The sequence below is a fragment of the Astatotilapia calliptera genome, chromosome 15, assembly GCF_964374335.1.
Source record: "Astatotilapia calliptera chromosome 15, fAstCal68.1, whole genome shotgun sequence".
Classification (NCBI taxonomy): Eukaryota; Metazoa; Chordata; class Actinopteri; order Cichliformes; family Cichlidae; genus Astatotilapia; species Astatotilapia calliptera.
The window spans coordinates 10,119,893-10,258,944 of NC_137436.1; the positions used below are offsets into that span (position 1 = coordinate 10,119,893).

The 139,052-nt window shown below is 42.7% G+C and overlaps 3 protein-coding genes and 1 long non-coding RNA gene across 10 annotated transcripts; 3 read left to right on the forward strand and 1 right to left on the reverse strand.

The window, feature by feature from the left end:
- The first annotated feature begins 6,051 nt into the window (after positions 1-6,051).
- On the forward strand, positions 6,052-59,857 carry LOC113037383 (prospero homeobox protein 1). Of its 6 annotated transcripts, none has more exons than XM_026194387.2 (7): positions 6,052-7,646; positions 8,787-9,288; positions 12,318-14,372; positions 18,265-18,372; positions 23,341-23,535; positions 35,088-35,269; positions 59,263-59,857. In XM_026194387.2, the coding sequence occupies exons 3-7, from the start codon at positions 12,384-12,386 to the stop codon at positions 59,384-59,386; spliced, it is 2,598 nt and encodes an 865-aa protein (XP_026050172.2). In that variant the 5' UTR covers positions 6,052-7,646; positions 8,787-9,288; positions 12,318-12,383; the 3' UTR covers positions 59,387-59,857. The 6 variants fall into 6 exon arrangements, with proteins under 6 accessions (XP_026050172.2, XP_080145834.1, XP_026050177.2 ...); XM_080289708.1 differs by having other exon boundaries at positions 8,787-8,856; XM_026194392.2 differs by lacking the exon at positions 8,787-9,288.
- Positions 59,858-61,546: 1,689 nt separating this feature from the next.
- On the forward strand, positions 61,547-73,839 carry LOC113006810 (N-lysine methyltransferase SMYD2-like). 2 transcript variants are annotated; one of them, XM_026142998.2, is made up of 12 exons: positions 61,547-61,962; positions 63,554-63,617; positions 64,989-65,099; positions 65,200-65,260; positions 66,045-66,169; positions 67,753-67,820; positions 69,435-69,537; positions 70,221-70,331; positions 71,351-71,471; positions 72,000-72,174; positions 72,732-72,840; positions 73,509-73,839. In XM_026142998.2, exons 1-12 carry the CDS (start codon positions 61,793-61,795, stop codon positions 73,587-73,589), a joined length of 1,299 nt encoding a protein of 432 aa, XP_025998783.2. In that variant the 5' UTR covers positions 61,547-61,792; the 3' UTR covers positions 73,590-73,839. The 2 variants fall into 2 exon arrangements, with proteins under 2 accessions (XP_025998783.2, XP_080145838.1); XM_080289712.1 differs by having other exon boundaries at positions 72,806-72,840.
- A 216-nt stretch (positions 73,840-74,055) lies between these two features.
- LOC113037556 (protein tyrosine phosphatase non-receptor type 14) lies at positions 74,056-120,273 on the reverse strand. The gene is made up of 20 exons (XM_026194791.2): positions 119,850-120,273; positions 105,501-105,913; positions 103,612-103,787; positions 90,109-90,206; positions 88,645-88,712; positions 88,179-88,249; positions 87,986-88,073; positions 87,810-87,898; positions 87,612-87,699; positions 87,332-87,414; positions 87,032-87,092; positions 85,424-85,502; positions 83,999-84,468; positions 82,630-83,907; positions 81,194-81,334; positions 79,991-80,209; positions 76,818-76,946; positions 76,364-76,598; positions 76,088-76,251; positions 74,056-75,812 (listed from the first exon to the last, which is right to left on the reverse strand). The coding sequence occupies exons 2-20, from the start codon at positions 105,672-105,674 to the stop codon at positions 75,684-75,686; spliced, it is 3,840 nt and encodes a 1,279-aa protein (XP_026050576.2). The 5' UTR covers positions 105,675-105,913; positions 119,850-120,273; the 3' UTR covers positions 74,056-75,683.
- Positions 120,274-122,373: 2,100 nt separating this feature from the next.
- On the forward strand, positions 122,374-125,269 carry LOC145420449 (uncharacterized). The gene is made up of 2 exons (XR_013901760.1): positions 122,374-122,518; positions 124,943-125,269. It is a non-coding gene; the product is annotated as an uncharacterized LOC145420449 (long non-coding RNA).
- The last annotated feature ends 13,783 nt before the right edge of the window (positions 125,270-139,052 follow it).

A 139,052-nucleotide genomic window follows, 5' to 3' on the forward strand; every position in this document is an offset into this window, starting at 1 on the left:
TCTGCCAGGAAGAGTGGTCCTGCCAAAATTACGCCAGAGTCTTGTTGATGGCCACCAAAAGCAACTGGTTGTATGGAAATTGCTATGAGATATTTTACCAAATATTAGTGTGTAAACTTCAAACTGTGGGTTTCTTACTTCTGTTTAACACGGTACAAGCATTTGCGAGCATTTCTTTCTTCCGTTCAGAGGTTTAGAAACTTTTTGTCATATATTTTTATTCATTATGTAACCATGCAAGATGCAGAATTTGGTTTGGCATTACCATGCTGACATAACCAAGAACCCCTCTGCCAGCAGTGTCTCCCCGCAGAAAATGTTTCTGGGTTTGAATCCACCAACCAGCTGGGATATTTGTGTGTGAAGCTTTTATGTTCCCCCTATGCATGCATGGGTTCTTTCCATGTACTCCAGCTTCCTCCACAGTTCAAAGACATGCATGAGTTATCATGTATTCTAAATTGATTATACCCTCTGACTGTGATACCTTCAGGCTACTGTAATCCTAAATTGGATAAGCATTAAAGGGATGGTTGGTTGGTTGGTTGGTTGGTTGGTTGGATGGATGGATGGATGGATGGATGGATGGATGGATGGATGGATGGATGGATGGATGGATGGATGGATGGATGGATGGATGGATGGATTGGAAGTATTGTCTAGACAGTAACATATATTTCTCCAAATCCTGTATACATATGCATTATTTACCATTTACATGGCCTCTATACATGTTCTAGCTTCCCCAATTGTCATTTATATTAATTGTAAAGTAATTAATAAGGCCTCCACAGAGGGAGTCAGCATTTCAAACCTCCTCCCCAACATTCCCTCAAAAAGACCCCTTTGATACCCAGTCATGTTGTTGAGCTGTTACTGGGTTAAAAAGTAGTTGTGTGACGTTTGCCCATGTGTGAATTTAACACTATACAAGATTTCCAGTCGTTTCTTATCCATGTAGCAGCTTTTTCTGAAACACTGACAATCAAATTCAAAATGATAACATGTTCACTGAAAGCAACATTTTATTACATTGTCATGTGATGATTTAGTGCTTAAATCATTTGAAAGTTGTTGCACTTTAATTTATTTTCATTTTATTTCATTACACCACGCAACTTAAAAAAAATAAATACAGTGCTACATTTATTTAGTTTCCCCAAACATATTGTAACTGTGCTTCAACAAAGTATTAAAAAAACCCAAAAACATCTCAACCACCTTTCTCTCAGAAAATAGCATTTTAAATTAAAACACACTCTTGCATATCATTGGATTTATTGGCAACTGTGAGATATTTTAGAAATTGAATTTTAGAGGAAGTAATCAGCGCGGTGGTTTCATGCCAAGCAACACACAGCCGAGATTTTCTTTTCCAATGTGGGTTTTGTCTACTGTAAGACCTTCAACTGGAATGCCAAGAACCAACCACTGCGTGGATTGTTTGCTTAGCTTCTCCCGCTGCAGCCATAAAAATCAAGGGAACCATAGTCAGTAGATAACTCAACACTTCATAAGGTCTTTGTTCACTTTTATGTGTCTGTTTGCTATCTGCTCTATTATAAGCCTGTACACTTGGCTCTCCTGACCGGTCTGCAAAATCCTCTCCTTCTTTCCAGAAACATTATACTTCCTCCAGAGAGGGTCATGAAAGGAAGGTGCACCTTCTCAGCCAAATTCGGCACACCCTGAGGTAAATGGAACAGAGGGAGCTGATTGGCCGAGAACACCTGTGCCAAGTAGGCACACGACAGGATGAGGGTGTCAGCATCCCATCCCCCCCCCCCCCCCCCGCCCACCACCATAAATGCTTGCTTCCTGCTGTTTTGCTGTTCAGTGTTCGCCTTCTCTCTGCTCCCCCCCTCACTAATCCCACTCTTTTAGCAGGAAGTCATTGGAATGAAAAAAGGTCCTAAATTAAGATGAGGAGGGGGTTGTGTATTGTTCCAAGTAAACAGAGCCCTGCCCAAAAGTCCACAGCAACAGCTAAAATTCCTAAAGATAGACAAGTTAGACTGGAAAGGAGGGGGGAACAATGACGGGGATGGAGTGAGGAGGAGGAGGGCAGATGAGGGCATCGGGGCGGGGGGGGGGGTCTCCTCTAGGGTCATGCTCAGAGGGCGTCGGGCAGCACGAGAGGCAGGATGTTATGGTTTATTCAGCCCAGGAGTGGGGGCGATGTGGACAAGGTGCGCCTTGCCCTCAGCACCAGCCTCAATGTGATTTATAGCAGCGCTGGCAGACGCTTCTGTCCACAGGGAAGTCTTTGAAAACGCCGTGTGCGTGTGTACGCGTTTGCATTAACATGAGCCCGTGTATATGCACAGCAGATTCTCGAGTGTGCGTGCCCTCTGTGTGTGTGTGTGTGCATTAACTTAAATGAGCAGTTTGAGGCTGCTGGTTTTTAACCTGTGGTTGGGGCATGTTCATGCATGGCCCAACAGAGGATAGATGGTGCGTAATTACAAGCTACATGCATACATTAACACTCGATCCTATAGGTAATGTAAAACACAGTAACTAATAGAAAAACTATGGGAGACAGTAAAGCAATGTCATGGTGAAATTCACACTAGTGGAACAAGTAGTGACATCCTTTACTTAAGTAAAAGTCACAAAAATGACCCCTACATTGTGCATTATAACTCAATGGTATAACATCTCCTTGCATTTTAATGTGATCTAAGTATAGTAAATTTATGTACTGGGTAATATACATAAGAATGGACCGTCACAGTCCATAAACTAGGTAAATTTAATTTGATGTCAAATCTTAATTTGCAAAGTAACTACAGTGAGCAGACACACAGAGGAGCACAAGAATAACAATATTTCCCTATTTGAGTTGTGTTTATTTTGATAAGCTGGTAACGAGTAACCAGAAATCAGCACTCTCCTCAAAGGTGAGTGTTAGTCTGTGTATGTGTTTATGTGTGTCTCTGTTTCCATGTATGTGTTTACAGGCCAATTATAACTCTTACCCTCCCGCTGACCTCTGCTAAGGCAGACTGAGCTCCTCTGGTGTGAGAGGTCAGTGAGAGGTCACCAGCGAAAGGCCACTCTGCTGGGGAGGTCCTGCTGGGTAAAGCAGGCCAGACATCCACGCTGCAGGTCAGAGGTTACACAGATACATAAAGCAGGCAAGAGGGTGCCAACAGGTAGGAGGAGAAGTGTGAATGTCCACTACTGTAACAGGAGAGCAGACTGTTTCAAAGAGCTAAACTTATAACCGGAGACTAATATGTGGTGAGAGAGGCACTTTAAAGCTACTTAAGCCTGTCACTATAGACCATATAGACGCCTCTCTTTATAGTATTTGGGTAAGTGCGGATAGGCTGAAGCACAGGTAAGCTTAAATGATCACTAATTACTCTTAAACGTCTCAGTGAGGTGGAGAAGGCTTTGTGTGTGTGTGTGTGTGTGTGTGTGTGTGTGTGTGTGTGTGTGTGTGTGTGTGTGTGTGTGTGTCAGGGTAGGTGTATGTGTGCCTGTTAACCAACCATATAGTCGTAGAAGCTATTAAAAACTCATTAACCTGCGTTTTATTTGAGGCCCCCTGCCCTTGTCCTTCATAGCACTAATGTATTTTCCGTGACTTTCCCCCCCCCCCCCCCCTCTTCAGATTTAATTTAGCTCCTCTTTGATTTCATGACTCGCCTCTGTTATTGTAGGATATCTTCTCCTTTCCTTGTAATTTTGTTTTATGACATGGAGTGAGTCGAGTACAATACGCCCCCCGGGGAGGACCACTTGCCTCCACGCCAACAAATATAATTACCGCTGATCAGAGGAGTGAAAACAGACCGCCGCTTATCTGCTACAGCTCTTGCCTTTCCTTTTTTTTTCAAACAGCATATTCAGACGGGGGCTCTGTGGCTGTGGAAGTTTGTTTTTTTTTTTTTTTTTAAATGGGGGGAAAAGAAAAGAACTGCAGGCAGAGGTGGTGCAGATGCAGAGCTTGATGCCACACTACACCGAAAAACATAGAAGGTGATGCTGCTTTATTTGTGGACACGGGGCCACCATGTTTGGGGGAAAAAAAACATATGATCAGAGTTCATTGGTAAAGAGTTGTTTTTAAATTCGAAAAATGACGAGATTTTTAGTGTAATCATAACTTATATGGGGCGATGGCATCTTAAGCCACACCAAACGTTTACCTGGATGTGTCACTTTAATCCAGTCAAATCAGCTTGGACTAGCACAGACAGGTGACCAGTGGAAATAACTGAAGTCGCTGAAAATGCAGCTACGCATTCAAATCGTCCCATTATTGAACGGGGATCGGTGTGGATTTAACCTCGCCTTGAAAAGCACTCGCATAACTAGCTGTGACCGTGGCTTTGCAGTGGGATAAATCAGGCTAAGTCACCGCCAGAAGTAAACAGCTAAAGTCCTTTCATGTTTACCAAGTAAAGTCCTCTGCTCCATGTTGACAGGTGAGAGTTCATAGGAGCAAAGTTGGTCCCCTCCCGATGGAGCTGCGAGCCTGAGTGTGTAACCCCCCAAGAAATGGTGAGTGCGTGCGCGCGCGAGAGAGAGAGCTTGTGTGTGTGTCAGACAGAGGGAGAGATAAACAGAGAGAGTTGCTAAAGGGGCTCTTTGACTTTGAGCGCATAAGCCCTTATTTCATGGTGCCATTGTTTGTTTTAAGGACGTCAGGCTTAATACAGTTCCAGGCGATTTCCCAGCATGTCTGTTCGCCCAAGCACCTCCAAGGCGCTGTGTGTGTGCCCCTCTGTATGTGTGTGTGTGGGTGTGTGTGCTGATATGTGTGAGTGCGCCCTTCGTTCCTGTTGACTTTAGCCCAGCTCCCGTCATAGCCAATGATTTAAAAGAAAAAGAAAAAGATTCTTCCAAGAAATAATTTACTCAGACTTAACAGAAACCAGAGCGACACGTTAACGTAAAGCTATAGTCAGATTTTACGCGTCCAAAGCAGATGTACGATGTTCGGAATATGCGGCATCTGTGATTTTAATGAGTTCGACTGCAGCCATATTCCCGTCAGCCTCACTGAGCAGCATTCTTTTAATTGGCTATTATTTTCAGGCAGGCCTGACAAGATCCATGAGATGTTTGAGCGAACAGGTTCATATCTAACTGTTGGAAACTGGGTTAATCTGTAGAAAGGTGTGTTTTATCCCCCAGACCTTATCCCGAATGTCAGAATAAACATATATATATACATGGAAATATTTTTACATGTGCAGTCTTCGTGTGCATGGCTGTGTGTGTGTGTGTGTGTGTGTGTGTGTGTGTGTGTGTGTGTGTGTGTGTGTGTGTGTCACTGTTTATCATTGCTCCGTGTTTGGTTTGCACATGCATCTCATATTTCCCTGTTAGCTTCTCTTTATGTTGTGTCATACATTTGCTTCTGCAGCTATGGCCAATACCCATTCATGCAAATAAAGCATATTTGAATTTAAGATAGTGTGTGTTTTGTGTGCGTGCGTGTGAACTGCCATAAAACAGGCGATAGAGGATGACCCCAACCCCCGCCACCTCTTGCACGCACGCGCACAAGCACACGCCTCCATAATCGCCACTACTTGTAGCCTAGAAAGAGAGATGTGGGTCACGGAGGGTGGTAGTGGTTGCGGAGTGGGGGGGTAAACACACTGTGCCAGTTATCACAACCCGGTAGCCAAGGAGTAATATCATTAATAAACATGTGTAAATTGCTGTTATTTTACTACAGCGCTGGGGCCTTATGGAGCTTTCTTATATTTCAGATTCCATTTTACCTTGACCACAAAAACAAGTGCACATTTTCCTCCTGCATCCTCATCTCCGCCGTGAAAGCTGAATACATTAAGTCCTGGACATGAGGCCCAACAAGGACTTCAGACTCCTACTCACTTATTACACTCGAATCCCGAAATCCTCCTCTCCTCTCCTCTGTCCTGTCTCCTAAACCTTTTTATTCAGGGACCCGGAGACCTCTCCGGAACAAAACAGCTTTTAGCGCTACCATCTCGCCCTGCTTATGATTTCGCAAATCTCTCTCTCTCTCCCCCCCCCCCCCCCCTCTCTCTCTCTCTCTCTCTCTGTGTCGCTCTCTCATTTCTCCAAAAACTGTCTCTCTGAAAAGAAATGAGCTGTTGTAGGAGCTCATCAAGTCATTATCTGATTAAGGTCATTTTATAACTGCTGCTCAAGAGATTTCTTCTTCTGCCAAATAATATTCATTCTTTCATTAATTCAGGAAACTTAAATTCATGAAATCTCCACCGGCTTAATAATAATAATAATAATAATAATAATAATAATAATAATAATAATAATAATAATAATAATAATAACAGTGATAATAATAATAATAATGGCGACATTGATCAAAATTCATACTAAGGAAAAATCCACTGGCTCCTCTCCACTTCGACATACCATGCGCCGAGTGCGTGCACTTATTACCACTCAGCACGAGATAAAAATGTGGCTTTATAACACCTCTGGGAGAAATATTGTTTTTGTAGCCTCCCTCCTTCTGCATTTGGGCACAGCTCTAATAAACATGTCAGTAAATTCGGCCATCAGTGCGCAATGTCAGAGCGTATTATCAGTCTTGGGCATCGAGGTGTGTCGCACTCGATCCAAAAGAGGTGGTGGTGGTGGTGGGGAGGAGAGAGGGAGTTTGAAACAAATCCACGGGTTGATCCACCTGGAATGGGCCGCGATAAGAGCAGCCAGTGTTAAACCACACGTTTCCTCTACACCTCATCCGAGTCTTCCTTTTCCAAACACGCTTTCTTTAATGTCCCGGCCTGTTTTTCCAGCCTGTGTGCGCACCGACGGCACCCAGGGGAGCCGAGGCCAAATCAGCCACAGGCCAGTTAGGGAGCAGGAGGGGGGCCGGGACACCTGCTTTGGAAAAGCCACTCCAGACACCAAACTTTGCTGACTTCGTTGCAATTCGTTCGTCCTAAAAAACACTTGCTTGCGACATGGAAAAGAGACTCGCCTTTTCCTTTTTGGCGCCTGACAGAGGGGCATATGGAAAATAAGATTTCTCGTTAAGTACTTTAGGATCCTGTTTGTTCAGTAGGATAAAAAAAAAAAAGAAAAAAGAAAGAAGAAAGAAGGAAAAAGAAAAAGAAAAAAGAAAAACGTGCAACAAAATGGATCCGAAGCGAGAAGCATGGAATAAAAATAGCTGATTTCATGAGCAATTGTGCAAGAACTTTTTAAACCGTTTTAAAAACATTTGTTAAATATAATTTGAGAAAGAAAAGAAAATGAAAAATCAAGTTTTTACGTTACTATAATAATAATAATTTTAATTATAATAATAATTTTCTTCTGAAAACTATTATTTGCCAACCTGGAACGTAAGATCAGCAGTATAGATGAATGTGCCATGTACCCTCAAAAACAATCAAATAAAATAATTCTCTCCATCCTAAACATTAAATCCAGCCCCAGTAAAATGTTCGTAATATTAAGAAAAAATTGTGAATATCACCTGTTGTAAATGTCGAAGGTTAAAACATTTGTTTAGCCGCGCGCAAAAGCGGCTGTGTTATGATGAAGCATCCAGTTTGTAAGAAAGCAGGAGGACTGAGAGCGAGCAGCCGTCATCATTTCATAAATCAGAAGCCTCGTGGAAAGGATCAGGTGTCACTGTGCGCAAGGTTGTGTTACAGGTGGGTGGAAAAACTAATAATATGTTGAAAATCATTTGGTTTGCAAACATACAGGTAAATTCTTTTTCTTTATTCTTCTTCGTTTTACCACCAGGTTAGAATTCATCTTTAGGGGGGATATTTTAGTGACAGCAAGCTGACAGAAGCTTCGTGACGATATTCGGCTCTTAATTGAGCTTTTTACAAAAGTGATGTTTAGTTTTCTTCAGACAGTGGCTTCTCTGGATAATCTGAATTCAAAAGCAGAGCTGTAAGCGTGATGTGCTGCTTTGCTTTACTCGTCCATTAATCAGACTTGGGTGCAACCAATGAGAAACCCGCGTGCGTAAAATATCTCTACATGCCATTTTTATCCCCCAATACTCAAGTGACCCCCAACTTGTTTGTCCCCCACGAGAATGCACGGTCTAAACGTGTGGCAGTGTTTTTGCCGGAAAAATAAAAATAAAACAAAAAAGTATATGCAGTATATACCCATGACTGATCTAAAAAAAAAAACGCCGTGCATAGTTTCCTCTGACATACAAGGATCAAATTACACAGTTAATATTATTATATTCCAATCATTAAAGATGGCTGGGTTTGAAAGAATGCCTAATCGAGTATGATCGAAACTTGAAATAACAGAAGGGTTAAAAAAAACTGGATTCCAAAAGAGACCTTTAATTTGAAATTTATTGCAAACAAATAAAACGAAGGCTGAAAGATGTCTGGAGACATTTGCGTAAAAACGGTACAACGTTTACTGTTAACAATAACTTTAATATGATTTTTAATCCGTTTCGAAATGAATCAATTTATTTGATTCATATTCCCAACAATTATTATTTCAAAAACATTCAAAATTCTTGGCTGAAGCTACTGACACTTTATTCCACATTTCCTGGGACTACGCAGCACTTAAACCGTTTATTACAGAAACTTTCTTTTTTTTTTTTTAAAGAATAACCATGAAAATAAATAACATAGCCATGTGTATGTGTGTGTCTGTGTGTTGTGATTTTCCCCGCTGCTTAAGAAGTGTCATGTCAAAGTGTGTAACGATTCTTACTCGCGTCGTCGGTGATTTGTGAAGAAACATTAGTAAGACTGCTATTTCCTTTTTTTCTCTCTCTCCTCCTCTCTCTCTCTCTTTGGTAGCATGCTCAAGTCCCATTCTCTGGTCAAGTTCAGCGAGTTGTTCTCCGGACCCGACGGACGCTTCTTATTGGTAGGTTGCGACCGTTACATCACGCCGCTCATGACGCGCACGTCTTCCTGTTTCCTTCAGCCGTGTCTTAAAGTGGATCTTAGTGGCGGAGGAGCGCTCCAGCATCCAGTCCTCTGCATCCAGTGCGCCTCGGAGACACACATACACGCGGTCTCGCGCTCTCTCTCCCTCTCTCTCTCTAGCATACTCTCTATGTCTCTCACTCTTTCACACAGCACAGGATAGAGGGAGAGACCGACGCGCAAGAGCTCTTTTCATCTTCTATATTTTTCCCCTATTTTGTTCTTTTCGCTCGCGTCGCCGACTTTATTCCAGCTCTTCATTCTCTGAGACACTGTTATATTCCAGCATACAACAATCCTCGGTGCCCTGCGCGTATTCTCATTTTTCCCCCCCGCAGGAGTTCAGGTTGTCCCCCTCTTCATCAAAAGGGTAAGTAACCTTGTCCTCGGATACCTCCCTCTCTTGTTCTCGTTCTGCCTCGCCTGCGCACGGTGGGCGGAAAAAATAAACAAATCAAACATCGTTAACGGGGAAATTTATTATGGTAATCAACTGCTAATCATTTCGATACGACATTATTTGCTCTGTTTCGTACCCTCATCTTGATCTGTGGTGAGAGTTGCGCGAGCAGCCCGTGTTTGTCTCGAGGATGATTTGCGAGCGGTAGCCCAGCCTTCCTCATCAAAGCACAGAGATCAAGTTGATTTCCCAACTTTAAAAAAGTAAGTTTGGGAAGCGAGTTTTTGTGCGAAAGGAATCGTGATTTCTAACAAGGGCTGTTTTTGGTTGGTTTTTTGGTTTTGTTTTGGGTTTTGTTTTTTGTTTTTTTAGGCTTCATGTGTTTGGCTCTCCTCCGCGCTTATTGTAAACTGTGAATTTGCTATGACCTCATATTGTCTTTGTCCCATTGGCTAAGTCTTATTTCGACTCATTACGGGTTTTTTTTTTTAATTGATAAGTCAAACAAAGAGTCTTGCACAGTAAACTACCGAGGTACTCAGCCCTCCCGGTTGGTAAATGGGGTTTCTATCTTGTGCGGTAGCTCTCTAGGACAGATGTGATAAAGCGCAGTGTTTCGATTGTGTGCGCAACTCTTTTGATATCCAAGTCTGTTCGCTGGCAACTAAACAGATATCCAAACCAACAGATTTCAGTCTCACTTGAAGAAATGTTGCCGGACTTTTAGTTCAAACCTTAAAGAATTATTTTTAATTGAGTTTAAAACTTGAACTTTGCTCCTTTAAAAAAAACTTTTTGCATTTTCCTTTTTTTCCGTGAGAGGTTTAAATGGTCCTTTTATGCGTGTATTGTTTATGAGTTTTTAATTAAGGTGTATCCTTTAAGTTTGAGTGAATTTCTGTATGTGAGTATGACAGATGCTTAAAATTGTTGCAAGTTTTTTTTTTTCTTTAAGAGAGGGAACGGGAGAGTGTGAGAGTGCGCATGAGCAATAGGGGACAGGTGCGTGTTCGGCAAAGACAGGTGCTGGTGACTATTTCAAGCAAGTTTCCCGAGACAGTGAAGTGCGTTTTTTCTTCTTTCATTCTTTCTTTTTTTTTTTTTACTCGTGTGGATGTATCAGGTCTTGTCTGTATGCCTGGATATGGCTATCACGACCTGAGCCAAAGGCATTTATCAAATGTTTTATTTTAGAATACTGGTGTCACAGTTTAACCCAGTGTGCATCCAGTAAGTCTGTACTTTCACAGTTTTATCTGCTACAAAATGTAATTTTTCCTCCCTGAATTACATCAAATACCATGTGCAACATGTGCACCACACTGCACAGTTTGCAACAAAGCCAACAGCGATGTTGTGTGTGTGTGTGTGTGTGTGTGTGTGTGTGTGTGTGTGTGTGTGTGTGTGTGTGTGTGTGAGTGTGTGTGTGTGTGCATGCAGTGTGAAAGTGTGGGCCTTAGTGGCAAGACAGAAGTCTTTTAAAAAGTCTTTTCACATGCACTGACAATGTAAAGATGATACATTTCTTTTAGTTGTAGCTGAGGAAAAAGTATTCCTGAATCAAAAGAGAGAAATTTCTCCTGCTGTTTGCTTTCACTTGCACTTCAAAGAGAGCCTTCGAAATGAATGCCTTTGAATGTTAAATTATAAACATAGATCTGAATCCGCCATGTGACATGACTGCAGCTGCATTTCCATGTGAGCCAAATCAATATTTTTTATGTTTGCACACTATAAAAAATTAAGTTACCTTAAATTCATTAGATTTTATCATTTTCTGACTGAGCCATTGCGAGTCCTGACAAAAACTGTCTTGTTTAAAAATAAAAATAAAAATGTCCACCTACACTTTTATCCTAAGAAAACACTGAAACAATTCACAAATTACTCACCTCAAAATATGTAATTTTTTTTACAGAAATATTAAATTGTTTCTGACAATAACATTTGAGATAGGCTGCATCTGATATGGCTCTGACTGAGGCACTGCCACCGCTGCTTACATAGCATTATTGATGCAGCCCTGTACTGACAAAACGTTTTGCTTTCAGAAGGGCATTAGGGTTTTTTGTAAGAGCGCTTTAAGTTGCTCCTTGCCAGAGTTGACCCGCGTGACCTATTCATTTGAGCAGAATTAACTGCCCTTGCCAGATGAAAAGACAAACAAAAAACACAGAAGTGAGCTCATGCTGGCACCATAATCAATAGGCCTATTTTGTGTTTCTTTTTTGTGTCACTTTTCCCATTGAGTACGATATGATGGCCATATTGATTAATGTGAATGCAGGACTTTTACAATTGCGCAAAGACTAAACGTGGTTTTAAATATTTTGAAATTTCTTGTTGAATTGACCGACAGCGTTTTAGGCTTCAGTAAAGTGTGTGCAGTGATATGTAGAATGTGTACGGCATCCTCCTGCATGTTTTTTTTGTTTTTTGATGATCTTAACCCTGTTTCTTTTTATTTGATTTTGTGAGCTCCTACGTTGGCTCTCACTGCACAATCATGGAAATGAGGACAAGTACTTAAGTAATTATCATAATTTTATGCAGCTTTGTGTTCCGTGGGAATTGGTTCAGTGTCGCGCAGCATGTAACATGGGACAGGATAAAATGTAGGACTTTGCCCTGGAATGTCGAGCCAAGGCCTAATTCTGACCCCGTCTCCCTTTAGCCCTGTGTCCTTACTACCTAAATGTAATCATGAATGTTTAACGTTCATCACTTGCAGAAACTAAGACGAGGTACTCCCTGCTGCTTTGAGAAAAATATCTTTAGGTTAGACCCATCGAATCGGCTACTCCAATTCTCTAGAGGTTAACGGATTCTGACTTTTTCAGTATATGAAAAAATGTTTAAGCTTTTTTCTTTCTTTTTTTTTTTTTTTTTTGGTACAGCTTTGGTTCTTGCTTAAGGACAGGCCGAAGTGAGGGAGTTAGATTCTGAAAATATTTTTCACTTTGGTGAGTCATGCAGCTGTGATTTTTTTCCCCCTCCAGGTACTCAGAGGCTTTGATCCTAGAGGACTGGGTGTGTGGGATATGGCCCAATAGCAGCAGCCCGTGATGCCGGACCATGACAGCGACTCCCTCCTGAACAGACAGACCAAGCGAAGACGTGTGGACATTGGTGTTAAGCGGACCGTGGGCAGCACATCCTCCTCCACAGCAGCAGTCACCACAGCCACCACTGATAACATTGCCCGCGCCAAAGCAGCCATTTTTAGTGCCATGAACTCTTTGAGCTCTCATTCTCACCACGGATCAGACACCGACTCCATGGAGTGCTCCGTTGTGCAGCCACATGGTGGGCCTGGCGTTGTGTCAGCTAGTGACAGTGAGTCCAAGTCCAATGTACTCCGAAAGCTACTGAAGAGGGCCAACTCATACGAGGACACCATGATGCCCTTCCCTGGCACCACCATTATCTCTCAGCTTCTCAAGAATAACATCGCCAAAAATGGAGGAGGGCCCGAGAGGGGAGAAAGAGGGGACCGGGGTGATAGAGGGGACTCTGGCTTCCCTGGATCAGGGCTCTCTAATGCAAGTTCTGATGCTCCCCAAGAGGATGCCTGCAGTAACTCCTCCCAGGACAGCACCCCACAAGAGTGTTTGTCACCATTTGGCCGTCCTCCTGGCCTGGCCACCTTTGACATAGAACGTCTCAATGATGAACACCTGCGTGCCAAGAGAGCTCGCGTAGAGAACATTATCCGTGGCATGAGCCATTCCCCCAGCGTGGTAGTACCTGCTGCTACCCGTCATGAGCGTGACCATGATATGGATGGAGAACGGGACATGGAGCTGGACTGCCCACCTCCTCAGTCTCAACAGCAGGCCCCCAGCAGCCCACGGGGAGGCGAGGTGTGCAGCAGTAGCCGAGAGAACAAGCGTAAACAGCGTTTGCCACAGCAGCAACAGCAGAGCTTCACCCAGCTGGTATGCCAGAGAAAGGAACAGAAGCAGGAAGAGCGACGGCAGCTCAAACTGCAGCTGGAGGACATGCAGAAGCAACTACGGCAGCTGCAGGAGAAGTTCTTTCAGATATACGACTCAACTGATGACTCAGAACACAACGACCTCCACAATGACATAGGAAACATGTCAGAGGACAGCCCAGCCAGGTCTGATAACGGAGGTGACGATCGGGGTGGAGATGACTTGCGCTCAGACAATGAGATGTCTGACCTGGATCCGGGCCATTTCATAGACAGGGCGAGGGCATTGCTTCAGGAGCAAGCCCTGCTGGCTGATGGAGAGAAGCCAAGAAGAGAAGGGCTTAGCAGGAACAAAGGACACGGAGGTCCGGGTTCCTCGATGCATGCTGAAGGCAAACAGCTGGCAGAAACGCTGAAGCAGGAACTCAATTCTGCCATGACCCAGGTGGTGGACACAGTGGTTAAGGTGTTTGCAAAGCCTCCACGCCCTACACCTCAGCAAGCCTTTCCTACACTTTCCATACCTCCTGAAAGATTTCCTTCTGCTGTCAATGGAGACAACCCCAACTTTCACACCGCCAACCAGAGGCTGCAGTGCTTTGGCGATGTCATCATTCCCAATCCGCTCGACTCCTTTACCAGCATGCCCGGGATCCCCGGCGCAACCAATGACCAAACTGAGGCACTGCCCTTAGTAGTGAGGAAAACACCCAGTGAGCACCACCACCAGGCCTCAGCTGTGGGTGCCCACGGTGGAAACCACCACCCCGCCCTTCACCCCTCCTCACTCTCTGCCTCCATGGGCTTCAGCCCCCCATCATTTAGACACCCCTTTCCACTGCCTCTCATGGGCTACCCTTTCCAGAGTCCTCTTGGCGCACCCCCAGGTAGTTATACAGGCAAGGACCGTAATTCACCAGACTCCATGGACCTGTCCAGGGAAAGCACCAGCTTGAGGACCAAGATGTCGTCAGGTCATCACCTGGGGCACCACCATCGCTCTTGTTCTCCAGCACACCCCGGCAGCACAGCCGAGGGGCTCTCCCTGTCCCTCATCAAGTCTGAGTGCAGTGATCTCCAGGACATGGCTGACATCTCACCCTACTCAGGCAGCAATGTATCCTTTAACAAATCAGGGTGGTGTGCGTGTGAGTGTGCGCGTGTTATCGGTCTCAGCTGCGTTTGACGCTTGAAAGGCCAAATAAATAAATGTTTTAACATTGTGTGGTCCCAACTTACAGAGGCATCAGACTATCTCATGCCTCTGTAAGCCAGGGGGGGGAAAAAATCAGATTTCTGGTGGTAATTCCCCATAGATACAGGTTCGAAACACTGCATCTGAGCCACAAAGAGTTAAAAATCAAATCTTTTTGAGTATGTTTGAAACTAGCCTAAGAAACTGAGAAATTGTTGATGAATCACTTTTCCTCCCACTGCTGTTCTCCTCTCCATTGTACTGCATTGTTGTATTTATTTTTACACTCATACCTCTTCCTTCTCACAGCACCCTACAGCTTTTTCTTCCATCTTCAAACCTAAGTGCTTTAAAAGCCTTCTTGTCACATATCGCTTACTCGCAAAAGATTAGGCCCCCCACGACATTAACCACCCCAATTCTCTTTATAAAAATGGCCTGGAAGAGCAAGGAGGGGAATAGCTTCCTGGAACTTGGCACACAATAGTGTTATATAGCCTGCCTTATAGTTTAACCCCTGTGTGCCCCAATCATGCCCTGTGGATAAAGAGGCTATCCCCTATGGGAGGCTCAAATTGAATCCCCTGGGGACACGGGACTAATAGCTTAAACATTCAGTGCCTTCTCCGTTTCCTGTGTACCTCCTTAGTCCCTAAGTATTCAACACCCCTTAACCCTCATAAAAGTTTGATTGGCGTCACACTACCTTTTTTTGTCTTCGTATCATTAACATTCATTATGTGCTTAACTAATTAATCCTACCGCTTTGTACCTGTTGTCGATATTATTAGCGAGTGAATATGTACACTTAACACTTTGGTTCCCTCGTTTGTGCACACCTGAGTGCAGAGCCTTTTGTGTGTCTGTGTGCATGGATGCGTGTGTGCGTGTCTTTTTGTGTGTGCGTGTCACAAAAGGTTTGCCCGAGGATTCGGGAAAGATGTATATTTATGATTGCTTGTGTTTTCTCTTGTGTTCCTCTTATCATCCATCGCTGTTGTAAAAAGCCCACAATCATTGTCGTTTCTTCTCTCTTTTTTTCATTTCATAAAGATCTGTCAACAGCCCGGGGGGCCCTTCGGCTGTTGCTTGGCAGCCAAATACTTCTTTTTTTGTTTTCCCTCCCTGCAACCCCCCACACCCCCCTCCTCCCTCCTTTCTGTCTTTTCTTTGAAGCGGACGTTAACAGGTGTTTGCAGCGAGCTGTTTATCTTTCATTACCTCGCCTTGTCTTGTCTTCTGACCCAAGGGTGAACGCTTTCCAGAGATCCATAATCCTTTGCTTCTACAGGCTCCCGATGGAGGGATGAAAAGAGAGAGACATACAGAGACTGAGAGAAAGTAGAGAACAATCAAACCACGTATGCCAGATGCTGTGGCTTTCATTGTAGCATTTATAAATTCAGGGCATTAACAGACGTACTCTTAAATGGAAAAGAATCGAAAGAACATGTCCACATGTGTTTGACATGTGCTTGTTTTTATTTTTTTCATATTTTATTTCTCAATCCACAGGTTTCGAAGCAAAGTTGGCCATTTACGAGATATAGTTTTGCGCATTCTTTATTTTAATTAGCGTGACATGTATGAATTTGTTTGTTTGAATTTGCATCTGTTTTTATAGCAGCTTCCATTAGTGTGTTTTTTTTTTCCCTAAGCCTCAGAAGTCAGGGACAGCTTGTCAGACATTTTGCGAGGTGTGTTCAAGTTCACCAGGTCTCGGCAGTATTGTGGAGCAGATGGCTGCTATCAATTTCCTCATTTGTTCACAGTCCGACTCCAAATTTTCTTGTCCTTACACCTGGAATTAGGAAGTAGAGCAGCTATTTTCCTCTCATGACTTTGGGCTTTGGGGAAGTGTTGTGAGAATGATGATGTCTTGTCAGATGTGGCAGGCGAACAGTGGGCCAGCTGGTGTGAGTGCACCATCATGACAAAATAATAGCCTTGCACACCACCCCTAAGTCCAATCACAATTACATTTGCAAGCTGTGAGTGAATTGGAAATAGAAATGTCTCATTAGGAAATATGAAGCTTCTTAATTGGTGGCTCAGTGGAGGTGGTATGGTGATATAACCGGAGAGGTGAGACCTTAACATCTTTGTCTTAGAACAAATTTTAATTTCGGCGATAAGGACGTAGAGGGGGGGGGGGGGGATGAAGCGACCCGTATACTAATTGAAAAAGCAAAAACAAATTAATCTAAGTGTAAAAGCGGGGCTTCAAACAAATCCCACCTTGCCTTATTGCAACAGAGATCTCTTTTCCTTCTGCCTCTCCCTCTCGCTCGCTCTGTCTGAAGATCCCATTGTATCCCCTCCACTCGGAGCAGATGGTGTGGTGTGGAAAGTGAAGTGCTGCTCTTTTGGCCAGGCCTGTCAGAGTAACACCAGCCTGCCAGGGTTTCCCCCACAAGACCCTCGCTGCGTATACAACTGACTCTCCCCTCTCTCTCTCTCTCTTACTGAATCACACAAAGTAGACAGGGTCTTTAAGGAGCCAACCCAGCGTGGTTCAGCATTTGCTGGCTTTGCCGTGTAACCCCGAGGCCAAGGGCAATCCAATCGAGCAGCTGATGCCTTCTTCCCGCTCTATAGTTACAGCTACATCTGGACACTTGACTGATTTTAACGGCCGCAGTCACCCCGGTTCATCATAAATTATGTCGAGCAATGTATCCTGTCCGCTCAAGTGTAAACAGTCTTCGGGAAAACTTAGAGCTGTATCTCCTGTGTGATATAAATCCCTGCCTCGCTGATGAAAACCCTTGTTGAAACAGCCCGGGGTTTTAACACGTTCCCCCGCCCCCCATCCCTTGTTCCCTTTTCAATGTCTTATCCTCCAGATTGATATTATCAGTTGCATTATACGGCCGTTAATTCACCATGGAAATGGCTTGGGCCGTTCGGTGGCGCAGATGTGTTTCATTCTCCCCATCACTGGCTGAGTCCAAAGCCTCAGAGCCCCTCTTCTCCTTCTCCTCCTCCTTCTTTTGCTCCTCCAAGGGTTTGGCAGCATCAGAGGAGCTGGGGGGCAGGGGTGGAGCAAGGGGGTGGAGGAGGGGGATGTAATTGAAGGCTGGAACCATGCTATCCCTCAAGGTGCCCCCACCAACCCATCTCCATCCGCTCGCTGCTGCTCAATCCAGGCGATCCATTAGGAAGACGAGGGAATCTGACGTGTATTTGAATATAGTCTCTGTGAGCACGAGCTGGGTTTTTGTGCCGGTGTTCAGGACTATCTCCTAGACCTTGTTTTGTCACTGATATGAAGCCAACATCAGACAGTCATATTCAGGCTTGGCATGTGCTGTCGCCAAGCCATTAGGCCTTCTTGCCCGTCACTGGCGTTAACTGCTGTCTTTGTCTGTGATATGCAAATGTCTCCTTTTTTCTTCTTCCTTTTTTCAGGGGGGGGCGGAGGTTAGCACAGGGTGTAGGCAAAGGCGTTTGCTCGCTTTGACTGTGAAATGAGCCTCCTTATGTAAAAGCAAGAGCTGTAGTGCTGGCCAGCTTTTTATTTACCGTGACGCTCTCACACCTGATACGCACGATGCTAATTGCAAGCAAATGGTTCTGCTTTGGTGCACTGTCTTCAGCCTCCTCAACCCCCCTCTGCAGTAACCCCGCACTCATGCCTAAAAGGAAATTTGGTTACCCACCATCCAAATGATTATTTCTTGCCAAAATTACTGCCATTTATTACCAAGTTCTAGTTTGTGGCAATGTCTGTGTTTGCTTGATGTAGAAGTTTATTTTTGATGTTCTCCCCCCTCAAACTACTGTCGTTTTCCTTAATACCAGCTGTTTTCAGATCCAAGAAGGTCTCTCCCCAAATCATCTGAAGAAGGCCAAGCTCATGTTTTTCTATACCCGCTACCCAAGCTCTAACATGCTCAAGATGTATTTCTCTGATGTCAAGGTGAGTCCAAAACATGCTCATGATCTACAGACTTTCTTTGACCTTACAAACCTTTCCATTTTTGCCAGACACCCTTCAATAATTTGCTTTTAATGTTGCTTTGACGATCTCTCTGTTTGCTGTCTCGTGTGTAACAAATGAAAGACAGGCAGACACCTTCTCCGACTTTGTCTTTTGCTCCAGTTTCTTCTCTACTTCCAACACACCTGCTTTAAAAGGGGAAGTTTGATTTGTTAATTGTGATATGCCAGCTTCGGTTGCCACGAACAATGTACACTTGTCTTCCCTTAAAACGATGTTGTTTCCTTTACTAAGGCATTGGCTTTATGCAAAAGACGAAAGAAGAGGAAGTGGAATGGGTTTACGTGAGGGAGCTGTAGAGCCTATAAGTATTCTAAAGATAAAGACCGGGATGAGTAATGGAAGGGTGGAGAGGGCAGAGAGGAGGATGGAGCCTAGAGACAGAGGAGTGGTTATCTGAGCAGGTGTAAGGAGGACGGTTTAATGGAGGGAGAGGCGAAGCAAACAAGTTCAGTCGGGGAAGACGGAAGGGATAAGTGCAAGCGCCACTTGGGAGTTTAACGAAAAATTTGGAAAAGGAAGAACAATACTGCACAAGAAAAAAAAGGACCAGTAACACAATGGCCGTTGTAGATAACATGGTCGTTTTGTGTTATCGGTTTTTTTTTTTTTATGTATGTATGCTTCTTTTTGGACTACACAGAGGAGTAAACACTGTGACAGACCCAGGTTTTCTCATTCAAATCAGAAGATAACGGTTCCCTTTTTTTCTCCCCTCTGCTCTTGTGTGCTGTCACCACCAACCGTGACTCGCGGTTCACTTGACTTTCACTCGTGATTTCTTTGGATGTTTGGAAATTCTCACATCATTTAAAAAAAAAAAAAAAACAACATTACAGCTTCAGACTGATTTCAATTTTCCTGTTCTATTTTTTTTTTTTTTTAAACAGCGCAAACACTTAATATTGAAGGCTTTTAACCATTTTGCTCCAGTGACTAATCATTCCCATGGAGGTGGCCTCTCCTCATGAATGGCCTCATCAGATACTTAAACAAGGTCAAGATAATTAAGGGGATTATGAGTCACACACTGGTCTGTTTTTGTTTCCAGAGGAGGACAATAGACTCGAGCTGTAAGTTAGAAGACATGTATGGGAATGAGACCATCTAATTAGATTCACCCCGCGCAGCCTCTTAGCGAGTGGTTGTCTTCAGACAAAAAGTCGTGAAGGCTAATCGGGTCCTGACTAATCAAGTCGGGACTGTCAAGAACCCTGTGAACGTGGGAAGTGGGTTGCCCTAACAAGTGGAGGACGCCATGACTGTTGTTCCCCTTCATTAAGCTTCTTTTATGACTTTCTTTCTTTACTTTGAGGTGTTTTTTTAAATGTTTTGTCATGATTCCATTGTTGATATGACAGAATATCCTCTCACTAGCTCAAAGACATCTCTGTTATTGTTACGGATATTGTTATAATGATTGGCGAATAATGAAATATTAGATAAACGTATTCAGTCAATTAATAAAGTCAGCTAAAGTTATTGTACTTTGGCTTTACAGTATATGAATTATAGGTAGCTTTGATTTTGCTGCTTTTTCTACATTTCGCTTTCATTTTCAAGCAGCCACAACCTCCCTCACCTGCACTTTTTATTTTTCTGGTCCATCTCTCTGTGGCTTTTAGCAACAAGCCTCAGCATTTGGGCCAGTCATGTGCTGTGGCGGCAGCAGAGGCCAGGACGGTTTTTCTCTTTTCTATATGTCATTCCTTCTCCTTTCTTTTTTTCGCTGATGGTGTGGCATGGTATGTGCGCCTCGGCGGGGCCGGGGAGAAAGAAAAGCCAGCGGCTGGATTTTGAGTCACCGCAGTAACAAAAGCCCGCTTTCCAGGGCCGCTTTTTGTGTGCAGTCAGCCAATAGGCAGCCAGAGATTATCTCCCACAATTCACTCCTGCGAAAACAGGAAACGTTGGAAAGCCCTGATGACTGTGAAGGGGCTTACGAGAGAGAGAGCGGGAGAACGAGAAAGAGAGCGAGGGAGGCCCGCACAGGCTTCTCTGTCTTTCTGCTCTCCTCTCCGGTTGTTCTGGATGGTAGCTTAGCGCTCTGAGGTCATCTGTGTGCTTTCTGCTCCATTGTTGACCACCATATCAGAGAAAATGTTGGCGAGAGAGACAGTTTGGCCTTTCATCTGCATGCCTTTCAGCATCTGAATAACATCTGAATAAACCCCACACCACAAAAAACAAAATCTACTTTAAAACAGTCTACATAAATATGAATGATGTGCGTGTGAAGTTTGTGAGTGACAGTCAAAGCACTGGAATACTTTTGGCAGGCTACTAATATGGTTCAGATTAAAGATACTGCAGTGTTTTCCTTTTGTGGTCTTAAGTATGCGTTTGTGCATGAGCACAACATGCGTGTGAGCGTGTGTGCGGCGCTTTCTATCTTGTGCTCTTAACACTAAGCGCTGACCTTTCACAGGCTCTCGAGTGTGAGTGTGAGAAACACGCTTTCACTGTCTCTCTCTCATCTGCCTCTCAGCCAAGTGAGTGCACGTACACACACACACCTTTATATATGCTTATATGCTGTGTGTGTGTGTGTGTGACTCGCACATGCACACACAGACGTTTTCCTCACTGCATCTCATGTCTGTGCTGGCTGACCCCTGCCAGCTCTGATTAAGGAGCTGCAGTGATGTGCTCCTTTGAACCGATTCCCTCCTTTTACACTGAACACACTCGTCCTTAGCTGCTATCAGGGGGTGTCGGTCCCCCCACCAGCAACTTAATGAACCAAGACTGCTGGAAGCTGTAGGGGGACTTGCCAAAATTAAATCCCTGAGTGTATTGAGTGCAGTTAATGCGGCTATAATATAATTTAGTGTATTTACCTGCACTCTAGTAAATATTGTATCTTTTTTTTTGTATGCCCTGTGCTACTGCAGTCGAGCCCTAATACATCTTCTCCCAAGCTGTCGGTATAATAAAGTAATCTTTGTCCGAAGTGACAAATGTGTCCGTCACTCAGCTGTAGTGACACCTAAGGTCTCCTGCATGAGCGATGGCAACTCTTTCACTGATTTCAATCTCAGTATGTAGTCCTCAATTGTGCATGTGCTCAGATGCGCGCACGCACACGCACGGTCTCGTGGATTCGCCAAACAAACACCAATTCACTAATTTGCCCCCAATAGAATGCGAGAAATGCTTTACGCTACACTGACAACTTAAGTGAAACAACGCGTTTGTGCACCGTCACACTTCGCCAGCCTGCTGCATTATGTGTGTTTAAGAATAGCCCCGTGCAGCCCAGGTATTTGTAAGTGTCAGTAGTTTGTTTGTTTGACACTCTGATGTCACGACCCCAGCTTGCTGACTGCTCACGTTCCTACCCTCTACCCCCCGCACCGCCACCCCCAGTGAAACGCCATTGTCCGACAGCACTGACCTGCACCCATCCTCCTCTCTTGCAACCCTCCCCTCCACCCCATTTATGCTCACCCTGCACTTTAGGACAGCCGCCATGCTACCCCTCCTCTCTGCACACACCCTCCTAAACCCCTGCCAAACAATGTCGAGCGGACTTATTCTTTTCCACTCCGCCATTATGTCATCCGCTGATCATTCCAGAAAGGCACGGCCCACTCCTTTAGCCCTGTTCCACCTTGGTGCGGCTGTTTCACCACCTCTGGTTCCCCAACTTTTCTGCCCGTTCGGTTCCTCCCATTTTGGTGCGCTTGCGTGTGTTTGACTGCCATCCCAGATTACAAAGTGTGTGTGTCTGTGTGTTTGTGTGTCTGTGTTGTCGAACAATGGCCAGAGTCTAATCTCCATGTCAAAACCGCTCTGCCTCCCCAGCGAGCAGTCCGCTCAGCGTTTAGTAGCGTTTTGTCCTCCTATTCTTCAAGCACCACAGAAAGAGCAGAAAGGAGGGAGGAGTGAAGGCCTGTGAGTGTGTGTGTGTGTGTGTATTTTTGTGTGTGTGGATGTGGGCGATGGTTTAGGGGTACAAGCTTTTCAAAATTTTGAGCTCAAGCAGTTTCAAGGAGTCTGAGCAGCAAAGCAAAAATGTTCTGTGTGTATGTGTTTTTAGGAATTAAATTACAACTTTGAGTGCAACATTTTATGGTTAGGCAAAATCCTGAGCCCCTGGTGTCCTTATCTAGTTGTATGGATGTTTAGACAGTGTGTTTTCACTGATGAGGCCAGCCGGAAAAAAGAGCTGGGAGACCCGTAGAGCTTCTTAATAGGTTTACCTCGCCCTATTGAATCCAGCCGAGCGGCACAGATCAGATAGCCACAGTGCTTATCTCTGTCTCTCTTCCTCCTTTCCTTCTTTCTTTGCTCTTTTTCTTCTCCTTTCTTCCTGTGCGGGAGGTGCGGAAAGGGGAGGAGGATCAGAGTGTAATTGGTGAATGGGGTTAAGTACATGTTTGAGCCCCCCGCGGGCCAGGGCGCTTCAGATGATGACTTAATCGTTTTTCTGGTCAATTATGTGTTTGCGGTCTCACCCCCTCTGTTCCACCTCTCCCTCCACTCTCAGGGTTATGATAGGGGGGAGGTCTGCTCCCAGCGGGGAAGATGAACCACAGCCACACACATACACTCTCTTCCACTCCCTCTTTTCTCGCCTTGCCCCCCTCACGGCTTGCTGTCTTAGTTAATATCTCTATTATCTTCCCTCACTCCATAACCCGGGTTTCTCGCCACCTCAGATCACGCTTCAGCTCTCGTATATGAAAAGACACTGTGTCATCCTTACACTTCTTCTCCCCTCACGCTCAAATCCAACAGCTTAATTAGGTCTACAGAAGACAGCCTTGTCTTTGTAAAGTTTGCACGAAGCGTATTTGCATATTTCAAAATGTCTTTGAATTGAATTTCGTGTGAAGCAGTCTTCCTAAAACGTGCTAAACCCTCCCTCATCTCTTATTCCAGTTTAACCGCTGCATAACCTCCCAGCTGATAAAGTGGTTCAGCAACTTCCGGGAGTTCTACTACATTCAGATGGAGAAGTTTGCCCGGCAGTCCATCAATGACGGAGTCACCGGAACAGAGGAGTTGAGCGTCAGCCGAGACTGCGAGCTCTTCCGAGCCCTCAACATGCACTACAACAAGGCCAACGACTTTGAGGTAAACACCAGCCAGGTTTCAGCGATTCTGTGCACGCCACACCGTAAAAACTGCACATGCTCCTAAGGAGGAACTGAGTACACATGCCGCCCTTATGAGCAGAAAAAAAAAAACTGCTGAATTTCACCTGATACCTGGTGATGTAGGCGGGTACTGTGACACCGTGTCCTCTCTGACACTGTCTCACTGCAACTGTCCTCAATGCTGAGTTCAAGTGTCTTATACATCCTGTGACACCGTGCTGTAATGCACAGTATAAGGTAGCTTTTGCGCCATCACATAAAGCCCAGAGTATTTTTGTTTGTGACGGTGCATTTTCTCAGGGTTTGTGTGAAGGGAAAGTTCCGAATCACCAGATCGGAAGATCCGTGTTTTTCACTCCAGTCTTCGTGAGAAACTCATCTAATGAGGAAGAAGCCTCGCTGACAACTTAACAGTTTTGCATTTATCGTTGTTAATTTCCTCTCGGGAGGGCGCCTGTGTGTGTGTCTGCAGGTTTGTTTCTGAAAAACGACATTTTACTTCCCCGTATTCATTTACCTGTCACTGTGGCGTGACGTTTATGTGTGTATCTTCTAGCGTATTGCAATCATAAATTCTCAGCAGGCAACTTCACCTTTAATGTGTTTCATTTCTCTCACTTCTCCTTTTGCCTACCTTCGTGCGTGTGTGGCGGTGTGTGTATGATGTTTCAGGATCACCCGAACTCTCTCAATGTCAGCTGACAAAAGACCTTTTAAAAGCTTGTTTTAAGATGGCCCTGAAGAGAGTTGGATTTGGGGTGTGTGCGCGCATGTGTGTGTGTGTGCAGGTGAGCACTCGTGTTTGTGTATTTGTTATAGAGAGATTGAGCCTGTGTATGCGAGGGTTTTGTTGTTGCTGCATTTCCCAGTGTCCTGTTCACCTCGAAGGGTACGGCCGTCCCTTGGACCGGCCTGGCATGCTGGCAAAGCACTTCTCCAGCATATGTGTGTGTGTGTGTGTGTGTGTGTGTGTGTGTGTGTGTGTGTGTGTGTGTGTGTGTGTGTGTGTGTGTGTGTCACTTTGAGGGGGGAAAAATCTCACTGTTATCAAGGTTAAGCGTCCTACTGTTTTAGTGAGGGGAAGGGGAGAGAAAGAGAGTGAGAGGGGGGTAAGGGGGAAGAGGGAGATGGATAGATAGGGGATAGAGGGTGAGAGCTTAGAGACAAAGGAGAAAGCGATGAAGGGAGGGATGGAAAAAGGGAATTGAGGGGCGAATGGAAAGGGGAGAAAGAAGGGTGGAAGGAGAGATGGGGGGGAGAAAGAGAGATGACGTGCAGGAGCGAAGTGCCCTTGCGAGCAGTGGGAGTTTTGCAAGCACTCACATTTAAAGTGCCTCACTCTCTTTCTCTGTGTTTCCGTCTATCTCTCTCTGTCATTATTTGTCCACTGGGGCTCTTCTATGTGCACCCAAACACACACACACACGCAGTTCCCCACATCCATCTTCAACCCTCTTAAGGGAGGCTTTGAAAGAGTGTAGCAGGCACTTGTATATATGAGGTCTTAATATGGCAAAAGGCCATCAGAGCAAAACAGAAGGAAAGTCCTTCTATTCAACTGCTCGTGAGGAGCGCAGAAATTATTGCGTGAGTCAGTAAGACTCGGGTCTAAACTAAAACAACAGCAGCGCTTTACCTACTCTGACAGGACAATGGTAAGGATTTTATTTTATTTTATGTCTTTATTGTGTTCTAATCATTAAGGGTTCTTTTTTTCCCTTAAATTTGATATTTTCCAGAAGACTGCTTCAGCTTTCATATCAAATTATGCTCTCCCTGTGAGGAATCACCTGACACCCCTAACAGGAAATGGAAGTCCCTTTTGGGAAACGAGCTACCAAAAAACACCCCACTCCAGAAATTTGCTGGGTGTACAGTCAGGCCGACAGAGATCTTTTAAAAGATGCTCTATGCAGAATGATATATATTAATTATATAGTTGCTCATATGTGGACTGCACATTAATACTACTAATGGCTTAAACTAGTAAAGGTTGGCTGAAGATGGAGTTTAAATTTCAAGTAGGTTTGGCTTTTTGGCTTTTAATGTAAGTAAATTTGAAAAATGTAACTAAGTGAACCTGTAAACACACACAGCGTACAAGCTCACACTACAAATGGCACCATACATACAAAACACACGAAATGACATTCTTGGATAGGTTTGCGTGACTCACGTAATCTCCATGACTGGAGTTTGCAAATCCTAAAAAACTATGCACGCAACATCCAGTGAATATCCCGTACTTGCCCACACAGCGTTCACATGCCACCCCCTCCCCCGACAAAACCCCTTGTTTCTGAAGCATAAATTAGATGAGGCACCTTTTAGACAAGACTATCATTCTTCTCCTGGAACCAGGAAGTTACTGTTGAAACAGGCTTAAGGGGAACAGCCTATTTGCATACATAAATGTAAAAATTTGCAAGAAGACAGACAGAGAGGAAAAGAGTGAGAGAGGCCAGGTGAATAAGTCTTCTGTTGGCCGAGGAGTTGCAGCGGTGGAGGAGGGTGGGAAGGTGTTTTGCATATTAAGGTTTTTTTTTTTTTTTTTTGCTGGGCAGGTGTCTGAGAGATACAGGAGCTGATTAGAGTTTAGCACAAGGAAAATTTGCCCAGCCATGCAAATTCTAACCCCCCTGACAAACCAACCGCCTTGGTGAGCACGAAGACTCTGCGTGCAAGAGTGTTAGTGTGTGGCTTTCGGTGCACATGTGTGGGTGTTATTAATGTGTGTGTGAGTGTGTGTGTGTGTGTGTGTGAGTGCGGGTGCGTGGGTTGTGTGTTTTTTGCTTTTTGATGTTTGTGTGGGAATGATGTGTTTGTGTGTATTACATATGTGCGCGGACACATTTGTTATGTTTTTTTTCCCGTCTTATGTGTGTGTGTGTGTGTGTGTGTGTGTGTGTGTGTGTGTGTGTGTGTGTGTGTGTGTGTGTGTGTGTGTGTGTGTGTGTGTGTGAGTCATAGAGGTAATGTGGAGATGGAAATGTACTGGATGTGTATCAGGATGCCCCCAAGGCCCTTTTCTGTGGATCTCTCCCCTTTCTCCTCCACCTCCTCCTCCTCTTCCTCCCCTACCTGCCTGCACCACCACTTGAAACAGGAGCCTACGCAGATTCAGCAAGCACACACACACACACACACACACACACACACACACACACACACTGAGTTTTCCCTTTGCCAGATTCTGCATCATCAAAGTTCCATCCACCTTGGTGGCGTCTTTGGAATGAATATGTCCTCTGTTTCAGTGATCGCACACTGAAACACACATTAACACACACACACACACGTCTGTGGCCTTTCTTGTTTGATGCTAATCTGCTCTGTCACTGTGCTGGCCTAAAACGCTCCCCATCTCCCTCCCAGCTTCTCTTTTGTCGCGATTGTTTCCCCTTTTCCTTTCATATCCCTCCTCCCTCATTCCCTCTCGTCGTTCTCTCTTCCTTCTGTTCCCTCCCTCCTTTCATTCTTTCATCCTTCTTTTTTGCATGTCTTCCGTTATCCCTCCCCATTCCCCCCCCCCCCCATTAGGAAGTTTTAATGGCATAATTGTCACATTCCTTCTGGCACAATGAACACCAGCAGTAATTAAAGAGCTTGCCGTTAATTATCTAGACCCCGGCTCTACTTTCCTCTTTTCTCAAACCCCCCTCCTGATCCCCTCTCTTCTTCTCTTTCTTCTCCGCTTCTCATTCGCTCTGTCCATCGCCATCAAAGTCTTCCGAAACACACCCGGCCTCCCAAAGCCTTGACTTTGAGCGAGCAGCGCTTTCATGTGAGGACTCAAGTGAAAATTCTCACTTAGTGTCCTTTTTCTTTTTACTCTGCAGCCCCTCTGCCTGTCTTTGAACCTCCAATGACAACACACATCATCTTTCATAAGACAGGAATGTGTGTGACCTGGTAATGGGTTAGAGACAGCGGGGGGAGAGAAAGAGTTTGAGGGTCTCATAAAGAGGCAGTTTTATGATGGCTCTGGGAAACTCTCAGATTTCCATAAGGCAGCCTAGGCCAAGTTTTCTCTGTCAGTGACCACTCCTCCCACAGAGGGCACACACACATACACACACCTGGGCGCTTAAAGAGGAAGTCCCTGTGATCTCTATGTGAGAGGGAGGTACCAGCAAAGGCGGTGAGAAGCCCCCGTCTGCATACACACACCCGGGTATCATGTGTCCTCCCTTATCAGCTGCTCTTTTTTCTATTGCAAAGATGTTTCACTCCTTTTCTCTCTCTTCCCCTTTTGTCCGTCTGTCATCTCTCTATTTGAATTGATAACATCCTGCCATGGAGATTCTCTGCTGTGTTTTTATTTGTTTCTTAAAGCTAAGGGACAAAACTTTCTTTAGTCCATCCTCTTCTTCCTTTCCCCAACTTCTCCTCCCAGCGTCTCCCTCCTTCCCGTGCTCTGAGTGTCTCTCCATCCATTACCAGAGCCACAGAGAGCTGAGAGCAGATGCTGTCTGTCCAACCGCCGTGCCCCATAGCATTGTGTGCTTCACCTCTCCTTCCCCCCGCTCTCCCTCGTTCCTCCTCTTCACGTCCCTCTCGGGGCTCCATTTGTTCTCCACCCAGAGAGGCTAATGTCTGTTTTCTCCTCCTCCTGCCGCCACTGTTGCTTATCCCCTCCCCGTCTTGCACTCCTTCATTTCTGACCCCCTTTTTTCCCCCTATTCCTTCACCACATACGCTACGGTGTGTTTGTGTGTGTCTGTGGGGCTCGGAGGTGGGATGGGGTGGCATTGACCGCATTTGACCTCAGGGAATTTGAGGTGAAAAGGTCAGAGTCACTGCATTGGATGCACAGTGACGCAAACAAGTATAAACATACATAAGTACCTAAAAACACAGGCTTTCACACAGGTGTAGCGCTTGTACTCAAACGGCTCTAGGGTTCTCTTTGAAAAGCGATTGAAGACAAAAGGAGGTAGAAGATGGAGCACGAGAGATGAGAAGCTGGCGGTATAGATTTAGGTTCAGACCTGCCAAAAATACAACCAGTACAATTTGCCAGTGGGTTTATGTCAACAGCACACATGCACACACACCTCCCATCGCCCTCTTCTCTCCCTCATCTCGTCTACACAGCATCTACTTTGGTTTACTTTCCTGCCTATTAAAATCTCACCTCTCCTCCTGAACATTTAAATCTGCAGAGCAATGCGTCACGCGCAGCGGCAATACGTAAAATAATCCACTCGTCTTGTGTAAACATATTCATGAATATGTTTGCCTTTTGCTTTTCAGAGAGATGATGAAAAGCCTTCGAGTTAAGGCAACGATGCTGACCTGAGGGCGGGAAATGTCTTGCGTTGTGCAATCATATTTGTTGTTTTAATAAACCTGAACTGAGTCACAGGTAGACCTTCGTAGATTCGGGCTGAGATAAATAAGACTGTGAGATGTAATAACTTGGTGACGATAACAGGCTCGAATGGTCCGTTTTCCAAAGTTTGCCGTCATAGAATTAGGGATATTACACTCTGCCGTGTCACTGGAATTGAGGTGGAAGGAATTTTGTTTGTTTGTTTGTTTGAAGCTCAAAAATCAGCATCTCCCCAAAAAGCAACAACTTTACTTACCTTTTGGATAATCTGTTCGTCAATTCTTCACTTCAATTCTGCTTTCTTACAAGCTGGCAAGATACCACCGAAAAAGAAGTGAAGACATTTGTTGTTGTGGTGCTAATTGTTCAAAGTGAGACTTGCATCAAGATTACTGTTCCCAGGTGGTATCTGCTGGCAGGAGTAAGCGCATCTACAAAATGGATCTTATTCTAACAAACCTTCAGATATCAACCCAGACCTTCACTGAACCGTGAGCGCCACTTCAAACTTGTCTCATGACTTTTGAATTTTTTTCTTACGGAGAAGACTTAGAGAAAGAAAAGAATAGAGCGTGTGATCATCTGCTTCTCGCTGAATAGCTTGGGGCTATTAAGGACCCCCGTTTGACACACCCTGACAGGTCTTTTCTTTACTGTGAAGGCTGTGTGTGTGTGTGTGTTTGCATGTATGTGTGTGTGTGTGCATATATGTGATTTACAGATTTATTCTGTGTTCCGATTAAATGACCGGAGCTGCGTGTAGAGCCTGGGGCAACAGGGGTAGCAAGGAATCACTTAAAGAACTACATGATCCCTTTGCTCCTTTTTCACCTGCTCGTGCACATAGACACACACACACACACACACCATCTTGTTGTGCTAGCTTGCTTTTTCCAACAGCGCACACCCACCTCATCCTCCTCTTCCTCTCTTCTTCTCCCCTCTGCTCCCTCCTTCTTTCGCTCCTCCTTCTGTCCCTGGTCACCTTGTGAGGGGCAGCCTGCTCTGTGGCACAGCTGCTGATTATGTCATTATTTCTGGACCATTTTGGTCTCCCTTGGTGTGTGTGTGTGTGTGTGTGTGTGTGTGTGTGTGTGTGTGTGTGTGTGTGTGTGTGTGTGAGAGAGAGAGAGAGCGAGAGAGAGAGAGGCTAATGAAGCGTGGCAAAGGGACGCATGCCAAAATGACCAGGGCGTGCATCAGAGCTGCAGATGTGTCAAAGCAACCCCCCAATATCTTACACACACACACACACATGCACGCACACACACACTCATGCTTCCCCCACTGATGCCAGACGCTCCCTCCTTCAATCCAATCTGCAGTTTATTATTTTTCTTTCGTCTCCTGCCATCTTGCTCCTTCACTTGCCCTTCCATTCCATCTACTCCTATCCGTCCATCCATCTTCTATCCTCCCTCCTTTGCCGCACCTCCTTGCGCTCCATCCTTTATTGTTTGCCCACCCACCCACCCAACACCCTCCTTCCTCCTACCCTTCTATTCTTCCTCTCCCTCCCTCCCCCTCTTCTCCTCCTCTCCAGATGTCCTGTTCCTATCTTCCAGACTCCCTTGCTCCTTTCTTTCCCTTCTGCCTCCTGCGCTCTCAGTCTCTCAAAGCTGAGCTGACTTCCTGACCTCAGGAGGCCCTGTTACAGCGCTCAGTGACCCCCCCCTCCCAGATTGGCTTCTCTCACCCATGCAAGCTGAGTCGATGAATTTTTAAGTCTCCAGACATGGGACAAACTGTGATTTCAGAGCTCCCCTGCTGTTAGCAGCTATTCTTTGTACACACCACGTTTTGTCGATTGTAGCCTTCAAACAATTGACAATTTCTTGAAACTGAAGGGACAGCAGGAGGAGAGGAAAGAAAAATTACCATTGTGGATGGGATAGGAGAGCGACTTCATCAGTGTCTTTGACCCTGGCATGCCCTTGACTCGCCAGCAGAGGTGCACCTTGAGAAAAGTCCATGTGACGCTTATGCTCGTGTCCACATAAGCACACCAGACAGCAAGATATACACACACATGTATGCACGACAGACCCTCAAGGCTCCCTGTTCTCAAGGCTATCAGTGGAGTGAGGGTGGCTGATGTTTGCTCAGCTTTGAGGCCCATTTAACGTCCCAGCAGTCTCCTAAACGCTGGTGCAAACCTCTCCAATGAGAGATGTCAAGAATGAAATTATATTTTGGACAATGTTGCAAAAATGAAGAAAAAAATTTAACTACGGATCTTCTGTGACTTTTCCCGATTGGTCAGATTCTTCAGCTGTGGCACAATCTTATCGGATGGGAGGCTTGGGGGGCTGGGGGGGCAAGCGTGGTGAGGGGTAGGAAGAGAGGGGACATGGGTTGTGTTTGTCCAAAATGACAGTATGGACCAAGGGCTTATCAAGACCTTTGTAGATTATTGATTGGAGCAGATATGTGAGGCACGGGAGGCTTATGGGCCAGTGCATGTTCGAGGTTTGCAAACCTCTGGCTTGACTCGCTCAAATGTCAGTTTCAGCTCTTGTTTTCAGACCCTTTACTGTGTGCAAACTTTAGATTACTTAAGACACGGGTATCACAAAAATACTTATTGGATATCAGAGTCAGATAACCCCCCATCTGTGGCATTGAGTGCGCTACAAAATCTATAAATTCCACGTCTCACAAACACAAACACAGTGACCAAAAAAGCATGGGAAGTGTTGGTATTCCCAGGCTGAGTTGGGGTTAGGAATTAACCTGGCTTGCAGCGAGGGCTTATGTTGTGTCCCTGCATTTCATCCTTCAAGGCAAAAGCTTGCTAGAACACTCACTCACACTTACACACACACAAACACACGCATACAGCCTTATCTTCCAGGGTCTTGTCTTGTTTGGCTAACACTGTGCAAATAGAAGGTGCAATACATCTCCTGACAGTTCCCAAAAGCAAAGGGGAGAAACACGTTGGTCAAACAAACAGCCAACCCTGAGTCACCGAGAGAGAAGAGATTTCTCAGGCTTTACCGAAACACATGCGAAAGACACAGGCCCGTGCAGGCGCGCGCACACACACACACACACACACACACACACACTTGCACACAGAGTGTGTAACAGTAGCCTTTATTTTGAGGGCTTGGGCCTCTGGCTACCTTTTTAAACGTTTGTCTAAGCAGTCTTAAGATGAGGGCTGCTGCTCGAGTGAATAGCTCCCAGCAAGCCGTCCACAGGCTCCTATTGTCCTCCGTCATATTTTATTATCTCATCAAAAAGCAGGAAATCCGATTCCCTCTCTCTGAAAAAGAGCTTATCCTTCTGTCTCAAAGCAACCTGTCACGAGTGAGAGAGAGATGGACAGAATGGGGAGAGAGTGTCGTGGGGGAGAGGGGGCAGCCATTGAAAAAGACTGATTTACCGCCTTAGTGCTATCAACCCTACTTTCCTTTTTCTTCCACCCTGCCTTTCTCCTTGATTAGAAGGCCCCCTAACACCAAGCACAATGTAAATGTCAGGGTATTGCAGCCTTATCATCTTTGCCGATTCTTTCCACCCCTTTTCCCACTCCGTCTTCCGCTTTTCATATTGTGTTACACAGGGCGAGAGCATTCATTTTCATGAGAGCTCTTTATTGGTTGATTTTTGAATGCTTTGCCGCTGCCTGCCGCACGCGTTTGCCAGCCAAAATTCAACATGAGCAAGACAAGAAAGTTTACCCCTTCCGTGTTTTGCTAGTCCAAATTAAAGGCATTACATTTAAGCTTACTTTTTTACTCCACTTTTGAAAAATGGACCAAAAGTCAAAGAGAAAAGGTTCGTTTTCAGATTTAGCCTGCTTAGCAATAGATTCACTCTCAGTCACTTTGTTTGCCTTTTCCAGGCGTCACTCCTCTCACTCACACACACACACACACACACACACACACACACACACACACACACACACACACACACACGTACGCAACTCCACATCCTTCCCTTTCCACCACTTCGCTGCCTCTTTCCATCCATCCCTCTCTCCTCCCTCTCTGTTTGTACATCTGTCCTTTAATTTTGGGCTCTGCTGAGAAGTTGTTAAAAACCCCTATGAAATATGTATGAAGGATTGTGAGCCACGCGATTGGCCCCATTTACCGGACAGCCGAGCGAATGAACGGCCACACTGGATAATCCCCCACAATGCCTCTGGAACAAAGGCCCAACAGCTGACCCTAGAGAGACATAGAAAGATGAAGAGGGAGGGAGGGAGGCAGTGAGGCGGTTTGGGGGGGGGGGTTAGAATTGGACAAGGTGGAAGGGGGTGCAAACAGTTTAGGCTCACTGCTGGTCAGGAGGAAGCTCAGTCACACACACACACAACTCACATGTACTCGCAAAACAAAGGCTTGTGGGACAGGAATAACTCCCTTGTTCTGTTGCGCCGCTCTCTCTCCTTAGACTCTTCTCGGCCCCTCCTTCTCTCGCCATCTCTCCCTCCCTCCCATTCTCACTCTCTCAGTCAAGAGGATCTGAAATACCAATACCCTTTTCTCCTTGACATTGCTTTCTCCTTGCAGTCAGCATTTTGCTGTCCTTTTATAGTCAAAACGTCAGGAGAAATTCCATGCAGGAATATTCTTAGTAATGCGGCACTCCCTGCATCTAACACCAGGGCGCTACGCGGCACCGTCCCGTTAGCGAGGTCTTTCGGGAAAAGTGCACGCGGGCATACACACACACACACTTACTGTAGCTGGCCTCAAAGCGGGGTCATTGTGCCAGTATTCCGTGAACGACAAGCAGCCCAAACAATGAATTATATCCACTTTTATCCCACCAGACGGGAATTCAATATTTGGGGAATTGGGTTATCTTTCGTTTTTTTCCTTTCCCTCTCTCTCTCTCTCACTCCGTCAAACACACACAGACACACAGTGCACAAGCTCCTTATTCACAACTCACCTTTTCACTTGAGTAGTGGACAGACACACACACACCAACCAGACACACAGGCATCTTAGCCTCCATTCATCACCCCGAGGGGGGTTGGTAGCTGTCCCATGTGTGTTTAAGTGCATATGTGTGTGGTTGAAGAGGCCTGTCGGTGTGTGTGGGTCCTTGTCCATCGGTGTGTGTGTTCCAGTGGCCACTAACCTTGCTGTGTCCTGACACTCCTGATGAGTATCTGCAGGACACTGGAGGAGAGGAGTGGAGTACGCACTGTCAGGCATTTGGGCAGGCTGCTGCTGTATGTGTGTGAGACAATATGTGTTTGTGTGTGTGAGCATCGAGGGAGGCGGGCAGGCAGACAGTCAGCATTATCCAAGCAGGTGACCCCTGAAGGCTGCGTCGCCCTGGAGCTCTGAGTCGAGGAAAGAGACTCAGCCAAATACACCAGGGTACCCGGTGCGTGAGTGTGTATGTGTGTGTGCGTGCGTGCAGCGAGCATTATGTAGAGCTCTGTCACAGTACAGGATGTGTCATCTCCTTGGCACAAGGAGGTGTGTCCGCTGGTGTGTGTGCTCACACCAGCATAAGCGTGTGTGTCTGTGTGTGACAGAGTGTTGGCTTGGGGGAAGGTGTCACAGATCTTTGCCAGACTAATCATCTCCATGGTGTCGGTGAGCGCTGCTGTCAGGGACACTAAAGAGGCAGCGTGTCTCCCCGTTCCCAAAGCATTTAGTACTTCCTCTTTCGCCAGCACCTCTCTGTCGCTCTTCAGCTCCGCTCTCTTGTTTGGTCGCAGATTTACAGTGGGACTCATAAACATGTCACGCCCGCCACGCTGCTGGTGGAAGGTGGGGGAAGTGGGAGGTGTGAGAAACCTGAGAATTCGCAAGAAGTGACTTTTCTCAGGCCAACACCTCAACCGGCGTTTAAGGAAGTAGCGACTCAAGAGACAGGAGATTTATGGTTTTACATCCACTTTGAAAATATGAACATATTCTACAACTGGGGGGGGCGAAGACTGTCGCTGTTTGGGAAAGTTGGTTTGGGTTTTGGCAGTCGGTCAAGTTTCGTTCCCATTTTCCTCAGTATTCAGTGGTCGAAACACTTTTAGGGTTGGCATTATAACGAAGTGCCTTAAAATCAAACCACTACAACGGTGCTTTTGTGTCGAGTGACATAAAGGACGCAAACTTTGCAGTGAGTCTTAAAATACCTTAAAATAGGATTTCCTCCGTGTACTCCTCACATCTGTTTACACAATTGCTCATTCCTTCCTTTCTGTGTTCGCGAAGGTCCCTGATCGTTTCCTGGAGGTGGCAGAAATCACACTGCGAGAGTTCTTCAATGCCATCGTGGCCGGCAAAGACGTGGACCCGTCCTGGAAGAAGGCCATCTACAAGGTCATCTGCAAACTGGACAGCGAGGTCCCAGAGATCTTTAAGTCCCCAAACTGTCTCCAAGAGCTTCTACATGAGTAAATTTCACCTCCTCCTCCTCTTCCTCCTTGCTTACCGCTTTGCGCTTTCTTTGTTTTTCTGATTTCATAGAATTTCAAAATTATATTATGATTTGTTTTTTTCCCTTTTCTTCAACTTTACTTTTGATTTCCTGTTTTTTTTTCTTGTTTGTTTGTTTTTATTTTTATTTTATTTTTTTTGAATGTATGAAAGTTATGGAGTAGCATTCCCAATCTAAAGCCCCTTGTGGCAGTTCCTAAATGACCTAGCTATTGTGTTCTTGTTCTTATATTATGCTGGTTATTATATGTTTTGTTTTTCTATGACTCTGAATTGAAGAGGCTCTGATCTTATTGGGTGTTTTTATTTTTATTTTCTTGGACCGTGTGAACACTCTGTTTGGCCTGTTCTGTGATCAACACTAACGGCGCCCTCCATGTGTGGAAAGAGTTCCCGAGTTCCCATTTATACTGCTAAGAACATAGGCTGGGTTCCCTGAAGACTTGACTCGTGGCACCCACAGAGGCCCCTCCAATTCGGGGGGTATCCATGTGAACTGCCCCACCCTACCCCCTCTTTCCCTAATACAAAGTGGGTGCCTAATAGACTGTGCTATTGAAGATGTCCCTAACAGGACAGGCACATGCACACATGCACACAAAAAGCAAGGCCTAGTGAGGTTGTTGACTGGACTAAAACTGGACTTTTGGTACTGGTCTGTGAGACTTGGACCAGTTTCAAATAGCTACTGAGCTCTACCATTTTTCTTTTTCTTTTTTTTTTTGAAGTGTGTTTTCCCTGCAAATAGGGGCATTGTGTTTATTGGGTGTACATTATTATTTTTGATTACTATTCTTATTGTTGTTGTTTATGATTATTATTTGTCACTACTGCTTGCTGAAGATTGGCACTTCAAGATTTGTTTGTCCCTTGATGCCGTTGCTGAAAGAAATAAATTATTGCTATGAATATTATTCCAAAAGATTTTTAGATTCTGAAGTATTTCCCCCCTCCTCCTCCTCCACCTTCCTCATTCCCCATTTCCTTCTCCTTACTCACTTTCCTCAGTTTGTTCATCACTGGCGTGGACTTTGGTTTTGTTTTGTTTGTTTCGCTGTTTGGTTGCTGGGGCAACTTTGCTGGATTTGGATTTTATTCCAGGGAATTTATTAGAGTGGGCTTCTCTATTCACCTGTAGTGACAAGCTCATCCTGCACAGGATCAGTCCAGTAATGATGCTAAAAATAACCAACATAGTCTAAAGAAACATGAAGTAAATAAGAAGTATTTGGTAAAAGTGTGTTTTCTTGATTTACTATAGCTGTTCCACCTTTGAAAACTAATCTGCTCCCCCTTAAAGAGCACTTCTTCATCTAATAACAAAATATTTTTCTACGTCTGTGTTCTGAATTAGTGAACATACATAATAAGTGCAAGTCTGATTTTTTGTTTTGTTTTGTTTTTAATTTTTATAGCACTAAACAGCTCACGTGAAAGAAGTTAACATATTTACACTGCTGGCTCTTAATGTGGTTAGCTTATATATGGTGTAAATGGCATTATGAAGTTACTTTAATAGCAGTCGATACTTGAATATATCAAAACCTGAAGTACCGGTTTGTTAACTGAACAGACGTGAAGATAAAAGGAATCTATTGAGGCTGATAAACAGCCGTTTATTAATTCTGCCTCAAGTAGAACTTACCCTGATGACAACACACACACACACACACACACAATGCTCCTTCCCTCTATGTTCACCTGCTGCTGAGTGATTTAGCTTCTCTCTCAGTGCAACAACATGAGGTTAGAGGTGAGCACTCTTCCCCCAGGGGGTAGACGGAGAAGCTCTCAGCACTACAAAGACCAGGGACAAAGGCGCAGAGCAAGGAGCAACATGCACCTGAAGCCCTCTGCTCTGTCCTGCCGTCCCACACCGGCAGCTTTTAAGACCCAAAGTGTGTCTCTGTTCAAGCCACTGTGCCCAGTTTGTTAAACGGCATTCCTTTCACTTTTACCTGAAGTTCTAATCCCAAATTTTTTCACTTGAGCTGAACTTCTATATGTACTGTTTTTGATTTGTTTTTTACCTTCACCCATCCTCTCAGGCTGTTAAGATTTTACGAAGCAGTAAGTATTAGATATTAGATGACCTTTTTGAAGAGGTAAGTTTGAAGCAATGAGTGGACTTTGATATTTTGCTTGGTGCGTGCGAGCTAGCTGGTGATCTCACCTTGCGACATTGGCTTATAGTGTGTCTGTGTGTGCGGCACAAAAGATCAAAAGGGGCAGGTTGCTTAACCTGCTGACTTGTCTAAGCGAGACAAAAGGCCTGACAAAAGAAGGCAGAGAAAGACAGAGAGCTACTCCCTTCATTATGTCCCCCTTCTCTTCCCCGGACAGTGTTCTTCTTAAGATCCGGAGCCCTGAGAGAGCGAGCGGCGCACATTTCTCACTGAAGGATGGGCTAGGCCCTGCATGTCTCAGTCTCAAAGCACCAGCCAAGGGCTCTAAAGCGCCACAGACAAAGGATAAAGAAAGGAAAGGACACTTTTATCTGATGCGCAGATTATTATCGTTCCATGCCCTCTCCCTTCCTGCAACTCCACCCTAAACTTAAAGAGTTCCTGCGTCTAAAAAGATTAATTCAGGATAATGAAGAACTTGTGTGCAAAAAAAAAAAAAGGAAAAAAAAAAAGAATAAATAAATAAAATAAGGATTAGCAAGACCTTAACGCCGTGTTGAGAATATTTTTGTCAGGTTTTGTTTTCTGGGGTCGTTTAATTTTTAGGATAACATTATTGAAATGCATATATAGCCTTTTTTTTATAATGTAAAGTATAAATCTATGGGAAAAAATATATAGTGCAAGTTCTTTGAAAGGCACTGTTAGAAACTGTTTCATAAAAGAAATCCTGAGGGTATTTTTAGTGACAGTTTTGTTGCAATCTGTATTCTGAATGAGTTGTTGGTAGATTAGGAGCAATAGTAGTAGGTTTTTTGCAGGTTTTGTGACCAGTTTTTCCTTTTGGTTTCTTTACCTTTTTTGTATTGTGCTGAATGGCTGTCTTCTGGAGATCAAAAAAAGAAAAGAAAAATAAACTTGGAATACCTTTTCAGAGTATGAAATATTGTTGTCGCTGCTGTAAATACTGTCAGGATGAAACAAAGAATAGCTGTACAGATTTTTTTTTTCTATTATCACTCAGAGTGCTAGAGAGGGGTGAGTGGTTAAAAAAGGAAAAAAAAGGAGACTTCACCCACTCTCCAACTGGACTCATAAGCACTCTTCTGAAATATCCACAGAGGAGTGGGGTATTTTTTTTGGTTTATTTGTTCCCCCCCTCCCTCTGCCATGCCTTTAACGGGAAACGGTTTCCCATCGGCAGTGCCCTTGAAGTTGCACCAGCATTCATTTCTTTAATTTTCCGAACAGAACGATGCATCAGACGAGCGGTGGGGTAACGGTGGGGTAACGGTGATGTCACAGCGCGGCCCGTTGGCAGCCTGTGCTCTTTGTGTCATCCAAAAGAACAAGGGCAGATTTCCGCCAACGTAGCTCTAGATTTGACCCAAGAGACAGACAGGAACTCATTGTCATCAGAAGACTAGTGCCATCCATGGATGGGGAACACTGTACAGTGACAGATTAAAGGGGAAAAAAAAAAAAAACCCAGATTGCGGATTGAAGGGGAAAAAAAAAAACAGCGATTTGTACCCCCTTTTCACTGGGTTTAAAAGTTGATGAAAGTTTGGAATTTTGTGGAATTTCTGTATGCTTTGCAGTACGTGCGCATGTGTGTGTGTGCACTGTATATGACTGCGTGTGTCTGCGTGAGAGAAAAGACCGATTATGAGAACCTGTGAACCAGTGTGTGACACAATTCTCAACACTGTGGCCCCTCCCCCACCCCTGGGAGTACCATCCTGACATGTAAATGACTCTCATTAAGCGTTTGGCAACATGTGTTTGGTGTGTGCGCATGTGTGTGTGTGTGTTGCGATAATTTCCTCTGATCTGTTTTCTGACCTGTTTGAAAGAGGTTTTTGTTTCTCGATGCTTTCAGTAGTAATTCCTTTTTTATTATTATCACATTGCTCCTCTTTTATTGTAAATATCAATGACGTGGACTTACAGTGATAAATACTGCCTTTGTATAACTTTAGCAATATGTTATGTAAATAATGTTTTGTTGATGCTTTTTGTATGACATTATTATTCAATTTTAGTGCAGTAATTCCAACTGGAACAGCCATGTTTTTCGGATACAGTCTGAATAGTTACACAGGTTGTAAAAATAAAACTCATGACATGGCTGCTTTTTTTTTTTTTTTCCTGTTATCGGTGTCTATTTGTCTTGCAGATTTTGTGTAATTTATTGGTTTAATTTATCCTAATTTATTTGATGTTGTTTCATTTTGTTTTTTCAAACAGGGAAGGCTGTACTGCATTTGAATAAGTAGAACCAACTTAAAAGATTTTACACTTTAACGAATTTACAATTTCAAAAAAGAAAAAAAGTTAAATTGACAGAAAAGATGAGTGGGGATTTTGGCAGCTACGTGAAACTGGACAGTTAAAACAAACAAAAAAAACTGGATTTGACAGGGCAGAGGGTGGACTTGAAAGCCGAAACTAGTTTGAAGCAGTTTTGTATTTTCTCTTGAGATTTTTTCCTTTGTATTGCTTTGGCCCAGCCCAAAAACAACCAGTAGTCAAATTGCCTTTCGTGCCTTCACCCTCTATGAACTGAATGTATGTGCAGTATATATGCAAGCTTGTGCAAAATGAATAAAAAATTGAAATAAAAATGAAAAAGAGAGTGAAAAGTGGCAGCTGTTTGTGGTTTGTTTTCTGTGTTTGTGTTTAAAGCATGGGGGGGGGGGGGGGGGAATCTGACTTTATAAAGATATCTATACTTAGAAATATACATGAATGCTGTAAAAGCTGGTGCTTTCAGTGAAGAACATACTAGCAGAAATCTATTTTGTTCCGCTAGCAAGCATTAAAAAAAAGAATCATGGAAATTGAAATAATCAAGTGATCAATTTAGAAGTGCTGTGGTAATTTCAGTTAGTTTCTGTATAAGCTGATGGGTGTATAAAGCAGTTTATTGGGTTTCTGTGGCCAAAAAGCAATGGGGTTCAGCTAGTAATGGCCATAGTTGAGAGTTCTGTAATGACTAATCAGCTTCAGGGTAGCTTTTAAAATTTGAATGTAACAAATTCATTTAACCGCATGATAAAAGGGATAGGAAAACTGCAACAAAGGGGATATCTTGTCAAGAAAGACAAAAATAATAGAAGAATAGAAGAAGAATAACGGTATGATAACAGTCAAATCTTTTTTAGAGTAACAAAATGTTATGGATTATCGAAGGTACACCGTTTCATGCTGGGAAATCTGTCAGTACTTTACTGTAATTTAATGGTGAATGGTATTCGCTTGAAATTTACTACCTTGCTTCCCAGGTTTTTTGGTTATCAAAGGATCACTGGCGACAGTGCAATTTATTCTGTCCTGTTTGAGTGAATCAGAGCTGTCCTGCTCGCAGAGTGATCATTAATTAGGAGTTTGGCTGCAGAGAACCGTCCTCCCATCATAGTTTCTCTACAGGCTCCGGAGACAACTGCAGGTGCTGCCTCATCAGGCTAAATGCAACAATCGAGCACGGGCGCACACACACAGTGAAGTATTCTCCTCATTAGAAAAAAGGGTTGCAGGAAATAATTAAAGGATTTATGAAAGACTTTGTAAAGTGGGAAAAGGGGGATTATAAATGTTTAGAAAACAGTCTGAGGACCGAGCAAAGAGACAAACCTCTTGAAAGTGAATTCACAACTGAAGCTGAGGAGTCGTCGTTTTCATTATTAATCTGTGGTTATTGTCTCTGTCACGCTTTTTTTAGTAGTGAGAAATGCTGTGAAGCAGTTGCGTTTCTATTGATCGGCTAACAATCCAAAAGAAATGAAGATGAGACGCATTGTATATGTTTTTATTCAAAAATGTGTCATCATTAATGTTCATTATTTGTCCATTGAGCAATTATCCATGTAATCGTTGCAGTTTTAACCAATAAATTATGTGCGTGTGTGCGTGTTTCTTCAAATTACAATAATGTTTGGCCACAAAAAAGAGACGCTGATTAAAAAATCATTTTACAAGAAGATGCATGACTCATCCCGTTATATTTTCCCTATTTGTTAGTTTTCTAAAAATATGTGTTTGTGAGTTTAGGAATCACTTACGAAGAACGTGGGACTATTTCTTTTCTTTTTTTTTTAAAGGCACGGTTCGCTCTCTCTGTATCATTTTGCTTTTTTCTTATGGTGACCTCGGTTGTACTCTCCACCACGCCTGCCCGTTGCTGTTCCTTTTCTTCCTTTGTTCTTGCCTGACTGCTTTTCACTCTTTTTGCTTTGATGCTCATTTTTGGAGTTGCTTCTTTTGTGTCTTTCTTGCTTGCTTGCTTTTATTCTTTTCTCTCTCCCTCTCTCTCGTGTTCTTTTTTTCCCTCTCGTCCTCTGCCTGCCTCCCTGCGCTCGCCTTAACCGGAGGCTACAGCTCCTTAGGTTGGGCTGAGACAGCATCTTTGTACAACACCGACCGTCTGCTCTGTAATCAAATACCATCTGTCGCTACATCTGAAGACTCACTCTCTCGCTTCCTCCTCCGCGCACACACACAAGCTCGCAAGCAGGCACATGCACACACACCACATCTGTGCTTCCTACTCTTGAACATTGTGTGTGCACCTGTGTGTGTATGTGTGCGCGCATGGTTTATGTACAGTGACCCGTGTACTTACAATCATTCCACCTGATTCATTCTTGGCCTGCAGAGAGGAAGTCACTAGAGTCACTTTCCCTGCTTCCTGTTTTTTCCACTGACCCTGCTGAGGGTTCAAAGGTCATTGTCTTCAGGTATCCATGTTTGTTCTGTGTGTCAGAAAGACCTTGGCTGCCGTATCACACAGGAGATAGTGGACTTTAGCTCCTCAGTCTTAGATCAACGGCCCACTATCTCAAAGGCTGCCAGCCTTTCCCAATGTTTGTCCAATGTTTGTCCCTGCTCTGGCACACAAAACGTTGACATGGTCCCCAAGGTCCCTATCCAAGTCCCTCCTCCCTTCGTGATCACTTGTTATCACACACACTCAGGTTCAAGAACATTTTCCATTTAGTTAAGAGTGTTGTTTTAAGCTGGAAAGGCTTCCTTTAAGCTTTCATCATGCATTTAGTCTAAAAGTGTGTTTTACAGCTCTGTGGCAGCGAGGGATTTACAGCACGCCGACCCAACAACAAATAGAAGAACTTTTAGTAAATATTACCACACACAAGAGCTGACGTAATTCCCCGTACTGGGGAACCTTTGTGATGAAGAAACACAAGGACTTAGGATTTCATTTCGATTTCTTCTCTGTGCAATCCTCCTACTAATGACCAAATGAGCTGTCCACTCTTTGAAACATTTTGACACCTACTCCTGCAAAATGACTGCGGGCTAAAAGCCTGAATCGTAGAATAATTCCGTCCTTATACAGATAATGGACATTTGCCCGCATTTGTGCATCACCTTTTCTTGCTCATCTGTGCTTTTATTTGATTATTGGACCTATAATTAAACAGAAAAAATGATTCGGGTTTAATCTGAAACCATGAAAAGCGATTTCCGCAGTGCACAGATTGATGGATTCATTCTGCATGTGTTGGTGATTTAACACTGGATTTCAGCTATTGTCGATGGAGCAGCACACCGATCTGCTCCAGAGCCACTGGCAGAATCATGGGATTAACTCTGGGCTGCCCACATTTTGGCACCAGTGATGGGGACACCTAGTGGTTAGTATGCACAGTTTAGACTCACTGATTTTTTTTAAGCATGTCCCATCTTGTCCCTATTTGCGCGCTTCTGTTTATTCTTCATTCACTTATTTCTTCAATTCTTCTGCTTTCATTTTTCCTCCATGTGTGCAAATTCGTTTGTGCAATTGGAAGATTCCAGTTGGGCAGCTCATTGTGGCCTCTTTTTCCTCCCAGTCTCCCTCTCTTTCTCTCTCTCCCTGGAAGGCTTGAACGCAACTGGAGCCTCGGAGGCTCAAGAGAGGAGCCTGGGAAAGAAGGAACAAAGTGCCGTCCATCTGCAGCTATCACCACTCTGCACTTCCTCTCCTCTCTCTCTCTCTCTTTCTCCCCCTGTTCTTCCCTCCCTCGGTTACCCTCTCTTCCCTCTCCCCACTGGCCAGCGCCCCAAATTAAGACTTCAGACAAGAAAATGGGCTCAATAAAAAAGGGAGAGAAAGCGACAGAAAGAGAGAAAGAAGGAAGTCCGTAACAAGCCAAGAGGAGCAAGGCAACAAAGCCTCTGTTGTTGGATGGCAGGGCCCCACTGTCGCTCTGCGAGGAACTGTCACTGTGTCAACTTGGACCTCTTGTTGCGAGGAGCACAAACACAAACCATCAAGAACGAGTGCACAAAACACACACACACACCGACAGAAAACATGCTGCGGAGGAGACTACGCGCGTGCTTCCATAACCACAGAATAAAAATAAATAAATAAAAAGGCTGCACAAAGATATGGGATGTAAACTCAGAGACACGCACGAACAGAAAACATGCCAAGCACATACTGATCATCCAAATTAGTATAGACAGTGTAGGTGAGAAGACAGCAACTGTGAATCCCCGCAGCACCCCTTCATTTTAGCTGCCAAGAAATGTCACAGGGGGCGAAGTGAGAAGGGAGGGACTTCCCTGAAAACTGAAAGAAAAGTGAATGTTTGTGAATGTGTGCACATGTGAGAACATGTGCTAAAAGTAGCCAGTTGAAAAGAAAAAGAAAGAAATTTTTATATATAAAACATATCAGCCCACTGAAGACACCCACTAAGGCCGTGAGGATGAGGTGGGTGTCCCAAGGGCAAACACCTGTTAACAGGTTTTATGAAGCACGCACACACAAACACCCAGCCTTGGTAGAGTTCTCAAATAATGCTGAAAGACTCCCTTTTAGATGTTTTTCTTCATTAAGAAGCTCTTTAATCACTTAAAGAAGATACGTTCACAGGGAACGTGTTTGTGTGTACATAACTGTGCATTGGGGGCAGAGATAGAAGCTGAACTGGTTTGGCTTCTTCCAGGCTAAACTGGGTCTAGTGGGTCCAAGACAGATGGCACTCGGGGCAAAGCCAGTCTGGGATCTCTCGCTCTCTCTCTCTCTCTCTCTCTCTCTCTCCATCACTCCCTCATACACACACACAAACACACATCTCTTTTAATAGCCATTATTGGCATCCTTTGCCTCTTCCAGATCCCTGAAACAGAAATCACAGAGCCCCATTATATTTCCTTTTGACCCATTTGGCAAGATGATGGGAGCATCGAGTGCTGGATTAAATGGAAAGCAGTTTATAATCCAGTAATTCTAATGTTTTAATTACTTAGATGAACAGGAGGTGTTTGAGCAAAGGCTAATCTCTGAGACATAAGGGTGAGAGAGAGAGAGAGAGAGAGGCAGAGAGAGAGAGAGAGAGAGAGAGAGAGAGAGCGATAAAGGGTGGGGGGGAAATTTGTCTTATTCTTTGTAATGCACACATAGGCTTGCTTATGGAATTTTAGCTGCGTATTAAAGTTCATCACCTGTTATCAACGCAGATTAAAAGATTCACAGACGTTATAATTGACATTAAGGTGAGCCCACCAGGGCTGAGGTGCGAAACCATTATCATGATTGAACATCGCAGCGCATTTGCACACAGTCTACGTGGTTCTAGTTTTACGTTTCTAAACTACATTCACAAGTGTTTTGACTTGAGATCTGCTGTATCTTGAGCGACACCCATAGCTGTAACTGATCCCACAATTGTCTTTGATAGCCACCCCTCCTGTCAATCAAGCAGTAGGACAAAGGCTGCTAAAGCAAGGCTGATGACCTCATGCCTGGGGTCTGCTCCATACCGAAGGGGTCTTAACACCGTACAACTTGCCTTTTGTGTCTGGAGCCATTTTTCAGTACCGAGAATCGACATGCAGTATCTCTTGGGGTTCGGGATGCATGCACATACACACACACACACACACACACACATCCCCTTGATCCATGGGCTGGAGCGTTGAGCCAGGAGTGAGCCTTAAGACAAGGAGTGACAACCGGGACAGCTGCAAGGGTTGGAAGCCAATCTTATTCCAATCCCCCCTTCACCCATCCCCGCTACCCCCAACCGCCACCACACACACACACACACACACCGTTCCACAACCACAGCCTCCAGCCAGCCAAACAAGCCATTGTTTCTGGCGAGGGCCTGTGGTATTTCATTTGTCATGAAATGGATACGGACACGGGATGACCATGAGGTTCTTTCTCCAAAAAAGAAACTGCTACCGCTACTGCTGCTGCTATGGCTGCTGAGCACCGACTGCAAACTCACCTCATCCTTAACCTTCTAGTGCAGTTTGCCCCAAGCACCTTGCTATGAACTATTAATAAACCTGCTTTTTCCAAGGTAGAAAGGTAGGGAGGGGGCGGTCCGAATGGTATTGTTTTCCAAAGGAGGATAAGAAGAAGGAAAAAGAGATAGAGTGTGGGAGGGAGGGAGGTCAGGCTATGTGGCAATGTGTTTTTATCATCCTTTATAGTCTTCACTTTCTCAGGTTTCTGAGCAGACTTTAGACAGGTTAGTCTTATGAGCCAGGTAGATCACCAAGGTCCTGGTCAGCTGTTGTCAGTCGCTGCTTAGGATGAGTTTGGTTCTGTGGGTATTATGGCAGAGGGGCGATATCAGCCCCCAAATAATTGGCCAACCTTTACACGTTCACATGGCTGCTTGATGCTAAGCTGCTAGCACATGCCACATCCCAGAGAAACTTTCAGCACGTAGTTAAGAGCAAAAAGCAGGATCTGACAGCTGAACTTCTCCAGGCATGTATGAAATCAGCAAAGATGCTATGATGTTCATCACCCTTGCAGTTCCTTCACCTTTAGGTTTCCATGTCCAAAAGAGTTCATGGACATTAAAACAATACCCCTCTATCTCCGTCAAGGGCATTCCTTGGCACAACAATAGGACCATACCCTTCCATATTTTCCTTTCCTCCCCTCCCTCCTCATTCTCCAGCCCCTCCATCAAAGAGCATTCCAGCTCCAGAGCCCCCTAAGCCCTTCACTCTGGGCCTGTCCATGTGACACGGCACGCAGACAGTCATCTTTAAGAATTGATTCACTCTGGTATCCAAAGCTAGGGAGCTTGGCTGCCAAGATACCCAGCATAGGCGCCACTCATGGGGTCCAGGTACACAACAGCTGCTCCCCAACAATAAAGGCAAAAAATGGAAGGCACTTAGGGAGAAGATGCAGCCCTAACCTCTATCCCAAGCCTGAACTGGTCACCTTGAGCCAGTTGTTGCCTGCCAGCCTTCCGAGACGACAAACCAGAATACAACTTTGAGATGAAGTTAGTGGAAGGGGGATGAATATTGAAAGGCATATATAATTCGCAAGAGAGACAAGAGAGAGCGGGCAAAAGAGGGAAGGAGAAATATTTTTATTTCCTTGGAAGAATTGCAAAGTGACAGCTGTGCGACCAAGATTGCACAGTGACACATGGAACACCATAAATAAGACAATGGCATGTTGTTTTCTTCTGAGGCACATCGTCTCGCTCGGAGGTCAAGTGAAGGAGATGCCAGCCCATTCCAGAAACCTCACACACATTATGCACACGTAGAAGTAACCTCAGGAATGCCGTGATACTACAGATATAGATCACAAATCATGCGGAAGGAGACAGGTGAGATATTACCTCACCTGAAGTGTTTCCATAAACTCCAGTGTACCAAAGCCTTGGGAAGTAGCATCACTCTTCAATCAGGTCCTGACCCACACATACTTTGATTTATGATCATACAATCTAGCACATCATCCATCATAAATAAGGGAGATTAGGTGAATAGACTGAGGCTGTGGATACAACAATTCCAGCTTTAGAGATGATGTATTGTAACTGCACAGTCTCGAAAGCTACAGCAGCAAATTAAAGGTTCAGTTTTCTGTATATTAAGGAGCAGAGCAAAGGTGAAGACAGAGAAAAGGGAAGTTAAGACAACAAAAGGAAGCGAGACAGACAAGGACAGAGGGGAACTTGGCACCGGCAGCCTTCCTGCTGAAACGGAAAGGCAGAAGTGGAAAAGCAAGAGCAGTGGAGAGTCGGGGAGAGAGGGGAATTTGCCAAAGCTGCTCGGGAGGGCCCTCATTACGATATTAAACAAGATTTAATAAGTGAGAGTGATTTGATGAGGTGATTATCCTGGCCCATTAATCAAGCAGGCTTCTAGCCTCGCTGTAATATGTCCCATCTTTCCGCATGTACCAAAGCCTCTTTAGATGCTGAGCTCCTTACTGTACTAACGCCGCTTCAGAAACACCACCAGCCTGGCAGGGAAAAAAAGGCATATTACGTCTCATCTCTCAAGCCTCTGGGTATTTTTGAGACTCGCTCATCCCTCCACCTCCCCATCCGCGCTTCTGGTGCATCTGATAAATTGAACTCCTTAACATGTGGGTCAGAAAGTAAAGTCTTATCAGAGGAAGCTAAGAGTGATAACTGGCAATGATAACGAAAAGGCATCTGTTGGCTTTAAGGCTTTTGGTTTGAGAACAGAAGTTTTACAGACTCCATTGGATTGCTGGGTTTTGAAAAGAGGTAGGGGCTTCGAGTACGCGTATACGTGTGTGTGGATGGGCTGATTCATAGAATGCTTCTCGGGAAAATAAAGTAAAACTTCCATGAGAACATGTGAGAGCAAGCACAGTCCACTGTGTATTTGCAAGTAGATCACAAAAAAAACTAATGTGACCTTGTAGAACTTGCAAAACACAACTTTTGGAGGCACTGCAGTTTCCCAAACCCCAAGAAAGTCAATTTCCAAAAGCATGTATTTAGGATTGACCCTCAAAACCCCAGTGATATAAAAACAAACCCCCCAAAAAATTGATAGTCACTCAACATTCAGACAAGGGTTGATATAAAAAACACTGATGTATCACTGATCTGGGCTGAGATCAATGACTGGTCAGTCAGCCTCATGCAGGTCTGATTGCATATTACTTATTGGATGTGCACTGCAGGCAAACCAGCACAAGAAAATTACACTGTAGCACTCAAAGCTAAAACACTAACACTAGTATGTAGTTCGCCAAAGTAAGGCACAGAGGGAAAAGCACGAAAACATTTCTACAAGACCTAATGAGGTCCATTAGGTTTAAATCACCATCATCCAGTCAATCATGGATGTATATTAAAAAAAAAAAAAAGCTAATAAAGTGAAAAATGGATCAAAGCAATTACAAAGAAAATTGTGGAAAAAAGTGAAAAAAAAAAACCCAAAAAGGGTTGATATCCTGTTATCTGATGATTTTTAAACATACTGGAAAATGATGTAAGTTCCTGACTTTTTTTTTTAACTTATGGTCAAAACCTCTTTCAGTGCCACAAACTGCAGGAAATAATGCACAAGCAGAGAAAACAGCTTAAATTCACACGATGAGGTCTGTTTTCAGTGCACTGCCTGCTAATTGGAAATCTGACTCATGCGTTTAAAATGTCTAAACACCACCTTTATAATGCATTTCGGTTATGTTTGTGCGCTACTGAGCAGCTGCCTCAAGTTGAAGATGAGGGTGAATACAATTTACAGGCTGCACCTATTTCATGATGTACATCTCCAAAGCCCATTTGGGAAAAGTAACATCCTACTTCTCTAAGCCTGGATGGCAGCATTTTGCTATTTAGCTACATTTGTGAGTAGGAATAATAATAATTTTTTAAAAAGCGTCACATGCTGTGCACCAATGAATGGAAGAGCTACACAAGGTGAACTGGAATAAAAAACAAACTGTCAAGTAATTTTGATAATTTGGGAATTGTTTGATTTTTCAAGCTGAAATGCTGAAAACTGATTTCACATTCTCAAAAAATGTAATAGAAATGCTTTGCTTTTTCTATTACACGTGTCATCTGAAATGTTTGACTGTTAAAAGCAGCTAAATCTTATCATTACAGAACAACAATAAGATATCCTAAAATAACTTGTGTTTAAGGAGAAACTTTCTAAAGCTTTAGCCCAGTCAGGGACTTCCCGATTCCAAATATTTATAATAATTTTGTCATTTACAGTGCGCAATGATGCAGCAAGGGGTAAATATAACCTCAAGAGTGGGAGAGAATAGGTATTACAAAGACAGCTAACCCCCCCCAAAAACATTTTAAAAGCTCAAGTGGAAGAAGATTACATTAAAGCAGGCGTGGGACGGAGCTTTTTCTGGGAACTGCCTGAGAGTATTAATAAAATAAGCACAGAAAATATAATACAAGAATGTTTTTATCAACATAATCCAGAGAGATGAGGCCAAACCAACCTGGAATATAATCCCAAGGAGAAGGTCCCCTGGTTATCTGTCATCAGGGACACACACCCATACACACATATGGACACACGCTAATACACAGTCTCTTTCTATGTCTCGCCGTCGCTTCAAATAATCGACTCATAATCTTAAAAGGATCTTGTCCTTTCGGTTTCATCTTTACTGCAAGGGTCAAGAGGTCAACTGCTGGGTGAAGCTATCAAAGTGAATATTGACATCAATATAGCGTGCATTTAATAGCTATTATAGTCGTACGTAACTCCTAAACGTGTTTAGATTTGATGGATTTTAGTTTAAAATCAAGTGTTTTTCTCTAAATTCCTTTTACATAAATTGTAGGTGTGAATCCTGCTCAATTTACGGTGCCACAACTTATAATAAAAGAAGTAGCAAATATTTTGTGAGGACTGCCTGAGTGAGAGAAGTAGGCGTTTTACTTGAAGGACAGATCCAACATGAATTCGGTAGCTGACACTTGGAGGACTGTAAGACAATGTCGAGCAACTTTCTCTGTCACTCTGTCCCTCCCTCCTGTATCCTCTCTTTCGCTCCCTCTCTCTCTCTTCTGTATCTAAGCAGCATAATTTGAGTAAATGACAGGGGAACATCTGCTGTGCATAAGAGAGAGGCCAACACTTTAACATGCAGATGTCTCTCTCCATCTGCATTAATTCAATAATTACCGCAATGGAGGCAGGAGAAAAAATCTTTTTTTATAGCTTAAGACAATGTTATCTGTGCCAGTTGGTATGGGGAGGGCAAATTGGGGGTGGGGGGGTGCGTGAATGAGTGTGTGTACGAGTGCATGTGCTGCTGGAGGTTTGCGAGAGGAGGGGTAGATTATTACACCATTTAGCCAGAGCAAGCTGTCACATTGCAGAGAATCTCACTAATTCCATTGTGCCCTTGGTGAGTCACTGACAGACTCCAAGTGACTGATGATGCCTCAACGCCACCACTTGGCCACTGGACGACCAACCAGCTTCACTTAGGATATAACCGCACATGTCTTACATTTAATGTGCGTGTGTGCAATGGGGGATGATTAACCCGAGTATTTTAATGCCTGCAGGGGTATGACAGGGTATGCATGGGTATTTAGTGGATGGTGTACGTGGTAGACATAGTGCTCGGAGTTGTGCTCAACGAGTAGAGTTTTTTGTTGAATGAGACCAAAGAATCCCTTCCCTCGTGCCTTCAGAGCTGTTAAATGCCATTTGGAAAACTCCCAGTGTCGTAAGATTTTGACTCAAAGGAGGTTTCTTTGTAGCTACTCTATCATAAAGACCTTTTAAAAGGAAGCACTAGTGGGATGGTGGTCTTTCCAGCAGGTTTTGCCCATATTTGCAAAGGATTTCCAAAGATATGTTCGACTGACTGCTCAAGACTTTGACCAGTCCTTATTTTTTAGTTATTTATTTTGTCCAAAAGCTTAGAGAGTTAGTTTTAAACTTCCATTTCAGAGTTACTGAGGTTGCAGAATTTAGAAATAGTCTGTTTTGCCACATCTTCTTTAAATATTTATAGCAAGTTTCTTGGAGTTGATTTATTTACCCGACATGAAGTGAGATTTAGCAAATTCCAGTAAAGTTCCCGATAATTAACAAAAAGGAAGAAAAATAGGATGTGCCAAAATGGACAAAATTTGCCGGTGCTGTGATAAATTGTCCAAATATTTTTATAAATGACAGGTTTGACTTTTGAGAAAAGATTGGGGGGCAAAAAGTGGCAATTTTATTAATTTACCTTTGAATTAACAAAATAATTGGGGGAAAAAGTGAAAATGTCTGAACACTTAATGAATTTACTGCAAAGACACCGGTCTTGAACTACTGACTTCAATCTTGTGACATTTAAAATATCAGACAATCATATTTCGATTGGACACTCTCAACTAAAATGAATAAAGGGCCACAGAGAACATTAGCATGTAATGGTTTCCATTCAAATAAACCTAATTACTTTATTGAAATGTTGGCTCCAATATCTCATTTTCAAGAAAAAGCACTTAAAAGCCATTCAGAAAAGCTCAAAGAACGTTAGATGAAATGTGAAAACAAAACTTTAAATGACCATGCACACTGTACCCAATCTCCTTCGTTTATAACGCATACCTGTGGACCAATACAGCATGTTGTAAAATGTATTAATGTGGTCCATCTAACAGAAATACCCCAACAATCATTTAATGCACCTGAATTCTCGAATAAAAGGTCACAGAGTTTGTGTGTCACACTCAAACTGACAAACACAAATCATTCCAGGATGTCTCATCGTACATGTATGATAACACACATAAATAAACAGACATCCTAACATAATCCCATCAGCATGCATGCACTTGCTTCTGCAGCCACACAGCACCTTCATCCAGGCAGAGTCTCTCACACACACATATCTGACTCTTACATGCCTGCTAAACATAGGGACAAAGGAAAATATCTGTATACTTGGCAGGCCAACTTCCTTTGATTGCAGCAGTGCTGCTGTAGGAAACAATGCACAGGCACTATTAATACACCAAGGAGAAAGAGAATTCCTCTTAGAGGAAAGCTCAAAGGAGCCATCGGCCAGGCTATTTACAGACTTACTGACTGATTGGATGACTGACTGCACTATACTTAACTGTAGTCTCTGCATCTTGTCTTACGTGACTCTTTTTTTTTCTGCAAGGACTGGTGATGAATACAGTATAATGTACATTAGAGGATGAGTGGTACATATTCTTCCATAATACTCCCTTTTTATTTGTTTATACATCCTTTATTTATTTGTTTTGTGACACTTTCAGTGCACAGATATTAATTAGAAGCAAGTGCTTAGGAAATGTAACAGATCTCTTACGTACTTGCTCTGCTGTGTCACATCAACACGCCTGTGACATTTGACTGGCGGTGAATAGCTGCCCAGCCACACTTATGATCGCCTCTCCTTTCTAAAAGTGCCCAGTTAAAGAGCATCAAATCCCCACTCGCTAAACCCACACAAGCCCAACCTTCATTAGCATAGCTAACAAACTCCCTGAAAGAGCAACAGTGGAGGGAGAGAACAATGGCAGTCTATTAAAGGGGAAGATGAGGGGGTGAGACGAAGCGCAGAGGGGGAGAAGCTATTGTTCTGGTCTTATTTAGCCCTTGCTGTCACCCTGCAACTGTTGTCACTTCTAAGTTTAGCTGGACGGCTGAAGAGGACGGCGAAGAGAAGAAGGAGGAGGGAAGGAGGAAGAGGATAGGAATAGGGTAGGGAAAGATGGAGGACAGAAAGAAGATAGGGAGGAACTGAAGACAGTTTTGAACCAAACAGTTTTGTGGATTCCCTACAAACTTGGGAGCTCCCCAGTAACTAAAAACCTTCAAGGGCTTTTTTCTTGCATTTGCATTGCCAGTGGAAATTCTGTAGCAACACAAAAGCTGCTTGGTACAGCCAAGGTTAAATTGAATACTGCATCCAGAGCATATGGGCTCAATAAACCCGAGACAGTAGTGCTTTGAATTAACATTAAATACTGAAGTTTAAACACCAACTCAAGCTTGATTTAAAGCCTGAATTACGGAAGGATGAGAGAATACAAAAACTAAAAAATAAATGTTACAAGTAGGTACACATGTTCGGTTGAATGTTAAACCAAATATCTAATCAGTCAATCACAGCAACATTTAAGCATTTAGACATGGGTACGACGACCTAGTGAAGACAAACCAAGCATCAGAATGGGGACGAGAGGAAGACAGGTCATTTAAGTGACTTTGAATGTGGTGTGGTTGTTGGTGCCAGACAGGCTGGTCTGAGAATTTCAGAAATGGCTGATCTACTGGGATTTTCCCACACAACCATCTCTAGAGAATGGTCTAAAAAAGAAAAGCAAAAAAAAAAAAAAAGAAGAAAATACCCAGTGAGAGGCAGTTCTCTGGGTGACTATGCCTTATTGATGCCAGAGGTCAGAGGAGAATAGCTGGACAGCTTCGTGCTGAAGCAGGGTAACAGTAATAGTAGCAGAAGACCACATCGAGGGCCGCTCCAACAGGAGTGTCAACAGGAAACTAAAGCTACAATTCACAAAGGCTCACCAAAAACTGGACAAAAAAGATTGGACAAAATGTGCCTGATGTGATGAATCTCAATTTCTGTCGCCACATTCAGAAAGCTGGGTCAGAAATCTGTATGTGGTGGAACAGGATATTCATATTATGGAGTTCCAGTCGACAAATCAGTTTCGTGAACTGAAGAAGATGTCATTTCCTTTACACGAGAAATTCTTTTGTTGCATGTCAAGGGAAGAAACACAGTATTTGTTAATGCCCATAGGTTGTAGACTTCAGGAAGACGGACTGAAAATTATTAATACTAGCGACAGGGTGAGGAACTTGATTATTTGAGAGGGAAGGTTTGGATAACTTTTTTCCTTTAATAAATGAAATCATCATTTAAAGCTCCATTTTGTATTTAAAAACAAATAAAAAATTGGAATATTCAAAAACTCCTAAATCGTTTCTGTTTAGGATGAATTTTGTGTTCTGTAACCTAAAAGTGGTTTTAATTCAAATAAGATTAAAATGATTAAATTGATCTGCATAATATCTAACCTTATTTATATTTATCTTCATTGTCTTCAAAGTCCATGAACTCAGAGGTTATGCCTCTGAGAGATCCTCTGTTTTGAGTTCAACTAGCGTATACAGTACTAAGTAAGTACTTTATTTACTTACTTTTGAACAAACCAGATGGCTTTAAAGTTTTTTGACTGTGTCTTGCATGGTTTTGATGCTACTGATAAACACAAACACACACACACACACACACACACACAGTGACGGACAGGCTCAGAAGGTAAAAACAATAATGGTCTCATTGTCACAAGTGGTAAAAGAAGAGGAAGACTGAGACAGAATAGCCCAGCTGTCTGCTCATAAAGCAGCCGATGGCTGAGGCGCTAAGCCCTACAGTGAAAGCAGAGCTTAGGTGGGTGACACAGGGCAGTAGACCCCAATCAGCCCTATAGTGTAAGGCAAGAGCCAAAGCAAAGACACATGGATAAACAGTGGGAGATGAGGGTCTGCGCCTGCAAAGCTCACAGAGCTAAGACGGCAGAGTAGGCAAGCAGGGACTGCATTCCCCCCCTATCCAGGAGTGGAGACAGTGTGGTTAAGGCTTTAGGGTTGGCTCCCCAGCTGAAAGACAAAGGACAAAGTAGGATGAAAGACACTGTCTCAGTCAAGTCAACGAGTTCATCAGAAAGACTGAGGAATTACTGTAAATTGCCTCAACTCAGCTGTGGGGAATATAGGGACAATTACACAGGGTCTTGGCATGTACCCACTTCTAAAACACAGCCTGGAATTATCAATTACTCTGTCCTCACTTCTCTCCACTACATGCAAACACACAACACTGTCCATCTCTCAAGCCGTGCACTGCTGTTGACCTGTAGTTAGCACAGCAGCCTGGAAACAGCTTGCGATGACAAGGTCACGAGTACGAGGTGACGAGGGCTCGGTCACTGCCTCTCCAAATCCGAAAGTAGGAAAGGTCTTTAACCACAATGGATTTCACACACAACCCTCCTCCACGACCTCACTGTAAAGAGGTATTAGCCGGTGCTGTTTTACGAGCTCAACAATGCGACGCTATACTGCATATTTCCATTAATAGTGTGGCCACAATTATAAGAGCCTGAAAACAGCAACAGAAGAAGTGAGAGAGAAAAAGAGATCTGGTGATATGAAGATAGTAAAACTGATTTGTTATAACCTTTTTGGTTTGATCAGGTTGGAAAAAACTACACAAACCAGCACTGACACTATACACAATTGCATATTCTTACCTAGTCCACATCTCCAAAGCGTGAAAACACACTCTTTAATTCACTGGCCCAGTCTTGTTTAAACTGGGAAGGCTGAGTAACAGCCTTTTTTTATTTTCTTTAGGGTTAAACCCAGAGAATATGGAACTCCAGGCCTCGAGAGCCGGTGTCCTGCAGGTTTTAGATGTGTCCTTGATCCAACACAGCTGATTTAAATGTTAAACTATCTCCTCAACATGTCTTGAAGTTCTCCAGAGGCCTGGTAATGAACTAATCATTTGATTCAGGTGTGGTGACCCAGGGTGCGATCTCAAACCGGCTCTCGAGGACCAACGTTCCCTACCCCTGGTTTAACCCAAGGACTAAAAATCTACCTGTTTATACAAAAGACTTTCTTTTGGGCCAAACAGGCCTTGAGTCTACAACATCTTGTTCTAACTTTAACTCTTTCCCCCTTGGACACAAGTAGGGATAACCCTTGTTTTTCTTTTCTGAACTCAGCAGTTTGTGTCATATTTCAGGTCTGCTTCTAGAACAAAATGATTGGGTATCAGAGAGTGAGAGTGATCTCTGCCTCTACAGTTTACTAGGGCTACCCTTGGAAAAACCCAGAAACTGTTCTAATGGTTACAAATGTCATCTTTATGGGATGGTACCATGGTTAGCACTCTAATCTCACAGGAAGAAGGTCAGTGGTTTAAGCCCTGACTGTGTTTTTCTGCGTGGGGTTTTCTCCGATATTCTCCCACAGTCCAAAGACATGGGGTGTGTACTGAGCCCTCTCCTGTACTCACTCTACACCTACGACTGCACGGCCACTAACAACTCCAACATCATTGTGAAGTTTGCGGACGACACTACAGTGGTGGGTCTTATCACCAACGGTGATGAGACGGCTTACAGGGAGGAGGTCAGCGCCCTGACCCACTGGTGCCAAGACAACCATCTCACCCTCAACGTCGCAAAGACAAAGGAGTTGATAGTGGACTTCCGGAGGTGCAGAGAAGTACACACCCCCATCACCATCAACGGCGCTGCTGTGGAGAGAGTGAGCAGCTTCCGGTTCCTTGGTGTACATCTGGCTGAGGATCTTACGTGGTCAGTACACATAAACAAAACAGTGAAGAAGGCGCAACAGCGCCTCTTCTTTCTCAGGAGACTGAAAAGATTCGGCATGAACCCCCGCATCCTCAGGACCTTCTATCACTGTGCCATTGAGAGCATCCTCACTGGATGCATCACCACCTGGTATGGCAACAGCACCGCCTACAACCGCAAAGCTCTCCAGCGAGTAGTGCGGTGCTCTGAACGGATAATTGGAGGTGAGCTTCCCTCCCTCCAACACATCTACAGGAAGCGGTGCCTGAGGAAAGCGGGGAGGATCATCAAGGACTCCAGTCACCCCAGCCATAAACTGTTCAGACTACTTCCATCAGGAAGGAGGTTCTGCAGCATCCGGTCCCGTACCAGCAGACTGAGAGACAGCTTCTTCCATCAGGCCATCAGACTGCTGAACACTTCATAGACACCTCACCTCCACTACTGGAACTTCAACATTTTGCACTCCATACTGTACAGTAATGCCACTGTTTTGCACATGTCTCAACTCTGTATATTTTTATATATTTTATTTATTGTTGACTCTATTTAATTTGTAAAATATGTGTATACACACACACACACACACACGTAGAAAAACATTTAGTATACACATCCAGAATTTTTTTTTTATTTATTTATTTTTGCATATACTATTATATATTGTACATACACTGAACAAAAATATAAACGCAACACCTTTGTTACTGCTCCCATTCCCCATGGGATGGACGTAGAGGCCTAAAATTCATTCCAGATACACAATATAACCATCCCTCCCAAACAGTGGTCACAAATCAGTCCAAATGTGTGGTAGTGGGCACATCTGCTATATTGAGATAATCCATCCCACCTCAAAGGTGTGCCACATCAGGATGCTGATCTGACATCATGAGTAGTGCACAGGTGTACCTCAGACTGCCCACAACAAAAGGCCACCCTGGAATGTGCAGTTTTGTCTCACAGCAAAATGCCACAGATGCCACAAGCAATGAGGGAGCGTGCAATTGGCATGCTGACAGCAGGAATGTCAACCAGATCTGTCGCCCGTGCATTGAATGTTCATTTCTCAACCATAAGCCGTCTCCACAGGCGTTTCAGAGAATATGGCAGCACATCCAACCGGCCTCACAACCGCAGACCTCGTGTAACCACACCAGCCCAGGACCTCCACATCCAGCAGGTTCACCTCCAAGATCGTCTGAGACCAGCCACCCAGACAGCTGCTGGAACAATTGGTTTGCACAACCAAACAATTTCTGCACAAACTGTCAGAAACCGTCTCAGGGACGCTCAACTGCATGCCCGTCGTCCTCATCGGGGTCTTGACCTGACTCCAGCTCTTCGCCGTAACAGACTTGTGTGGGAAAATGCTCACATTCGATGGCGTCTGGCACGTTGGAGAGGTGTGCGCTTCACAAATGAATCATGGTTCACATTGTTCAGGGCAGATGGCAGCTGAGAATGTCCCAGTTCTTGCATGGCCAGCATACTCACCGGACATGTCACCCATTGAGCATGTTCGGGATGTGCTTGACCGGCGTATACGACAGCGTGTACCAGTTCCCACGAATATCCAACAACCTCGCACAGCCATTGAAGTGGAGTGGACCAACATTCCACAGGCCACAATTGACAATCTGATAGACTCCATGCGACGATGTGTTGCACTGCATGAGGCAAATGGTGGTCACACCAGATACTGACCGGTTCTGGGTCCCCAGATCCCCAATAGCGCAAAAAACTGCACATTCCAGGGTGGCCTTTTGTTGTGGGCAGTCTGAGGTACACCTGTGCACTACTCATGATGTCAGATCAGCATCCTGATGTGGCACACCTGTGAGGTGGGATGGATTATCTCAATATAGCAGATGTGCCCACTACCACACATTTGGACTGATTTGTGACCACTGTTTGGGAGGGATGGTTATATTGTGTATCTGGAATGAATTTTAGGTCTCTACGTCCATCCCATGGGGAATGGGAGCAGTAACAAAGGTGTTGCGTTTATATTTTTGTTCAGTGTATATTTATTAGTTTCAGATTTAGCCATTCGTATATTTTGCCTGTTTACGTTATTGTATTTTGCACAACTCTGTTGCTTGTGAAGCTCGCACACAAGAATTTCACTCACATGTGCTGTACCAATGTACCAGCACATGTGATGTGACAATAAAAGTGATTTGATTTGATTTGATTTGCATGGTCAGTTATATGATCAATCAAGTGCTGTTTGAATTATTTGAATAAATACTCAAATTGAGGCCAAAAATGTGTTTCACAGGGTCATAAATACCTTCAGCCCTTGATCACAAAACTGAGTTTATTCAAGTTTGTTGTGAAATCCCAGAAATGCATTCAAGAGATCTCCCGTTCACACGAATTAGATCGATGGTAGACAACCAGGAGACATGTTATCATAAAGTATCAGTAAAATATCTCAAAGTGGGCTCAATCAAATTCCTGACAGCAAGATAAAAAAAAACTGAACTTGTTTTAGGCCAAACAGGTCAGACCTACTGTATCTATTTAATACCTCTGTCCTGTCTCGTCTTTTGATTTGCCCTAACAGGGTTTTCTTGAGAACTAAATCTACTTAGGATTTATTGTTTCTTATTGTTCCTCATCATTGGAAAATTATAATCCATTCACCTAATCTCTTACTACCTCCCTCTCTTTTAGATCATATTCATCAAGATCATCCCCTCTGACAGAGCAAGAAATCAGCACAACGGGGAGGTCTAAAGAGATATCGTACTGGAACAAGGGGGTTTCTTCCAAATCAAATCAGGTTCCTCTGATGTAATCAAGACGAGACGCCAGAGACGACCGCATAATCTCCCAGGGACATGCTTCCCTTGCTTGCCACGTTATTAAAAAATGAGGAGGAACAAATCTTTAGATTGAAAGACTGGAAAAATGGAATTATAATAAATCGGGGGAATCTGGGGCAAGGTTGGATAAAGCCTTCAGATACAGATGAGGGGCAAATCTTCACAGTGGTTTGTGCTTGTATGTGCGTGCATGTGTACGAGAAAGCGAGCAGGCACGCGCACATGTACTGTAATGTTTGGGAATGGTTGGTTATGAAATATTTCAATTTGCTCAAGATCAAGTACCTGACCTGAGCTTGTCTGCACTAGTGGGGAAAAAACAAAACAACCTCCCCCGAAAAAAAAAAAACCCCACAGGAGTCCTAGTTGTCCAATCAGATAATCTGTCTGTATCTAAGGTGGCTTGTGGACTGTGATGCTTCCTGAATGGGTTCTCAATCACTTGAGGCTGTGCTTACAATAAAGCACCACATGATGGCACAATGTGACAAATGTGGATGCCAGATAGAAAAGGAAAACTCTCTCTCTCTTAATCTGGGCATTCATGATCTCCAAGATGAATAATGTCCCACTTTTATTACACAAAGTAATCAAATATTATTATAGCTAAATGTTTAACTTTATTATTTTTATGGTAACTTCAAAAAACAGCGCCCACAACTCAACGACTTAACCTGTACCACAGCGTGAGCATCAAGTGTCAAGACCTTCCTGGCCTTTACCACCAGATGGCCTTGTTGAATTGCACTTAAGAACATAACACTGTGGATCTACTGCAGGCCATACATATGTCTTACACCTTTCTTGTGTATTCATAGTCCATTAAGATATGCAGCACAGGAAAGAAAAAACTGAAATAGTGAAATAACTGAAAATAAGAGAACTGGTTATTGTTCCAATACAATGATTAGCTATACCACAAATTAAAAGGATTAAGAAACTCTTAAAAGCAACACCTTCTGCACAGGTGACTGAACAACCAGTCGTGGTTATTATATAGTTAACTAAAACTAAGCTCAAATAATTAGATAATCAAAAATAAAAACTTAAAAGAAAATAAACACTGACCAATATAATATTTTTAATAAATCAAAACTAAACGAGACTTAACAAACTTAATGAAGAGAAATTTTATATTCATACGTACCCAGCAGGTCCCTGAGATCATGTGATTGGGGCCTGCAGGCTGTGCAGGATCTCTCCCACTGAGCTTAAGAACTTTTGACTCTGTGGTATTTGTGCCATTTATACTGAAAGGTGATACATATATGAAACATTACTTTACCTTTTACTTTCAGAAGGAGCCAAATCACTCTGATAACTAAATTAAAAATAAATTGGTTATGATTCTCACTTATAAATTTAAAGTTAAGTAAATAACTGATCTACGCACACCGGTCACTTCACTTCAACAACTCATCAACACTGGTCAGAGAAGACCAGACTGCTCTGAGCTGAAAGGAAGGCCACACCAACTCAAATAACCTCCTGTTACAACCAAGGTATGCAGAAGAGCATCAGTGAATGCACAACAAGGCAAATGAGCTACAGCAGTAGAAGACTACACTGGATGATACTCCTGCCAGCTAAGAAGAGGAAACTGAGGCTATAATTGGCACAGGCTCACCAAATTTGGACAAAAGAAGAATGTGGTGTATCCTGCCCTTTATTAACGCCTCGGCCTCATGGTAGTGCTGTAAAGATGTGGGCGACATTTTCCCTGGCATACTCAGATGCTCTCCACAAACACCAGAACAAGAAACGTGGGACAAAAGTCTGTGAGCAATGTTTCCAGCAACTTAGCAACGCTGGGGTTAAAGAAAGCTCAACGGCACTGAAGATGTATCAGAGAGAAATGTATCGGTGAATTTGTAAAACATTACTTGACGCCAAAGAGAATCCATACCTTTCACGGAGATGAAGAGCTCAACATCACACCTGCAGGAATGCGGAATGTTTCACGTTAATCATACTAATTTCCTGTTGGGTGTAATGTTGTAATGTTGATTGTCGATTGTTACTCGTTTAACTCCGTGTCCACTAGGGGCGATGTTGCACTCATTTTTGGTTGCTCCACATATCTTTCAAAAACCTGGGGGGGTGGGGAGGATGGGGTGGACAAGTTCAGTGATGAAGACATTTACACTTGTGAGGGCATGAGTGACTTTTGCCAAGAGGCTTAACACTTTAATAGCTGTAAAATCGCTGTGTAGCTCCGAAAACCCATCGGCTGCTTGTTTGCTGGGTCCATTCTGTGCCTGGATGCCACTGTGAACTATTATTGGGATGGTAACGCCCTAACACTTGATGCCACATCCCCCTTCTCTTCCAAGTCTCTGGGCTCATTCTGAGAGAAGACACCCCGGGCAGAAGGCACAATGATGGGCAGCATCAAAGGACTCGAGAGGTTTGACAGCCCGGGGAAGGGACGAGGGCTCCGGGTAACCAGACCATTTAAAGTTGGAGAGCTCCTGTTTTCCTGCCCAGCCTACTCCCACGTGCTGTCAGTGAAAGAGAGAGGCTGCTACTGCGAGTTCTGCTTCACCAGGTTAACACTTTGGCAGTGCATCTTTTGCTCACCTCATTAAATGTATACATATATAAGCGCATTCTCTTAGGAAATTACAAAGCCACTGTGATGTTTTGTTTTGCTTTTTACTGGAAATGTGCTTATTAGTAGTTAGGACGATGTGAATTGTAACTAATGCACTACTCCTTTTTCCTGCAGGATCATATAAATTCTGCATATTTAAACACAAATATCGGTGCTTGTGCTGTCTGACATTTTTGTTTCTGCATGCAAGAAATTTGAATAAATGACTGCCAGTGCATCTTCTGAGCTGCCAGGTTGCAAGACGTATTGGGGAGAAAATGTAGCTTGATCATAAAAGTTAGCTTCACAGTTACAAACAGATGTTGAATGGCCATTTTAACATCCTATTTACACAATAATTGTCATAAATAGAGACCCTAAATCAACCACCAGAATCTGTTATGCCATATTCAAAAGCCAGCATCTCATATAAGCCCCAAGCTGCAGGTTTAATATTTGTGTTTATTTTGACAGTCTAGTAAGATCTGGCTAACAAAATGTAGAGACTGTTGGTCAGTTGCCAAGTGTTTTAGGAATTAAAAAGATATTTTTACTATTTCTAGAATTTTATTTTGAAAGTCTGTCAAACTTCTTGTAACACAGGAAGTTCCTTTAACTTTAGTTTTTGGCACTTAAAATTGTAAAGTAGCAAGAGTAAAGGTATGCCACATTATACATAGCCTGTTCCACAAATTTGCAACATATATGCAATTTAAAGTGAAAAAATATAGTCTGGTAATATGTTATCACAGTGTCCGGGCTTTAATCATGTCAATCTAAGAGATGTGTGACATATTCTAGCAGAAAAGTAGAAGAAAAGGGGTTTGGAAAGGCTTTTAATTAACTTTCAGTTTGGAAACAGAACCTGTGGAGGCAGATCTGTTCATAAATTGGTTCGACATACTGAAAGATCATTGTTGATCAAGAACCATTAAAATCAGTTGTGTAAAGCTTGCTTTAACTCAACAATTGAGCAAAAGACAGCATCCTAGAGACAACGTCCTTTGTGACTTGCTCAACTTTACACAGTTCAGTGGTAAGTTGACCCCTGAGTTACAGTTGCTCTTTGCAATAGGTAGTTTTAGTGTGTCATGCTTTCCCACTGGTTGCTCCGGCCCGTAAGTGCCTTATGTAAACCTAGTGTGACTGCAGATGGTAAGAGCCTCAGAATTATACTGGTGAACTTTTTGGCAGCTTTACTGATTCAGTGTGTTAAAAAGACAGCTGGCCTGTCAGAGGGTCTGCTCTATTAATACCACAGTAGGTTTTAAAGCCCTCCATTGCTATCAGTTACAACAAGCTACTAGCAACTGCTATTTCATGTGTCAAAGTTATGGAGCAAACATTTAAATGTCTATACATGCACAACTGAATACTATTATGCTACTACAATTCAGTATTACATAACCAGATGCATTCTTGTGGATATGTTGGCCCTTTGAAAATAAATGGTGCAAAGATGTGTACGGTCTCAGGGTGATTTCTTTTATATCAACTCAGTGCCATCCGCAGGGTAATAAAAAAAAACTGTTTTTGTAATTTATAGGACACAGCATTTGGCAAGATGTGGGAAGTGCAAGAAAGCCTTCTACTGCAATGTGAAATGTCAGGTAAGAAAACATCCTGCAAAGTCACAGCTCTTGTGTGAATTCTTTAAAGTGCACTGCGCAATAATTAAAAAAAAAACACATCTATATTAAAACTTGGAGCTTAAAAAGTCTATTCCAGTAGTCATAAAGCCAGGGTACATCGCTGACAGGTCGCCTGTCCACCAAAGGGGCCAACACATGGAGAAAGCACAAACCCACAAGCACAAACCCTCACATCTCATACTTACAGCCAAAATAGATCTACCAGTTGGACCGTGGGAAGAAACCTACACAGGCATGGGGCCTCTTTGAATCATTCGATTTGAACCCAGAACCCTCTTGGTTTGCTAACCACTGTTCCATGCACTGCATTCACTACATATGTCATCATTATTTTATGGGTAAACATGACATCTAATCAATGTCTTTAGGCTCTTCAAATGTAAATCCTAAGAAGTGTAAAATGACAAAAAAAAATGTGCGACTGTAGAGAGGACAAACAAGTGGCGACACATCATCAAGCTAAGCTCTATATTTCTGCTTCAGTACTACTAAAGGTGCAGTTGACAATAAGTGATAAAAGCCAAAAAGATTTTCAAATTATCCTGCTCTTGCAGCTCTGCTCTCAATGTTCCTCCCAGCAGACAAACGCAGGCATTTGCAGATGCTTCATGTGCACATATAAACAAAGTAAGTCAATTATAACATTTGATTTTATGTAAGATTGAAACCTGATTCTCCTTGGTGAAAGTCATCAGCTTAACTCATTGCACCATGAGAGCTTAGCTTACATCTTGAAAGGATTTCTACGATCTTTAGTTAAATATCTCAAAAGACCTGCTATTGGCCAAAGTCTCATTTGCTCAATTATTTTAGCCTGAAAACAGATCCCAGAGCAGGTGTACTCGTCTAGTTCTCTCTCAGACCTGTCAAATTAGAATTTAGTTTTCATATCCAGTGTCCAATGACATAAATATATCATTCATGTGTCTTCTAATGTAGTCTCAGCAGATGTACAGCTTAGCTGAACTTGGTTGTTCTATGCACTTCTATATGCATGCATAGCATGCTCTATTATGGAGTGTGTAGGATGCAGTGTTGTTTATAAAGTTGGGGACTAAGCAGATAATTGAGTGGGCCATTCCATGTTGGAGGAGTGAAGAAGCAAGGGTAACATTAGATTAACAGAGTGCCAGCATGCCACCATGCTACAGCTTAATGCCACAGCTGGTGGTGTCACTTAGGGGTTGCCAACTGTTAGGCCTTCTGTTGTAGTGGTACATAAACTGTCAATAGTTGACTGAATTGAATGTACTCACATTTCACTTGGCCATAAAGTAAAGAGGGGCTTTTTGTTTTTTTATGCTATTATTGCATTTACGCGCTCCTTAGAAAGGGGACTGGGCCATGCACAAGCTGGAGTGTTCGGCAATGGTTGCTTTTGGAGAGAACTGGTGCCCGTCAGAGATATCCAGGCTGGTGGCGCGAATCCTTGCAAAGAAGGTTGGGCAGTTAATAATACATAAAATACAATAATCTCTTTTTTAATCGCTGTCCAGAGTTTCTTAAGGTCATTTCTGCTAAACATGTCTATTTTCTGCAGAAAATGCAGAAAGAACGATGCGTTTGTGAGAAGATGTTGCTCATAGGAGAGATGCAATCACGTGAGTACTTATTTCTTTACAACACAAGGAGAAAAAACATACATGATTTCTTGATGGTGACTTGGCTGTGGTTGCTCTTTATGAACTACACTTATCTAGCCACCTGTGTAGTGTCTGTGCAGAAACACTCTACAAGTCAGTCCAAGAGATCCCTAGATACCCTCAAGATATCTCAGAGAAAAATCCACTGAGAAACACCCTCAACCACATCTATATATACCCTATAGATGTGGGTCAAGTGGTGTCCAGACTACATAACAAGTGTAAATGCTTGAACGTGAAATAGGAGCTCTTGGGAACACAGCGCAGATTGCATAAGTGTCTCTCAAGTCAAATGATGTTTGACCAAGTTAACAAGAAGAAACTTATAGTTCTTAGTGCAGTGCAAACCATTAAAAATGCATTTAGTTAATTTATGTGAAAATCCAAATAAATCATGTAAACGCAAATAGAGTTCAGTACAAGTGGATCAGTTTTTAGTGGCTTAACAAACAAAAAAAATGGTCTGGTACGAGGACTGGGCTGAACATTAGTTCAGAGTTCAAAGAAATATTTAATAAAAACTCAAATGTAACCAGAGCTCAAAAATATATTAGACTTAAGCCTCGACATTACTGATAAGACAGGAAAATAATAGGAATCCACACACTTTAGACCTCTCTAGACCCATCAACATGTATAACCAAACAAAAAAGAAAATCTTAGGGTGAAAAAAGCACAGCACCGTGAAACCAGTGAAACAATAAATTATTTTAAATGAAACCAAATTCTTTTATTGTAACAGACACAGAGGATGAAGATAATGAGAAAAGAGAGATGACCGAGGCAGACATTGCCAGATTCCATCGCTTTTACTCCAAACATCTGGATGTGCCGGACCACAAAGAGCTACTCACGCTCTTCTCCCAGGTAATGCGTTGTTACACCATGTAATTTTGATACAGTGAGGACCTTAAATATCAAAAATAAATGCAGGTATTGTGGTATGAAGTAGTAAAAGTTTTCTGTATCTGTCCTTGTGGCCACTGAGCTGAAAGGGGTGTTATAAAAGTGGTGCAGAGGGTGGTAAGCAATGTTCCCTCTAAGCTGGGCACGTGCGCAATTGCGCACTGCTGGCATGGTCTCTGCGCACAGAAAATCTGCGTTGCGCACAAAAAAAATCTAACCTGAATTGAAATTAAAATTAATACTTCAACAATCCTGTTTTGCAGTGTTAGTCAGTGAGTGACTGGCTGCTCCCATTTGGGATTAGAACGATGCCACCTTATCCCATAGTTCAGCCAATAATGCGTATATACGCAGCCAATCAACGCCATTGACAGGCTATGACAGCGTCCTTATGTGCCGACACCGGTGTTTTAGCTAGCAAAGCGGCGTGGCTGATGTGGAGTGAAGCCACGTTAATGACAACGTGTACAACCATTGGAGATGTGAGCAGGACAGACGGAACAATTGATGGAAAAAGTGTAGACTTTATACCAGTTTTTAAATTGTGTTGATAGGCCACGTAAAACCAGAGTAGTGATAAAAAAAAATGCAATGTTTGGTTTTCTTCCTGAATACTATCGTTGTTTATATTTACTGCGGGAAGAAACGATAAAAACGGCGTTTTATAAGAAAAAAGACTCGAAAGCGCTCTCCACCTGTGAGCAAAAACAACCCCCACCCCCTCTTCCTTTCCTATTCGTCCAAAAAAGTACGATGTCGACCAATCAAAAAATGATATGGCAACGTGGCATCTAGTTGTTAAGAAACGGGGTGAAGTTTTAGGAGTGACGGCGGTGTTTTGAGATGTGAGAGATTTGAGACGTTTAGCGCAAATCTTGTGTAGTTAGTGTGTAGTGTAGTCAATAGTTTTGTTGTTTGTGTCAGAACAAGGAAGCGACTACTGAATGTTACAGGTGTTACAGGAGTGATCTGCTGTTGTCAGGCCTGCAGGTATCAGGCTGTTGTTCTTCTTTATCTCATAGTGGACAGAAATAATTTTTTGGAGTGGCACAAATAATTTGTGCACTACACAGGTCAATGAATAGATTTTTTTTTTCATGGTAAGTGGGCTAAAACAGTTAATTAAAAGTAATCTAACATAAATGTAAATGCTGTAATTTGATTATTTTAATAAACCATGTAACTTGGATGGATTAGATGCCGGCGTGACCACAGTGCACACGTCTGCTGTTGCTCACAGTGGTCCAAGGGACCGCTCAGGGAGTTTGTGTGCTCGCTCAGACAAGTGAAAAATTAGAGGGAACATTGGTGGTAAGGACCCATTAATTACCCACAGCCATTCTCCACAGTCACTTGTGTTACCTCTGCATCAGTATAGGAAGGAATCAATATGGTCTGTTGATCCAAACTGGATTTTACTGACTTCTGGGTGACGTGTCAAACGCCAGCTAGTTAGCTGATAGCTAAGCCAAGCCAGCACACACAGTTGTAGTCTAATTTTTATCATAACTCTTCTCTGTTCTTCTCTTTGTCTTAAACAATAGGTTGGCTGCAATGGTTTCACTATAGAGGATGATGAACTTTCCCACTTGGGTACTGCAGTCTATCCAGAGTAAGAAAGAAATGTCACGCACATGCATATGAGCACTTTTTGATTGATGACCCAAAGGAATGGGCATAACTTTTCTTCATAAAACAATAATATATGACAATAGGAAGAGAAAGCAAAAGTCCAAGAGACTGGCTCAAAGGTCATATGGAAGTAATCAAACTATGAAATGAATTGAAATGAGCTTTAAAGTCCGAAGAGACAGTGTTACAACAGCGCGTGCTGACAACTGGAGGGGAAAAGTGAACACAGGAAGTAGAAGAGCTAAGTGAAACTGATTTTGGGATTTCCTTAAAAACAGGAATTGACTTAAATACAACCCCCACACCATGAAAGGTTTTATGAACACATGTAAGGTTTCAGCAGCACATATACTGCAAAGTACTTCCTTACATAACTCTACCTACTGTTGTGTCTCAGTGTTTTGTTTTGTTTTGTTTTTGATTTCCTGCACTTTGTGTTTTCTAATGACTTCTATGGATGTCAGACTTTTTATTTAGCTTTAAAAGGCAGTTTGTTTGGTTTGAAGTCACCAAAGGCCTAACTGTCCACAGGCAGCAATATGCATGATCTGTTAATGTCAGTTCACCTAGTTATTTATACTGTAGAGTAGTTCATCAGTGCAGCTGGCTTAAAAATTAGGATTAGCAAAGAGTGGTGCTGGTTTAGCTCACTGGATTGAGCAGGCAACCAATATGCCATAAGAATAATGCAGAGGCCTGGGTTTGAATCCACCACTAAAGCCATTTTCTTATTGTCTTTCTCCCAGCTTACCTGTCCTCTCTCTAATGTCTATAGGATAAAAGCTTAAATCCCCAAAATATGTAAATTAGCTTCGGAAAACCAAATCAGCATAACAATGTGATGCTAGAAGGAGAGGAGAGAAGAGAGGAGGATGAGTATACCGCCAGGACTTTTCATTTGAGCAGGGTTGTCAGTGACTTTGCTGAGTGCAAGACCCAAAAGATGAAGTTCTGATGGGCGAGTAATTTGTGTTTTTGTAAAGGATTTTAAATATTGTTACCACATGTTGAACACTCGTACTGTAATATGCGCATATGTAATACATGAGGAAGCTGGTCAATTGGAAATGATTGCTGAATGGGGAATTCTAGGATGGGGCTTCTTTGGTACAGTGACTTCATCCAGTCAGTCTGCAAGGACCTGCGGTTTACGGGCTTCTCTGGTTTGTTCCATGCTTACAGACATTGCAGTTGTCCTTATTTTACTTTAGCGAGCTAAATCTGTTTTTGGCTTGTGGTAACCTATTTGAAAAAAATGGTGGGAGTTTGTGGCACAGGCTTAAAAAAATGTGTCTGTTGCCCTGACTTCTGACTGCAGTTGTTGTTCATGATACTGATGAATAGCTGGATTATTGATTATTGTTATATGCTTTTTTCCAGCATGCAGCCCTGGTAATAACATATGTCAGTGTCATGCAAGAGCTCTGTGCAAGCACAGTTTTAGCCTTGTAGTAATACCACTTAAAAATAGTGAGTGATCATGCAAATGCTAGGAGTAATACTAAGCCTCAGTTTTTCCTTCTTATCCATAGTAAGAAGGGTTCGCTTTTGTTTAAATCACTTTCTTTCTTTTGATATCTTTCTCTCTGCACAGCATGGCCCTGATAAACCACAGCTGCCTTCCCAGCGTCATAGTCACGTACAAAGGGACATCGGCTGAAGTTCGGGCAGTGCAGGACATGAAACCTGGAGATGAAGTGAGGAAAAGAGACAGCTGCTATTAGAGGGGGTTGGGTTTTGATCCTTTTTTTTTTCTTTTAAGTGTGTGTGGAGGAGTTGGCTGGCCTTCCTATGCTAGGGCAGCACATGCTAGTTATGTCAGAGTTATTTGTCAATGGAAGATTGACTGAACAACTTTTAAGTTGGTGAGAAACTGATTTTTTTTATGTTAAAAATTAAACTCTGCAATCGCAACTTATTATAATCACTTAACATTAATGCTAGAAACAGGGAAAAGAGCTAGCCTGGCAAAGGTGAAAAGGTACAATTATAACAATAAAGTTTATTTCAACTGAACTCATCTTGTTTGTTTTATCAGCATAAAACTCTTAGAATGACAAGTTACAAGTACATTACTTAAAAAAAGATCAAAGAAGAAGAACAATGTGATTGACACACCAGTCTAAAAATTGTTAAGGGAAAGGTAGAGAACAGCAACATCGCTAATGAAAAGCACCATGTCAATGATAGGTCAGTGTGTCAAGAGAAGCAGGAGATCTGGTTTGAAGGAGGGATGCAGCAGCAGATTTCAGACGGGTTATTTTTAGCAAAACCTTTGCCCTGCGTCTTAGGAGCTATGTGGCAACAAGGAAGAGAAAAAACAATGTCAATGACAGAGAGTGTGCTTTATTTTGAATGTGTGTGTTAAATCCCCTTATAGGTGCTTATCAGCTACATAGACCTCCTCTACCCAACAGATGACCGCAATAACAGGCTGAGAGAGTCCTATTACTTTCTCTGTGACTGCCAGGAATGTAAAAGCAAGTCAAAGGTAAGACCTGGTAATATGTAGAATGGAGATTAAAGCCAAAAATTAATAATATGCATCATTTGGATGGGTGCACATGTAAGAACTGGGAAATGCTACATGCCACAAGGTATGTACTCTCACCGGCCACTTTATTAGATACACCTGGCTAGTACTGGATTAAATCTCCTTTTTCCTTCAGAAGTGCCTCAATTCCTCGTGCCATAACAAGGTGCTGGAAACTCCTCAGAGATTTTGGTCCATATTGACATGATGGCAACACACAGTTTCTGCAGATGTGTCCACTGCACATCCTTGATACAAATATCCTGCTCCACCACATGTCTAAAGGTGATCTGTTAGACTGATATTGATGATTGTGGAGGCCATTTGAATACAGGGAACTCATTTTCATGTTCAAGAAACTAGTTTGAATTTATCTGAGCTTTGTGACATGGTACATTTTCCTGCTGTAAGCAGCCATCAGAAGATGGGTACACTGTGGTCATGAAGGGATGGAGATGATCAGCAACAATGCTCAGTTGGTACTAAGGGGACTGAAGTGTGCCAAGAAACTACCCCCCACACCATCAGACCACCAGCAGCCTGAACCATTGAACCATTACTTTCATGTTGTTTAGATTAATTTCTGACGAAAACATCTAAATGAAATTGAGACTCATCAGACCAGGCAACATTTTTCAATTTTCCATCAACAAGGTATTTTCACCTAGAGCACTGCTCCATTTCACACAATTCTCTATAAACCCTAGAGATGGATGTGTGAGGAAAATCCCAGTAGATCAAAAAGAAGTCCTTTCTTCCCCATTCTGATGCTCAGTTTGAACTTCAGCTGGGCATCTTGACCATGTCTACATGCCTAAATGCACTCAGTTACTGCTATGTGCTTGGATCATTAAGATATCTGCATTAACAAGCAGGTGAAGAGGTGTACTTAACAAAGTGGACAGTGAGAGTATAATTTAGGAATTTGGAAAGCATTGTTTTGACTCTCACGCTCTCTCTCCTGTCTTCATCTATAGGACAAGGCAAAGTTAAAAGTACGTAAGCAGAGTGATTCCATTGAGCCAGATGTCATCAACAACATGGTTCGTTACGCCCGGAAAACTATCAGAGAGTTCCGGGAATTCAAACACACAAAGAATATCCTTCAGTATCAATAGATATCGTTTTGTGCCTTCTACATTGTATCGTAAACTTCATAAGGACCAAAAGGTGAAGAGAACTGTCAGAGTACTGTCAACAAGTTGAAACATATCAGCAATAGTTCAGCATTCAAGCCTAAGTTCCACATTTTCCTGCTTTATTCCAGTCAGTATATTATAATTATTGTCTTACAGATGAAATAGCTGCTTGACATTTATCATTTTTAAATAATTTATTTAGCTACTGCACATTTTTACCAGCAGCAACACCATGACCGACGGGAACTACAACAACAACACATTTCTGTACCTTAACACGTTTATATGACTGTTTGCCATAAAGATAAACCCTGATATCAAAGATAAAGTCACAAAAGTTAACAAGCGTTTAACTGGGAACAAAATGAGGATTGGAGATTTACACAAGTACTGAGTTGTGACCTTCTGAGGTGGAATTCTTCTGTCCCACAGAAGCCCATTTGAATCCTTTGCCAACTATGAGCTTGTAGCCTTGACTCAGTGCCACCCCCTAGTGAGTTGCTGGAGATGTGCGAGCAGAGCCTGGAGGAAATGGGAGCCGTGTTTGATGACTCCAATGTGTACATGCTCCACATGATGTACCAAGCCATGGGGATTTGCATGTACATGCAAGATCTAGATGGAGCTATCAGATATGGCGAGAAGCTTCTCAAACCTTACAGGTATTAACATAAAAACATGTCCCCCCCCCCCTCTGCTGTTCTTTCCAAATGTATTTGTTGTTGCTGTGTTTTTGTTGTTTGTTTTGTTTTGGAGGGTGGGGGTTGTTGTTGTTTTTTGGGTACTTAAAATTAGTCAGATATTGCAGACTGTATTCCTGCAGGTTTCTTTATTCTGGGTAATGTGTTCATCTAAGTTTATTTGTGCCTTAATCTTCTATTTGTTTACATCAGAAAAATCTAAATATGAATGAATTATGCTCAACTAAAACCAATAAGCCACCATACATAAATACATAATTTCAGCTTAAAATCGGCCTTTTTCAAATCGCTGCATTTTATCAACCGTTATGATATTAGCTCATGTTTAAAAGCATTTTTCAAGTAGTATTTTTATTCCAATCTCCCAAAAGCTGGTATAATTTTGAAAATTTGCAAAGTTTGGGGGTTTTCTGTGTGTTTTTTTACTAACTGTACTGCATCTAAAAAGATCGGTGTTATCTTAGATGTGTCTTTTTTCTTCTTCTTTCATTTGCTTATGTGATCTTGGTCCAATGCAGTCATCTCTATCCACCTTACTCCCTTAATGTCTCGTCCGTCTACCTGAAACTGGGCCGATTGTACTTAGGACTAGAGAGGCAATCAGCGTGCACCAGCGCTCTCAAAAAGGTAACATTAGACTGTCTAAATACGAAATAAATACTAACCAGTGAACAACTATTAATAAGGTAATAGCAATGTTTTTTCTATTACACTGCCTGGCCAAATAAAAGTCACCAGCTGGATTTAAATAAACTTAAACAGATAAGCACTTATCTCTGTATAATTACTTGAAGTGATTGAAATGTCTAGGCTAACCCTAACTAACTCTTATTTCTTAAAACAACCAGGTCGGAAATGTATAATTATGTTTAATAGTAAAATCAAGCGCATTTCTACATTCACAATGTGAAGAGAGAAACAGGAATCAAACGGCTGTGTAGGCCTAAGGAAACCACTTATCAATTGGTTAATTAGAAAAGATTGGATCTGGAACAATAAAGGTCTTATGAGTCTGGCTTTACCCTGTTCCACAGTAATGAGGCATCAGGATAAGAAAAGAAGCAGATGAAGTGATGCACACATTATGGCTAGTGCCTACAGTACAAGCCTGTGGGGGGCAGTGTTAGGATTGGGTTTACTTGAGTTGGTCAGGTATTATGTGCCCAAAAAATGAGGTCAGCTGACTACCTGAATATAGAAAAGTGTTCACCTTCAGTATACCTACACATTGAAATAACATACATACAGCAATTGTGTGATGTTAATTAATAATAAATTTACTTGCATTTCTACAGGCAATGGCTATAATGGAGGTGGCTCATGGGAAGGATCACTTTTACATTGAAGAGCTGCGTAAAATGATAGCACAAAAATAAAGAGAACAAGAGAGAAATACCAAGACTGATCCATAAGGACTGCATACACTTTCCAAACTTTGTCTTATCCAAATAATTTATCTTGGTTTTTTCAGGAGTATGTCTTCACGGTTATTTATCCTGCATCTTCCTATCAGTTAGACGCAGGATACTTTTGCAACAAGCAGGTATTTATTGTGGAATTTGCATGAAAATATGACTTTGTGGAAGGTGTTTTGTTTTTTAAATCAAGTAAATAACTTTGATTTGGCTTGAGACTACAGCTGTACTTTGTAACCCAAGAGTTGAGTTGTTTATGGAGGTACGCAAATAGGAGGATCAATGCGTCATGCAATCAGGAGAGCTGCATCACCATATGGGGCCTGTTAAATAAAATTAATGTATCCCTGTGATGGTGGATGCTTCAGCACCTCCTAGAACTCCTTTTATCTGATGTTGATGTTTCACTGTGATCTCGATGCTGCACTTTTAAAGAAAATAAGGCTTTATTGCATAATGAGCAAGTACAACAGCTTCAAACATGTCTGGGGAGAGAAAACTGAAAAATGCATATACAAAACATATGTACACATATTGAAATGTATTTAGAAGTTCTGCCAAAAAAATTAAAAAAGACAACTTGAGGGGAAAAATTAAATATTAACAAACAGTGGAATGCTGTGTGAGAAAATACTGTCAAAGAGAACAGGAGTGCAATAAAACACTTAAATGTCAAGAGAGCACGAAGCTTATATTTATCAGAGAATATATACATTGAAAAAATTTTTTAATCCATGCATAGTTTACTATGTTGCGGTATTTTAAGGGTACCAAGTCAAGGAAGGAAACTATAAAAACACTTGCAGAAATCTTTTTTCACATGCCCATTATGTACAGAGTTATGCTGGACATGGCTGGCTTTGCATTACAATTCAGAGAAGCAGGAAAACATATTTAATGCAATATGGGAAAAAAAATCATTCAGAACGCAATTTTACAAACAGGACATGGCAACACATTTTTCTTCAGCTGGGTTTGGATACGATTATTAGAATTTCTTTGTTTCTACAATGAAACCTAAAAAGTAATGAATTTAGCCAAAAACCTAATCAGTACAAAGAGTGTATCAGCCCATCAGCTTCTCCCCGTAGTTACATATTACTACAATAAGGCACAATGACACATTATACACAGCACTTGCTGCATATGGACAAAGTTGTATCACCAATTCCAGAGTTTTGAAATGTTTATGATGATAAATGATACATATATATATATATATATATATATATATATATATATATATATATATATATATATATATATATATATATATATATATATATATATATACACACACACACATATATATATATAAAATTCTTTAGATGATAAAGAATTGCTAAAGTGTACTTTGTTTGTCTGCCTGAAAGGAACTTAATTGAAATGCCTCCGCACAAAAACACATTGGAGTTTTTCCAAAAACTTAAAAAGAGTTCAAAAGATCAACATGGTTGCCATGGCAAAGGTGACCACAGCCTTTATAGAAATAAATAAAAAATTTCTTACAAATTTGAAGTAAATACTTGCTGTATTAAATCAATACAGGAATAGGATCATTTTAGAACAGCGATTTAAGAATACTTTTGTTTGGCAAACTCTTTCAGAGTATAGCAATAATACTGCTGCCACCTACTGTTCATGCAGCATAATGCCATTTCTAATGATGGCTAAATGAGAAATGTACCAGTGGTGCGATATCTCCTAATTGAAACTGAGATTTAATTTCTCTAGATACTTCTTAAGAAACCTGAAGCTGAAAAAACCTGAAGGAATATGCATGTTTCACACAAAAAGTCCAAGATCAAAGGGGGAGAAGGAACAAAATTTGAAATACACCGATTAGGAGAAATGGCTGTCAGTTTCTATACAAGCCCACCAGATCCGTTCCTCCCTTGAGGTGAGTTTTGGGTTAGAATTTACATACAGATGAAGTGCCACACAGAAAACACGAATCTCTGTTCTTCCTTCCCTCCAGCTACCAGTATACTGTGTTTGTTGTACTGTCCTCATGCTGACTTTAAGTACTCCGGAGCAGCCGATAGGTGCTCGGGTTCAAATAAGGCGGGAGTTCTTGAGAAACTGGATAAGAACCTGGTGGACAAACTTATACTGGGATATGGTCTGTACCATTAGCATCCTCTGCTGCCTCAGCTCTGATAGCATTGTGGGAACCTCCACGGGCTGAAGGGGAGAGAAGAAAAAAGAAAGAAAAGGACAACAGTGAGAGCCGGTCAAATGTTTTTGATTGAGGTGTAACTTTATGTAGGAATAAAATTAGATAAAAGTGGGATTATGTATATCTTGCATGTAAAATATCCTAATTTACCAAGTTAAAAACATGCTTCTAAGGGATGCATGTATCCTGCGACTGTCAAAGAAAGTCAGGGACTCTAAAAATGTTCTATACCTTCACTAAATTTTAAATTTGCAGCCCCTTAAGGAAATCATCCACACACCTCATTGTGCTCCAAACACCTGATCATGAGCTCAGTTAGGATGACCACTCCAGTTCGACCTACACCGGCGCTACAGTGCACCACCACAGGTGGATTGAGGCTCTTTGAGGTGTCCAGCATAGAGTTAGTGTGTCTCCTCACAGACTGGATCTCCTCCAGATATGCTTCAGATAAGAAAAGTCACATTGATGTCATGTTTAGTCTTTATGCTGGCTCTGTCCTTACACATATCTGATAAAGCATATTTTTAATAAATGACGGGGCGGCCGTACTTACAGAGAAATCCCAGTACATATTCAGGACAGCCCTGCTCAGGCCAGTCTGTGTATTGCAGATGCCAGACCGTCCTCTCCTGGCCAGACAGCAGGTGTTTAACCTTCAGCCCCGTAGTGGCGTAGCACCCTGAGTCCGTGCGAAATTTGGTGGTCACCTTGAACTTGCCGTGAGTGGCTGAGTTGTGTTTGGAGCCCAGTTTAGGCCAATAGCGATGACTCTTGGACCTGCCGCCCTCCTAGATGAAAGGACGACAAGCGCCAGATGAGAAGTGATTCGTGGGTGATGGGAATGAAGAAAAGAAGCAGATGAGGCAAATTAGATGTCAACAACGAGTCCTGGCCCTTAGAAATAAACCTAAAGTCACAGTGACACAAACTCACCACAGTGTCATTTCTCTCACAGACAGGAAGCTTAAAAAAAATCCACATCTGTGTGTATGTGTGTGTCAGTGTACCTCCTCGGCAGTAACCATGGCGATAACGTTGACCCCCTGCTCCCAGACCATCTGCCAGAAGTCAGCACAGGTGTTGGCTAGTGGACCCTGGGTAGCAATGTAGTGCCATGCCTCCCCTCTGATCATGACCTGGGAAGACATGCAGAATCAATTAGTGGATATTACAGTATGCAATGCATATGCAATCAGCCTCAAATATACAAACAAACGCTTTTTTGTTTATCAAGAAATTAAGCCAAATGAAAGAAAACAAACACAGGAGCAGGTCTAGTAATGAACAATGTCTGCAAGTAGCATGGGGTAAATGGAAACATTGACAGGTAGCTAAAAGTAAATGACTGGCAGTTTAGATATTCAACATACAGTCATGTAAAAAACTAAGCACACCAACACTGCTTCAGTAAGATTAAAAATTGGAAAGTTGCAGCCAGGTGCTGCTGATCAAATGCATTTGATTAAATGATCATCAAGTCCAAGAGCTACATCTCAGACTCTTAACATGCTAACTAAGGCCTTTAATGTTAAACTTCACAACAGTACAATTAGAAAAAGACTGAATAAGTATGGCTTGTTTGGAAGGAATGATAGGAGAGACCCTCATCTCTCTAAAAAAAATAATATGGAAGCATGGCTTAGGTTTGCAAAGTTGGACAGATGAGACCACAGTGGAGATGTTTGGCCATAATGCAGCAACACCTCCAGCACAAACACCACTGCCCACTGTCAAGCACGGTGGAGGAGAGGTGATGATTTGGGTTTATTTTGCAGCCACACGAAAAGAAGTATTCTAGAGTCAAATCTGAAGTCTGTCCGACAGCTAAAGCTTGGCCAAAAACTGGGTCAAATGTGACAAAAAGCCAAAGCAGCAAATCTACAATCGAATGGCTGAAAAAGGAAAGAATCAAGGCGCTCCAATGGCCAAAAGTCCAGACTCAAACCGACTAAAGTGCTGCAGTAAGACCTTCAAAGAACTGTGAATAAATGAATGCACACAACCCTGAATGAACTGAAGCAGCATTATAAAAAAAAGAGTGGACTTAAATTCCTCCACAACAATCTGAGCAACTAATTAAAACCATACAGAAAATCATTACATTCGTTCTACAAGCTACTGAATCATGAGATGTACCTAGAATATCACAGAACTGTATAGAGTCTAGTGAAAACTATTTATTTATAAAAGTACAGCCAGCGTTTAAAATTGCTGAGTATAAGTAAAGTTTAACTGTTGAAAATGTTAGACTGATAATAATCAGCTGCTAAATAGAATAAAGGTCGATTAATAGAACAGTGGAAGTAAAAATAACTGATGAAAGCTAATGGCTGAAAAGACGGTACTCATTGATAAACAGCTAACGCAGTTTATCGTAAATGATTAATGGCAGACTGATGCGATTGCTCAGAGTAAATGGCAAGCTAAAAGGAGTCCAGGTCAGGTTTAAAGTCTGTCTTACAGGGCAGAACAGAACTGACAGAAACCAATGTATTAAAGTCAATGACTGTATATAAACTATAAATAAAAAATAGTGCTGCCTCCTCACAGAAGTTCAGCTCACCTACAGACATCTATAATATTCACAACCACTGGAGGGCAGTGTAAACACCTGTTACTTTTATCCACAGCGGGATCGCTTTTCTTTCATTTATAACTCTATTAACTCCTTATCTCTAGTTTTCTTCCATTTCCCCTTCCTGATAACCACAAGACCACAAATAACACTTAAATACGTCCAATCTTTAGCTCACTCCGACCACAGAAACTTCAGTACTATTACATAAAGGGCATGTCTCAGCTGATTTCTCAGGCCACCTCGTGACTATAAACACTGTATTAAGAGACGGATGGGGAATAAACAAGGTCTTTTTGTTCTGCGGCAACCACCTTAAATGACAGGGGAGTAAGAGGGTTACACTGTGGTAGGCAGCGACTCAGTGCTGCTTTGGTGCACAACGTACACATGGCATGCAGACACACGCGTATGCACAAGCTTGCATACACATGCTGTTTGCAACTAAACATGAATAAAGAGCCAGTGAGAGCGACTCAGGTTGTTTAAGAGGGTTTTGGAGTTTGGACAACATTCTTTGGGAATTCCACAAGCTCTGGGAGCTTAAAGGCACAAACAGCCTTCAATAGCTGCCTTTCATCCTTTCCTCCGAGCCATTCCCTGCTTAGCAATGACCGCAACAAAGACTAGAACAAAACTGAAAGCATCAACCTTATACTCTGTTTTCATTTAGGCTGTATGATGTGGGTGTTGCAAAGCACTTTGAGACAGCTATTCTGTTTAAGAGTCATGTAGATAAACCTAAGTATTGTAAAACAACTTGTGATATATTTTATTACTCAAGTATTTCTTCTTAAATTGAAACCAACCAGCAATCAAGTCACAGTTGCAGAGCTGACATTATTTGAGCCACCCGAAGAAAGCCACAGCTACATTAGTTGGGGTAATATCTCTTATCATCGCTGTCCAATGAAAAACATGTGCTTCGGATTTTGGTTTGGATAAAGATATCTTGATTGATGAGTTTAGCTTCTTAAGTTTGGATTGAGCTTTTCTTTGGACATCACTCTTAAAAATGCACAAATTTAATGGGCAGACACAGAAGGCATTAAATCTGTCAAACTCAGCACTGTGCATGAGTCATGGAGTCATGATTACTCATCTTTTTTGTTCTTTTTTGTGTGTATATAAAAAAAAGAAACAAAATATGTATATAGATACGTATAGATACAGATATATAGATATGTATAGATACAGATATATATTTGAATCTATGAAATATGACAAAGATAACTTCCACAGTTTCAGTTTGACACATATTTTCTGTTTCCGTTTGAGTAATTTCTCAACAGGAAGGTGGTTCCCAAAAACCTCTTAGCCAAATACTTTGGCTATCTTGGTGTAATGTGTAGTGTGACCTTAAAAAAAAAAATGAGGAAACACCATTCTTAAGGAAGCCTAAACAGTAAGAAAAACCTGAGGTATGTCCAGTTACACAAGAACTGGACTGAAAGTCAGGGGCAACAAAAGACCTCTGACTATCCATTAAGGAACATGGAGAAGTATTATTGAAGACTACAGAAAAGGAAATGAAGGGAAACTCAAGACTTTTAAACAGTACTGCAAAAGCCTGGATCACACACAGATAAGCATGGCTGTGTATACCTTGATATGCGAGGCATTTATGTAGCCTGTGTTGTTCTCCTTGTTGGGTACAAGCTCAACTCGATTCTCCTCATAAGGAACAACATCACGGAAACGGTTGCGCTCTGCATTTTCGGGCAGAGTTGCTGTTGTGAGAATACAGTCTGCCCTCTTCTTGGGCACCTGCTCATACTCTGTAAAGACCCGCTCTTCTTCTAGCTTCAACTCCAAGGTCTTACACTAGAGAGAGAGAGGGAGAGAAAAAGTAGAGGGTGTTTATTATTCAGAAGTCTCTCTTTCAGTCCCCAAAAAGGCACTCATTCATTTACATCACACCCCGACAAAGGCATTCGAATCCAACACTGTTATCGTATAACACTCACGTTTTTAAATTCTCCTCAGTCTCCTCATGATGCTCACAAGTATTCATACTGAATCAATATAGTCAGGAAAGAGCCGAATACGCAGCAGCAGTGGTGTTTTTTAGGCCAGTCATGTCTGAGAGGCCAGAATCTCTTTCTGTCTCTCTTTCTCTGTCTGGCTCGCTCTCTCTCAGGTCACATTCTTAACATACCAGCAGGCCCAGAGGCGATAAGCACTACCGTGCCACACGTTCCACAGCCCACTTAGGGTTTGCCCCCATTAGCTTAGCAACAGTTGGGACAAAGACTGGGATTCACACCTCCACGCTCAAAAGGGAGCCAAACACACTGGGGATCTACTTGGGCAGTGGAATTCATTAAAATGATGTGATTAATAGAGACTGTGAGTTTTGGTGTGACGATGACCAAACAAACTTTTTGGGGAGATTTAAAGCTTTTATGATTATTCGGTTTAAATAAGCTTAAATAAGACCTAATCCTGAACATCAACTCTGGTATGTTATTCTTGATATCAGTTCTTTAAATACTCGTTTTAGTAATTGTGATTTTTTTTTAAGAGCTTAAAAAGCCTTTTCTATCTTTAATATGATAAGTTTCCAATTACATACATGTCAGTAAATCCCAAAGGTTTTGGGTAAAGTAAATGTAGTAATAAAGTAGCAACAAAACAGATGAGTAAAATGAATTCCCAGCAGCATATTTTTTAAAGGTTGTCTGTAAATTAGCAGGACTTTTTTACTATATGTTACAAAATATACAGAATAATACAAAGTTACAGTCATGAAACCCTTAAACTTTAACCATAATAATGTATATGTTGTACAAAAAGCAAGCATCCTACCCTTTCATCAGTAGCCGCCTTGGCGCCTTCCTCCCCTGGACTCTCGGGGACAGGCATCCGGGCGACGTAGAGCCCGTTGAGTGCGGCCATCATCAGCGGCCTCTTCATGGAGTCCACAGACATCTTCTGTCTCTCCAGCGTCTTCAAGAGAGAGAAAAATCCTGTTGTCATGCTTACAGGCACCAGCAGGTTTGCAAGACTGACTGACCTGCCATTGCACAAGTACAGTGTTCACGCAGATGTGCATGAGCAGTAGTGGGTGGGGAGAATTTCCCGTGCATGTGCATAAACTGCCCGTACCAATCCCCTTGTAATAAGTCCAAAGGTGAGAAACAGGAAGCCCACTACACAAAGCCTATTAAGAAAGAGTTCTTATCCATCTGGTTGCCTTCATCCTCGTTTGTCCTTCTTACATGTTATTAATTGTTTCATCTTTGTTTATTCCCACCTACCTCTTCAGCTTCTGTTTGATTACAACACACCCTCTGTCATCCTGACTCTCTTTCTCGCTTCCAAACACTGACCCACATTGCACCGTCTCCTTCCTCGAAGGATTACCTCTCCTAATCTCTGATGCTATTAAACCTCCAGGACAGCGCCGCCCTTCCCCTTTCCACCTTCTTGATCCCCCATGGGGCAGTCAAAACAACAGCTTGGGGGTCATAAGGGGTACCCTCTATGCATAAGATAAAGCAGCTGGCATAAAAGGGCTTTAGCAGCTTTGGACAGCAGTGAGAAGAAAACATTCTTTAAGTTTTATTGGCTAAAATCACACACACCTGCAATCACAGACAGACAGGTTTATCTCTAGGAGGCAATTATTTATGACTGGACTGGTGCTGGGTCAGATGTTTGCATATTAACAGAAGGCCCACCGACACAAAAACACCCAACTCGAAGAATAATCGGAAGGCTTAGTAAGGCTTTTAGCTGCCTCGGGGAATTCAGAGTCCAGTGCTGCCCTTTTAGGTGCTGAACTCCAGATTACTGCTAATCAGGAGCTTTGAAACTAGTGAGCAGACAACAGACTGTAATATTTAAAACTATACCAGTACAATGGCTTCAGAGGTGTCAGGCACTGACATTATATTTAATAATTTCATGCTAAACATTTTTATTCCATATGGAAAGGTAATAGAAAAAAATTGTGAATGTTATAAACATAGATAAAATTTAACATCATATGTTGCATTGTATTATTAAGTTAAAAAAAAGTATTATTAAACAGAAAATGTTTTGCATGGTATTATTATATTTAAGTAAAAATGTGTTAAATTGTATTATTGAGTAAATGTGTTATATTGTAATATTAAGTAATAAATGCATTACATTGCTTTACGTAAAAACATCGTTACACTGTGTTAAAATGTAGAAATGTGTTAGTTCTAAAATTTGAGGGAACGGCTGTGAAGATGTAGAATGAGTGAGTATCTTACCCTTTGAGCGATTTCCCTCTCCACTATGCTGTCTTCCAAGGAAAACATCTCTGATACTGGCCTCTCTTTGACCGGCTCCTTCCTCACCCTCTCCTTAACACTGGTCAAGTCTGGTTCTGAAATGGATGGACCTAAAACTGCTCCATTCACAACACTCTGATCCCCCCGGGTCAGTGTCCCACCACCACCACCCCCAGGCCCACTAACACCCTGGCTCTGTCCAGTCTTTAAGGCGCAGCCATGGCCTTGGTCCACTGGTCCCTGGTTGCCCTGTGGTCCTTGATTATGGTTGGTGTGGTGGGTGTTGTTGTGATTGTGAGTGTGGGTGCGAGCTTGAGCATTGCTTGCAGGTCTAGGAGGGCCCGGATATTCTGGAGGGGGTTTATTGGGAAGTTTGGCCAGAGCAGCCTGGAGCTGTGCACTGATGCTAATGTTCTCGTTGAGACCTGGAATTTGAACGTCCAGTTCAGGCCGCTCCTCTTCTTCCTCTTCCTCTTCTTCACTTTCACTGCTGTGTATGAGCATGGTAGCATTAGAAAGAGTCTTTTGGTGCTGATAAGTCACTGCCTCGGGTGCATTCTTGGCAGGCTTCATGGGCAACTCTTTTGGCTGCTGAGTTGGAGGCTGAGGCTGAGGTTGCGGCTGAGGTTGTGACTGAGAGTTTTGAGGCTGGGGCTGTGGAATGGACTGAGGCTGAGATGGCATCACAGGTTCTCTCAGAGTATTCCGCCGATGAAGAGGAGCATTCATTCCTTTCATCATAAGGCCTTCCATCGCTCCTCTCATGCTGCTTATAACCTCCATGCTGTGTCTCTTGCCCAGCGTGGACCGGTGCTTAGCAGCTGCAGTTAATGGTTCACTGACCTCCTGCAGGGACTGGTGCACCACAGCTGAGCTGTCGGGCTGGAAGGTTTTGACTGACAGCTGCACCATGCGGGTAACCAGTTCTGGACTACTGCCGCCAATGCGATGCCGATGGCTCGCTAGGTCTGGCGTGCTGGTGGCTGGGCGAAAAGAGCTGGAAGGGTAAGGTGGAGGGGGCCGCGACATGTGGTTCCTCAGCATGTTGGCTGTAGCTGCATAGTTTCCAATGTTGTTCCCCTGTTGTTTGGTATTTGCCAGCTCGGGTGTGCTGACTGTATGGGAGATGGAGCTTCCTCCACCTCCACCGCTGCTGCTGCCTCCACTTTCGTTAACATGGGGTGAATGGCATGGACCCTGGCTGTTGGCTGGTCCTCCCTGATGAGGGCCATGGGACACCGGCTTACTATATGTGATCTGCAAGATGAACAGTCACAAACAGATGCATTGAACTAGGAAGCTAATTACAATTAATTAAATAATAATCTCAGAGCATCCTAACCCTTACCTGTGGTGTATACGGAGCAGGGCTGGGTGCCACACCATGATAAGGGCCCCTCTCTCGCATCTCTGGCTGGCTGTACACTAGAGGCTCAGGCTGCCTGTAGGCACAGGCATTGCTGATGTTGAGACTGCGTAGCGACTGGCTGTGAAGGTCATGGTGAGCAGGGAGCATGCACCGCTTCTGCCGCATGACAGCATCGTACTCAGGCGTGGGCCGATAGGATGGTGCAATGATGGCACTGTGACGGTGGCTGGGGATGTAGTCAGGCCGCATGAGCTCACTGCCAGGGATGCTGAGGTTGGAGGACATGGGCGAGGGTGGGACAAAATTCTGGGAACGATTGAGGGAGCTCAGGCTGGGGCTGCTGTACATGCTTCCGTTTGGCACGTTACCGTTTCGGTAGGTAAAGTCCACTGTACAGCGATCCAGGCTGCTCTCTGACTTGTAATACGGGTCATCGTGGAAGATACTGTCTGCACAGCAAAGGAGGCATGGAAAAATGTGTAAAGAGGATCACAAGAAAATCTGAGCTGCAAACATTTTTAAGCAATTTGTGCACTAAAGCTAAACTTAATCAAACAAAGATTTTATTGATCTTTGAAGTTCTATGACTGTTCAAATACTTGGTACCTCAGTATTTCATATAAAAACTTAAAAGAACACACGCTTTGCACAATGAACCGTGTTGAAGCTTGAAAGAAAGAAAATCAAAAAGGAACATTGACAAATTTAAAGAAAAAAAATGAAGGGAGACCAAATGTTCCTGTAATCTTGCCAGTGGTATGGTGAAGGTGGTACTGGGGGTTTTCCAGTCTTGCAGTTTAACTGTCTAAGCTGTTATAAACAAGCTGAAATAAACACCCTTTGTGGCATCCCGAAGGTGGGAAAAATGATCACTGCTGTTTTGTTGGTTTCACAGCTGCACCAACCACCACAGAAAAATATGTCATGTTATTCCTTCCCGCTGAGCAGAGCGCTCTCCCGTGTGAAACTATCCCATGTTCACAAGGAGAAGGAAGACAAGCATAATCTCTGTCCGCACAATCGGAGTATGATGCCTGAGGTCACACTCGAGACCGATCCCACGCCCACACGCAGTAGCACACCCAGAATGTTTTTCCACTCGCTCGCTTTTTATTGTCAAGCTGACATGAGTGAAGTTCTTCGGATTATAAGGCAGGCTGAGTGTGTGAACACGTCAATGAAAGAGTGAAGCATAAATGAGGTCACTGCTCTGCACCCCAAACGTTGGGCTCTAATTGGCTGGGAGACTGTTAAAATGCGAATGGGCTGTGAGTCACACGCCTGATGGGAAAGACACAATTAGGAGGACTGTTGTTTTGAGTTATTGTCAGGGAGGCAAAAATCTTAAATCACACTGTGGTTAAAGCAGGGGGAGGAAAGCCACTCTAAAACAGTAACACCTACCTTGAGAGCTCTGTGTGTCTTGATAATGGTCTCCAAACTGGGAATGCACTGACTGGAAGTTACAGGACTGTGGCCGTGGCTAAATGAAGAAATTGTAAAACGGTTATAAAGTGTGACATTGTAAGATCTCCTGATCCTCAAAGTGATATTTCAGTTTCTTTACATCACACATGAAACCATCACTTTACTTCTCTGTCTTAACACATCAATCACAATGGCTGACTGTGACCAAGCCAGATTGAAGCTAGTGCTGCGCATCTGTCATTGGACAAAGTTTGCGGTACTCCAGACAGTCATCTGAGCACTCCAGTGGTCTGACTGAACATCTATTGTGCCACATTTAGCCTCACCATTGTCTGGCTAGCAGGGAGGGAGACGCAGAAATCACAGCCTTCGCTGTCGCACCGGAAATCAGAGCAAGCAACACCCTTTCTAACTTTCCAACAACACCCACCACACCACCAACGCATGCTAAAACCAAGGCTCCATGGCACAATTAAGAGCTTATAGAATAGAAGGAAAACGCCAGAACTCTCAAAAAAATGCTTCTTTATATTTATTAAAGGGCAAAAAGATGCATGTTTCAGTAATAAACTGCCATCAGCACAATATAAGACAAACAACAATCACAATAAAAATCAGTGTGAAATTCCAATTTCCAACAATCAGAAAGCAGAGCTCTAACTGCATGATGAAAAACATCTGCATAGAAAACCATGCCAAAAGTAGCAGACATGCGCTATGAACTTAACAGTAGTTCTTCATTTGAGCCTTCAGGGCTTTCTGTTTGTAGTGCATGAATCCAGTAGTATTCCCTTTATAGCAACAATCTTTCGATCGACGTCTCTTTTAAGAAGAGGTATCATTTCACATTGGATTCATGCACTACATACAGAAAGCCCTGAAGGCTGGAATTAGAAACTACTCCTAAGCTGTTTTTTGTTTTGTTTTGGGGGATTACATGCTTCTTTTGTGTGATATTTCATATACAGCCTTTTCACATATATATATAGTATGTTTCTAAGTGGTTTTGCTATTGTGTAGAATGCTTTCCAGTATTGGAATCTACCTGGTGGCAACTTATTGTGGAAATGTACACATTTGTACACAAGTATTTACACAAGTATTTGTTCTGATGGTGTCACAGTGTTCTCTTTTTCCCCTTAAACTCTTTCCTCATGAAGATGACATTAAATGACCACCCTAGTACCCTTAATTGATGGGCTTTGACACCTCAGTGGTTTGATGACCAATGCAACAGTTTCGAGGGTAGCTGCATAGGCATAGATCACTCTCATAAACCTGTGATACAAACCCATTCATTTTGCTCTGGACCTGAATATGACAGAAACATCTCAGAGTTACTCCTAATAGGCTTTCAGAGGGTAAAGAGTTAAAGTTTTGGAGTGGAAGGCACTATTAGTCTGTATGTCTGTATTCTGGACGATTAAGAGCTTCCCTGAGTGGGAGAGCGGATCAGGTTGCTAATTGTGGACGTTTCTGTGTTCCCCCTCTGTCCTCCATTCTCGTCCCTTTTATATTGACCAGAGGCAATATTAAATAGCTGTATCAAATCACTTCAAAACATACAAATGCTTGTCAACATACCAGAGACAGGCGATGAGTCCAGGTGGGTCTCCTCCTCATTGGTGCAGGTGAGTGAGTGGGCCTACAAAGAAACAGACACATTATGTGACAAATTAGTATTTTATTAAATGCACCCAGGTCATGTACTATAAGCTCAGTGAATGCTACACAGTCTTTTATAGCATATGTTTTGTTGGGGTTTTTTTGTATAACCTTCAACAGGTTGTTGAAATACCCATTAAAAAAATAAATGACAGACAATTGATATCTTAGTGTTTTAATGGCCTTCAGCTGGCCTCTCTGTGTGGCCTTGAAACTCACTCTGCACATATCTTGTTCTGTTTGTAGAATTTGTGTCTGGCTGTGAAAAGGCGGGCGATGTACTTGGCCATTTCCATATCCTCCTGCAGACACAAACAGAGAAAAAAATTAATAATAACACCGAAAATTTAAGGTGAACAGAAAATGAGTATTTCTGTGAAGTCAAGAATCAACTCTCCCCAGTTCGTTTGTCCCTCTGCAGGTATTTTGTGGACGCATACTTTTCCTGCATGTTTAACCACCCACTATAAACCTCTGTGTCTGCAGACACAACACTCACCATGTGAAAGACGATGGTGTCGTCTCTGCTCGTTATCTCCACTGTGATGGCTGACTTGTTGTGTGCAATGGTACCAATGTCCTTCCACCTTTATAACACACAGATGCAAACAAATGTTTTAAAAAAGGAACAACGATTCCTCATGAGTACAGGAAATTATGACAATTCTTTCTTTCTTTTTTGAAAGGAGAAACTCACTTGTGGAGCATGATGGATCTGCCATTTCTGTGTTTAACAAACACTCCAATGAAAGACACACCGATGAATATGTCATTGGTATAGTTGTCCTGTGGAAGAAAGTATTACACAAGAACTCATTTAAAATCTCTCAAAGGATACTGATTGAGAGGTTGAGGGTGATGTAATGTATCTACCTTAGCTGGAAAGCTCTCCTGGCCAAACCCATCCAGTTTTTCTACCTCCTTGATGTACAGTACTTCTGCTTCAGCGGCCTGCATTCGACTGGAAATCACAGAATGGTACCAAGAATCTTATTGTTTCTATTTTACTTTGTCTTGGTGATACATGCATATATGTGCATACAGTATACAAAGTAGCTAACAGTACCAGTGACTCTTGTGCTCCTCAGCAACTTTCTGGGTCCACTCTTCTAGCGCCTCTTCTCCATTACGCCAGTTCTGAGAGAAAATACATTATTCAGCAAATAAGAGCAATGCAGAAGAAAGCTGTGGAAAAGCAACCTATGACTATAGGTTCAAGTGAACATCATATTGTTGGGAATGTTTAAAAAAAAAAAAAATAATGCTCCATAATTTAATATTTTGTTTCTATTTGGTAATCAGTTCATATTAATTCATCCCATCCTCCAACTCAAATTCTTCTTTATTCTTTTTGCTTTTTGCCTGTCAGTCAGGTATGCAGAGGGAGGAGGTACACAGATGTCACAGGAATGTGTGCCTTCAGGCAGCACATACACAGAAAAACACACAAACACAGACTTTCTCTGCCTCTCTCTCTCACACACACACACAAACACTGCTAGTATTTGAACGGTAAAGGCTCGAGGACTCACCACTGGGAAAAGCACGTACTCCCTGAGGAAGTCCTGAGACAGGAATTGAGTGAAGTCTCCAAAGTCAGCTAAAAATTACAAACACAGATGTTCACATTTATTTACACAAAAACAATGAATTTCATTTTTACACTGTAATGCGCAGCCTTTACACTATAAACTGACTGTGAGTTTGTTATTGTGTTTGATATTGTTCAATTGAGGTGGCATGATGGTGCAAGGGTTAGCGCCACCTCACAGCGAGAAGGTTCTGGGTTCGCAGGTCAGCTGGGAACTTGTAACAGAGGGAGGAGAACAGGTCATCTACTAATAGGGAGGATGGTGGTTTGATCCCTAGCACTGGCTCAGTATCCTTGGGCAAGATACTGAACTGATGCATTAATCAGAACGTGCCAATTCTCAGTTCTGAGTGGTCAAGTAGAGTAGAAAAAAGGAATCGGTACAGTCCAATATGGACTCACTGTGTTCATCCTGCAATGCTTCTTGCGTGGGTTCTCAATGGGTATCCTGGTTGGCCTTTCTCTTCGATCTATACAGTTTCCCTAATAAGAAAAAAACTACTGATTTAAAAATAAAATAAATTTATGTTATGAAGGTGCTAACCCAATAGGACAAAAAGTCGGGATGAATACAGACTTTCCAGTTAAAACTAAGGCAATTTCATTTGTCCAAATACCTATTATATTCTGCTAGCTCGCTTTGCAAAATTACTCCTCAAGACTAGAAAAGCAAATGCTTAACATTAGAAAAAAGTCTGTTTTAGCTCAACTGTCATCTCAACTCAACTGCATCCACAATGGTCAAAGCAATGCAGGTTTCATCCATGTAGATGCTTTGTCATGCTGTTGTCATGGTTACCCAGGGGAAATCACATGAAGCTACCTGCAGCAAATGTGCTCTTCAGGCCGTGGACATGTCCATTGAGTCGTAAAGTGTCTCTGAGTGTTTCTTGTTTTATTAGATGGAAATATTTCTGAACTTGTGTACTGTGCAATACTATTAAAGATAACAAAAACAAATATCTACATAACAGAAACAAAACCACCTGCACAATCTCTATAACATGTACAGTTCTCCTGATATTGCTTGTACTAAGTACCTAAAAGCTTTCTGCTGTTTGCCGGGCAAAAGGAGGTCTAGCACAGGATCCTCACCTCCCGACAGATAAGAGCCTTCCTGATGCTGCTACAGCTAACCTTGGAGCAGCTGATAAGCAAGCTGTCTGTTTACATTCCCCTGGGACACAGACAGCACCCAGGAACTGAAAGGATGGAGCGAGGGTGGGTGTGTGTGTATGTGCATGTGTTAGGACTGATACCATAGGAACTCAAGTGGACTGGGTTCTCCCTGCGGTATGCAGCCATACAAGGTAGTGAAGTCAAGATGACCTGAGAAAGTGTGAGTTTGTGCTCACTCTCACTTGCTGTCTGTCTCTCATTGGGAGACTTGTTCGTGTAGTCTTACCTTGTACTGCCAGGCCAGCGAGCCTGATCCCCTGCTCTACAGAGCACTGTAGACGTCCATCCAACACCTCCTTCTTTACCTGCAGGTAATACTGATACCTACAGAAAAAAACAGGAAAGGAAGGTAAAAAAACACACAACAGGGATAAAAAGATACCTAGACCGTGTTAAGTAAAATTTTTAATTTGCATTGATTTATGATTTATTTATCTCCATAGGGATTTTAATAATGAGCCATTATGTTGTAACCATCCAAAGTAGACTTACTTTAAGCTAAATACAAAATGGTATGTACTCCTATTGAAACCACACGACTATATAATGTCAGTTTTGTTACATATGCGATCGTTGACAAAACTCGACACATAAAGCTAAACTGAAACAGCAACATCAAAGGCGCTGTTACCATGGGAATCTTTAAACCTGCGAACATCAGGTCGAGAAACCACCTGAACACTGATTGCAGTCGGGGAAAAAGGTCTGTACATGATCGTAGCAATGCAAACCGGAAAACGGAGCATGTTAAACTTCAAAATAAAAGCTGTGTTTCAGCACTGTACCCAACACATATCAAAATGCGCAACTTTTGATTTGAAAGTCTCCATTTCTGCTGTGTGCTGCACATTTCCCTATTTTGCTATCACTTGGAAAGTAGTTGGGAAGTGTTTGCAGACAACTCAACGTCTTTAATGCAAACTATAAACAACCACCGTATTCTGCTAGCAATCAGGCCTAGGCCTGTGTGACTGCAGGCTTATTCACTTGGCTGCATAGTCACATGTTCAAAATAGAAGACAAGTTAACTTTACATGATTGGCAGTCACTTGACTGCAAAATCCAACATAAGGATTTTCTGAAATATCAGTGGAGCAAATGAATGGGAAATTCACTTCTAGAGCCCTTGGAAAAAAAATAAGAGTGGTCACTTTTGAGCTCAATACCTTCATGTGGAAGCTTTAAATCTAGGAAAAACTAAATTGAGACCATAAAAATCATTTGGAAAAATTATACTGGTCACAGACCAAGTGAAAATTATGATCTTTTTCTCACAGATTTCTAAACTGGGAGTGACCCCATGTTATTTTATGGTAATTAGCAAACTGACTGTAAGCACGGTAAAACTGCCATACCTGCTAAAAAGTAAGCATGCTTGCTTTTAGCTCAAAGCCTTGCAGAGTTGCTAGAAAGCATACAGACCATAACTTTTTAAAATCAGACTGCATCTGTATGCATTTTATAGCCAAACTGCACAAAACACTGACTAAGTGGGTGGCAGCATTGGCACTGTTGTTCGCTTTCAAAAACCCTTTTTTTTTCATATAAGCCACAGTGTCTCCAAACACCACTTATATAAAATTGAGTTGGAAAACATGATGGGTTCCAGTTTGACACATTTGTCCAAAGAAAGTAAGAGGAGCTGTGCTCAAGGCTCTGCACATTAGCAACTGAAAGATGGCCAACATCTGCTGAGACACCACAGAGATGTATTCCTCTGCTTCTGGTCTGTGCAACTGAAAGTATGTGTCAAGAAAGTATTGGCAACAGCATTAGCTGCTCAAAACAATATCAGTAAGCCTGTTGCTGAAGTGAGGAATGAGTGAATCACCTCTATTTGAAACAGCAGTGAGTCATTTTTGACTTGAGTGGAATGCCAAATGTATGCCAATGGGGCTGCACAATATGATTTTATAAAAGGCATGTTACACGGGGCTGACGCAACTAACTCGGGGTTTAATCTTCAGCAGGAGCAACATAAGCTTGACAAAAGTGGACCATTATAATTGCAGTGCAAATGTGAGGCAAACTGGGAGTCATTTCACCGTGGTTTTAGGCAGTGGTAGCTTTGCCAAGCGTAAGCTGATATGATGACACAGCTCAGATTGCGTTCACAAAATGTGGTAAAAGTCCCAAAACCGAGAGGCTGAAATACACCAAGCTCCTAAAGTTTCTGTGCTCCTTTTGTCCACTTTTAGTCGTGGTCCAGCTGGATGTTTGTCTTTTGAAGAATGGAGTGGCCACACAAGAGGAAAGAGAGAACTGTCAGGGTGACCAGGCTCAGCCGCATAAAAACTCACACGCCGTTTCCTGTTGGCTGCCATGGCGACCACAGACCGAGTGTAAGCTGTGAGACACCTTTTCTGATGTGCACACACACACACACACACAGTCAGAAAGAGTATGCAAGTCCATGCCAGAGTAACCAAACATCTATGTGGAAACCACTAAGTTACATGCTTAGTCATTCACCCACTTTTCTTCTTCACAAGTTTTAGTTCATTTTCTTTGAAAAACTTGGTTTCACTCCTCGCCTGCACATTAGCTCCCACCTATCTTTTTATTCACCCCCCAGTTTCATTTTCATGCCCGCCATTATCTCCTCACATATTTCATGATTCATATTCTCTTTGGCATTCTTTTCCCCACTTCTTCCTTCTTTTTTGAGCTCCTCTCAGCATACTCCTGGGCCTATAATCTGACCCCGCCCTCCTCCCTCACCCTGTCATTACACCCGTTGGCTAAGCTGCCATTCCGTTCCCGTGGCAACCCTCTAATTAGCCAACCCCAACCACAGTGGCTGCAGCGAGAGGCGGAGTCTGATGCGGTTTAGAGGGGAGGAGCCAAGCGGGACACAAAACCCTTCAAATGATTGTGGACTTTGCTTTTAAAAACTCTCTATGTTTTCCCAGCAATCGCTGTATGGGGTCTGGAGGAACGCTGAGGTCAACAGAGGTTGGCTCTCATTCTGAGGTTCAATGGTAACAACATGATGGTGTTTATACATACGCGAAGCCAGCAGTGGTGAGGCGGACAGTAAACTGTTGAAATAACTCTGAACAAGTGGAAGCGTGACAGTAAAAGTCTCAGAGCATCCCTCATGGGAGAGTCCACTTTACACAGAACAGCCACAAATGCAGCCACATCTTATGGAGCTGTGGTTTCCTGTATTTTTGGCTTCTGGCCTTGAAATCAAACCTCTACAGGTTGACAAAAACTGACCCCAAAATTAGTTACCCTTTATGCAGAGGTAAGCTTCTAACTACCAAGTGCAGTTTTTTGTAACTGATTAAGTCAGGTTAAGGGAATTATTAAAATCAAATGGCTTTTAATCTTTTAAGAGTGTAACAGTGACAATAAGCACAATAATATTTTTTGCCATGTATTAAAATTCGGAACCGTTTATTCATTAACCTCTTAAGCCCCAAGCCTACCTGATCTCCTGCCTTTTGCCCCCGTATCAGGGGGCGTTGGGGCTTCAGAGGTTAATAAGCCTACAGAGAGTCTAAGAAGTGTAGAGACTGACCCGTTTTATGATTACAACCTGATTCTGCACAAATAATAAAACCCATACGAGTCATACAGCACTTTTCATTAATCACAGTCTTATGCTTGTGGTTATTACAGTATGGTTATTCTAGAAAGAGCACATCCTTCCAGTGTTTTGAGACCAACCACAATTGGACAGATGAGGCATCTCCAGCATTTTCTGGAAGCTCTTCACTCAAAGTGGCAAAGGCTTTTACGCCATGTGTCTTGGCTTTTTAAGGAGGGGTTTGGATTTTCCAGTTTTCAAAGATAGAAAACTACTGGTACATTTCTAAAAGTACATTAGAGAAGTTGGGGGGGCGGGGGCTTTTGGTGTATCCAACGCATATCCAAGCCAAGATGCCGTGTCACTCTTTAAGAATGCAGATTAATTTTAAAAAGCTAATAAAAAGCTTCGGTGTATTCAAAGGATAGCCAGTGATTTCCAGGTTTCATTTCCACTGATGTCTTCCATCCTAATCTACAACCTGCTTAAACATGATTGTAGTCTGGGTTTTAATGACCAAACAGATAAGAAGAACCAGAAGGCTTCCACAAATCTTGTTCCTTGCCTATAGAGTTTGCATATTCATATACAAACATCTGCCTTTAGGTCACTTTATGAGTTTGTCTCATCAGTCCTAACTAGCTTAAATCTGCATATTTTGACAGCTGTATTTTTTTTCACTGTTTTTCATTTTCATGCTTCAGTGCTTTTAAATCTTCTGACTCAAGTATGGCATGAAATCAAATTCCTCATTAATAGCCCCGGGTGCATTTTCATCTGCAGAGCTGAAAATGTTGCTTTGAAATAAAACCTGAAATGAACTGCAGCAAAACCATCAGACAGCAAGTACTAAAAAACTATGTTAATGACCCAGGTTGTGGCATTTCAAGAGGGTTTTTAAACAAATTTGAAATAGTCATCTTTATTAAAATAAATACAACAGTCCTCAAATGTTACTATTTTGTAGGCACTGTCTTTGAATGGCAGTTAACTGTTAGCTAAATTACAAAATAAAACATGCAAAACTCACCACAAAATGATTTTAGAATCAGATCCAGAAACTTCCAAGGTTACCAAACAAGTATAAAATGTAGGAGCTTCAATAAAGAGTTAAAACACTCAACTGCATTTAATGATACCAGTTTTTAAATAGGGGATTAAACTACTGCTGAAATTGTAGTAAAAGGGAGCAAATTTGTGGTAAAATCAGCTCATTGTGTTTTCATAGAACAAGACAAACATCACATAAAATTGCTAGCAGGAGAAAAACATTTTATGACGTTCAAGACTTGCATGCTTGCACATACTTGTGCACAAAGAAACCCTTATTGTAGCACGCACCTGGCATGTATGTCAGAATGACATCACAATGCTGTAACAGCAGGTGAATATACATAGATGGACATGAGGTAGCGCTTTCCTTACTAGGGCTTTTCATGGGACTTCCACTATGGCAGAGTGCTCTGCTGGCAGTCCAGGCAGCCTCGCAGGCACAAAGAGCCCTTTATATGCCCACGCATGTTCAAACCCTGCTCAAGACATGCTGCCAGATGTCCAAGCAGTCTGGACAACAGGCCTGAGAGCATATGCGCATGTTTGCATGCATGAATGTGAGTATGTGTGTACATATGTTTCAGCCCCTCCTCAATCTCGACCACCTCTGGTGGTGGTAAGGTGACCACCCCCTCAGCCCCCAGGATGCGTCTAGACGATTTGTGTGGGAGGCAGGAGAATATCACTTTGAAATGTGTTGAATCAGCAAGGGGCACCACCGAGTACAGCTGTGTGTGTGTGTGTGTGTGTGTGTGTGTGTGTGTGTGTGTGTGTGTGTGTGTGTGTGTACTGGTGATAACTAGCTGAACAAAGCTAGGATTTCAAGGCTATTGGTGCTGTTAGCCTTAGGGGCTGCTACGGCCAGCTGGCCATGCTCCAGTCAACGGCTCTTCGTTCAGGTTCCTCATTTTCAGTCTGCGAGCCAGCTTTTCTCTCCTTTCTATCAGAAACATACAAGTAGCAGAAGGCTTTAACCTCCTCACTCTATGCAAGAGTGTAAGATGTGTTTTTGTTGACAACAGGTAAAAGTGCTCTATTTACAAGTGAGTTGTACAGTATATCTGTAACTGCTGCCTAGTAACTGTACTGTTGACATCCACGTCATTTAAGGATAATATATAAAAATTAATGCTCATGGGGAATTTAACAAGAGTAAATCAAAGATAATTATCACCAATTTAGTATCTGACTAAGTGTGAAATATTTTAATTGTTTAGTGAGATCGCAGAGAGCTGTAACCAAAATCTATTGGGTTCAACCTTCATTCCAAGTGAAAGTGGACACATATGAAGAAATGCCCCCAACGTATTAAAATAAATATATATATCCGACAACAATTTGGATAGACGCCTAGAAAAACATTATAACAGCTATGGACATATTTCATCACACAAGCACAAAGAGTCTGTGTTTTTACAAACTGAAGTAGGAGTGACCAAACATTTAAATATTATGACTATAGGGTATATTGGAGAACTCTGCATGGTGAATTTGTAAGTATATACAGTAATGGATGCAGAGACCCCAGCTTCCCCTGCTCTGACTCATTTTTGCCGCTGCAGAGAAAGGAAGCGAGGGAGGAAGAAACAGATGACTCTACGGATGGGAAGAGCGGGAGATCCAATATCAGGCTACATATCAGCCAAATACTGAACATCAAAGCCCTGACCACACAATACATTACCTTCTCAGAAGAGATAACGTCTACAAATGTCTTGCCCGTCTCATTTCTACTTGTTCTTTTTTAATGTTTTCGTATTGCTAAATTGCTGTTAAAATGCACCAAAATGCATCACATCTTACCTTAGTGAATGTGAAAGAGTTAGCATGCATTCAAAATAATAACCTTTTTTGCCCTTTAATTTAACTTTTCTCAATAATGGTTTTGGGAAATAAAACTAATTCAAAGCACCAACACCTAAAATGCCAGATCTACTCTGTCTCACACGGTTTTCCCAAACAAACAGACTTTACCACGTGGATACATAAATATGTAAAAGGTCTTGCGATAAATACACACAGGCAGACAGCTCAAACCACATAAATAACAAGGCTCAAACGTGAGCTGAGTTCTGCTGCCAAGCTTTTACTTTCTCTGCCCCCACTTGTTCTTCCTCTTTGCCTTTGTCATTCTCCCGCCCACCTCACCCTCATCAGACCAGGTGTGTAGAAGCAATGACAGGGATGTGCCTTCCTGGATCTGATCCCGATCAACCTTCAGACAATAAATGTCGTGTATTTTTTTAAAAAGGGAGCTGTGACTGTGCCTATTCCCATGCTGACTGGCTGATTTCTCAAAGGACAGAGCGATTTGAATTTAGTAAAACCCATCATAAGGCGTATTGGATAATAAAGATGTTTTGAGAGTTGAGGAGATCGTTTACAGCTCGATATATATATATTAGGGGTGCAACGATACTCGTATCGATATTGAACCGTTCATAGAGTGCTTTCGGTTCGGTATGCATATGTATCGAACAATACAAAATTTGTAATTTATTTTATCAACTTTCCTTCTGACGATGCTGTCTGTGTTGAGCGCTCAGTGAATCTGCGTTCGACTACTCCGCCTAGGCTGCACTGTCGAGCGCAGATCCACTGAGCGTTCAACACAGACAGCATCGTCAAAAGGAAGAGCTCAGGGCAAGCTAGCGAGACAGAAGTTAAGCTCTCCTTGCAACATGGCAAATTGAACCTCCCCCACCCTCATTCAGATCTGGCGTTTGGAATTACTTTGGTTTTCATGTGACGTATGACCCTGAAGGTAAGCGCATCATGGACTAAAGTAAAACAGTATGTTGGATGTGCCACGCAATGCTCAATTACATGGGTGGGAACTAGTGTGTTAGAGCAGTTAGCTCGTTAACGTGTTGGCCGTCTAGCCCCATGCAGGGGTAGCTCGTTAACGGAGATTTGCCATGTTGTGGCGTTAACGTCATTTCAACGAGATTAACGCTGACAGCACTAGTGGGAACACAACGAATATGACTGCACATTTACGCAGACATCATCCTAGTGCAAAGACAAGTGGAAGCAGACAAAAACAACAAGCATGCATGCTACAAACTTTACCCGAGTCATTTAGACAGCCGTTAGCACATGATTCTCCTTATGGGGACCTGATATGTTTAATATTGTGGCGAGCTCAGACAACGAGGAGACGGAGGTATCGTTTGGTCTTGCTTCCGGTGAGCTAGCCAGGGAGCACAGCCGTTTATTGACATCTGCAGAAGAACACTGCCGCTAGCTAACTGCTCAGCGCGGCAACCGCACAGCAACAACAACAACAACACACAGGGCGCCCTCTGACCCCGGAAGGACACACCGTCGCAGCGAGAGGGCGTCACCCGTCACTATGGCAACATAATGGCGATCGTGGCTCAAGAGTTGGGAGTTCGCCTTGTAATCGGAAGGTTGCCGGTTCGAGCCCCGGCTTGGACAGTCTCGGTTGTTGTGTCCTTGGGCAAGACACTTCACCCGTTGCCTACTGGTGGTGGTCAGAGGGCCCGGTGGCGCCAGTGTCCGGCAGCCTCGCCTCTGTCAGTGCGCCCCAGGGTGGCTGTGGCTACATTGTAGCTTGCCATCACCAGTGTGTGAATGTGTGTGTGAATGGGTGGATGACAGGTTGTGTAAAGCGCTTTGGGGTCCTTAGGGACTAGAAAAGCGCTATACAAATACAGGCCATTTACCATTTACCATAAACAAAACATAACTGTACAAACAGAACCCCGAACAGCCCTGACCCGCTACATAGCCCCCCACCTAAGGGGTCAGTCGTCCCCGACGACCCCATTGCCCCACACAAAGTCCTGCAAATGTCCAGGTGCCTTCTTTTGGCGCACCGGCCGGTCACGACCGGCGGGGGAAAAGTCACTCGGGTCAGAACATGGGGTGCCACCATCATCCCACTTCTGACACCAATGTGGCGAGCTCAGACAACGAGGAGACGGAGGTGTCGTTTGGTCTTGCTTCCCGTGAGCTAGCCAGGGAGCACAGCCGTTTATTGACATCTGCAGAAGAACACTGCCGCTAGCTAACTGCTCAGCGCGGCAACCGCACAGCAACAACAACAACAACACACAGGGCGCCCTCTGACCCCGGAAGGACACACCGTCGCAGCGAGAGGGCGTCACCCGTCACTATGGCAACATAAACAAAACATAACTGTACAAACAGAACCCCGAACAGCCCTGACCCGCTACAATATGCTGCTGAGAATATAGCCCAGAAGAAGCGTATAGTATAGCTTTTATTTTGGAAAGAGCCATTTCTCTGTAATAAACTCTCTTTTCCAAAGATGAGTGATTCCTCAATCAGATACAGGGCTTGCAAAATCACTAGCCCGACGTCCCGGGGCTAGCGATTTTTCCAGTCGGGCTACCAAAATCTATCTCTGCTCTGCCCGTCGGGCTATTGTAGGAAGGAAAAATATATGTCAATGCTTTTGCATTCTTTCGGAAATGTAGCTGGGTAATTATGTCATTGGCATCGGTGAGCCACTGTCAATATGTGACATATTGAAATCGCGTTTGAATTTGTGCTTGTTTTTTGCTTTCACTTTGCAATCGCGCGAACTGTGTATAGAGAGCGACAGTACTGATTGGTGAGTGATGATAATTTGCGCACCAATTCCTCTGACATCGTCTTATCAATCATTAGCTTACTATGCAAACATGACAAGTGAAATCTCCCGCAGCAAGCTTAAACATGTGAGAGGTTGATCGCACAGAGAATCGCTGACCGTTATGTGTGTGTGTGTGTGTAAAAGCAGCAGGATATATATTTTAGTTCTGCTGAGCCAAATAAGACAGGTCAGGGTGAAGAAGTGACAGCCAAAGAAAAGCTTACCACAAAACGGAAAAGTTATGACAAATCAGACTATAAGGCAAAAAGAAAGTGCAGCTTTATGGTTTCATGGACAAAAGAATTTCTGTGGCTGCAATATGACGAGCTATATAACCGGGGCTGCACATAAGTGGTCCGCAGGTGCGCATTCGCTGTCAAAATAAAATAAAAAAACGCGCACAAGATATGAAGTTGCAACGCGTGTTTGCATACATAAGATTTTCTGGAGGAGAACAGACATTTGTTTAAAACTCTTAAAGATGTCGAAGAAGCTCCTTTAAGCAATTACTTTGGTGTTCCTCCACCTCCAAAGAAATGTCAGGAGTCCGAACCACAAAAGAAGCACGTATTCTCAGAAAAGTGGTTGCAGGAGGTGAGCTGGCTTCAAACAAATGATGAACGCACAGAGATGTGGTGCGGAATGTGCCGTGAAAATCCCACTCTAGCGGACAAAAACAGTGCTTTTTATATGGACGCAAACGCGCGTTGCAACTTCTTATCTGGTGCGCGTCTTTTATTTTGACAGCGAATGCGCACATGCGGACCACTTGTGTGCACCCGTGTAAATAACATAATGTTCTGCCGGGTGTGTTGTTGGTTTTCTCTCGATTTCTGAGTCGACAAGCGCCTTTGTTACTGGGACCAGTCATTTTAAGAAAGGCCCCCATTAGAACCCATGAGAAATGCATTATTGCTCAGTCTGCAATATCTTTCCCAGAACACCAATTGAAAATAACATACTAAAAATAAACCTGAAAAATCTGTTTAGAACAGCGTACTATGTTGCAAAGAGTGAACTACCACTGGCAAAATTTAGCAGTCTTTGCAAACTTCAAAAAGCAAATGGCCTAGATCTTGGTTCCACTTGTCTCTTACCCGTGACTTCAGCGGAAATTTCAAATTCAGGATCTGACGCAGACTGATTCATGTTCTACACAGTTCTTACAAGTTCATAGAAATTTCTGTTCAATTAGAACCAAGTATTTGAGTTGATGATTGTAATTTTTATACAATGTTGTAATTTGTTTTTCAACAATTTTTTGATTAATGTTTTGTTTCCTTTACAATATTATACTTTAATGTATAATATTGTAAAGGAAACAAAACAGGAAACAAAACATCAATCAAAAAAATTGCTCTCTTTTTTTATTCGGGCTACTTACATTTATTTTGGGCTACCAAAAACTGAAGAGTCCCTGCCCGAAGGGCTACCAGGGATTTTGAAATTTTGAGAGCCCTGAGATATATTTATTTTTTTAATTACTTTTGTTTCAGCAACATTAAATTTAAAAACTGTACTTTTGAGTTAAAATATATATTTATAATTTTAATAAATGACAAATTAAAAAGGCATGAACATTTTTTTTGTATAGAAAAAATATCGAACCGTGACACCAAAGTATCGAACCGAACCGAACCGTGAATTTTGTGTATCGTTGCACCCCTTATATATATATATATATATATATATATATATATATATATATATATATATATATATATATATATATATATATATATATATATATATATATAATATAAAAACACCCAGCACGCCCCTGCAGGCGGTTTATCCTTCAAGCTCGGGTCCTCTACCAGAGGCCTGGATATATATATATATATATATATATATATATATATATATATATATATATATATATATATATATATATATATATATATATAATTTATTTTTTTTAAAGGATGGGTCTTTTGGAAAAGTCTGCCTCGTGGGTATGCGTACGCTCTCACAATGTGGTGTATTGTAACTTCTGACAGGGCTGCAGCTGGCTTCTGAGAGGATTCTTGGGGGATTGTTTGAGGTGTGTGTGTGCATATGTTTTGTAAACCAGACCCCCCCACCCCTTCCCCCCTTCTCTCTTCTCTCCATCCCCTTTACCCCCCGCACTTCTGCTGCAAGGAATGTGTGGTCCGCCTCCTACGCTGGACGGTCGTGCCAACATTCCTGACTAACAGATGAAAACAAAGAAAAGAGAAAAGTGAAGGAGACACAGGAACACTGAGAAAGAGCAAAAATGTAAGACTAAGCTGATCTGCTCTTGATAAAAAGTAGACGGGTGACACCATGTACAGGGATTGCAAGGAAGAGAAAGGGGGGCTTGAAAAAAAAAAAGACGGCCATTGTTTCCTAAATTGCCCCTAAGCCCCCATCATAACCCCCTCAACCCTATAACCCCTGTGTACACACACACACACACACACACACACACACACACACACACACACACACACACATCATAAGAGCCCTCAGGGGATTCCATGAATACCATCCCTTTACCAGAGCAGATCCTGGCTTCTGTATAATAAACCTGCAGACACACTCTAGACAATTTACTCTCCTCTGTCAGATCGCTCACAAATAAATTACTTCACCACTTTCAAAACAGGCTAAGTGCGGGCATGCATGGTTCTCAGAATTACTATAAAAGGGTTAACACGCTGGCAAAAACACACACACCTTAAAACTAACTCTAGTGTGAAAACGTCAAGCTGTGACCTGCAATCAACCTTTCCCACTTCCAGAGAAGCAGAAGCCACAAATTCACCAGCTCAGTGTGAGGCAGACCTGCAGAGTTCGGCGCGTCAGTGTGTGTGAGAGTGTGTGAAGGAATATGAGACGGCAGACTGTCCATTACACACTGACCCTTGCCTGCACTCTTCACAGATACCCAACATGCTCATTCACACACTCATTCAAACACACACACACACACACACACACAGTGGCACAAGGAAAGACTGGATGCCGCTGATGCCATTATCTATGTCATCAAAGAGATGTTAAAGGAAGTTTCTTTGAAGTTTCTGGAAAACTCTGATTCACTGTCTTCCTGGGAATTAGCTGCTGATCAGTTTCCCCTTCATATTGGTATGCTAACTATGAAGCTAAAGCCAGGAGAAGTTAGGATGGCTTACCAGTAAGCCCTCATTCACAGAGGCTTAGAGACAGGTCGGCAAACCACTGGCAACCTCTGGTCAAGAGGTAAAGATGATTGTATTCCCGCGACCGGATGGCAAGTGGTGAAATCGGCCAAAAAAGGATGCTACACCTAAAACCTCCTTATGTTTGTTTTGGTTGCTAGCAGATTGCCACAGTCATCTGTACATTTTGTATGGAAGAAGGCAACTTGTTTGCAAACGCTTGCCATTTACTCACCAAACTGTGGTGAAATTTGAAAATGAGAAAAAGAGAATGTTCACCATCCAAGGAAAAGGTGCACCATTCAGTGCAGCATCGTGTATTTCACGCTAGCCAGCAACCTACAGCAGCCGGTTGCAAAATACACACCTTGCCTAAGCGAGCAGTGTTTATATAACCAGGGAGGTACTAGTTATCAGATGGTCGCTGACCAGTCTGAGACTGAGGCCCGAGATTGTTAACAGAGAAAAAATAAACTGGCTCTGTCTGAAGGTAGAAGATGCATAATCCCCCTAAGTACAAAACATTCTCCACTTTTTTGTGTTCCTATCAAATGATATAACTTTGAAATTACTAGGGGTTTATGCTGCTTTTTATGGATATATTTTACCTTATGATAGACGCAGGCTAACCTTCCCCAAAATCTTTGCAAGAGACTGTATATAAAGGATGGACAACACCATAGTTGTTTGTTAATTTCAACATTAGCTTGAATTTTAACGACCATAATTACTCACAAGGATGGGGAGCAGTTGGCCGTGGAAGTTATCGGCTAAGAATAATAAGACTGGATAGCTAGATCCATCTATAAACTTTATGGTTGTATTGCAGCTTGTTAATAAACATAAAAAGTAGAATGTAATTTACTAAAACTGACAGTCAGTCTAATTAACTACACAGGAAGCCATTATTATTTGTCTGATAATTTCATTAAAAAACTTCCAAAAGGCACCATGAAATAAGTCAAAAGCTCCATGAAGGCCACCAGACTTTCAAAACCAGCTGGTGTTTAAATGTAAAATTACATTTTTATTTCTCCACATTTTCAAAGTGACTGCTTTTAAGCTCCTGGCATTCTAAATAATGAAGAGTTATGGGACAGTAATCATGTACTTTAGGAGACTGATCACATTTGACTTCTTTGTAGCCAGAACCACTTTGAAACGTCAACCAATATTGACAATTAGTGATGAGAGTCATGAGAAGACGATTTTGCAGTGTTATGGCAGCGTTTGGAAAGCACTGTTACTACTGCAATTCTCTATATAAAGCTAAAGCACATCTGCATTCTGATTATGTGGCTCTCTCAGTGACTTGCGTAACTGTCTCACAGTTACCATTTGAAGATTCTTTACCTGGTGGCTTCTTGCTCCAGCCGGGAAACATTGGGAACATAGAACATGACTCCAAAGAAGAGCAGTGGCTCATTGCCAAACTTGTCCAGCTGCTTCTTGAGGGGTTTCTCGAGTTCCACCCAACGTTTTTCCGGGGTCTGGGTCTTCCCTTGGAACCACAGTCCAAAGTAATGTGTCTAAATACAGGGGGTGAGGAAACAAAAATAAGTTGTGTAAACCAAAAGGAGTATAAAAGAGCCAAATAAATTAATTCGCAATAGTGGAAGCAAAGGGCTAATGAGACCAACTGAGTAAAATATATCAGGTAAAAGTGGGTGTACAGCAATTCATTTTCAATTATTTTTACATCTTTATTTTCCCTACTTTTCAGTTTTTTCAGTGAGCAAAGAATCAGCAAAAATCAAAATCTGCAGGTCACGCATAGAAAAAAAAAACAGAAATTGGAATCAGCCAAGAAACCTGCAGTTGGTGCATCTTTAGATGGGATTTCTCAGGAGAGAAATGGTAAATGAGTTGAGAAATACACTGAAAAGTATTGAGAGATTAAGCGCCTGAATTAAAAGCACACATTTCTCCTTAAAATCCGACAAAACCTTTGACGTCAGCAGCGTAACACTATTAAAATTAAAGTGGAATCATTACCTAGCTCACTAAATCCAGGGAAAGTCATTAGTCTTCCTATCCAAACAAAACGAACATATTTAAACTGAAAGTGAAACACAAAAAGCAAGAATAGACCAGTTTATTTCTCCCTTCACGTATGATGTTTCTGATAAGAAATTGTTGATATGAGATGCCACCATGTTGTCAGGAAATCCATGCATAATGAAAACACACACATCAGCTCACAATCCATTGACTTTTGTAAAAACACAACATACTAGTGGCACAGGTTTGTCTCTGTGTAAAGATCTCGTGAACTTTTTTTCCACCGTTTTATCTCACGCAGTACATTTGGCAGAACATGTCATTTAAATGTCATGTTTTTAATGTTTGGTTATTTTGTGTATTTGTGCATTTTTCATAGGTTTCATAAAAGGTTGAGCACACAGATTTGGCCAGTAAAAAGTCAGAGAGAAAGTAATAAAGCTGGTAACTGAAACGGCGCACACACATTCATGCGTGCAGACGGGCACACGCTTCAGACCTCAGATTTAACAGCGAAGACCAAAACAACACGCACACTCTGACGCGCACATAATCCTGAGACGGTGTGCACACGAGGGGCAGACAGCCGCTACAGCTGGGGTGCTTCATCGCCTCATTTATAACATCACTGACACCCAGCAAATACCACAACTCTGTGTGAGTACACCCCCCCGCTCTTCTGCGCTGTCAGCAGCTCCAGCAGGTGCAGACACACTCTTGAGCACGCATGTTCATCAAATTTAATCACCCTTAAGCCAAACACGCACACAATCGTCATGTGATCTTTGACCTAGACAAACCATGCTTTTTACAGACAATTCGTTTACTTTGTGTTTTAAGGTGGAAGAAAAAAAGCACTGACAATAATGGGAAATAGAAGTAGAGGAATGAGAAGGACCCATGGGGTAGGGGAGACAAGAGGACGAGCAGTATGTCTTTCTTCTGCAGTGAAGAGAGGACAGACGTAAGCACGCTTCATTAGAGACAAACAAAGACAGTGAAGGAGAGACGCAGCAGAGGGCAGGGAGACATGCACAGGGTGTGGGGAGAGACACGTGGCAGACACAACCAAACTCAGAGTAAAAACAAATGCCCACTCCAACTCCCCATTAATTACATCCTGTAGCTGCCAACGGCAGACAATTTATAACACTTGCAAGCTCAGATAAGACAAATGTGTCAGAAACCTATCACATGTCATACTATCTCAAACTAACGTGCACATGTGTCACAACACTAACCTCCCGCAGCTCCAGCCTTTGGGCCACCGCCTCCAGACATTCCTGTCCCGTACTCTCCACTGACAGCGTGCATTCAATCACATTGCTGTCCAGCAGGCGGATACGCGTCACAAAGTAGTTCTTGCTCAGGACATTGTAGCGCCTTGTGCGCCGCAGCTTCAGCCGGAAGGGCATGGCTGGCAGGAGGTCAAGGCGGGGCCGTGGCAGAGTCAGAGGTCAAATGTCACTCGAGAGCAAGCAAGCAGAGAGAGGGGTGGGCGGGCTCTATGACCTGGCTGCTGCCCTCCTCACTCTCGCACGACGCCAGCCACACCACCGGGCGGAGAGATGCAACCTGGCAAGGCGCTGGCCCATTCCCAAAGGTGTCCAGAGAGGAGGAGGAAGATGAGGAGGAGACGGAGTACAAACAGGTGCTGCAAAGAGAGATAAGAGAGGAGGGTCAGTCAAACACATAACTGGCTTAAAAAACTATTTAGAGTTTTATGGATACATTCCCTTTTCTAAGAACGAAGATGGTTTTCTAATCAGTGAATATTCTTTCAAATAATCCCTCCCACCTTTCATAAACAAGCAGAAACTAAAGCAGATAAAAAAGGAGTAGTTGTGGTGCTAGAGCATTAGCACAGCACAGGAATGGTACGGCAGCAGCCAGACAGCTTTATCCTATAGTTCGGGCAGCTGCACTCTCTGGACTCCCATGAGGCCCGGTGTCGGGCGAAGCTGGGAGACAGAGTCAGAGATGTGAGGCTATGGATGAACAGACATCAAACGGTCGTGCGCAGACATCCATCTGAACCCGGCAGCTGGCTTTGAGGAACTAATGGAGCTTCTATCTGCCTGTGTGGGAGGCCCTTCCTTTCCTTTTTATCTCTGCTCTCTCTGCTCGACAGCAGCACAGTGCCAGACATTGTGGAGTACAGTGCAGCGGTGTGTGTAAGATCACACGCCTGCGGTGGTGGCACATATGTTGCCACAGAAACACTTTTTGCCAGCTACTGACACAAAACCAAACAACAACAAAAAACCCACATCTTTGTTGTTAATAAGAAACAGAAGTGTGAACTCGTGAGGTAAACAAGAGAACACACACGGGGAAGTTTAAAAGGTTGAGCTAGGTGTTTGGGAATGACTTTGAATGCAACTGGGGTGCTCATCAGTTCATAGCTTTCATGTCTGTAATGAGGAAAGTGCTTTGAAAAAGAGCATGACAGATATAAAGGCGGAACAGAGTACATCCTGTAGGGGTGTACTCTGTATATCGCACATACTCAATCATATTTTAAAAAGTAAGCTTTAAACTGAGCTGTTAGCCAGCAATCGCTAAGGAATTTCAAATAATCCCACTAATATCAATGGGATTAAATTTAAATAGTTAAAGCAGTGTCATTTTAAGGGTGGTGGCTACTTTGTAGCCTTGTTAGACAGGAACTAGATTACAAAACTAAAAAAAAAAAGCTCCACACCTTGAAAGAAGGGGGAAAAAACTTCTCCTTAAAACACAGACAAACCAAAGAGACCCAAAATTGAACACTACAAAAGACAGCAAGGAAAATTATGCGAAAATAAATACACACATGCATGAATGTGAGGGAAAAAGAGCAAAAACATGACAAGGCAATGTTCCAACGATTAGGTGAGGAGCAAGGGAGAAGGAGGTGGAGTAAAGATGTGTTGCTTCTTGTCCTGGGCTCTGGCTATGTGCTGCTGATAGTCAGCTTGGACCCTGGCCCAGATTCCTCTCTACCCTGACTGGAAAAACAGAGCACACCTGACACAAGTATGCACCACAAGGAAGGAAAAGTGTGTGTGTGTGTGTGTGTGTGTGTGTGTGTGTGTGTGTGTGTGTGTGTGTGTGTGTGTGTGTGTGTGTGTGTGTGTGTGTGTGTGTGTGTGCGTGCGTGTGTGTGTATAACAAGGCTGAGTGAGCAGGAGAAAAAGACACAGGGGAGGCAGGCTTGAATGAAAGAGGGCAAGAAGCTACAGAGTCGGGTTGTTTGCTACAATTTTAATTGCACTTGCTTCACGCTCATCTTTTGTAATGGCCTTGCCTCTTTGGGCGCCGTAACAAATTCCTTACTCCTGAGTCCTTCTGAGACGGTAATGTGGCATCATCTTCTTCGTGTGTTGTTGTTTTCTTTCTTTCTTTCTTTCGTTCTTTTTAAACGGCCGTTTTGCACTAACCTCAACGAGTGACATCGGTTGAGTAAATCAGCTTCGCTTAAGGATATATGTGCACGCTGACCCCAATCGTCACATGACCCTTAACCACAGACCCTGCGACCCTCCCCACTGTCTCCTGCTTAGGGTAAGTGACATCACAGGCTGACAGTAAAACCTTCCCAAAATGACTCAAGAGTGTTTCCCGAGCACCCAGGCCTCCAAGATCACTATCAACAAGTACACAGACAAACACACAAAGACACAAATAAAGACGCATACTTTCACTGTGTAGTGTACAAACATAGACAAGCATCAACAGGGCACGCCGCAAACATATACACAAGATCTCTCTCAAACACACACACCCCTTCACCAGGTTCCTCAGAGGTTAGCCAAAGGACCAGACAGCAGTTGGTGCAACTCTAAACTAGTAATCAGTGGCTTGGTTAGGAGTGTGTGGTAGAGTAAAGCCAGACAGAAAGACAGACAATAGTTTGGGCTCTTACCCACTCCTTGATGAAAAAAAACAAAACAAAACAAAAATGCCCTGCTTCAGTTCTGCTCCAGCGACTTTTTCTCCTGACCGTCGTGTTTATTTCCAGCGTGCAAAAACACCATATACGTTTATGAATTTGCACATTGTAATTTTGTGGCACAGACGAAACGAGATGGAAAACTGAGGAAAGAGGCTTGTTTTTCTTTTTGAGAGGGGTGAGCTCTTTCTAAATATATGTGAAACCATTCCCATCTTTTGTTATGTTTTTGTTGTTGTTGTTTTTTTATATTACCCCACAACTGATATTGCACAGGGGTAAGAAAGTTGGAATCAAGTAGCTTTTTTCCCCTTTAACGTGCGTGCTTAGACCAGAAACCACATTACCACTCAAGTATATAGGGGTTTTTTGAAAGACGCGTTGTGGGATGACATTTTTACACACATTTACATCAATCATGATAAAAACGATTATGCGGGAGCTAGCCGAAAAGAGCAAAGGAGAAGAAATTTGACCTTTTAGTCTTGCATGCTTTTAACTGAGCACCATGGCAAACAAACATCTGCATTTTCTCTGTCAGGTTGGTGTCAGATACATCTTTAATCGAGCATTTTTGTGCTTGTGCATCAAAGAATCAACACTACTCATTTGACGCTGCAGTGCACGAGTTGTGTCTTCCTCATTTAGCAATGAGAGTATTTAATTAAAAATGTTTTAAGCGTCCTACGTTTTTGGTTTTTTTTACCATCACGCTTCAATCTGCTTTTGTCACTACACAATATCAGAGGTGTAACAGCTCTCCAGAAAAACACGGGTCAATATTGGGTGGAATTATCATAGTTGTTGTAACTATGATTCTGTTTTAAAGGGACAAAATTTCTTGGCACAGCCAAGAGGCGGCAGAAGATGTATTGATGGGACTCTGTTAGTAACGACCTCCCGTTTGCAGCCAACTGTGGCAAGTCTGAAAGGGGTGGAGGACCTACTCCAAGGAGTTGCTGCCCCAAGTTAAGGAGTTTAAGTATCTCATGGTTTTGCTCCCGGGTGAAGGAAGATGGAAGCAACGGGTTGAGAGACAGACTGGTGTGGGGTCAGCAGAGATGCAGAGGCTGTACCGGTCAGTTGTGGTGCTGAGAAAACACCCTCCGAGGTGTCTGCACAAATTTGGTCCTTGGCTGGCTTAGTAGTGCCTCGAGTTTCTCCACAAAAAAAGTGAAAGTAGTGGTCAAGGGATGGTCACCCAGGTTGTTGCATAAAACCCTAAATAAACGTGACATCTGTGAGCATAACCAGTGTGTGTCTGGAGTGCATTCTACATATACCTTTGTAGTTTCAGTGATTCCTTCTATTCCTTTCTGGAAAGCTTATTTACTGGTAGCTGACATAAGAAATGCTACTGATGTGCACTGGAGTGCCCTGAAATGCAAAGAGATATGCCTGCCGCTAATAGGGTTACTAAGCATTGTGTGAAATTATCTGACAAAGGCTTGAATGAAATGGATGCTCCTTTAGGCAAAAGTGCTACACTTTAGCTTTCTTTCTGATTCATACAGAAAGAAACAAATTGAGAGGATGTTCTTTTTTCATACTCTGTGGATGTCAAAACAATTGGACACACACAATTATGCTCAGAAAGAAAAAATAAAGCAGATTCTTGCATTAACTAACCAACTTTAACTAAGTGAGTAAAGTAAATTTGTTTGTGGAGTTTCCATTTTTGCAGTATTTAAACTGGTTCAGGATTCTACGTCTGAGTTTGGGCTCAACAATTCAGCAACTTCAGCGAGATTGCGTGACGCAGTGTCAGGAAAAAAAGCAGTCCTGGCCTTTTATAAAGTGACACGTGGCAAATAAGAATACAAACAGTTTAAACTTCAGCATCAGCAACATTTAAGCACATACCAAAGCCATGAAAAACTGTTTTCATCATTGTGAAGCTCCCGTGAGTCTCATCAGCTTCTGAACTAATTGTCTTCTAAGATACCTGTCCTGTTCTCCATCCTTTAAGGCCAACAATCAAAACAAGGGCACAGCAGGAAATACTCATTTCACTAGCTGGGGCCACATCCTCATTTTAGGTTTGACAGTGTTTTAGTAGGTAAAAGTGAATGCTTTGACATGAATTGAGCTGCGGTTTAGGGAAGGCCTCGAAGGGGACTGGCGATGACTCCCGGGCCTGCCAGATCCCCATGCACTAAATAGAAATGAAGAAGTTAAAGAATTGAGAACAAGGAGGTAGGGAGGGTGGGGCATGTAAACGAGAATGAACAGCTTGCAGAACTGGGGGAACCTATATAGATGACAACCGGAAGGAGCGTGTTTGGAGGCGTGGTCCTGCTCCTGAAATTCCGATACATAATCTCCAACAAAAGAAAAGTCCTGCATGCAAAAACTGAGACCAATTCCAAATAATTTCAAGTGAGATCCTTTGTATTGAGCTAGAATAGAAAGCTTGACAGGTGTAAAAACTGTTGCTAAAGTGGGCGGGATTTGAAAACCAGCTACAGGTCAGCAGCTGACAAAAGATGGATTTAAAATGAGTTGGTGTTCTTCTAAGAAATGCTGACATGGGTTTCCTCAGCTGGGGAATTTCTGCAGAAAACCAGTAGATGTTCCTTCACTTGCATTGTCCCCAACTCGACTGATTTATTTTCTGCAGAAACCTCAGCTTGCCTCAGGCTGCAGTGTTTTTCTGCCAGTCACCTCTCTACCCACTCAGGGATAGATTCTGGGGTCACCTAAAAATTTACCAAATCAAAACATGCTGTGACTTACAGGCCAAAAAAAAAGGTGGTGGTTAAAGCTGCTAACTTAGAATCAAAACAGGCATAATTGCGATATCCATTTCTTTTACATTACCATCACAAAGACTCATTTTAAACATAACGTCTTCTCAGGAGCAGAGCTGCTAACGTGCGTGCTCCCCCTCTGCTCTGGTTCATGCCAGCCCCTGTGTCGCTTTGCTCCATTCACGTCCACACAATAGCGGGAACAAAACAGCACTTTGTCACCTACTGCTAAGACCATTAGATGCAGGCCGCCAAGAGGCGAGGAAGCAAGTGTAGCGTGCGTAACTCAATCAATCTCATCTCTGTTGCTTGTCTCTGTCTGAAATACCAACGCTGCCCTCCCAACACCCCCAGCTACCCTCCTGTTATACACAAGCACTGTAGCAAAACAAATGGGTGCTTCACAGCTCGTAATTACACTTCCTCCTGCGCAGTCATTTTACTATTTGGTCTGTGAACCTAAACCGAATAGCTGGAGTGTAAATCGGCTAACTTGTGCTCAGAATTCACGTTTTTACAACTAATTAAAGCATTTGGTTTTCATAAATCAAGAAATATGGAACTACTGGTTGTTTTTTTATATAATTAATACAAATAGAGTGTTTCATAGAAGGCTAAAACAAGCACACACTTGCATTTTTCAGCAGCTAAACTCACAAATAGTTTGAGCACTCAGACAGTTAACAGTCACAACAAAGACCTACTTAACCTAAATTATTTTGTATTATGTGAACTTGCTGTATTGTCCTATCTGGTAACCCAGCGAACTGCTACTCCAAGCACAGCTAAATCAAAAGAATTTGGTAATACTGACAGATTTTGTTTGATATTTCTAAAATCTTCTTAAGACTCTGATCCTCTTGTGGCCCACTAACTTAAAGTTGAGTTCAGTAGTGAAATGTTTTGGGGGAAACACACCTCTAAGTCCACACACACTCCTGGAAACATTCAACCAAAGTCTGTCTGAGTATTAGCTGACCCTGGACAGAGCATTATCTTAGCAGTGAATGAAGGTGTGTGTGTGTGTCCATGTCCCCTTCACTTTTCTCGACGAGCGCTTATCCGATCTACTTCACACTATCACTGGAGACCTAATGATAAGCAGCACTGAGTTTGAAGTTGTTCTGATGTGCATTTTGGTCAGTTTGTGAGGCATTCGGAGAATATCTGTGATTTGTACCCAAATAAACAACCACAAATAAAGTTCCAACACATGAACACTGCAAGAAATGTTCAGGTCAACAATTAAAAATAATGGTTCTCGCGACATAAGGTTCATTCTCTGGTGGTAATATCAACCTAAACAGCTACTACAAGGTGAATTTTCAGTTGTTTATCCAGCTGCCCCAGTTAATATTAGTGCTGCTCCTCAGGTGTTTTTCTGTTTATTAGCCACACACACGATCCTCTTGGTGCCGCCTTTTTCCTCCTGACAAAAACAAGACGATAACTAAATAAAAACTAATATGACACGAGATGTAATCAGATCTAATTAAGCTGTGTAGAAAGGTGCGACAAGTTTGGAAGCAATCCAATCAGAAGTAACTTCCTTGTGGTGTAAGGTTAGACACGCATATGATATGCCCCCAGGAAACAGTACTGCATACAGCTAGCTCCCATGCTCCCAGTTGACTAAAACTAGACTAACGTCATTTACAATCACCGCTGCTGCTCGTTTCATGTGTGGATTAAAAATGCACCAAAGTAGCCCATGTGGCTGTATTATAACTAACACCTCATGATTGCAATGGTGATGTCAAGACATGTATGCAGATGTCGAAATCTGAAAAAGCACTGTACTCATTCCATTCATGTAGAGAGACACGTGCAGTATTTGTCTGACTGGCCTTTGGTGTACAGACTGGACAATCTGTACAGGACTAAAACATAAACTTTGCCATCTTTTGATATTTACCAATGAGTATTAAGGCCACATTAAGAAAAAACTTGTTACATTGTAATTTCCTTTGTAGTTTACTTATTACTAAAACTGATTCTAGTAAAACTTCACTAAGTCATCTACACAAGGCATTTTATAGAGGGTAAAGCAACGTCAATCTCCACAGTTTATAGTTATATATACTGTTTATATATACTGTTGTTTGTTTGTTTGTTGTTAATTAGTTAGTTAGTTTATTTGCTTGTTTTAATCAATTTTAAATCATGCTTTTTATTTGTTCTTGTTTCTAATGTCTCTGTAAAGCATTTTGAATCACCTTGTTGTTGAATTGTGCTATACAAATAAACTTGCCTTGCCTTGCCTTGCCTTATGCTGTAATAGGTGTAGACTGCTGAAGGAGTCCCATGATGCATTGAGTATTTCCTTTTCAGTCACCTGGGCAGGGATAGCTCAGTAGGTAAAGTGGTCGCCCCATGATCGGAAGGTCGGCGGTTCGAATCCACTTAACGGCTACCCTGAGGTTCCCCTGAGCAAGGTACCGTCCCTACACACTGCTCCCCGGGCGCCTGCTTAGTGGGCTGCCCACTGCTTCACTGAGTGAATGGGTCAAATGCAGAGAAAAACAAGTAATTTCCCCATGGGGATCAATAAAGTATCCATTATTATTATTATTATTATTTCTCACTAAAAGTGTTAATAGACCTCTCTGCATTGAATCACACTTGTTATTAATCTCTGGCTCTCTTCCACAGCATGTCTTTTATCCTGTCTTCGTTGTCTCACCCCAACCGGTCGCAGCAGATGGCCCCGTCCCTCCGTGAGTCTAGTTCTGCCGGAGGTTTCTGTTAAAAAGGAGTTTTTCCCTCCCACTGTCGCCAAAGTTCTTCCTCATAGGGGGTCATATGTTGGGTTTTTTCGCTGTATGTATTATTGTAGGGTCTACTAATATAAAGCGCCTTGAGGCAACTGTTGTTGTGATTTGGCGCTATATAAATAAAAATGAATTGAACGGAATTGAATTGAACTTTGACTTTATTCTAAAAGAATATTTTGACTTTTTGCTCAAAATTTTGACTTTGTTACTCCTAATGAGCAGTCGTGTGTTTTCTTAATGTGGATCTAATGCCCTGTCATAGACATTTGAAGAAAGCACAGTACTACAGAGATTATTCTCCAGACACGTCTCAGGGACATTGGCACTGTGGATCAGGCCCCTCTTTGTCATCTGACACTCTGGCCATGTGTGTTTTTGTCTGACCCAGAGGATGTGTGTGTGTGTGAGTGTGTGTGCTCACTTTTACACCTAAAAAAAATACTTTATTAAAAAGAGAAAAATTATATATATATTTATATATATATATATATATATATATATGCATCTCCTTTTTCTTCCCCGCACACAGGCTCCACTCACTCACCCTGCACAGACACAAACATACTGTATATCACACACAAACACTAACAGCTGCAAACAGATGGTGGAGGCAGGCCACCAGACTGTGTTTCTAACAAGCGCATCTGCTTTCTCACTTTCCAGCTCGCTTTTTTTTTTTTTTAACTCCTCCAGCCCCATATCTCCGAGACAAACACACCCGCAAATAACACACTTGAGGACACGGCGGCGAGAGTGACACAAACACAGGGCAAAGCGTTCGCACAGTTGTGACGTGCAGACAGCGAAGGGGCCATGTCTGCAGCTTCCCACACACACACGCGCGCAGCTTTATCTCACTTCAACCTGGACTTAAATGGGTGAAGAAAATTGTTACACTAAGTGAGAGCAGACTCTCGCCAATTACATTGTTTACATACCCGTTGCTATCAGCGAAGGAGACATCAGGCCCGGTTTTGAAATTCACAGAACTGCTCTGAAAGGATCACCGCACTGGCAAACCTTCAAAACGAAGCTTCGATTCAAAGTTTCGTACATACATTTGTGTGCATTTTGCTAATTCTTTGAATCATCCCAAGCAAAGATATGTCTATAAAAAGTTTTTTTTAAGCAATCAGCACATTTTGTCCGGTGTATCTTTTCAATCAACAGATTAAATTACTTTTCAGCTGCTACTCATTACCTTAAAACAAGTGAAGGAGACATGCCAGTGAGCACTAACAACTGTCACAATCACAAAAAACTCAAAATAACGTCACTTTCCGGAACTGGAATTCAAATGAGATGCCAAACTGCTTATATTTAGCTTTTGACGACCGGAAATACCATAGAAACAAAGGAAAAGTGCAGGAAAACAATAGAAGTTACAGTAGCAGTAGTGACAGTCACAGATAGGGAATGCCCAATGTTTCCCACTGGCACTGAAATCTAAACAGTGTCACTAAAACATGACGAGGAGGAGGAGGATCAAAGGCAGATGCTTTACACTGTCCGTATGCTGGTTTTCCAAACCAGCAATGACGCTCCTCTGCCGACTCATATTCCAGGAGGCAAACCGGAGAACTGATGTCATGCAGGCAGACTTGGATATTTAACTGAGAGGCACAGAGTTGGATTGTGTGTATACATGTGCCCTCAAAATTCACATATAAGTCATTCCCAGCACCTGAATGAGAAAACAAAGGCTTTAGATAAGCAAGGATATGGAAAAGGCAGCAGAAAGGAAAGAGGAGACACAACGCTGGTGATTCTCAGGCTCTTATCGTGTTGGTTCAGTTGGTGAGGATGGCGAGAAAGGAAGGAGTGCGTAAACATGGACAGTGGAACTGATAGCAGGCGGCTCCCAGCCACAACAACAAAAACACAGGACCATCAATCGTCAGCCACCGAGTCTGCAGCAGCCAAACCGCAATGCTCTTCACATTTTCCATAACCCCCTCCTCTCATCTCCTCCTGGGAACCACATCACGGTCTCACAACCATACACACAAAAGCCACTCAGTATTTTCTCATGGCTGAGCCCCCAGGAGCCAACGGGGACGTCGGTAGCACTGAGTTTACAGGCCTATGAAAGCAGAAACACTTTGGTTTTGCTCGTGTTGACATCCGGCTGTATCTAAGACCCATAACGGCCTCAAAGGAAGGAAAAGTCACATTTTAAACGAAGGATCAAATGGAAAATTTCACCCGTTGATGCTCAAACTTCCTCACAAACCACTCTGTGAACAGTGAGTCCCACATCACAGGAAGAATCACATGTTTTTAAATTCTGGGCTGTTCAGAGGTAGCGGGGGTCAAACCTGTTAAGTGTGGGTGGCAGGGCTAGCAGTGACTGACACCTAGCACGAAAAACACCTGGTGGAGTGTGGGAGAGTTGGACAGGTCGCAGCACGCTCTCTACTCTGTTGTTGTCTGCTGGGCTGAGAGAACAGAGCGCTCACAGAGAGCACAAATCTGACAAAAGCATCCGTGCATGACTGAATACACTCACCACATGCACAAGAGATATTCCTCACAGTCATACGCTGCACCTACAGCCAGCCATTATATTATTACTTCACAGTAACATCACTTTTGTTAGCTTTTTATAGAAATTTTGTAAACAATAGCTGCTTTCTTGGTAAGTAAGTGATTTATGTTCATTCATGAGCGTTTCTGCTCCTAGGTAGAAGTTCAGTATTGTTACTGATACCGACCCAGCACAGCTGATTGGTAAAACTTTAATACTTCTTTAGAACTAGCTTGGTAGTACCACCAAGGGAGGTTTTTAAAAGTGCAGTTCCTCGAGTGGCCACTTGAGGCATTCTTTAAAAGCCTGCAAATCCCCATAGGCTCACATGTTATAATGTCCAACTTTACAGCAGAAATAAACATGTTTACAGCCGCGTAGAAGAAACTGTTTCGGTCTCTAGTGCACATCTCATCCTTCACTACAACTGCATGGGGGTCACTTTTTTGGGGCTCAAAGTTAGAGGCATGATAATTTTAATGATCATATCATTCGCGATAAAGACTCTATACGTTTTTATGTGATCCAAGCCCAGGTACCTTAAAAGGAGCTACTTCACAAATTTCAAACAAAGCTCTTTACAAGCTACGTGGAAAAAAAACTGCTCCCGCTAAAGATGAAGACAACAAACTTGCTCCACCACATGAGGCAAAAAACATGACATCTAATACAAGCAGGCTACAAAGGAGGAGATGCCAGCAGCCAGTGATGTGCAACCCAAATGTAAACAAATGTTGACATTTTGTTGTGCAAAATCCTGAAAAGGTACACGGTTAAGTTACTTTAATTCTTGTTAAAGTGAAGTGTTAAGCGCTCACGTACTACTTTTACTTATAATTTGCAGGAAAACATTAGCTTTTTGTGCTTACATTTGATTTATGCTGTGTCACTCGATGTCATATTGCATCTCTGCTTTAATGCTGCTGTTGCTGCTGGCACCTTGTGGGAATAGATTCACACTTCACTAATTCACCAAGGGTCTTGTGGCAAAGAAAGGAACTGAAAAGCTTATTCATGCACTTGTTTTCAGTAGGCTAGATTACTGTAATGGAGTTTTTACTGGACTTAATAAAACATCAATTAATCAGCTGCAGCTATTTCAAAATGCTGAAAATGGATCATATTACATCAATTTTGAACTCGTTGCATTGGCCTCCTGTGTGTAAAAGGATTGATTTTAGAATTCTGCTAATGGTTTATAAAGCATAAATATATTGCTGACCTACTTGAGGGGTATGAGGCTTCTGGGCCTCTTAGGAACAGGTTTACTTGACATTCCCAGGAATAGAAGAAAACAAGATGAGGCAGGATTTAGTGTGGGTCATTTGTGGAATAAACTCCCCTCACACCTGCAGTGTGCAGAATCCATTAGCTATTGTAAATTCAGGATTAGAAACGTCTTGTTTTCTTTAGCTTTTTCCCCCAAAAAGTCTTGTTTTTCCAAACTACTGTAGTGATACACAATTAAAATGGTGTTAAAAGCTGACATGATTGTACGCTTGTGTCTTCAACCCAGTTTACAGAAATCGAGAGGTGCACGACCGGCTGAGGTGAAACAATGCAACATAATTTTCTGTGTGGGCTTAAAAGAACCAAAACAACCCATCTAAGAAGTCAGAGCTTCACCTAATCATCCAAATACGGTCACTTCTCACACCAAAACGGCAACATAGTCAAAGGCAAATGACTAGCATCGAGCCTTCAAAACAGGACTTCACAAAGTGAAGGGTGGCATAGAGGTGCTTACATCCATCATTTAAATACAGTCTTTGTATACAACTAAAGTTAAAAGCATTGCAAGGACAAGAAATAACTGCTAAACATCAATTTTTCCAACACAAAAAGTATATTTAAAGGTAGAGTATTAGCATGTAAGGTGATATAGGGGACTAATATTTACACACTGAAACACTTGATTTATGTAAAATGCACTACAGTGTCATTACTATTAGATGTGAGACTTTTTTTGGTTGCACATGTGAGTGTTTTATACTGGGTATGGCCGAAGAAGCTATCAGCAGATTAACAACTATTTTCATTGCAGATTAATTTCATCTGTATTTAAGTCAATGCCTTGGACATGTAATCACTTTAATCACAAAAAAGAGGTCATAGCCTTCTTCACACCTTCCATTTTCTACTGCAGTGCAGCTATGGTGTAAAATAACAAGTGAACCACAAGCTGACTACGAAGGAATTCGATGCATTTCTTCCACTTTGGTTAAAATGTTATAACAATAACTACAATAACTGCTGCTGCTGCCTGTTTCCCCCCTCTCTTCCTGTGGTGCAGTGTGAGCACTTGACCAAAATTACAGGTATGTTTGCACCACACCGTAATCAAATGGCCACTAGACTCAAATGACCATTGGCTACACAAACAATAGCCACTTTTCCTTTTAGACGCAGGCTCACATTAAGCAGTAAACACCTATTATGATCTTACCGGGCTGACCTTCAACAAAACACCCCTTTTGGGAATTAACATTTCAGCAACTTTCCTTGAATAAAAAGCAGGAAATAGAGTGCCAAAAATGGCACTGAAAGACAAATGAGATTTGTGACTCTCTACTGCACAAAAGATAAGCATGGATGGAGGTTTCTACTCTGCCTTTTAGGCCTTTAAAAATCTCCACCAGTGTTTTAAAACTGCTGTGTACACCCAAGCCACTTGCTCGGGCACCATGTAATTTACGCAGCATGCCTTTGAGCTTATAAAGACAGCCAGATGTGTGTGTGTGTGTGTGTGTGTGTGTGTGTGTGTGTGTGTGTGTGTGTGTGTGTGTGTGTGTGTGTGTGTGTGTGTGTGTGCACCCTACGCCTCCAGCAGCTATGCTGTGTTGCCTTTACTCCCCTTTTACAGTAATGCTAGTTGTCCAAGGTGCATGTTCAAACACATTTTTCTTTTTTACACAAACATGTACACACAGTTTGCAGCCAGGGTGTGAGGACATCAGTCCATCATCATCTTATAGGGGAAGGCTGCTCATACTCAAACACACCATTCAGCCACCAAGCTTGTTTAATACAATTCAACGAGGTGAATTTACAGACGCACTCTCTCTCAGCGATTATGGAAATGTAATGTACACATGCAAAAATTAGAAATAAATGAGGAAGGGCCAGATATTCCAGGTGTTGCGCACTCCATATGGCATGAGCCCACTGCCCAAACCCAAACTGGGTCTTACAGAGGGCTCTCGGGTCTCCAAAGCCCTGTTCAGTCGTGTGATTTCATGATTACTTCATTAACTCCGGGGAATCTTTCAGTGGTTTTCCAGCCACACACAGGTTCTCCAACTTCCTAGTTTCTCTGGAATCGCACAGACTACTATCTTATTAGATGTAGAGGGGGATTTAGAGGCTCTGTCTGTGATGGTGATGCATGTTTATGTGCAGGAGAAAGGGGGGCATTAAAATAGTTTGGATCTCCTTTTTGCCCTACGTGGCCAAGTCATTTGGCCTACATCTAAGCACTCCTACTGTGGACTTTACAAGAGTTTGGATCTACTTCCAGATCTGCAGGAAACCATGAAGAGCAAAACTGAAGTCTTTTTGACTGAGGTAGATTTTCGCTTTTTTTCCCCCCATGCAAGAGAACTCACCCCTGATCCTGCGCTACATGCCGATTTCTTCTCCCAGCTGAATAAACTCTTCTTTGCTTGTCGAGGTTTGGAACTCACGGCAATCAGATAATCCACCTTAAGTTATTTAACTAACTTTAAAAATATATATTTTAAAAAAGTATAAAAATCCGGCGTGAACAAGAAAAATCTGCGTCTTCTCACATCAAAATGAGCTCAACCTTTACAACAACCACAAAAGTCGCAGAGGCAGACCAAATCCTGAGCCTCCTTCTTCTCGCAGTTTTGTTGCCTTTTCTTTTTTCTTTTTTCTAGGGAACACAAACAGTCACAAAAAGTTGTCCGACTTGGATAAAGCGACGTGGTCTTCTCTCGCTGGGACTCTTCGTATGTTTATAGTGGTCCCTCTAGCCCAATGGAGGCGTTCAGGACAGGCTGAGAGAGGCGCTTGCTGCAGCTACGTTCAAAAGCTGAAGACGGCATCGGAAAAATGAGCTTTACGTTGAACGTCCCAAGAGGCCGAAGTTCACAAGGGACCGAAAGAAAAAACGTATTAATTAATTGTCATATTAAAGTTTTTCTTTTTATTGAGAGTATTTGTTATTTTTTTAATCATATGTGAGTATTTCTCTTTTTAATTAATTAATTTATAACATTTTTCAAATTAAGAAATCGAAGGAAAGACTGAATTTATCTAAATGTACTCAGAAGCTGTAAGGTGGGAATTTGGCAGGCCTGCTTGTAATTATGACACTTAATACAGTCTTAGTGGATTGCAGTGATTGCCCACGACCTTTGTGCAAGCTTTAATTAAAATAAGTCTCAGTAAGTTGGTGAAAAATTGCAGTTTTACGTTTAGAATACAATTGCTTGGATAGACTGCAGTAGCCTAATCTGAGGCAGGCTTTCTTACGTTAAAATAAGATAGGACAAAATAACCTAATCTAATTTTGAATAAACACAATAATACAAAGCATCGAAAATGAATTATTTTACTCATGGAGTTTAAAAGTTTTGGAGGGTTTTCGTATTGTTAAATTATTACCGCTCTTGCTTGAGTAAATGGCCGTCTTGCGTCATATGCAGTAGGCTGGAAAAAAAACCCACAGGAGACAACTGGGCTATGAGACTGGACGTGCCGTTTTCTCCACTCATTTGCACCCCCCCCCCCACACACACACACACACACACCTCAGAGGTCGCACTCTCAAAGAGGACCTGAACGCAACAGCGCCGTCCCATCCTGAGCGCCGCCCCCCTCTACTCTGACATCAGACCTGAGGAATGTGAGGAATGCCGGGCTCCTGGGAGAAGTCCTCTTCGTTTAATGGTTTTCCAGGGGGGACAGAGGTGACTAAATGTCGAACAAAGGAGTCCCCTCTCTTATTTATGTCAGATCTTTTGAGTTACAGCCTTTTTTTCAAATGCATGTCGACTATATTCAGATTTCATTAAATATAAACAACTGTTTTGACCTAAGACTGACAGACTTACAATTATACAGTAATGTATAGAGCAATGCCTGTCTGCATAAGTGACTTTGAGGATATTATAAAGCAAGAATATATCTTGTTTAATATGCCTCACCCACTAGCTTCATGCCATTACAAGCCCGAGTGACCATTTCAAAGCAACCTCCATAAATATCACTGCTGATGATAAGTCTTTGCATCCTACAAGCACACCACTGCGGAATATTTCATTATACCACAGGAGAGCAAAAATACTTAAAACAAAAAAAAGCGCAGATTCATTATTAACATCCCTCACAGCTTTATTAGCTTTATTAAACAGGCATTCAGCTGAGCTCTTTGGGAAGATCTGAGGCTCAGTAAGAGCAATCAATGTACAGTAGAGTCACCTCAAAATATTGTTTTCACATAAAAGAAGCGAAATTCTCAGCTTTTTTAATTTACTCCAAACTAAAATAGGGCTTATTTGTAGGGCAAAAATTAGCACTAATTCAAAGGTAGCACAAGCCATCTTATTTGTGACCAAATTGCAGCCTCTTGTGGCTCAAATGCAATTCACAGCAAGCAGGAGCAGGGAACCAGGATCTTGATTAATACTAGTTAAATCATTCAAAGAATTTGAAATAAGTGAAAAAGGTAAGCTAAGAAAATAAGGACATGACCTTGTCCTTGTCTATCTGGCAAGTAGTCGTAATAAAGCTGACTCTAATTTTGATACAGGTGTTGATTTTGATTGACATATTGAAACCGATCATCTTTACTCCTAAACCCAGCCTTTGGAACTTCCAGTAACCTGAAATGAATTATTGCTTCAGTGCAAATATTGTGTTACACCTGTGGCATTTAACAGCCTACCACTTTATTAGGGGTGCAACGATATTCGTATCGATATTGAACCGTTTGATACAGTGCTTTCGGTTCGGTATGCATTTGTATCGAACAATACAACATTTGTAATTTATTTTATCAACTTTCCTTCTGACGATGCTGTCTGTGTTGAGCGCTCAGTGAATCTGCGTTCGACTACTCCGCCTAGGCTGCACTGTCGAGCGCAGATCCTCTGAGCGCTCAACACAGACAGCATAGTCAGAAGGAAGAGCGCAGGGCAAGCTAGCGAGACAGAAGCTAAGCTCTCCTTACAACATGAACCTCCCCCACCCTCATTCAGATCTGGCGTTTGGAATTATTTTGGTTTTCATGTGACGTATGACCCTGAAGGTAAGCGAGTCATGGACTAAAGTAAAACAGTATGTTGGATGTGCCATGCAATGCTCAATTACATGGGTGGGAACTAGTGTGTTAGCGCAGTTAGCTCGTTAACGTGTTGGCCGTCCAGCCCCACCCACAGGGCGATCAGCGGTAGCTCGTTAACGGAGATTTGCCGTGTTGTGGCGTTAAGGTCATTTCAACGAGATTAACCTGAAAGCACTAGTGGGAACACAACGAATATGACTGCACATTTACGCTGACATCATCCTAGTGCAAAGACAAAAACAACAAGCATGCTACTAACTTTAGCGGAGTCATTTAGACAGCTGTTAGCACATGATTCTCCTTATGCTGCTGAGAATATAGCCCAGAAGAAGCGGATAGTATAGCTTTTATTTTGGAAAGAGACATTTCTCTGTAATAAACTCTCTTTTCCAAAGATGAGTGATTCCTCAATCAGATACAGGGCTCGCAATATCGCTAGCCCGACGTCCTGGGGCTAGCGATTTTTTTCAGTCGGGCTACCAAAATCTATCTCTGCCCTGCCTGTGGGCTATTGTAGGGAAAATATATGTCAATGCTTTTGCATTCTTTCAGAAATGTAGCTGGGTAATTATGTCATTGGCATCGGTGAGCCACTGTCAATATGTGACATATTGAAATCGCGTTTGAATTTGCGCTTGTTTTTTTGCTTTCACTTTGCAATCGTGCGAACTGTGTATAGAGAGCGACAGCACTGATCTGTGAGTGATGATAATTTGCGCACCAATTCCTCTGACATCGTCTTATTAATTGTTAGCTTACTATGCAAACATGACAAGTGAAATCTCCCACAGCTTAAACATGTGAGAGGTTGATCGCCAGAGAATCGCTGAGCTTATGTGAGTGTGTGTGTAAAAGCAGCAGGATATATATTTTAGTTCTGCTGAGCCAAATAAGACAGGTCAGGGTGAAGAAGTGACAGCCAAAGAAAAGCTTACCACAAAACGGAAAAGTTATGACAAATCAGACTATAAGGCAAAAAGAAAGTGCAGCTTTATGGTTTCATGGACAAAAGAATTTCTGTGGCTGCAATATGACGAGCTAAATAACCAGGGGTGCACATAAGTGGTCCACAGGTGCGCATTCGCTGTCAAAATAAAAAACATGCACAAGGGTTAGGGTTAAATTTAAAAACTATACTTTTGAGTTAAAATGTATATTTATAAATTTAATAAATGACAAATTAAAAAGACATGAACATTTTTTTTGTATCGAAAAAATATCGAACCGTGACACCAAAGTATCGAACCGAACCGAACCGTGAATTTTGTGTATCGTTGCACCCCTACACTTTATGCGTGCAGCAACTGCAGTTTTGTGGGATGGACAGCTTTGAATGTGCAGCGTAGCAAAACCCCTGCATTTAAGAATTATGTAGGAAATATTTCTACTGAGAAAACTGACAGTTTAACCCTCCTGTTATGTTGCAGGTCAGATTGACCCAGAACAGAAGAGATGTCACATGTCATCTGCATCACTACAGAAAACGAAAAAAATCTAAATTGTAAAAGAAAATTGTAAAATAATCAATGCCAGTGTTTCTGACACTTTTGGATGAGTAAATTTGCCCCAGGTCAAATTAACCCAGGAGCATAATTGGTGTTCCTGGAAACCAACATAACAGGAGGGGTAAGCTGTTGCCTTGAGGTCCAAATTCCACCCTCCATCCTTCTCCTGCTTTATATATATTATATATATTAAACATCTATTCTTCTAAGCAATAATCATAAACTATGGTATCATGGGGGAGTAATTATTAGCAGCAGATGCATTTTGCTTTTGGAACGACAGATGAAATATCACACTGCCAACTTCTCAAACTTTATAGATGTTCTTTATTTTCAATTTCAGGCATTTTTGGAGAAAGGCCTTGCCTTTTACTTCCTGAGATTTCCTTTGGGAGATGCCTTGGGAGCGCGAAATACTATCACTACTTCATTCCATGCTACACTTTGAAACACTCCTGAATTCAGCAGAATTGTTGTAGTATTTCTGATGAGGCTTCAGAGAACATTAAATGGATCAACTGAAGGGTTAGGTGTATCTCTCAGGTCCTGTGTCAAGTCTTTCCTAGATTTTTTTCTATTTCTATTTATGTCTGATGCTCCTCAACTGCTACTCTTAGGTCAGCGCTGTTGCCCTACAGCGGGGAAGTGTCATGGTCCCAGCTGGCCCTGGAGAGTTTGCTCCTTTTTTCTTCTGTCTCAGTCTCAGTGTTAGTGGTGGGTTGGATTTTCTGTTGGATTTTAAGGCAGCATTTAAGGACTGGCTGGTACATACATTCTTCATCAAATCATTGTCACCAATGGGGGTAATCAGGCCCTGTGCTGAACTCATTTGTCCTGTTTAGAATATGCTATCAGTAATCTGATTCTCTTGTTTGCCCTTTAGTTAACTGAAGCTGGTTTATTCAGTAAGATCTCTCCTGGAAGATCTCATCAAGAAGGACTGCTTTCTTCACACTGGCTGGAATCCTTGGTTTAGAAAATGAATCTTTCATTATCATTGTACATGTATAACGCAATTGTGGAGTTACGTTTCTAAAATTCTGTTCCACCCATTTAACTTGATTTAACTTTTGCCATTTAACTTACCAGGATCCCTTCTTGTACCCCTCTCCTGCAAAAAGAATCCCCTGTCATGTTCCTGTTGAGCTGCCCTTACCTGAGTTAATTATTTCTGTTTCAGTATTATCTATGAATAAAATCTGTAAACTGCTGCCAGTGTCTGAGTCCAGTATTTGAGTCCACGTTCCTGTTAACCGACAGGAGGTTCTGGGTTTGAACCCGGCTTGGTGGAAGTGATCTGTAGTTTACTCTGGAAACACTGGTTGCCATCAAAACATGCCATGTTAATTCACTGCACAGGCTTCCCACTGCTGTGGTTCTAGGTGTTAGTTAAATGCAGAAAATTAAATTCCTTGCTGGGTTCAATCTGTCTTAAGTTCAGAAAAATGTTGAGCCAGAGAACGAGATCAGAATCAAAGAAAATCAGAACCACGTGTACAATGTGGAAAATAGTCAAGAAATGTGTAATTCTGATTACTACCAGTTTATTTTTCTTTCAAATAAACTCAAAATGCAACTTAATGGAAGAGATGAGGTCTGAAACCAAAGTTTTATTGTGAAAGTATATTTTGGTTGATAATTTAATTTGAAAAGATAGAAAATATAGATTGTGTATTTCCTATATTCATTACATGTAAACTAAAACATGTGTAGCCTTTTTTTAAATTATGGCTCACAGCTCATGAAAATCAGAATTCAGTAATAATAATAATAATAATAATAACTTTATTTATAAAGCGCTTTCAAACAAAGTGCTGTACAGCTATTTGAAACTACAAAGATGAATGAATAAAAGCGATAAAAAGCAGTACAAGTAAAAGCACAATAGAAGTTAAAAACAATAAAAATTTAAATTTAAACTAAAAGCCATAGAATTAAGACATGTAAGATAGGGTGAACAAATGTGTCTTCAACTTAGTTTTAAAAACCTCCACAGAGCATGCCTGCCTAATATCTTGAGAGAGGTTGTTCCACAAGAATGGGGCACGAAAAGAAAAAGCACGCTCCCCAACTGTCTTTTTTCTGGTTCTAGGAACCTTTAGAAGGCCAGAATCCTGAGATTGTAGAGCACAGGATGGAACATAAAGGTGGAAAAGGTCGGAGAGGTATGAAGGTGCCAATCCATTTAAAGCCCAGTAATACCCGGGCTGTACCGGCAACCACAGTCACGAGGAAGATGGCTGACTTGACAGTGTGGTCCAAAACCTCTTTTTAAATTAAAAAAGAAGGAAAAAAAAGAAATTAAAGGTCCTAGAGTCTGAAGGAAAAGCAGAGACAAGCAGAAGTCCAGTGTGTTCACACTCTCTGTGATGATTTGGGAAGCCACGTTTGATCAAATCTAAAGTCAACGCAGCTACCAGGGGATTTCTCAGCACTTCATGCTCCCATCAGCAGACAAGCTTGTTCGCAATGTTGATTTCTTTTTCCAGAAGGACTTGGAAGCTGTGAGGTATAGGAAAATGAGGAACACCTGACCCCAAAACACAGACAGGTCCCAATCTTATGTGACCTTTCAAGACTGCACCCTTGCCATGTTGGATCGAGAAACCCATAAATGGACTGGACATCAGTGTGTTTTTTTACTCTATTAGAGCCGTGGAGAACTCAGGCCAATATTTCACTTGAATATGTTGAGCCATGTTTAATTTAATCTCTAATTTGTGTTATTCGTCATGTTTGATCTTGATCTAGGTTCATCCTAAAAAGCAGGAGTCAGAAACTTCATGCAGAAGCGGCAAAAGGTCAGAAAATTGCCGCTACACACATCAAACAAAGCCTATCCCAGCTGGAGAGAGGCAGGGTACACCTTGGGTAGGTCGCCAGGGCCAACACATAGAGACAGACAACCATTCGCACTCACATTCACACCTATCGGCAATTTAGAATCACCAATTAACCGAACCCCACCAACCCCACTAACTGCATGTCTTTGGACTGTGGGAGGAAACCGGAGTACCCAGAGAGAACCCACCAGTATGCTTGACATTTGGTACAGTGTTCTGAGTTTTGAAAGCCTCACCTCTACTCCTCCAAACATGCTTCTGGATTGATTGCGGCCAAATAACTCCATTTGTGTCACATCTGATCATAAAACCTTTCTTCAGAAGGCATTAGGCTGGTTCATGTTGGCAGCTGCATATTTCAGTCAAGGATAAAGATGTTGATTTTGGAGTAGGAGCTTCTTTTTGATTGGCACCTTCACCTTCATGGTAATGTAAAACTCGCTTCACTGCGGACAGTTTAATAATAATAATGCATACTTTATTAATACCGTAGGAAATGGCTTAGTCCTCTGCATTTAACGCATTCATTCAGTGAAGCAGTGGGCAACTACCAATCCAGTGCCCGGTGAGCAGTGTGTTGCTCAAGGGTAGCTGTTCGATGGATTTGAACTCCCGACTTTCCAACCTTCTGATGATGGGGCAATACTGTGCTACCTCTGCCGCAAGTTTGTGTTAACTTTCACCGAGTGTGAGTTACAGGAAAATCCAAAACAAGTTTAAACTTGTGCACCTAATTCTTGTTTTTAAAAGTCATTAAAGATGTATGCTGCACAACCACTGACCCCTGGAAAAAGAACAATTCCCACATTTACCATGAAATGTATTTCCTTGATGAGTATACATAAACATCCACTCATCAACCCAATCCAAATATCCTAACTTTATGCATCTGCTGTTTTTATGAGATATAAAATTCTTCAAATGAAAATACATATTACTCACAGTTTGAGAACAAAGAATTCGCGGCAGAAAAAAAGAAGCCCCCTCACAAAAACAAATGTGAAAAGAATTAGCTGAACAGCTGGAGACATGACAAAGAATTAGCGAATGCCAGAAAAGCATAGCAGTCATTTATGAGTCAAATCATGATAATCATCTGAGTAATAAATGTGTCAACTAAGCTATAATAAAAAGAAAACTCTCTAAAGGTCTGGGACTCGCAGACAGCATGTTTATATCTTTATAAGCTAAATTCTAATGCACACGTCTACACCACTCTCGAGCTGTGCTCGCCTGCTGTGTGATGAACCAGGGTCCATCGCTTTGCCTGAGGCAAGCTCATGCCTGGCTTAAAGCCAGAGCAGTTTTTCTCTGAAGCTTATGCTATGGGATTTGATGGTGTGAAAAAAGTTCATCCTGGGATAAAGAACCTTGTAGGCGTTTTGTTAAACTTTCTTTAACCTGTAGCTTATGGCCTTTAAAGCCCTGATCCATGACAAGAGGTATATTTTATTTACTTGCTGAGGCCATGGCCACATAAATGAATACTTTTGAAAACGCACGTTCGATCGCTCTGTCTTGTTTTTTCAGAGATGTGCGTTTCCCACCCAGAAAAGACCCACCTTGAAAGGGGATAACTTTAAAAACATCTCCACAGTAGTTATAGAAAATGTAGCTTTTGAAAAATCTGACCTTTCTAACCTTTTGCTGCATGTAAACAGGGCTTCTCACTTTCCTTTACTTGAGTCTGTTTTCTCTAACCTCAGCTTCCTTCCCCCGTGACGCAAGGAAGGAATGAAAGCGAGTTGCATTTTCCATATGGGACATCCCTCCTTAATCTTTTTTATACCTTGAAGTGACATCTGCCTGGTCATGACGCACAGCTGCACAGCCTGACATTCGGCTTTCATGAATTGCTCTGGACAGTCAGAAAAGTGGCAAATATTTCACCTAAAGTCTATAATTAGTTTGTAAAAGTTTACAGGCACAGTCAATCTATTCGGCTCTAGAATAGGTAGCCTTAATATTTGATGTAATAGCCTACTCTGCTGCTTGGTGGGGAAATAAATAAGTCACCATGGCTGAGCTGAGATGCTTGGAAAGGAACAAGATGCCTAGCTGACTAATAAAAAGGTGGCATGACATTTTTTATGATTCACTTATTATATAAATCACACCCTCCAAATAACTCCAAGGTGTAAAAATATGGTCACATCCTTTGTGTAGACATGGGTTTCGTTTTTCTTTCACCATCCACAATCAAACTTAGAGTGACCACATGCTTTCTACTTCCTACACGGGAACCGGTGAGGACAAAAGAAAGGACACGTTAAACAAAATCAAACACAAAATGTCAAATAGATTTTTTGTTTGTTGGTTTGTTTTTAATGTCACCGACTGAGAACCTGTGAGAAGCTTTGCTCTCACCGTGTGAAAATCCCTAATGTGGTATCAGAAATAATGTAGTCCTATATAAAAAAGGAAGGTTTCAGGACTCCCATAGGCCCCTTGCACAACCTTTAAAAGCAATAATTTCAAATAACTTGACGTAATTGCTTTCTGGCTGGTTTTATCAGTCTCTCACGTCATTGTGGAGGAATTTGGCTACTCCTCTTAACCATATTGCCTTTAAGGATTGCGAGCATTTCTTTATGCACAGCTATTTTAAGGTCCCACCACAGTATTTCATTCAGGCTGGATCATTGTAACACCTTGATTCTTTTCTTTTTCAGCCATTCTGGTGTAGATTCACGGCTGTGCTCATTGTCTTAACCTTACTTTAGTGCACAAGGTTTCCACAAGGTGGTGGGTCACCCCTCCACCACCGTGCTTCACAGTTTGTACTGATAAGCTGTGTTTGATTTTCACCTAATGTGGTGTTGTGCACTATGGCCAAACATCTCATGTGTCTGAAAGACATTTTTCCAGATGTTTTGTCATTGGTTCAGATTCATCTCTTCAAACCTAAACCATCCTGCCATGTTATTTTTAGAGAGAAGCTTTCTCTGTGGCAATCCTTCAAAGTAAACCATAGTATAACCATAGTCAGTGTTTTTCTATTTGTACTGTCATGAGCTTTAACATTTAACACACTAAATAAGAGTCTAAACATCTAACTCTTGGTTTGTTTTTCCAGTTTCTCAGCGCATTGCATGCTCCGACCTTGTTGTACATTTGCTGGGATGACCCCTCTTGGATAGTGGCATTGTGTTAATGTAGACCTGAATGCTTCAGACCAGCGAAGTTATTTTTTTTATAGAGATGCTCACACTTGCTGAGGATCAGTTAATCAAGTGCATTTGATTAGCACGACTTGGCTCCTATGGAAGCAATAAGCATGTACTTCATATTTCACAGGAGTGCACAGTCCTATGAAAACCTTTATGTTTGGTTTTTTGACCCCCAGCTGGTCGCAGCAGATGGCTGCCCCTCCCTGGTTCTGCCTGAAGTTTCTTCCTGTTAAAAGGGAGTTTTTCCTTCCCACTGTCACTGAAGCAGTTGCTCATAGAGGGTCATCTGGGGTTTTTGCTGTTTTCTGTATAATTGTAGGGTATTTACCTTACAATAAAGGGCCTTGAGGCAACTCATTGTGATTTAGCACTATATAAATACAGCTGAATTGAACTGAATTGAATATATAAGGAGTCCTGCTGTAAAGAAACTAAAGACTACTTTGAAGGAAATAAATACTTTGTAGGATGATCCACTAGAATCCCTAACCATTAAGCGTTGTCACAAAATTCAAAATATATTCTCTGGTTTTTAGAGATACCTTCTCAACATGAAAAAAACATGAGAAACTTATCTCTAGTTAATATATAAGAATGCAATAATGACTCAAATGACACCTTATAAGGAGACGGGTAAGGTGTTGTATCCCCTTACCCTCCAATTCAATTTATAAATCGGGCATTCAAGCACCCTTTGTATTGGATTTCTGTATCCCTGTACTTAACACAGACCCACTGCAGATCAGTGATTCTTTGTAGGATGGAAAACATCAGTGGAAGAGCTTTCTCATCAGAGACCCCGTGAACCTTTTTTTTGAAAATGTCAGTTGAAGTCTGCAAGAGCAAACGTTGGCTTTGATTTAAAATGCATTCAAACAGCTGACACATTCAAAGTGATGCTGGCCAACAATCAATATCTGGGTTAGAGGTTTGCAGACAGTCAATGAGGATTTAAATAACTGGAGAAAAGCTCCAGGGATGGACCTACTGTTATGCAGGAGAGAGGGCACGAGGAAACATTATTACCTAATTGCCAGGACTCCTGTGGGATTAGTTTACAGCGCAGTAGCACAGGAATTACTGTTAACTCAGAAAACCAGCCAAACAGAAGATCCACAAAGTCTTTAAGCAATAAAGTGTCCTTGTGTGCAGAAGTTTATGTTCCCTGTGTTAATTCATTTTGCCATAACATTTGACAATCCACTCATTAGATTAGATTAGATTAGATTAGATTAGATTAGATTAGATTAGATTAGATTAGATTAGATTAGATGAAACTTTATTAATCCCTCGGGTGGGTTCCTCCGGGAAATTCAGTTTCCAGTAGCAAAGCACCGAAAGAAGTTGCATGTTACAGATACATTAAGGGGAATGAGAGTAGGGATATAAGCATAAATGCACCATATATACACATATACACATATATAGATACAGAATATACAAAATGGATAAATAGGATTGCTCATTTGAGTGAGTTTAATGCACAGTGATTATTGCACAGTCAAATATAAGAAAGAGACAAAAAACAAAAAACAAATATTGCAGATATTGCACCGTGTAGAAAAGCCCCTACAGCCCCTATGATACAGGTGACAGCTCAAAGTTACCGTGGGCTGAGTGTGTTTTGTCAGCTGTGTTAAACTTGTTAACGTCAACCTTTTCCATGAACGGTTAGTTTCTGCTTCATAACATCCTCTTCCTCCGACTGGCTTCATAACCGGAAATGAATCATTCTATTATAACTGTTATAGGTACTATAATGGAAAATGTACTCCTAAAAAAAAGCAAAAGGTGTACTTTTTATACTTGTTTGTATCAAAAAAACGAAACATTTAAACACATTAATACAAATCCAGACATCTATAGCTCATGGACATCAGCCTGGGATGTGACAGCAACTATAATACAGACAGGAATATGGCATTCCCACCTTGTGGAGTTCATCTAATCAGGTCCTGTGTGCTGTTCTTATTATTGTTTCCTTTGAGGCCTCTCTGTACTGAGCATTGCTGATGCAAGTGTCAGTCAAACATAAGGGAGTCACTCCAACATGTCCAGCACACTAAGTTCTGTGGGGCTGGGAAGTCTTTGCTGAACATAGTAAACCTGCTACTCTCTGTTTATATCCAATGGTTCGTTGGTTGCTTTTTCACTCATCTTCACTTCACTGCTGTTGATTTTCTTTACTCATTTCAGGTATTACCAGCAAAATAGTTGCATGTTTAATCATCTGGGAATTTACCCAGATGTATTTATTTAGACAGAGATCTTGATATACCCCCCCCTCCCACACACACACACACAAATGTTCAGCACAGAGTTACGCTGATGGGGGAGGTGCTGAAATCAGGGTGAGTGTCCATTTAGTGAAGGTAAACGAACTCCAGAGGCCCAGTGAGTCCGGACTGACGAAGGAAGGGAGGCAGGGAGGCAAGCAGGCGAAGCGAGAGGACGGGCCCTTGCCAGTGACTGCACAGTTTGGGGGACACTCCTCTCTTGTGGACTGGGCAGTATACCCAAACCTTGTCGCCTGGCATGAAAACCCCCCCTCGGCACTTGGTGTCGTAGGCTCTTCTCTGTCGTACTCCGGCGCTGGCCAGGGCCTGGCGGGTGTAGTCATGAACCACCTGCAGCCGCTCCCTCAGCCTCCTGTAGTAGTCCATCTCTGGCCCACCATCAGCGTCCGGAGCTCCCGTTCAAACATCAGAGCGGTAGGTGTGCACTGGCTGGACTCCTGAACCGCAGTCCGATACGACCAAAGGACCAGGGGCAGATGTCAGTCCCAATCCCGCTGGTGGCGGCTGGTGAGAATGGCGAGCTGGGTGGCCAGTGTGCGGTTGAAGCGCTCAACCAAGCCATCGCTTTGAGGGTGGAGCGGTGTGGTTCTTGTCTTCTCCACCCCCAGCCGCTGGCAGATCTCCCCGAAGACCTTTGATTCGAAGTTACGCCCCTGGTCACTGTGGAACTCAGCCGGGACCCCAAAACGGGTGAACATCTCCTCCACCAGCTTCTCGGCCGTCGTCGTTGCGCTCTGGTCCGGCACCGCATAGGCCTCTGGCCACTTCGTGAAATAGTCCATAGCCACCAACACATACTGGTTCCCTGACTCTGTGATGGGAAAAGGCCCTAGGACGTCCACTCCCACTCTTTCCATTGGGGCCCCCACCAGGTACTGCTGAAGGGGGGCAGTGGAGCGTTGAGTTGGGCCCTTCTGTGCCGTGCAGGTGTCACAGCAGTGCACATGAAGTTCCACATCCCGTCGACAGCCAGGCCAGTAGAACCATCCCCTGAGGCGGCGGAGAGTTTTGGCGTTCCCATAGTGTCCTGCCCCCACCGAGTCGTGGACCAGCTCAAGCACCTGTGACCGCAGCGACCAAGGCACCAACAGCTGCAGGAGATCTCTGCCCTGACCGGGAGCCCGCCATCTCCGGTACAGGAGGCCGTCATGGGTCTCAAGATTGTTGTGCTGGGAGTAGTAGGCCTTCACCTCGGGCTCCTGTCCCGACACCCCCGTCCAGGCGGGGCGTTGCGCCGCCTCAGCCAGGCCCCCACCTGAACCAACGTCGCGTCGGCCTCCTGCTCCCGCTTCAGCTGCTGCGTTGTCAATGGGAGCCACCCCCCTCCGCCAGCTGTGGCCTGAGCAGTAGCCACCCCCAGCACCTCCTGAGCCCGCTCCCCCTGTCGCAGGCAGTAGCGGCACTCGACGGCTACGCAGGGCCGTCTGGAGAGCGCATCAGCGTTGCCATGCTGTTGACCTGCCCGATGCTGGATCTCGAAGTCGTAGCCCTGAAGGACCTCCAGCCAGCGGGCCACCTGCCCTTCTCGGTGTTTGAAGTTCAGGAGCCAAGTCAGAGACGCATGGTCAGTGCGCAGGAGGAACCGGCAGTCGTGCAGATATGGCTGGAAGTGCCGCACCACTAGCACTACGGCCAGCAGCTCCCGCCTAGTCACGCAGTAGTTCCTCTCGGCTTGCCCCAAGGCACGACTGAAGTACGCACCACCCATTCTCCAGCCTCGTCCTGCTGGGAAAGGACCGCCCCGACTCCTACATTGCTAGCATCAGTGTCCACAATGAAAGGTTGCCGGGCGTGGGGGTAGGCCAGGCCTGGGACTCTGGTGAGGGCCTCCTTCAGCTGTGCAAAAGCCCCAGCACAGGCATCCCCCCAGCCAAACAGCTGTCCCTTGTCAGTCAGGCGGTGGAGGGGGCTGGCCATCGTCGTGAACCCCTTGATGAACCGATGGTAGTAGGAGGCTAGGCCCAGGAAGCTCCGCAGTTCTTGGACATTCGAGGGAGTCCGCCAGTCCCGGACTGCAGCCACTTTTGCGGGGTCAGTGGTGACACCTCGAGCGCTGATCACATGGCCCAAGAACGGGGTCTCTCTCACCAACAGCTGGCATTTCGCGGGGTTGAGCCGCAGCCCAACTCGTTGGATGGCACTCAAGACCTCGCTCAGGTGAGACAGTACACTGTCGAAGTCGCCACCGTGCACCAACAGGTCATCCAGGTACACAACGCAGCGGCTACGAGGGATATCCACGAGCACCCTCTCCATCAGCCTCTCAAACGTCGCTGGCGCATTGCAGAGCCCAAATGGCATGACCCTGAACTACCACAGGCCCTGTCCAATGGTGAATGCAGTCTTAGGCCTTGCTTCGGGGGCTAGCTCCACCTGCCAGTAACCACTGCGTAGGTCGAGGGAGCTGAACCAGCAGGAGCCGGTAACGTAATCTAGGGCCTCGTCGATCCGCGGAAGCGGGTACGAGTCCTTCTTGGTGACTGCATTGAGACGGCGATAGTCCACACAGAACCTCGGGCTGCCATCCAGCTGAGCGGCAGCTGCCCGACGCCTGTCTTGTCTGGTCCCCTCCGCTCCCTGCTTTTGGCCGCGCTGGAGGGCAAAAGTCTCTGCGCCAAGAGTGATAGCCAGCTTCGCGATGTCGACGCAGGCCCCCCAGCGGCTCAGCAGATCCAGGCCAATGATGCACCGGTCTTGAATGTCGGCGAGCCAGAAGTCGTGCACCAGCTCCAGATCCTTCACTTGGATTCCCAACGGTTTCTTCCCCCGCATAACAGTTTTCTCCCCCGTCACTGTCATCAGCTGGGTGTCTATGGGCAACCAACCCTTCACCAGTGGCCCGGATGTTCCAGGGAGCATGCCAGGTCGTATCAGGGAAATGGTAGACCCCGTGTCCACCAGGGCCTGGCATGGCTGGTCCTCAACACAGCAGCTCAGGTAGAGTCCCTTGAGGTTCCCAACTCGGCCCACCACCGTGGGCATCGAGGAAAAACGGGAGCTGGAAGCATGTAAATATAATAATAACCACTTCAGCCAAGAAGAGTGCCTGACGAGCCCAGTTGTAAGTAAGCTATTAAAACTCGACTGTACACCGTGTTCGTGTTTTCCTCCGAAAACAATAAGTTCCGTTGGAGCAGTCTTTCAACGCCTCTCTCTGTCTCTCGCAAGAAAAGTTGACCCACACAACAAAGTAAAGCTATTTTTCGGCTACAAGCCGACAGGGACCCTGCCGTATTAGCCAGAGGTCCCTTTACTACAGTTCGGAGTCGCGGACCTTCAGTAATAGTAATAAATCACACAGCAATAGTACATTCACGTAGTTGTAAAAAGCATGATAATATATTAAGTAATCCAAAGTATTCAGAATACGTTACTGTCATTGAGTAACGTAACGGAATACGTTACAGAATACATTTTGGGGCATGTATTCTGTATTCTGTAACGGAATACATTTTAAAAGTAACCTTCCCAACACTGGATATATATCGTTATGTCGAACAGCCCTAATACAAGACTTGACTAGACACTAGATTAGACATTAGTTAGCCACCGGGACTAACGAAGGTTAGCAGACAATCTGGCGAAGAGCACTGGTCTTATATACAGCCATCGGCGCAACTTTGTGCTGAACATTGGGGGGGGTCAAGATCTCTGTCTAAATAAATAAATCCGGGTAAATTCCCAGATTATTAAACAGGCAACTATTTTGCTGTTAATACCTGAAATGAGTAAAGAAAATCAACAGCCTAATTATGCAAGATAATTCCTAATTTTATTGGGGGGGTTATATTGGTTGGGTCTGATTATTGGGGATGGTCATAACCCCCCTAACCTCCCTGGAAATTACGTCCCTGTAATCTCCCAACCACGGAGATTAGTAGCAGGTGTAGGCAATGAAAAGGCTGAAGAGGCTCCACTCAAGGGCAGAGACCAGAGCCTGGAGGAAACACACAGCCACTCAACCGGACATGGTGTGCAGCATGTCCTTAAAATAACAGAGGAAACTCTGCAGGTGGAAGACAGAATAAGAAGTAAATTGTGGAGTAGCCTCCTCAGAATCTGGACCTCATCATTACTGAAGTGGCTAGAATTTGTCTAAACAGAAAGCCTTGATCCAAAAATGAAGCCTAAACTTTCACACCAGCCTCCCATTTTCCTTGCAAAAATACAAAGAAATGATGGGTAGTTTAAGATGCAGTACCGTATCTTACAAACAGGGTCAGGTTTTCTGTCAAAATAATAAACCTATATCCTTATAGTACTCACGATGACTGTAATTATATTTAGGAATCCACTAAAGCAATAACTATTCTCATTGCAATAAAATGATCCTACATTGCAAAGGACAGGTGCTTAGAAACCAACTCAATGGTAAAAATCAGATCCATGTAACTAATGCCCACTAGCCATTAGAAACCCAACGGCAATAAGCAGGGGCCACAGGAGGAGACAGATGCTGCTGATGCTATATCATGAGTGGGAGACTGACTAGAGTACATTCCTAAAAATAGCTGAAATACTACACATATACTGAATTAGTGTGTGGACACTTTAAATAATGTGCATGACATCACTCATATATGCTGGTTATGAACACTCATTCACTGTGAAGCTGTACAGTTTAATGAAGGAACAAGTCATGTTTCTTCTCCACCATCATCTGTAACACTTCTAAAACCTAAAACGGATTAATGAGATGATAATACTTAAATGGTAGGTGTTTAGACAGAGTTATTATTTGGTGGTGATTCACATCCTGCACAGACCTGCCTTGGGGTTGCAGTGTTATTAAATAGTGGAAGCAATCAACATCAGCGGGGAGCTGAATTACACTCCTAAGTGCTGTAGGAATGCATCATCTCTGTTTGTTATAACCTTTATTTCTCCACTGAAGAGGAGGCTTAGCAAGCATGTCCTTTTTGTTTTAGCATTCACATCCAGTAATGACTCAAATTCACAAGCAGGCGCTGTCCAGAACAAACACCACCTGCAGAGCAGGGCCACATGGAGGTTAAGCAGGTTAAAACTGCGGAGAGAGGAGAGAATAGCTCCCACTTCAGAATGCCACTTCCTGTCTCGCCTTCAGGCTACAAACATCATACCCCTAAATATAACCAAAGAGTTATACTTCCTTATCACTGATGATTATCCGAGCCTTAGGCGGTTCAGGAGAGTTGTGATCTGGAAGGTTTTATCTTTTTCTCTTCCTGCCGACAGTGATGACCGGGATTTGTGATGTAACTAAAGGGCTGCCAGGAAACACATTCATCTAAGTAACTAGTAGCCTTTCAGCCTTTGGTGTGTATTGGTGATATTCATAGAAACTAAGCATCATTACCTAAAAACAGAGGTAATATTTTGTGTGAAAATGCTGTATATAAAGTAGAGATATTGATTTTACATTTAGGCGTATTAATGCAATATTAGAGTATTTAAAGGTTTATCTGAGGGGGCTAAGATATTTTAAAGATTGATTCTTGTATAAGTGGTTAAATAATCAGCATTTTTAATTTTATGCTTAATTCACAATTCACCCAAAGCTTTAATATGATTACTGTAATAATTTCTTTGTTTTTCTATTTGTTACTGATCAAATTTTCTATTTTCCAAGTGTGGCAGTGCATGGCTCGCTAAAACACTTTGTGAAAACGGGATAAGCTGTGGTCAAAGCACGTCCAGGCGGACCCAAAGGGAAGATCAATACACTGTGGTCCTAGAGACTGAAGCTACAAAATTTTCTAAATAAAGAAAGCAAGACTGCAATCAGCAGAGGTTCTTTCACAAGAAGGCTGCAGTTTCAGTGTCGGTGTGTCCTCGTATTTCACAGTAAAGGATGGAAAATTTAGCTATTTGCTGATCAATCCATTAGGAGATTAGTGGGAGTATCAGAAAATAGTATGTAAAGGAGATGAGCAGGAGAAATAATGACACCACAGTGTATCAAACCCACAGTGAAGCACCGAGGTGGGAAGATTCATGTCTGGGGGTGTTTTGCTTCTCCAGAGTTGGAAAACTCCACCGGATCAACTGCATCATTAGAAGCTTCAAAGCTTTACTGGCAATATGAGAAAAACAAAGCAGACCAAGAAGCGCTGACTCTGAATGACTTTTCTACACAGTCACTTCAGCCCTATTTAACATGTGACAACAGAGAAAGCCAGGAATTCCTGACATGACACGAAGCTCTTTGGATGATTTTCAGAAAGTGAGGGGCAGGGAGAGAATGAACTATTCTCCGTGAAAAAAAAAGATTAAATTCAAAACAGATGCTAAAATATCTTCACAAGCAGTCTCACAATTTTGGGTTTAGTTGGTATATACGTTTACCAACCACGTTATTAGCAGTTTGTTCATGCATATATCTAATCTACCAGTCACATGGCAGCAAATCTTTGCATTTATGCATGCAGAGATGATCAAGACGAGCTACTGAAGTTCAAACTAAGCAAACTAAGAATCTGCATAAAAGGGGATTTAAGTGACTTTGAATGTGGCATGGTTTTTGGTGATGGGCAGGCTGCTAGGGTTTACAGAGAATGGCCAAAAAAGAGAAAATATCCAGCGAGCTGTGGTTCTTTGGGTGAAAATGATGCCAGAGGTAAGAGGAGAATGGCCATACCTCTCCTCTCCTGTTAGCTAACAGCGGGAATTAAGGCTACAACTCACACGTGCTCACTAAAACT

What these genes read in the sequence shown, in the direction of transcription:
- LOC113006810 (XM_026142998.2), top strand. Translation starts at nt 61,793, where the DNA reads ATGATGGGCAGCATCAAAGGACTCGAGAGGTTTGACAGCCCGGGGAAG. An exon ending in TACTCACGCTCTTCTCCCAG is followed by an intron (nt 66,170 to 67,752) that starts GTAATGCGTTGT and finishes CTTAAACAATAG; the next exon opens with GTTGGCTGCAATGGTTTCAC. An exon ending in AAGCTTCTCAAACCTTACAG is followed by an intron (nt 72,175 to 72,731) that starts GTATTAACATAA and finishes GGTCCAATGCAG; the next exon opens with TCATCTCTATCCACCTTACT.
- LOC113037556 (XM_026194791.2), bottom strand. Translation starts at nt 105,674, where the DNA reads ATGCCCTTCCGGCTGAAGCTGCGGCGCACAAGGCGCTACAATGTCCTG. An exon ending in AGACACACAGAGCTCTCAAG is followed by an intron (nt 84,469 to 85,423) that starts GTAGGTGTTACT and finishes TTTGCTGTGCAG; the next exon opens with ACAGTATCTTCCACGATGAC. An exon ending in AGAGGGAAATCGCTCAAAGG is followed by an intron (nt 81,335 to 82,629) that starts GTAAGATACTCA and finishes TCTCTCTTGAAG; the next exon opens with ACGCTGGAGAGACAGAAGAT.
- LOC113037383 (XM_026194387.2), top strand. Translation starts at nt 12,384, where the DNA reads ATGCCGGACCATGACAGCGACTCCCTCCTGAACAGACAGACCAAGCGA. An exon ending in CACCCTACTCAGGCAGCAAT is followed by an intron (nt 14,373 to 18,264) that starts GTATCCTTTAAC and finishes AGCTGTTTTCAG; the next exon opens with ATCCAAGAAGGTCTCTCCCC. An exon ending in ACAAGGCCAACGACTTTGAG is followed by an intron (nt 23,536 to 35,087) that starts GTAAACACCAGC and finishes GTGTTCGCGAAG; the next exon opens with GTCCCTGATCGTTTCCTGGA.